General features: G+C 43.9%; 2 protein-coding genes across 13 annotated transcripts; one reads left to right on the top strand and one right to left on the bottom strand.

Moving 5' to 3' along the window:
- Window positions 1-471: 471 nt before the first annotated feature.
- TRAF6 (TNF receptor associated factor 6) lies at window positions 472-31,729 on the top strand. 5 transcript variants are annotated; one of them, XM_084632301.1, is made up of 7 exons: window positions 472-548; window positions 13,888-14,216; window positions 24,032-24,182; window positions 24,940-25,098; window positions 26,228-26,299; window positions 27,182-27,259; window positions 28,357-31,729. In XM_084632301.1, the coding sequence occupies exons 2-7, from the start codon at window positions 13,915-13,917 to the stop codon at window positions 29,233-29,235; spliced, it is 1,641 nt and encodes a 546-aa protein (XP_084488427.1). In that variant the 5' UTR covers window positions 472-548; window positions 13,888-13,914; the 3' UTR covers window positions 29,236-31,729. The 5 variants fall into 5 exon arrangements, with proteins under 5 accessions (XP_084488427.1, XP_084488430.1, XP_084488428.1 ...); XM_084632304.1 differs by lacking the exon at window positions 472-548 and adding an exon at window positions 820-891; XM_084632302.1 differs by lacking the exon at window positions 472-548 and adding an exon at window positions 1,019-1,076.
- Window positions 31,730-53,655: 21,926 nt separating this feature from the next.
- PRR5L (proline rich 5 like) lies at window positions 53,656-123,488 on the bottom strand. Of its 8 annotated transcripts, none has more exons than XM_084631419.1 (9): window positions 123,305-123,488; window positions 101,943-102,245; window positions 100,742-100,822; window positions 95,357-95,405; window positions 81,351-81,408; window positions 75,055-75,146; window positions 71,171-71,311; window positions 66,451-66,577; window positions 53,656-54,604 (listed from the first exon to the last, which is right to left on the bottom strand). In XM_084631419.1, exons 2-9 carry the CDS (start codon window positions 102,110-102,112, stop codon window positions 54,222-54,224), a joined length of 1,101 nt encoding a protein of 366 aa, XP_084487545.1. In that variant the 5' UTR covers window positions 102,113-102,245; window positions 123,305-123,488; the 3' UTR covers window positions 53,656-54,221. The 8 variants fall into 8 exon arrangements, with proteins under 8 accessions (XP_084487545.1, XP_084487548.1, XP_084487550.1 ...); XM_084631422.1 differs by lacking the exon at window positions 123,305-123,488 and adding an exon at window positions 123,114-123,130; XM_084631424.1 differs by lacking the exon at window positions 123,305-123,488 and adding an exon at window positions 123,089-123,104.
- Between the last annotated feature and the right edge of the window lie 1,220 nt (window positions 123,489-124,708).

Below are 124,708 nucleotides of genomic sequence, written 5' to 3'. Positions count from 1 at the left end.
AGCTAGGCAGCCTGGCTCCTTCTGCTCAGTCTCCAACAGCAAATCCTATGCTTGTGTGAGGCACCTAAGACTCATCAGCTGTTTAGGTAGCCTGCGGTGCGATCCCCATTTGTTTTTCATTGGCCTGTTTTAGTATTATGGGAGGGGGACCCAAAAATATTCTGCTGAGGGCCCCCCAGGGGCTAGCACCGGCTCTGCGTCCTGACTGGCCCTCGGCGGACCCCAATGCTGCGGGGACTGCGAGGAGAGGCTCAACTAGGGCAGGGATCCCTGCACAGGGCCTGAGAGGGGAGTCAGGCACCAGCCTCCAGCGCAGGCAGGCTCAGGCTGGTAAATCTCCAGCGCCGACGGGGCACGGCCGCCGGCAGTGCGGGGTAAGTACCCGCGGGAGCGGCCCTGCCCGGGCGGACCGGCCGCAGGGGGCGCTGCGCAGCGCTAGCCGCCTTCCTTCAGGTCCCTCTTGGCCGCGGCGTCCGCCCGTCCTTCTGGGGAGTCGGAAGGAGTGACCTGGCTGGGGGCAGAAACCGAAGGCGGCGGTTCGGCCGGAGGTGAGTGTTCGGGCGGGGACCGCTGGGCCCCACCGGCCCCTCCCCTCCCCTCCCTGGGCTGTCCAGGCGGCTCCGCCCGGACCCGGCTTCCCCGCCGTGACGCGGGGTCGGGGCCGCCGGGTCCTGTCCCCAGCTCCGGGCCTGGGAAAGGGGCCTGCGGCGTCTCCCTGCCTCCCGGGCGGGGGGGGGGGGACCCGTAGAGAGCGAGACGCTGGGGCCGGGAAAGGGGAGGGAGAGCTCGGAGCGTGGCTCGCTGCCCGCGGCTGGAGAGCGCGTAGCGTGGCCGGGATCCTTCCGAGAGGCTGAGAGGGCAACATCCTGCCTGTTGATAAACGCGAGAGGGGTCAGAGGCGAGCGGCGAGGGCGGGTCTAGAATGGGGGGACCTGCCTCGGAGCGTAGCGTGAGCTCCTGGGGGCTGTGCCGCTTCACAACGAGGGGCTGCGGGGTGGGGGGGACCTGGTCACAGGCTGTACGTATCTGTGGGGGGCGCAGATGTTTGATGAGGAGCGTCCGTCTAACAGAGAAAGGTATAACCCGTTCCGGTGGTTACTGGAAGTGGACACTTAGCCTTAATTCCTGTCTGAATTTGTCTGAATTTTTAACAGCGAGGGTCGTTAGCCTCTGGAACAAATTACCAGGGCTGGGCGGGGATTCTCCATCACTGGCAGTTCTTAAACTAAAATTAGATGTTTTTAAAGCTTTGCTCTAGGAATTATTTTGGGGAAGTTCTGTGTCCTGTGTTATACAGAAGGTCAGACTAGAGCAGTGGTGGGCAACCTGTGGGCAATCTACTGGTGGGCCGCGAGACAGTTTGTTTACATTGACCGTCTGCAGGCACGGCTGCCCACCTGCGGGAAGCAGTGGCTAGCCCGCATCACTGGCCGCAGCTCCCATTGGCCGGAAACGGCGAACCGTGGCCACTGGGAGCTGTGGACCGTCATGTCTGTGGACATTCAATGTAAACAAACTTTCTCACTGTCCACCAGCAAATTACCTGGACTGTCACGTGTGGCCTGTGGGCCACAGGTTCCCCATCACTAGATTAGAGGATTCCAGTGGTCCTTTTTCTGGCCTTGGAATCTCTAAAGCAGTATGATTTTTTTTTTTTTAAATGGAAACTATGCCTCAGTCTGGACTGTGTTTGTAGACACTGTGAGCCAGATTCTTCCCTCACTCTTTATAGCAAGCACCAGTCTCATTGAGATTAGGATTGTATTGGTTTACATGAGGGGAATATATGGCCACTGATTAATTGATCCTGCTCCCTGATATCCAGATGGACTTCTTTTTGTGTGATCTAGTGGCTTGAGTGAAGGACTAGTTGTAAGGAAATCCCTGAGTTCTACCCAAACTCTGTCAGAATCCTTGTATAGTCTTGGACAAATCACTTGATTTCCATTTGTCTCCATTTTCCTGTCTGTAAAATGGGGCTAATATCTACTTTAAGTGCTTTAGGAATTGATTAATTGATTATAAGTGCTTTAAAAATGAGATCTGAGAGAGCATACAATTTGCTTGCAAGAATGGTAGTTGCTCTTTGGTACAGACAGGCAGTATTTGATATTTATAATAAATATTTTAAGTACTTCCCTTGCCAAGTGTAATAGCTTGAAGGATTTTTATTTGGGGTAAATTCTTGGGGTAGATACTATGTGTTTTCTCTCTTGATCCTGATCCCTGCTGCCTTCTATTAGTTTTCTAATGCCAATGCTGGCTTTAAAAAAATGATCATCCTGTAATTGTTTGTTCGGTTCTTTGAGCCTAGAAACTGGTCGTAGATTCTCTTTTGAGCTTTCTCTAACTTTTCATCTGTTAAACTATGGACTGGTTAATGGGATTATGGTATTTTTCTGACATTCATAGGTTGCAACACAAATAATAGTAGTCAAAAAGAGAGACTGACTTAGCTGTACATATGTGAGTTTACAGCTCTCAGTGTGTTAGATGTGATGATTATTGTTGGTGGTGTGGGGAGGGGAAGGGAAACCTTGCCTAGTGTAACTTGCCTTACCCGGTATCTCTCTCCATCTGTGTAATAAGTTATGAATGCAGTAACACTGGTTTCATTTAATAAATTCTGCCTCAAACAAGGTAACATTATGCCTCTTTAGATTTGAGTCAAGAGAGCTGCAAAACTGATCAGATTGTCAGACCAGTTTGGATTACATCCATTGTTTAAGATGATGGGGAAACCTTCCTCCTATTAAGTGATAGTCTGTAATCATAGTGGATTAGTGTGGTCATAATATTAAAAATGATTAAGAATAGAACCACCTTGTCAGAGGCAAAATATGCCTCTGGCAAATTTTAGGACTGCACAGCCAACAGCTATTCATGAGCAATGTGGATTCTGTTCTGTGTCATATCAACAGAGTGGTAAAGTTCTGAATGCCATCTTCAGTGATGGAAAAGATAAAAAGAATATAGTTTGGGAATCAGTGCTTGTCATTAGAAAGCCACCTTTTGATTTGCAAGTTCTAAACATGGAACCCCTTTAAGTCATTTTTCTGCTTATAATTGCATTGAAGCTATAGCATCTTGTTTCCATACACTTCTGGAAGCTACAAGTGTTGAGAAAAGTGCTAGCAAACTCTGTTTCTCTACAGATCCTGTGATTAAATTTAATATCAAGAGCCATAGTTTTCTAGTCCATGACTTCATATTCATGTTATTTCACTTTTCTTGTAGCATGAAAGGACCACAAAATTAGCCTCAATACCATGCAGAGAACTTATTCACATATTAAGTACACTTGATAAAACAGTAGAACTATTTTGGTGATGGCCAGCAAATGAGCCTCTTGCCCACACTACCTACGCATTGGTCTGCTGCTCATTCCACGTTCTTCTCCAGTTTTCCCCCACAATTAAACTTTCCTGGAGTTTCACCAGGCACTAATGAATGTAGGTGTCAGGTTTTAATGTTGTAAACTAATATGCTGTGCAGTTTTTTTAAATCATCCTGAAAATACTTTTGCTACTAAAAATCTATTTAATGGAAAATCTTTAGACACGAAGTGTACATATTTTCAGTTCAGTGTCAGTGAATTTAATTAATCCAGCATCTCCAGACAAAATAATCTTATTCGTATCACAATAGTGCCCAGAAGCCCAAGTTAATTTCAGAGCTCCATTGTGTTAGTGGCTGTACAAACACATAGTGCAACACAAATGATCTCTTGCTGTCACCTGCCAAAGGGAAATAAAAGTAAATATAAGAGTAAAGTGAATGGATATTTCAGTTGTTTAACAATAGTATGGTTGCATAGCACCTTCTTATCCAAAGGTTTTACAGCATTTCTTCAAACACTAATCTTCACAACCATCTTATGAGGTTAGAAGATGCCTTAAAATAAGGCACTGAGACTTGACCAGGGTCACTCTGCAGATCAATGTCGGAGCCAAAAATAGAACCTGGGAGTCCTGTTTGGCCCTGATCTTAAAAATATGCGTATTTTTAACTTTAAGTCCATGGCTGCTCTCATTGAAGTCAATAGGACTAGTTGTATAAATAAAACTAATCATGCACAAAGTGTTTTCAGTATCAGAAGAGTGTCTGTCTCTGCTTTAGGCACAGCATATCTTAGGTACTTACATCATCCCCTTTACCGCAGTATCTGAGCACCTCACAATCTTTAATATAAATCTTCACGGCACCTCTGAGTATGGGGAACTGTGGCATAAGAGAGACTGGGTCACACAAATCTGTAGCAGATCAGGAAATTAAACCTGGTTTTCTGCATCCCAGGTTGGCACCCTAATCAGTGAACCATACTGTGTGTATCATAAATGACACTTGCTCTGTATTTACTTATATCAGTACCAGCTCTCTAAAGTATTATTTTTGAGAAATTGAATATAGCTGAGAAGCATTTCAACCAAATTAAAAAATAGTGTCAACAGATGTACTGGCTCTTTAAATTATTTAATAAGCTTTTTTTAATTACACTCATTCACTATTTATTTGTCATCTCATGTTCAAGGGCAGTCACACCTGGGACCATTTAAAACATACTCAGTAGAAACAAGATCCTTTTCTTAGTGTTCTACCTTGGACTGTGAAGGCATTTTTGTTTATCATAATTTTTGTCCTGTTCAAGAAATCTTATTAAAGTAAGAAAAGCCAAAAAAAAAAAAAAATGTTGTTTTGATTAACCAGGACATGCACTCTCCGGGGAAAGACTGCATGCATAACTGAGTAGCTCCCATCTAATCTCCTAAGTAACACTAAGTGTGCAATTACTTAATCATAAAATATTGTCAACATTCTCTCCAACCAAAGAGAAACTAGCTAGAAAGCTGCAGAAATTCCCAAGGGCCTAAAGAAAGAGCAATTTTATCCAGCACCAGTGACTAGAACTGAAAGTCTTACTGGCTTCAGTTATTGCTGGGTTTTTGGGTTTTTTTCCTGCTTTGAACAAGAACATTTTCTCCCTTTTTATAGTCTTAGGTTGACAGTTAAATAATATTTAATCACAGTTGTTATTGGCCAAGCGGTTAGGGAGTTTTAACTGTCACTACTAAAGAACTCCTATGCCTCAAGGGAAAATTTGGAATGAAAATCAACTATTACTAAGGGCTTTAGCAAGAAAACAGAAATTCTGTTTTTTGCACTTCATATGCTCTGTTTGAATGTATTCCATTTTTCTTCTCTAGCACCTTCCAATGTAAGGATCTCAATGTGCAAATATTAGTGTAAACTTGCAACACACTTTGCATTGTAGTGAGTAGTCCCATTGACTAATATGCCTTGTAATAGTGTTTATGGGATTGAGCTCTAAATAAAGTGCCCAAAGTCACATGGCAAATTTGCGGCAGAGATTGGAATTAGAGTGGCAATCTCTTGATTTCTGCATGAAGACCATTTCCTTCCTTGCACTCAAGTAATTGCCTCTGCTGGCAACATTGTATGGACTGGAGGGTTGAAACCAGAGGGTTAGATTTTTGTTTAGTAACTTCATATAAGGAATACGGTATTGGAAGAATATTGTTCCATAACTATTCCGGCCTGTTTTCATTTTATTGATTTTTCCTTATCATGACTAGTCAATATGTATTTTTCCTTTTTGTCATCCCTATACATGAGGCAGAGAAATAATAGTAAAAATTTATAGAAAATTTCTAGTGTCTAGTATACATAACTTCAGATTGTTATAGTGACTAATACTTCTCTTATATTGATTCTAGAAAGTCTAGCAAGGTACATACCAAATATGTAGAATATAAATTCTATGCAATGTGTGGAGAGAGAGAGAGAGAGCAATAGGATTTGTTACCTCCTTAAAACTTTTTTCTCTCTCACTAGTGACTCTAAGTGTAACTATTTACTGTGTGATTTTTGCCCTCCTTGTACATCCAAAATACTTGTTGACTTCAACAGGAGTCTTGAGTGCAAAAGAGATTTAGGACTGGTTGTGTGACTTGTAGATTGGGCATTTAAATTATTTGACCTAAACTTGGAGTTTTCTTTGTTTTGCTTAAAACAGCTTTACCGTGTTACAAAAGTTTTTAAGTTTGAGCGTAGACTATTATCTTGCATAGATAGTCTAAAGAAGTGACTATTGGTATTATGAACCTTTTTTTGGGGGGTGGTGGGGAGGTAAATCAAGAGACAATGTGTCACTGCAGGAATGGAGTGAGAAGAAAACATGCTTCTGAATCAGCAGAAATCACAAACATTAGGACCTCTCGTCATGTCTCGCTGTGCCACTCTGATGATTAGCTAAAAGAGAAGAGGATTCCCTGGGTAGAGCCTTCTCTACTACAGTCCAGATTCCACAATCTGTCTTTATTTAGGCCCTGATTCTGCAAAGCTCTTCAGCATGTAGTTGAGGTTAAGCACAGGCTTAAGTCCCATTGAAGCTAATCATGTGTTTAAGTGCTTTATGTAGAAACTACCACTGATTAATAACTGCTCTTGTTCAGTTGCCAAATGTTCATCACACAAGCGAAAGCTATTACATTTGACTGCCTCTGGGCTTATTGAAAATTAATACAGTTTGCAGTTTCTCCATGAAAAATGGCATGGCTATTTTTTTTTCCCTTTCCAGATCTTTGATCAGTCAAATCTGTTTCCACGCATTTACTTTTGAGGAGGAGGCGGCATGCTTTGAGTATGCACCTGGAAGTCAGGAATTTGAGTTCTAATTCCAACTCTAGCCTTAGGCACAGCATGTAACCACTCTGTGCCTCAGTTTCCAAATCTGCAAAATGCGGTTAATGATACAAGGGTGTGGTGAGGATTAACTAAATTCTGTTCAAGTCCTTTCAAGAGGGATAACTACTGTATGTAAATATTTGGTTTTGCTTTTTGCTACCAAAGTCTTTTCCTTTCTTCAGTTTCTTTAGACAAAAATCATACATGCCTCAGGCTCCACATAGCAAAGCTAATTTTTTCATAATATTATTGTTTTAAAATCCTAAATTATGCCCAGTGGCTGTTATTTTAATATAGTCCCCGGTTAATTGGACTGGAACCATATGTATATTAGCCAACAAAGTATAATCTCCTTCCTTAGATACTTTTAAGGTCAGGCTTGACAAAGCCCTGGCTGGGATGATTTAGTTGGGGATTGGTCCTGCTTGGAGCAGGGGGTTGGACTAGATGACCTCCTGAGGTCCCTTCCAACTCTGATATTCTATGATTCTATGACGTGGTGCTCATGTAAGAGCCAGCTCTTCTGTTCTGACTGAGATATCCCGGTTAGTCTCATTGCTTCATAGTGCAGGAGTGCAAGTAGTTTCACAGCATCGAGTTACCTGCTGGTTAAAAGTTCAGTTGCAGTTTGATCTTAAAGCAGGAGAGGCAATACTGAGGGGCCTTTGGAGTCCTAAAATGTAGCCTGGGCCTGTTCCCAAGGATGTGACTGACAGAGAAGTGTTCAGCATCACATTCTCCATTTTTATCAGAGTATCTTTCCCGATTGGTAGCAGTCTGTCACAATTTACATCAAATTTATTCAACCAGCACCAGCAGCTATCAGGAAAAGCCATGCCTGACTACCCAACTCAGAAAGCATCTCTCCAGCTACTGCCCCCTTAGAGGTGAAGTCTTCAGGCTCCTGTCAAATGGTTGTCTGTAGGACAAATCTGAGTGCATCTTACAGTAACTCCTCACTTAATGTCGTCCTGGTAAACGTTGTTTCGTTGTTACATCACTGATCAATTAGAGAACATGCTCGTTTAAAGTTGTGCAGTGCTCCCTCATAACGTTGTTTGGCAGCCGCCTGCTTTGTCCACTGCTTGCAGAAAGAGCAGCCCATTGGAGCTAGCTGGTGCAGGCTTGGATCCAGGGTGGACCAGCAGCCCCCCTATCAGCTCCCCTAAGTTCTCTGTGCAGCAACTGCCCAGCAGGCTATCCCCAGACAGTTCAGCTGTCCCTCCCCCACTGCGTGTGCTGCTCCTGCCCTCTGCCTTGGAGCTGCTCCTGCGAGCCTTCTACTTTCTGTGCAGGGGATGGGAGGGGAAGAGGAGTACTGATGTCAGGGTGTCCCCCTCCCCCCCCCGTTCCTTCCCTCACACTCCTGTACCCCATCTCCACAGATCATGGGGTTGGGGGACAGGACAGGGCTCAGGATGGAGGGAGCTTGCTGGCAGCAGCTGCTGTCTTAACTTGCTGATCTACTTAAAAAGGCAGTGTACTTAGAGTGGAGTCAGCATACTTAAAGGGGCAATGCGCATCTGTCTTTCACACACACATACACAACTTTCTTCTCTCCTCCCCCCTGCCCCCGGCACTTTGGAAAGTGGAGGGAGTGGTGCACTCCAGTGGGATAACATGGGTTTATCATCACATTCAGTTTCCACAGGGAATGTTTGCAGCCACTTTTGTCTGGCAAAAAAAATTTCCCTGTAACCTAACCCGCCCCCCTCCCCCCCCCGCCAAATTTACATTAATTCTTATGGGGAAATTGGATTCGCTTAACATCATTTCACTTAAAGTAGCATTTTTAGGAACATAACTGCAACGTTGAGTGAGGAGTTACTCTATTTTTACACACAGGCTAAAAACTCTACACAGTTCCTTAAAAAGAGAAATATTACTGAATTTAATTCTCAGCTTATTCCTTTCATTTTTTTGAAATAGTTACTATGTGTATTTGTAGACATATGTATGCACTTCAGTTTAGTTTCAGGTGTTTAGTTAATTGAAAAAAAATATAGCCTGAACTGCTTAGGGCATGGCTACACTAGAAACTTCAAAGCGCTGCCGCGGGAGCGCTCCCACGGTAGCGCTTTGAAGTGCAAGTGTGGTCGCACGCGAGCACTGGGAGAGAGGTCTCCCAGCGCTCCTGGTAATCCACCTCCACGAGGGGATTAGCTCCGAGCGCTGGGAGCCTGTTTACACTAGCGCTTTAAAGCGTTCAGACTTGCTGTGCTCAGAGGGGTGATTTTTCACACCCCTGAGCCAGCAAGTTAGAGTGCTATAAAATGTTTGTGTAGACAAGCCCTTAGTTTGGTATTGCCTTCATTTACCAAAGATAAATGGCCAAAGTTTAGGCCACAGTGTACATATAAAACATTCCACATAACTTTTCCAGGCTTCTAAATTGCAGACAAATTCTGGGGCTCTGGTCTATGGACAAGTAGTTAAACTTGAAGACTTATGCCCTTGTCACTGGGGAGGTGGTACCACCTCCTTTCAAAGCTATTCTGATGACTATAGCTGCGTGGTGCTGGGCTAAAGGAATACCATGGCTGACACAACATCATTTTTCCAAACTAATCTGTATATATGTGTGCTAATATATAATTATAATGAGACCAGAGAAGTATTGTTTAGGCGGGAAGGGGATAAAAATTTGAGCTGAATATCAGGGAAAGGATTTCTGAGACTTCTAGACTGGAGAATAAATGCCTAGTGAAGTGGCGAAGAAAGGGTTAAATTAGACATGGTGTTGGGAATATCCTGCATTTTCAAATCCATCCTCTTCATCTGAACTACAAGCAATTTAAAATTCCCCTTGCCTGGAAATTCCCCAGCAGAGAATCATGCTAGTGCACATGCACTGCTTTCACAACTAAGTTGCTGTTTGTTCATTTCATTGTCTGCCCCAGCTCAGCCAACAGAGAAGTGTCTGATCCCACAGTGAAAGAGATGAGGTTTATGTCTGTCTCCCTCTGGTATGCTGCTCCAGTACTGCTATTGTGCAGGAGTAGCAGTACGGGTGCAGTATTGGAGGAGGAGGAGACAGATGCAAACACAAAGTATAAAAGATCTCAGTTTTTTTTAAATCACATGAAGGAATTATTTAAAATTAGGGCTAAGTAATTGTTATATTTTCAGCTATTCAACCGCAGCAACACTGTAAACTTAAAGATTTAGCAACGTCTCTCAGTTTTTGTAAGAACATGTGGGGAGGGACTTCCCTTTAAGACAAAATAAAACTCAGGCCTTGTCTACACTGCCACTTTCCAGCACTGCAACTTTCTTGTTCGGGTTGTGAAAAAACACCCACACCCTGAGTACTGCAAGTTTCAGTGCTGCAAAGTGGCAGTGTAGACAGTTTTCAGAGTAACAACCGTGTTAGTCTGTATTCGCAAAAAGAAAAGGAGGACTTGTGGCACCTTAGAGACTAACCAATTTATTTGAGCATAAGCTTTTGTGAGCTACAGCTCACTTCACCGGATGCATACCGTTGAAACTGCAAAAGACATTATATACACAGAGACCATGAAACAATACCTCCTCCCACCGCACTCTCCTGCTGGTAATAGCTTATCTAAAGTGATCACTCTCCTTACAATGTGTATGATAATGAAGTTGGGCCATTTCCAGCACAAATCCAGGTTTTCTCACCCTCCGCCCCCCCCCCCCCACACACACACACAGACAAACTCACTCTCCTGCTGATAATAGCCCATCCAAAGTGACAACTCTCCTTTTCTTATTGTAAAGAGTACTTGTGGCACCTTAGAGACTAACCAATTTATTTGAGCATAAGCTTTCGTGAACTACAGCTCACTTCACAGTATGCATCCAGTGAAGTGAGCTGTAGCTTACGAAAGCTTATGCTCAAATAAATTGGTTAGTCTCTAAGGTGCCACAAGTACTCCTTTTCTTTTTGCAAATACAGACTAACACGGCTGTTACTCTGAAACCTCTCTTTACAATGTGTATGATAATCAAGGTGAGCCACTTCCAGCACAAATCCAGGTTTTCTCACCCCTCCTCCCCTTTTCCAAAAACCACACACACACACTCACTCTCCTGCTGGTAATAGCTTATCCAAAGTGACCACTCTCCTTACAATGTGTATGAAAATCAAGGTGGGCCATTTCCAGCACAAATACAGTGGCTCCCAGCGCTGGGAGCTACTCCCCTCATGGAGGTGGGTTTTTTTTTTTATAGCGCTCTGCTGCGACTACACAGCCATGCTAGGGTCATGCTAGTGAAGACGTGCCCTAAGTCACTGGGTTTTGGAAGGAACCCCACCACAATTCACTTAAAACTGACTTGATTTATTTGTTTAAAGTATTGCCTCTCTGTGCCTGAAGTTTCCCCATTAAACAGAGGTAAAAGAGTTGGCCACCTTTTATAAACCTTTTGGAAGTGTGCAGATGGAAAGCTCCATATAAGAAAGGAGTATTAGTTTATAATTAGGGATTTTTTATGCAATAATAGGGTGGTGATTGGTTGCATTGACTCATCCATTAAGATGACTCTGATGTTTTTCCCCATAGACTGAATGGTTCATAGCTACTCTGGTTACAGAAATCCAATTCAGATTGGAGAGGAGTAAGTGTAATGCTTCAAACTCCTGTAGATACTGTAAAGTGCTATAAATGATGAATTGTTAAGATTATACTGGATAAAATCCTACTCTCCTTAAGTACTACTTTAGTAGGATTTTCCAGAAGGATAAAATGATGATCACAAGGAAGAGATCTGTCTTTAACAGATTCTACTCTATAAAATAGATGGAATACTCATACTTGTGATGAAAGCACAAGGCCTACTCTATTTCTTTTCTTCCTTTCAGCTTGACTTCTTGAATTCCTGTGTGTCACAGTTACAGGATTAGCTGCATCCCTGTCTGTTTCCTCGTCTCTTCTGAGTGCACCCCTAAGGTCTCATGCCTTCCCTTTTCTTGGGGTGGATCCTTTCATTATCTCAAATAGGCACCAGTCTAGTTCTTACCCTGAAGGTCTGATTGGGTTTTTCCTTTCAGGATCTGTGACCAGTGAATTAATGACCCAAAACAGCCTTCTTAAAACAGAAGTATTGTTTGTTTAACCATAGGAACAAAGTATTTCAGAGGAAAGGATCTTAAAATAACAAAAGATCTACATGCGTATCTAGCTTACCTAAAGCCTAAACACCCTTCTGAGGGGATGCCAGGTGTCTAATTCCTGAAGGCCCCAGCGGCAGACTTTGGTTTCTCAGGCTATATGGCCTCACTAGAGAGCTTACAGCCACTATAAACTCTCTGGTGACAGGAGAGAGTCCAGTCAGTTTAATTACTCCAGCCCTCCCTCTCCTCATGAGTGACGGTGGCTCTCCCGCAGACATAGCACTATTCATACCGGCGCTTAAATCAGCATAAATTATGTCACTCCAAGCAGGGTGTGGTTAATTCACACCACTGAGCGACATAATTTATGTCGACTTAAGCTGTAATGTAGCCATACGGTCAGAAACCTGTGTCCCCATGAATGTGATTCTTTAAGCCCTCTTGAGTCTTCTAATTTTTCTCCCTTCCCCCTTCACAGGTACTGATTTGTACCTGGAAAAACCTGTCTGACCAGTCCAACAGTGGGTCTCAATGGAGCATCAAGGTGAATGGCTCTTGCATTGTGCCTCAAGTGTGTACTGAGAAGCCTATGTATGGATCCACCCTTCCCCTTCCTTGGTGGTTTCCTGACAATTCCACAGCAGTATTAACTCAGTATATGCATACACTAAATATCACAATAACCAGGTCAATTCCAAACGTTAATAAATTATTACAGAAAACTCCAGATCCATCACACTGTTGATCTTGTCTGTATCTTAAGTGGTTTGGTACTAGTCCCTTTTAGAAGCATTACTTATTATTCAGAATCTGCCTGTCAGCACGCCTGTACAAAATATAAAAGCACACAGGAGATGGTCTCAAACTTGAGAACTACACACCCTATCCTGCAAACTTGGCTTTGCCTAGCTTTTAAGGCAACTGACTGAGTGGCTAGATTAGACTTTGTGGCTTTGAGTTCGGCAGTGATGGAGAGTTCCAGAAATGAGGGCCTACTGAGAACCCGCAATCCTAGTCCTACAAATCCAGTGGCTCTTAACTTGAGCATCCCAGGAGATCCCAGTTGCCAGGTTGAAGTGTGTGCATGTGCGGTTGCTGTTTTCTAGTAGCCTGAACCCGAAATCATAGAGTAGTTTGTACATTAAACTAGCACTTTGAATTAAACCTGTAAACCACTTACTGTAATATAATATTCCAAGTATTCTATCAGAGCCTTTATCAGCTTTATTGCTATATGAATTCAACATTTGAGAGCAGCATTTGAAAAACTAACTTTGCTAACAATATTCTCCCTTCTGCAGGTACATAGGATTCATTTCCTGTGTTCATGCTATCTTTCCAGCTATATTGGAGGAGGTACAGGAGAGCAGAAAAGCATTTTAGACTAGTTTGTGTCTAGCCCTTCCAGATCGTACTGAAGAAACCTGATCCTTACCTCATGTTTTATAGATTGACTAAATTGAAAATCTTATTGCTGATATAAAAATCTTATCAGCACTGCACTATTGTTTGACTCGCATTTGCAGCTGAACATCTACTTTGTTTCTTGTACTATTTTTTTCATTGATGTACATCCAGAATATTCGTATCAAATAATTTGAAACCTAAACCATGAATCCTACTTTCCTAAAAATGTCAAATATGACTTACAGTGGCACAGAATGTGAAGCTGAGATTGCTTCATATAATAAAACTGTTTTGTACAGCATTTTTATACAAACTATCTCAGAAGGCTTTATGGGGGTAAATAATATTAGAGAGAGAGAGAGCAGACTTTCTCTCTTTTAATAGGGAGAAAAGACGTTTTCTTCTGAGATTGAAATAACATGGCAAATCAGAGATGGAGCAGACTGCAAGAGCAGTTTAAAAAATTAAAGGCTGCTCCCCCCCCCCCCCAGAGGTTGTAAGATTGTGAGATGAGATAGAAGGGAAGTAAGGGCAATAAAAAGGTAGTCCATGAGCTGAAACAACTCTGCTGAAGGGTTTACATTTCCGGACCCAGTGACCCCCGTTTTAGGTCCAAGATAAGGGCTGGGTGCTGGAGGGAGAATGCCTGGAAAGCCAGCTTTTAGAATACTTGATTTAATATATCTTTGTTTTTTCAGATCGTCTCCTCGGTACTCATAGTTACTATGAGCTTGATACAGAGTGACAACAGCTATAGAGCCAGAGATCTGGAGACTGGCTGCTGTGCAGCCATGGCCAGTGCGTGCAGTGCTGGAGCTAAAGAAGACAGCATAGGTGTGTCTGTCAGCAGTGGGACTGGAAACCTTCCCAACTCCTTCACGGAGGAGACTCAAGGATATGACGTGGAGTTTGATCCCCCGCTGGAAAGTAAATATGAATGTCCAATCTGTTTGATGGCTCTACGGGAAGCAGTGCAGACGCCATGCGGACACCGGTTTTGCAAAGGCTGCATTGTCAAATCAATAAGGTAAAGGAGTGCTCATGGGAATTGATTTTAGGAAGAATGTTGACCTGAGTGTAGCAGCTTTCTGGCAACATAACTTAGTGCAACTTGTGAGGACAAATTATATATGTCTTATTGTTGCTATATTTTCAATGTGTTATGACTTAGCACATCTTTAAAGATGCTATATTACGGATGGTCTAGTTAGCAATGCCTATAGTTAATGTTGCCCCATTATAAGACCCTATTTTTAGTTGCTTATATCTTTGCCAGACTTCACCTGTTCAGGCTGAAATTTTCCATATTTGGTGTCTGCCTCAGAATGAAGTTTTCGGAAACTTCCAGTAAAAACAATTCAGCTGTTTCTCAGAACAAGGTTAGGGGGAAAATAAGATGTTTAGGCCATGAGCTCCAGAATTTGTTGAGAAGCTCTAGAGCCTCCTTGCCTTGGAGCAGGGACTTGAAATTTGGCACAGAGGTCACCCTGGAGTCAGGGATGTGCTTTTTGCCATCCCTGTGAACATTTGCTCATCTTTGACCAAGTTATGAGCTTCTGAAAATCTGTTTGTACGAGCTCAATAGAAACTTCTTTGGCAAGTAAATTCTCTGATTTCATCTGCATTATGCATGCTGTGAGGCTGAGTAGGACTTGCAGTTCCTTCCTATAGCCAGGGGCCACTGTGACACCAGGTACAGCAATTGAGCAGGGAGATTACTTTGCTTTCAGTGCCCGACCCCTCCCACCCAACACTGGTACCCAGGCAGTGGGGAGGAGGAGGAGAAGGATGCTGCCTGCCTGGAATGCAGAGTGATAAGGGGGGAGTGGTGAGAAAACAGGCTGGGACAAAGCCATTGAGGGATTTAGATGACGAGCTAGGGGGTGGGAAGGACTGGAAGAAAAGCAGGCTGGGGCTGGGGGCAGGGAGTAGGCCAGAGGAGTCTCTCTATTAGAATACACTTGCCTCAGAACCTGTAATAGAACTCAGAATTCCTGAGTCTCAGTATTCCTCTGTCAGCTAGTAACTGTGGAACTCTCACTTCCGGGGTACAGTCCAGACCAATGAGAAGTTGTCACTGCTTTCCCTGCAACCTTGGGTGCCTCACAGTGCTTTGCTGGGCTGCTCAGAAACAGCCTACCAGCATGCAGGTCACACGCTGAGTGTCTGTACAGCCCTGACACAGCAACTCTGACCCCAGCAGCCAGTCAGCAACACACCAGCCACACTCTGGCTTCCAGAAGCCTTGGTTACGACCTGCTGGGTGACCCCAACACACTCCCAGTCCAAAATTTTCCCTCAAAACCTGTGTTCTGCACTGTACAGCCCTCTCCTGAACAGTTCAGATATTAGAGGTCCGTTGCCCATGTGACGGGTCAATAGTCAACATATGGCTACTTTAACTGAAGTTACCAAACAGCTCAGTTGAAACACGACATTGGATTAGTTTAGATTGTGGCTAAATAAATTTTGTTTTATTTTTAAAGAGAGATTTTAAGTGAGTACAAATATGAGGTATTAAAGTCAGAAATGATTACAAGAGAAATAAAGATAAAATGCTTTCTGATAGCTAAAACTTAACAAGCTAGACTTGGTTCAAGGTAAAATCCTTACCGTTATGTTCCCAACAACATTGCTGACCAAATTCTCAGGTCAGGATCTACCCCAAAGTCCAGGGGCTAGTTCCTTTGTCATCTTAGGTAAAAGAGAGAGATAGGGAGAGATGCCTTGGGGTGTTTTTGCCCCTCAGTTTTGTAGTCCAGCCACCCTTTTGAATTGGATTCTTCTGAGGATTACCCATCAAAGCAAAGTTTATTCAAACAGTAAAGAAGGCAACATTGAGGCTGATGGTGAAGGTGGCTGCATGTTCTTTCTTCTCCCCTATGTATGCTTGTCTCCTGCCATTTCCCCTTCTAGCTGGCTCAGGGACCCTGTTTACTACTTGAATGTGTATTTACCTGAATTTACATATCTTTGTTTAGGATAGACCTGCGTAACAACTTTTGCCTAGTCAGGGCTGTGAGAGTTTGAACATGTGCTAACACCATCACACAGGAGGAATTCATAACTTTACATATAATGTTGCTACATACATTTCACAATATTCTTGAGCAACAAGTAATTAGTTTTCAAACGATATCTCACAAGGTGTGTAGGGTGTGAACACAGTGTATAGGGTGTGAACATAGGGGTGCTTTTGGTCACAGGAACCCATTAGCAAAATGTGCCCATCCTACATAGAGGATGACAAACTACTACTGCTCTCTGCCACCAAGCAAAGTGAGTAGCTGAGATCCTTGCTGTGAATCAGCAGGGTTAGTATCTTTTGGATGACCCATGTAAAAATCAGTGGGCTTCCACCTGATAGAATTTGGGGTTTTTTTTAGTTTTTTAAAAAAACCTATGAAATAACATCCATAAAAACTACATTAAAATGCTAAGTCTGCAAAGTCAAGCACTCAATTAGTAAATGCCAGAATTAAGATTGCCTGTGCCACCTTAATTTGTCACCCTCGTGTGCACGCATTATGATACAGTCTTTAATTACATGATCACATACTGTCTTTCCCGCAGGTTCCCTGCCCCATTCTGTGCATGGGATAGACAATGCTCATGGAATTAATCAGTTGTGTTGCAATATGAGGCTGTTGTCTGGCCTCACTCCTTGTAGAAGTTGGAAGGTGTGTAGTGAATGGGACGGGGGATTACAGGGAGAGAAAGGATGGTCTCATGGCTTAGGCAGTTGAATGCTGCCCTTGAGACTTGGATTCTATCGCTATCTCTGCCAGAGTTCCTATGTGACAGTGGACAAGTTACTTAAACCAAACTTTTCACAGGTGGCCACTGACTGTTCCTCATTTTCTGGATGCCTGACTTGAGACCCTGGGATCTGATTTGCAAGAATATTGAATGCTCGCAGCTGCAACTGAAGTCCGTTGTATTTGTATTTGAATGTATAAAGTGCCAAGTACTCTGAAAAAATCAGATCCTAGTCACTTTTCAAACTTGGCACCCAAAATTAGTGGATACTTTTTGATTTGTTATGAAGATAGATGCATTAATGTTTGTGAAGCACTCGTACTATAGTGATGATAGCCATAGAAAAGCCATGAAGAATTTAATTCTGTATTCATAACAGGACTTGAATGGTGAGCAGTAAACAAGTATAAAATGAAATATTGAATAGCTGCTCATTAAATGAGCACAGACAGTCCTGTGCACTGAATAAGGCAGGGACTTATGGATGTGCGGGAGCGGGGACTATATGGCCATGTAATTAAAGACTGTTTTATAATGCACAGTTGCATAGATAACCTTAATTCTAATACTTGCTTTTTTTTCATAGATCCCAAGGCCAGAAGGGACCGTTGTGATCATCTAGTCTGACTTCCTGCATAATTTAGACCATAGACTTTCCCCCAGAATAATTTCTAGAGCATAGCTTTTAGAAAAACATCCAGTCTTGATTGTAAAATTGCCAGTGATGGATGGAAAATCCTCCCTGACCTTTGGTAAATTGTCCCAAGGGTTAATTACCTTCACTGTCAATAATTTACGCCTTACTTCTTTTGCTTTTGGGTGCATGAGTTTGCAATCTTAATTTTCTTAATGTAGTTCTTGTGTGCAATTTATATATAGTATACAATTCACACTAGAACTGAGTTTGTTATCCAGTACATACCCGGATAACTTACAAGTCTTCGATACCAGGCTTGTAAGTACTTTTACATGAATGTAGGCTAGTCCACTGGGAGTCAGGACTCCAGGATCTATTTCTGCCTGACTTCCTGTGTGCAGTAGCCCCAGCACATACCCTCTGCTTAAACTAATCTTAGGATTTTATGAATAAGTTTGCACAAGAAATCAAAACACTCAAAGGGGATGTAGTATCTGTTGATCTTGCAAGCAGATCACCTAGATACTAAGGTGTATATGGAGCTTTAGAAATGCCTTAGTCTCCCAACCACTTCAAGGAAAAACATCTTCACTGATTAAAAAGGCAGAATTTTTTAATTAAAATTTTCTGTCAGTGGAGTTTTGTCACGGATACACAAGAGCTCTGCTATGTCCCAGCTTTTAAACAGGACCTTGGAGGAACCACTGTGTGTCAGATCCTCGAGAGGTCCCACTCTTGAGGGTAGGCCACATGGACTCAGCACTGCTGTTTCACATTGTGAGCTCTGCTCAGTGAATCCAACAGAGAGACTTCTGCTCACAATTTTACACTCTTCAGGGACCAGTGCACCTCAGCAAGTATTTGCAGTGACATCTGGCAGGCTTTCAAAACAGAGTCGGATTTATTAGTCAGCTGGAACTCAGCATGAGGAAGTCCTTAGGTTAGCATAGAGAAATAAAGGTTAAAACATAGGCCATTCTGATCAAGTCAGCTTTCCATCTGGCCAAGCTGCTGTGGAATCTGCTTCTGGCTCTGGGTGGCTCTGTCTCATGGTCATTCCCAGGTGAGAGCTGCTGAACCCGTCCCAAAAGCCAACTCTTATCCAGAGCTTGTTAGCCCACGTTGAGTTTACAAGCTCTGCCTGCCAGAGATTCCCATAAGTGTCAGTTGCTTAGTCCTTGAGGCTTCCATTGTGTTTCCATTCTCCATTGATATAGGTTCGTTTCAGCCAGTACATTCATTCCACCCCAGACAGCTAGGTGACCCAACACCTCATGTGTTTAACCCTTTTGTATCCCCAGATAATGATGCAAAATACATACTGAAACTGAGGTGTGCATAGGAATCATAAAAATATTACAGAAACTCTCACCAAGTGAGAATGTTCTTCATATTCACTTTACTTTGGGATCCTTACATACCTAAAACTGTGTTGTTTTCCAATCCTTCTACTCTTGAGGTGCTTTTGTAGTCTACCACTTAATGACTGTACCCCAAATTCTGTTTCTTAATAGGTGCTTGCCATCATATTGCTTAATGTGGAACTAGGGGAAATAAGATGTTCAAAAGAAAACACATTTACTGGCAGGTGGAGAAACTTCCATTCTAAACCACAGTGCATGGGAATTGGTTTCTCTTCCTTGCAGCGACAGTGCAGTTGCTCAGTATAAATCGACACCTATTTGACCTGTAAGAGAGTACTAATAACAAAAGGCTTTTATTTCACAGAAAAGGAAATTCCTACTTCTGTCTCCTTTCATTTCAGCACTGGCTGTTTCGGTAAATACCAAACAGAGGTGCCACATCTTTTTAGATCTGGGAAACTGCAGATCATCCCCATAATATTTTGTGTGTTATCAGTAATCCCTTTCTGGTGAATTGCTATTGAAGTTTGTCTCTGCAGTGTGGTTTGAGTGGGGAGTAGTGATAGTGAAAATAGGGGATTTGCAGTGCAAGTGTCAAACATTTGGAGGACAGGGCTGAATTCCATGCTTAATTGTGGCCCATCAGTCAAGGTATTAATTCAGGGTGCATTCTTTCCACAGTACACGGTTTACTGATACCAACAGGAGGCTCCCACAGAGATCAATGGAAGAACTGACTTTTATGTAGTAACTGTTTAGTTATTTGTTCAGTATGTGATTGTCACAGTCATTAGTGGGAAAATCTGTTCCCCTTTAAGCCATCTCTACTTCTGTCTTGTCCTTCCCCATCTCTGTTTTTCCCTTTTCCATGCATCTGAGTTAATGTTGATACTGAAGTGCCATTGTTGGGCTTTAGAATTAATACTCTAATCCAATTAGTAAAGGGCAGAGGAGTTCAGATCTCAGTGCATTGTTTCAAGCTTTCTGCAGACTTGGGAAGATGTTACTGCTTTGGTTACATTTAGTTCACATTTAGAAAACTATCTCTGCATCCAGGGCTAGAAGCTTTTTAAAAATGAACTTTAGATTACATCATGTAGGCTACAAATACATCATGTGGGTTGGATCGCAGTAAATTACATTGCTTCTCAGAAAGTGTTGTCTTTTTTGTAAGTAAAGCCTTAGAAAACACCTTTAGGATGGATTATTTGACCTACAGTAGCAGAGAAAATGGCTTCTTTAGGTGACTGTTAGTGTGTGTTTCCACACTAGAGCTATTAGCTTTTATTTTTACTTCTAAAATTTGCTAACCAAAAACAATCTGTAAGCACCAATATAATACTTAAAAAATATAATGTGACTCCAGTTTTCTGTCTCTTATAATCTCATCAGGACAAAACTTACGTAGCACTTGAGGAGTTTTCTGACATTTGATATATGATACATCTGATGGACCAACAGAAATGAGTGGCTTGAGTTCTATAGTCAAATGCCCCTCACTGGAAAAACACTGTGCCTCCACTTTCCCTCCCGTTTCAGTTTGGGGGACCATAAGCAGAAGCACTTTGGCTGATTATACGTGCTGTGATACTACAGGAAAAGAGAGGCCATCTCTGAAACAGCCACTACAGCTGGTTGAAAAACTGCCAGCAAAAGCAGCAAATAACGACTAATAATTTGCAACAATCTGTAGAGCTGCACAGTAGGAAAAAAGATATCTGCAAATAATGCATTCAGCAGCTGAAAGGAAAAACTAATCAAATGGCTTGCAAATATTTGACTAGCAGTAGAAGCTAGGGGTCATGCCATATAGTTTTTATTTAAAGGGGAAAATAACAAAGGGGATTCAGCAAACCAAAGCTGCCAAGCCTATAGGTGTTCCAGTGCAACATCATTGCTCACGTTGTCCAAGAACCCATCCACAAAACACCTGGAACACAGGATTAAAGTGTTCTTGCACATCCTTAATATGGAACTGTACTTCAAGGGACATGCCTACCTTGGTCAGTGCATCCATCCATATTATCCAGTCTGGAGCTATAGTAGCAATAGTCGTAAAATCTCTTTAGAAGCTAATCTAAAACTCCTCAAGGAATCTGAATGTGTAATACACACAATGCTTCTACTTTTTACCAGTGACATTTAAAACACTGAAGAGTTTTAAAAATGTTTTTAACTCAGTAACTTCACTGAAAATCCTAACGTTTCAATTACTGCTGTAGGTGAGGGGCCTGCCTGCCTGTGGTGTTAGGAGAACCATTGTCAAGGAAGTCTGTGACCCAACCAGAATGTGACTGGGGCTTAAAAGAAAAAAAATCTTAAACAGGCTACTCTCTTAAATAGGTTTCAAATAGGTTTTAAATAGGTTTCTTTTCAGGTTTCTCCAATTAACTTTTGCCATTGAGTATCTTACTGAGCTTTCCCTAGTAGCAATGGCTATTTAGGCTAGTTCACTTTCTGTCTTCCTCCTGTAAGCTTCCTGCCTCTTTCCCAATCTAAATATTCATTGATAGGCATGTGTAAGATACAATCAGAATAAAGCAATTATGTACAGAGTCACCATTACACTTCTCAGTTAAGCTGCTAAGACATGCAAAGGTTTGTTGAGCAATTTTTAGAGGCTAGATGGTGCTGTGGCTTTGGATTTAGATCGCTAGTGAATATAATATTCTCAATGTACTTGCTAGTAGATTCTTGTCCATATCACAAGAACCACTCGTTGTGGCACAACTTACCACGATTCTCAGTCATTGTTCAGGAAAGCATAGGCGCTGAATCTGTGGGTACTCTGGGGCTAGAGCACCCATGGAAAAAAACAATAATGGGTACTCGGCACCCACTGGCAGCCCCACTGATCAGCTCCTCCCCGCCCCCCAGCACCTCCCGCCCATTGGTGGGCCCCAGCTCCTCCCGCTCCCCACCCCCCAGCACCTCCTGCCCACTGGTGGGCCCCAGCGCCTCCCACCCACCAGTGATCATCTGTTGAACAGTGTGCAGGAGGCATTGGGTGAGGAGGAGCAGCGGGAGCAGGCAGAGGCCGGGGAGGGGGCGGGAAGAGGCAGGGTGGAGGCTTGGGGGAAGAGGTGGAGTGGGGGCAGAGCCAGGGGTTGAGCACCCCCAGGGAACTCAGAAAGTCAGTGTCTCTGCAGGAAAGCCCCCAATCTGGAATAACAAGCAGTGCAAATTGGTACTGGGGTGCATATATTGAAGTGTGTGTGGGAAGTGTGTATAGCGTCTTTCCACACTAAGCCTGGCTCTAACCAGTCTTGATGTCACATTCACAAACACTTAACTGCATCACATTCACGAATACATTAAAATATTTGTTGTAAACAATGACTATAAAGTAATATATAAATGCCAATTAATTAGCTAATCCTTATCCCATCACTGTAAAGGGGTGCGTGGGTGTTATCCCCATTTTAGAGCTGAGGCAATTCCCATTCCCCTAGCCATGAAAAGTTGCTGATTTTTATTTAATGTGGTCCAACTGCTAACTATAAACTTAATTATAAGCAGGAAGTTTGTAATGCATTACACTACATTATACCACATTATACCTGTAACAACCAGCTTCCGGTTGTTGGTTGTAAGTAGAATGAATGTTTATGTATTGTGACACTGAGAGCAATGTTTGGACTGGGGAGCTATGAGAGCTGAAACTGCAGACCACTGCTTTGTTTTTTCTGTTTAGGAGTGAGATTCTTGTGGCAAACCATCTCCTGAAAGCAAAACCATAAAAAGGAAGGTCATGGACTCTTTATAAAAAGTCTAAACTTACCTCCCTTTTCTGTAGAAGTAATGCTAACAAAGTAGGTGCTGGCCAAAGATTTCCTTGTCAAATGAACACCACTATTTATCTACCTCTCCCCCCCCCCCCCCCCAAAATCCAATGATCTTTGAACCGCAAAGGCCTTTTGACTCACAACCCACTCAGAGTATTGTTAATCCACGTTTTTTCACACTAGCAGTATTGGCCATTAGCACCACAATTCAGAATTCTTCTGTTTAACTATATTACTTAACCTTGCACATTCCCATATGAATGTGTTGGTTTGCACCTGAAGGCAACAGGTATCAGGTAATCTCTGCTGTTCCAGACAAAAATTGGGGAATGGGGGACAGTATGGGTGGATAGCTATTTGAATGGCATTAGATGATGGCTTTTTTTTTTAAATGTCCTGTGCATATATGAGTGTAAAACAAGGAAAATGATACATTAAACTTTTAAGGGGCATCACTTGAAATCGAGTCAATTTAAATTTCTTTTCTTAAAATTGCTTCAGATACACCTGCCCCAAATCCCTCCTCGTTTTTATGTCTTGAGCATTACATTTTTCAAGACTTCTTACTGGTGGCTTTTCTTATTCCTGTTGCTGTGTGAAAGACCCAAAATAAAGGAGTCTAACTGATTATACAGAGGTAACAGGGAAACTGACTAACCAAAAGTGTCAAATATAAAGTAAACTGGAAAAAATAGAAATACTTGCTTCTCAATTTCTAATTATGGTAATTGTGGCTGCTACTTGTAACAATGGTATGTTTTCACATTAAAAAAAAAAAACAGCGAGAGGAGAAGGGACAAAAGTTGCAGAACTCTTTAAATGTCTGATTCCAAATCTCTCTTGTGTGTGGAACAAACACCCATTAACTTCAATAGGAATTGTTAATGAAATGGCTACAGAAATGGGAACCTAAATTATTAGCCTTTCTGTATCCTCCTTGCAGATTTATTCCCAGAATGCTTACCAGTGCAATCATCCAGCTGGATCTGAGCAAACTTAACACTATTCTAACCCAAAGGAATGCTGCTAGAAATGGAATTATTTTGAAACCTACATACATGTAGTATTCTAGTAATATTAGTTATCAGGATATTTTATGGTATAATTTGTGCTAGTTGCTGTGTAACTGACATTATTTTCAGTGACTGCCTTAACGCTTTATTATGAGAATATTATGAAATTTTCATTAGTGTAAGAGAAGACTTTAAAATAAGGGTAGGGAAAGAAGTCTGAGATTTGCTGGATATTTTTTCCTCTTGGGTGTACATCTCACCTCATCCTCTTCTTTTTATGGTAGAGATGCAGGTCACAAATGTCCAGTAGACAATGAAATTCTACTCGAAAACCAACTCTTCCCTGACAACTTTGCCAAACGGGAAATCCTCTCACTGAAGGTGAGATGTCCCAACAAGGGCTGTCTTCTAAAGATGGAGCTGAGACATCTAGAGGTAAGGATCATTGAAAAATGAAAAATAGTTTCCCATTTTGAAATGTTAAAAAAATCTCCAAAATGACTCTCTGTAGATGGTCTTCGTCTTATTGGTGGTTGTGGTTTCAAATCCACTGTTCGTTTGATCAAGGCTGGTTCTGTTTCTCTAATTGAAAGAAATAAGTGGCTGATCTTAGTTACCTTAGCCCAAGCCATATGTCACAGCTTGCATACAGCAAACGATAGTGCCTATAATGTTAATAGTGGTATTAGTTTAATCTTTTTAGTCTCCCTTTGTCCTGTCTTTGTCACATGTAATTTTGACCAACCATATGCTATAAATGAGAGCTTTCTATATCCAGTGTCCAAAATGCCAGTTTATACTTGCTCAAAGCAATCTGAATAAAATATAAACAATTTTTAAGTAGTCCTAGAAGTTGTCCAATTAGTGAGTGTGTTAAGTTGTAAAAGGTAGCCATATGATGACTCTGCACAAACATTAATACTGAAGAGCTTTGAATTTATAGTCCTGTTCAAACCCTGGTTCTGCTATGGAGCTCTTCTGTATGGACTGCAATTAAAGTCATTGAGGTTCTGGGTTTAAGGGCTTATGCAGGCAAATCCTTTTGCAGGATTGGGGCGTGAAAGAAAATTGAAGTTGCCAGTTGTATTCCTCTTGGAGCCATTTTGCTCCATCTTGGAGATGTATGAATAGCTGGGACCTGGAGCACTTTTTGGGGTTTCTAATACCACATCCTCTTGTTGCCGTTATGCAGGAGCATCAGTTGAATTGTGACTTCTGCTCTGTGGAATGCCCACAATGCCAGGGCTCCTTCCAGAAGAACCAGCTGCAAAACCACATGACACTGGAATGCCCACGGCGGCAGGTCTGCTGTCCAAACTGTGCCACATCTATGGCTTATGAAGATAAAGAGGCACGTGCTGAAAAATATTAGAGTGGATGAAAAATACTGTAACATTTGTCCTCAATTGTTAATGCAATATCAATGGAGGGTGTTCATCAGGATAGTAAATTGATCCAGAAACAGCTTCTGTGCTGCTGTGTTGGACATTAGGAGGTTGTGACCTCCAGATTGTCCTCTCTTGGGCAGGTGAAGACTAGCTCCCCCTTTTTTTGGGTCAAGATGGGGTCATGCTTGGTTAAACCTTTTTTGGAGACCCTATGGTGCATAGGGAGGTGAAAGAGTTGGCATAAGAGGGACCTTTAATTTTGACCTTACAAAGAGAGATGGCAGCATTAGCATCCCACAATGACCTTAAAAAGAAAAGGGGGAGGGGCCAGAATAACAGGATAGGACAAAAGTACTGCTGTATGGCGGGCTTTCTTGCTCTGCTCACAAACCCGTTACCTGCTGGAAACATGGATGGGTGCAGAGAGGGAGAGCTGTGCTCCAATGCCTAAATCTCTCCTTTGAACAAGAGAGTTGGAGCAAAACTTCTGGATTCTGTTCTTCGCTCTGATTCTGACTCCTGGGTGACCTTGAGTATCTGGCTTCTGTGTTTTGAGCTTTCATTTCCTTATCTCTATAGATAAGCCTAATATACGATAGATTATGTCTATCTGAAAAGCACTTCAAAATGTGCCATTAAAAATTCCCACATTAATGCACATCATGTTTGTGACCCTTTTGACCCTTTTTGTCAAATGTTAAGACTTCTTAATATTAATGAATATATTAATTGCACAAGAAAATTCTTTAAAATGTTTACATCCTTAATACAATTAATTAAACCCAAACTTCACAAATGTCTTGGGCAACTTCAGAATCAGAATTTTGTCGTATCAGAAATAGGACTTATCACTGAATTTCTCATGAGACAAGAATAACATTCAGAAAGTGAAAAGAGTCAGGAATCAGAACGGGGGTACTTTCCCGTTTAAATCCAACAAGATGCAAAGCTTGAGACTTAAAAAAATAAATGATCAAGAATTTTCCATAGACATCTAGAACACAGGCTAATCAGTACTCCCTTCTCTTTTAATAATCATTTAATTGTTACTAATAGTTCTCATTTTCTTTCTCACCTTTTCAAAAAATGAAGCTTCATGACCAGAACTGTCCACTTGCAAATGTGTTTTGTGAATATTGCAATACAGTGCTCATCAGAGAACAGGTAAGAGCCTACCTTTTTGCCATATGGCTGCCTGTCAGGTTGGAGTGCATCCTAAATAATATTTAACCTATCTAGCTGCAAACATTTTAAGATTTTATGGTAACCCATGTAAGTGTCTGAGCGCTCACATGTCAAACTTCCTCTAAATCTGGGGTTCTGAGATCTTTTCCCTTCTGAGATCCCCCCAGCATTCTATAAAAACTCCATGTCCACCAGTGCCACAATAAATGCTTTTCTCCATATAAAAGCCATGGCTGTCGTTAAGGGGTAAAAAGCAGAGCAGTTGCCTGGGGCCTTCTTGGCCCATGCCACTTCCCACAACCCCCATTGGCCTGGAACGGCGAACCACAGCCAGTGGGAGCTGCAATCAGCCAAACCTGCAGACGCCGCTGGTAAACAAACAGTCCTGGCCCATCAGCGGATTTCCCTGATGGGCTGCATGCCAAAGGTTGCTGATCCCTGCTCTAGGTCAACATAGCTAATCCCTTTCCTGGAGTCTCAAATTTACGGCGAATAATAGTTATCAAAGAATATTACACTGGGGTGACTTGCAGTGATGTTGCTGCGTTACCTTGCAATAATTTACTAAATGGCCTTTAACACTTAGTGCCTATTCAGGTGCAAATTAGTGGTGTGTGGTTGCTCATTATTCTATTAAAATGTTGAAATCTGTCGTATTTCAGTATACCCATGTGTTTTGGCTGGATCCTGAGAGTTGGAACATTCCTGTGCGCTTAACACACACAGTCGCTAATTCTTTCATCATGTTCTGTGATCGAATGGCATAATTTCTTTTCTGAAAAAGAAGACTTGATCTGAAGAGGAGAATGTAAACTATTCATCTTAAAGAAAAATTAATCTTAACTCTCATTTTGGTTTTAGATGCCTAATCATTATGATAATGACTGCCCTACCGCCCCAGTACCATGTACATACAGTGCCTTTGGATGTCCTGAAAAGGTAAATCTTTCTTTTATGCACATCAATACAAAGAACTCTCTTCAGTACCTCTCATCTAATCTATGTCACAAATTTCCCGGGCTTGATTTTTACAGTTTGACTTTCAAAAGCTGCCAGCATTGACCTGACTCAGCTTCTGTTGAAGGTAATGTGAGTTTGATTAGACAAGTGCCCGGGTGCTTTAGCAAAGTCCACCCTAAATCTAATAGTTTTCTGGGGTGGTTTTATTTTGCTGTTCTTACCTGTGTTGATTTTAAGCTTAAATACCAATGTCTTCTGTAACATTGCCTTATGAAAGTTTTTTAAATGCCAGGTATGTAACTCTTGTAGTTTAGGGAAAACAAGTGGCAAATACTTCAAATCCACATGATCCTCAAACTCATGATGTTTGGTGAAACAGTGCTAATTGTGGGGGAAGTTCCAAGTTTTCTAATTACAGTACTTCCTTTTAATGATAAGTTTCTCTCATCTTTAACCGATTGCTCTCCTTGCCTTTCCTGAATACACTGTCATATTCGGGGCTCTGGTGCCGCTACTGCTGTGCAATGTAGGGTATACATTGGTAGAATCTCCTTCCTTAGAGGTTTTTAAGGTCAGGTTTGACATAGCCCTGGCTGGGATGATTTAACTGGGAATTGGTCATGCTTCGAGCAGGGGGTTGGACTAGATGACCTTCTGGGGTCCCTTCCAACCCTGATATTCTATGATTCTATACATTGCTGATTGCAAACAGGATAGTAGCAGTATTAAATAGATGCAAAGCAGTGGAGGAATTGTTACCTTTTACATCATGATTTTAACAAATCATTTTGACTTAAACGCTATTTGTCTCTACAGGCACCTGAACTGGTTATTTTTCTGAGTTGTCTGATCTTACAGCTGGTCCAAAACAAAGTCCCCTCAGTTGGACTTGACTTGACTTTGTCACATGTCACTTGACTTTTGTCTTCGTTCTTGTTCCAGTTGATCTGTGTTAGCTAAAGCCATTTCTATTATGTACTGTAGTTTATCTTTGAAGCCCAATATTTTGTGGCTGAGTTGCAGGAAATGTTTTTGCTGCTCAAGCGTTTATGATGCCATGTCTTTTTAAATTCTAGATGCAGAGGAATGAGTTGGCACGTCATATGCAAGAGTTCACTCAGGTTCACATGAGAATGATGGCTCAGACTCTCCGGAGTATTAGTGTTACTACAACTCCCATATCCTACCTCAGTGGCCTATCCTTTGAGCCGTCTCTCTTCTCACATGTCCCACCTGCCACATATGACTGCAACCCAGAAGTTGAGAACTTCAAGGAAACCATTCAGCAGTTGGAAGGTCGACTGGTAAGACAAGATCACCAAATCAGAGAGCTTATTGCTAAAATGGAGACTCAGAGTGCTCACGTGGGAGACCTCAAACGCACTATCCAAAATCTAGAGGAAAAAATTACTGAAATGGAGGCACAACAATGTAACGGCATTTACATCTGGAAGATTGAGAACTTCAGCACATATCTGAGAGCCCAAGAAGAAGAGAGACCTGTTGTGATCCACAGCTCTGGTTTCTACACTGGGAAACCAGGCTACAAACTGTGTTTGCGCCTACATATCCAGTTACCAAATTCGCAGCGCTGTGCCAACTTTATATCCCTCTTTGTCCATACTATGCAAGGAGAATATGACAGTCATCTGCCTTGGCCATTTCAGGGCACCATACGACTTTCTATTTTGGATCAATCAGAGGGACATGTAAGGCAGAATCACGAAGAAGTCATGGAAGCCAAACCTGAGCTTCTAGCCTTCCAGAGACCGGCAATCCAGCGCAACCCAAAAGGTTTTGGTTATGTGACATTCATGCACCTGCAAGCTTTGAAGCAAAGAACCTATGTAAAAGATGATACCCTCCTGGTGCGCTGTGAGGTTGTAACACGTTTAGACTTGAACAGTGTACGGAGAGAGGGCTTTCAACCTCGCAGTACTGATGGGGCTGTATAGTCTGGTGTGCCCTAACTAAGGGAGCCCCGCACTGCTGTTCTTCCACAACAGATTGGAAGGATAAGGGCAGGAACGAAGAGATTTTCCACAGGGGAAAAGCTTCATAAGAGCAGTTATCTGGGTTGAACAATGCTATTCTGCAGGCTAATACAGCTGATTTGACTGAATAGAATTTGCTGCCTTTGGTATACAAGATTTTTCCTCTGTTTGTGGGTCATGTATTAAATATTTCTTACTGTTCTCTGTTAATGTATAAAGCTAACTGAGGGAAGTATTGCTGTGTTATCAAAGGCGAAATTCTTCAGTAAGAATTTATTGAAGCAGCTCTTTTCCTACACTGGGGGAGGTTGGGTCAAATTCCACTTCTAGAAGTCTGTGAGAAAGTGGAGCACTGAAGCGGAATGCCCCAGGTGTCCTAAATATGAAAGTATTGGAAAGCCCCTAAAAGGGGCAGGGAGCAGGGGATGAGGATGGGGAAGCACGTGGGAGGAGTGGTGGTCATGTGGGGGTGATAGAGGATAAAGCAGGGGGATTACCTGGGCTCAGGCTAGCAGTGTCTAGCATAGGGGGACTAAGTGCCAGGGCACAGGCAGGATGAGAGAGAGGTACAACTAGTTCAGGCTGCTCCAGATCACATCTCCCTGGGGAGTTAACGCAGCAGGACCCAGAATCCCTGGGAAGTTTCTCCTGTTTGCTCCTGGGAAATGGCACCTCCCGCTTCTGGCTCCAATTTCAGCTGGTGCTCTGAGACCATCCCCCTCCCTGCCCTTCCTTGAGGGCTAACTAGCAGCTGCCCCCACTGACCACTTTGTATATGCCTGTCTGCCCCTTTGTCCTGTGGGAGCCATTCTGTGCCTGTGCACCTGCCTAAGTTCCTCTGTCTTCCTGATTGACCTCTTGTGCTCCTACCCCATAGACCTTCCTCCCGTTTGTCCTGCTCTCTGCCCTTCAGTCTCAGCTGGTTTGTCCCTTTGTCTGTCCCTCTCCTTCTCACCTATCACAGCCAGAGGCTTGAAGCACCAGGGCCAAAACTCTGCTGCTGCTGCTCAGGGCTCCTGGCCAGGCCCAGCAGCCTCTTGTCCCTGGGAGCATCTGAGCTGCCCTGCACCTCCTGCCACCATCACTGCTGAGCATCTGCTTTAACTAAAATTGATATGAAGCTGCCAGGAGGCTGCCAGTGGTGGGATAAGCACCCAGTGGCTGGAGCGTGCAAAGCACTTCCCATTATGACCAGCTGCTGCAAGGCAGCAAAAACACTGAGAGAAGCAGGAACATGGCAGGGAGCAGGGGCTGAGCAGAGCAGGGTTGGTGGGCAGACTGGCCCCACATGGGGCGGTGTCATAAGGCTGCTCGCAGGGAGACAGTTCAGAGTGAGTGTTTCCCCTGCTATCTAGAGAGGTGGATCGACTTCATTGCCACAGCTGCTGCTTAATAGTACCAGAATGATGTTCCAGTTTGACTACACCACTGCCCAGGGGGATGCAACGCCCATACTGTAGTGGGAGTGAACTAGCTCAACTATGGAAGGTGCTTTCGTGCTACAGATTCAGGAGATATTCACCTCGGAATATAGACAGTTTCTAAATGGACTTAAATCCAAATGGCAAGAATAGAGGAAGGAAACAAAAGTACAGACTATTTTAGTGCCTTTATAGCTTAGCCAGGGAAAGTGCAGCAAGGGAAACTCCAGCACTTTAAATTTACCATGCTCCTTTTGGAATATGAAGTAAGGTTAGGACTTAGTCCACAGTCCCTAGATATCTATCGGGGTCTCTCTATCTTTTTTTCTCCCAGGGAATTATGTTCAGGAACATTCAAACAGGAACCCGCATGATGGTGTTGAATCAATCTTGGACTTCTGAAAGCATTCTGCAAAACCCATGTAATACAGCCCCAGAGAAGGCTAAACAAATATTTCTGCTGAATGTGCTGAGATCACGGCAGAAATGCTGATAGAAACTGTGGCTTTTAAGCCTTATTTAGGCCTAACTTTTTTTTCCCCCTCTCACAAAATGTGTGTGTTCACCTTGTTTGCAATTGTGTAAAAACATGGCTGACACTCTTCCACTATAACTAAGGTGGTGCTGGATGGGTTAAAGTTCTGCATTGGTAGGGATGCTCTTTGTGGTGCTAGATCATATTAGTGTGAGATGTTCGACGGAGAGGAAGAAGATATATAGTAGGTGGCTCAGGGATCATGGAAACTTTTACCTCTTGGTCATACCTGACTTGTGCCAAACTTACCAGAGATCTAAAATCATTCCTGTCAAACGGCACCGTGTGAAATGTGGTGGAGCATCTGTCACTAGTTCTCAATAAACATTTGTCTACATAGTGCCCAAAGTGATGGCGGCTTGTTGAACTAGAGAGCTCTGGGCCATAGTAGGTTAGCCACCCTCACCACCTAGAAAAGAACAGGATGGTAGCCCGCTAATAGGGCAGTGTTGGTGAACTTGCATTGCTATGTGTCCTTATAATAAACAAGCACATTCTAGTTTCTATAGTGTCCTCTTTCACAAATACTGCATTGACTTAAAACAAAAACAAAACAAAAAAACCCCTGGAGACTCCTGTGCCTATTTCTTGGCTTTTCTAGACTGATTGTCTACATCCCATGTTAATGTTGTAGTCTGGCGCATTAGAAGCGGGTTAGTCCAAACTCACTGCTGCTAATAGAAAAATAATGGATTTTAATGTATAGAATTATTTTCAACTCTACAGTATCTTCAGGTTTGTATATAAACACAGATTACTTTTTTAAAGCACAAAAAAAAAGCCTGATTTGTCCTGCTACCAGTGGTAGGCATATAGACAATCTGATTCAGAAAATATGGAACCAGGCCATGCATAAATGTATGAATATCTCCCCAGTCAGCATGGAGCATTTTTCTGAGTTGAGAAGCTGGCAAGTGGGGTTTGCCTCACCTCTAGTTGTGTAAATATTGCTACGGGGCAGCCCAAGTGTCGGTCCCCTTCTAAGCAGCCCAACAAGGACCAACAACAGGGAGGGAGGACAGTTAAGACGCACAGGCCCGGTCTGTTACAAACTTCATTGTCGAAGCACCACATTAGAACAGGTTTCTTTGTTTGTTTGTTTTTGCCCACATGCAGGGGATCAGAAATGTCCTAGGCCCTGGAAGGCCTCCGTTTTCATGGCACCCCAGCCTACTAAACTCAGTAATGTGAATGGAGTGTGGGAGAGAATGTTCTTTTGCAGGCTGAGTGGCTGTATTCTGCACATCTAGACCACCTTCTCCATGGAAAATACTGACAAACGTGAGCACAGACTTGTTTGAATTGAGTCACTGCATGTATGGGGTTTGCTGCTTAAGGGACAAAGTCTGTTCTTGCCCATCATGTTACCAAACGGTTTAGCAGGAACCGTATTAAGACAAAGTTGAAGCATTCTTAACGCTAGGCTTTGATTGTGCTTCACAGTGCCGAGGTCAGGGCAGGCGAGCTCTGGCACGCCTGCCACAGGCGGCACGCAAGCTGATCTTCAGTGGCACTCACGCTGCCCGGGTCCTGGCCACCGGTCCGGGGGGCTCTGCATTTTAATTTAACTTTTTAAATGAAGCTTCTTAAGCATTTTAAAAACCTTGTTTACATACAACAATAGTTTATATATTATAGACTTCTAGAAAGAGACCTTCGAAAAACGTTAAAATGAATTTCTGGCATGCAAAACCTTAAATTGGAGTGACTAAATGAAGACTCGGCACACCACTTCTGAAAGGATGCCAACCCCTGGCCTATGTCATATACATGTGTAAAGCATTTTTTGGTGTTGCATCGTCACTGACACATATACCAATTCTCCGCTTCCTTTTCAGACGGTCGTTCTTTTCCAAGGACAGACTTGCTTCTCACATTCCTCCTCTCTTTATTGTGTAGGAAATAAAATCAGATTCTCTTTCTGGGGACAGAGGGAGAAAGGAGGGGTAACTTCTGATTCAGGTACCTCTTACTGCCTCTATCCCCCTCTTCCACGTAAATTGTACAGTGCATCCTTTTAAAAAGCCATCTGCCTGTCCTGTATGTACGGGTCTTTGAAGTGCCAACTTAACACCTATAGGAGTTCCATTTTCATTACCCTTTCAAAAGCCTTAAGATTTGTTTTTACAAAAGCCCGTCAATTCCCAGGCAGAGCTATCTGCTTTTTAAAAATCTCAACCCAGTCTACTTTTGACTTGAAATGAACTTCAGCGTGGTGGCAGCCCTGTAGTATACATAAGATTTTATTATTTAAATTGGGATAATGTAAAATAGCACAGCCTAATAGGAAATAGAGAAGTTGGTGCAGGTTACATATTTTTTTTTCTGCCAGTGTGAAACATTAACAGTTTTAGCTGCTGGTGATATTGTATCTATTGTGTACTTATTAAAGGGTTCACTATGGAATTCTAAGCCAGTGCCAAGCTGATTTAACCACAAAGCTTACGTGGGAGACTTTCTGAGCTGATACGTTGAATATCAGCCAAATGTATTCTGTCTTACTAACCTGATGTACTTATCTATGCAGACCTCACTCAACTACTTATTTTTTTTTTCAAATTATCTTTGCTACCAGTGCAGTTCCAGAATTGTCTGTCACATCACACATGTGTGAATGTAATTTCAGCTGGTGGAAAGAAATTTGTAGAATTTAAATGCTGGATTGAGTTGCCATCCAGATACGTACATTCTCAGTTGTTAATGTTATATTATTTAATCTCTCTTTGAGGTTGGCATTGTTTGAGAGTTCAATTTCTGTGATAAAATACAGCTTTATAGTGTATGTGCTTCACCTTTTCCCCTAGAAGTCTGTTTTTCTTCTCTTTTTAGAAATCATTATGCTATGATGGTTGAAGAATGATCTTGAAAAATACTTAAAAGGAGAATGGATTATGGATCACAACTGCCACAGATTTATGAAAATTTCTAGAATAAAGCAATCTAAAACAAATGTGGAGTTGCAATGATTAGCCTAGTTTCCAACTGTTAACTTTTTAAGGGAAATGCTGAATTTAGGTTTTGTGTACAGTTCTTTCTCTGTGACTCTTGGTGCTTTTGCAATATTGTGTGTGTATTTATGTATATATAATCAAATCTTATGTTTAGAAGCTAGATTACTTTCCTCTTCTATTTTTTAAATCAAATTTCTGTTACCTGTGTCAAACAGTCTTAGAATAATGAAATTGTAGGACTGAAAGGGACCTCAAAAGATCTTCTAGCCCAGTCCCCTATTTTCCCCCTTAGACTTGCTTCCTATGGGATCTTACCTACCAACTCCCTGAGTTTGCTAAATCTGCCTTCTTAAAATCCATTATCTTTATTGTGCTGTTTTCCCTCCTAACATTCTTTAGAATTACGAACTCTACCATTTCATGATCACTTTTACCCAAACTGCTTTCCACTTTCAAATGCTCAGCCAGTTCCTCCATATTTGTCAAAATCAAAGCTGGAACAGCCTCTCCCCTAGTAGTTTTCTCTATCTTCTGAAATAAAAAAATCTCTTAATACATTCCAAGAACTTGTTGGATAATCTGTGCCCTGTTGTGTTATGTTCCTGACAGATGTTTGGGTAGTGAAGTCCCCCATCACCACCAAGTCCTATGTTTTGGATGATTTTGTTAGTTTAAAAAAAAGTTTTACCAACCCCTTCTTCCTGGTTAGATGGTCTGTAGTAAATCTTTGCCATGACATCACTCTTGTTTTTTATCCCTTTTATCCTTACCAGGAGACTTTCAACAAATCCGTACCCTATTTCCAAGTGTGTACATTTAATATATACACAAAGCAATATCTCCTCCTTTTTTCACCTGCCTGTCCTTCCTCAGCAATCTGTACCCTTCTGTACCAATACACCAGTCATGTAGTATCCCACCAAGTCTATGATGCCAAGTATGTCAGAGCTGTTTTCAATAACTAGCTTTTCTAGTTCTTCCTGCTTATTCCCTATACTTCTTACATTAGTGTACGGACATCTAAGATACCTATTTGATTTTTCCTCCCACACACACACACACACACACACACTTGTTCTCTCTTGTCTCTTCCTTATCCCAGCTATGTATTCTTTATGTAGGGGTATACTTGCAAGGTTACTGCTCTCAGAATTCTCTGAGTATAATATATTGCATATGGGACTCCTTTTTAGCTCAGTGTCCCCCTGCAGGGCAGGGGGAGTAACTCTTTAAAAATTGTCAGCAGGCAATTACATTTGTGAGATGGAAAAACTCATTCTCTGGGCTAGGTAGCAAGTGGTCCTACCTATTGAATAATTTACATCTGGTAGTAAACAAAATGGTTGGTCTTTGTTTGCCTTACTAGAAGACATTCTTTTTCTCATCAAATGTGCACTAGTGGTTTGGTACACAACAAGTACTCTAGTCAGTGTTATTGAAGATACGCTCTGATCTGCATTTGAACACAATGCACACTCTGCTGATTTCACTAATGTATCAATAGATTAATATATTTTGTAACTAATACACAAGCTTATTTCATTCAAACAACTTTTTTAAAATAAACTCATTAAACTTTTCCAGTACTAATTGTGTGTTTTTCTCATGCCTTGGGCATCCTTTTTCTGATGTGGGTTGAGCTATGAAAAAAGTTATGGTCAGCCCTACTTTAGGAAATTCATTTTAGCCCAGGATATTCTGCCTATAGGTTAAAGGTTAAAGTGAGCCTGTCTTAGGCTTAGTGATAAGTACTTCAACTGCAGAGACCCAGCTCAGAGAGATCGTGGAGATTGGTTCATTATGCGGAGCCTTGACACCAAACTTCAAAGTGGATACAGCCTGTTTGCTTTATGCTTTGCTCAGACCAGTGCTCCTAATCTCTGCATGAATGCTAAATTTCCTCAGCTTTATTTCGAGATGGGTGCGGGAGAGTGTTCTATTTTCAACATTTTAAAATACTAAAATGGTTCTAAAGTTTGTCCTCTTTGGAAGAATGCATCTGTCTTTGAGTCTTAGAAACTGTTAACAAAAAACGTACTGATTACTATGAATGTAGTATTTAATGTGACATTATCTGTGTAATTGTAAATGATCATATACCTAGAAAGCCAGTCGTCATCAAACTGTAATAAAAAGGGGAGGTCAAATTTGCTTATTACAGAAATGGGGTTCCAGATTCCTTCATCTGTTGCATTAATTCCTTTGCCCATCCTTGAAAGTGTGTAATAATATACCTTTAGGTAGATGGAAGAGAAATATGATCACTTTTTGCAGTAAAATATTATGCATGCATCTGTGTCTAGCCATTTTTTGGGTAAAGAGACAGGCAGTTACATGTGCATATTCCCTAGCCTGTGTGCAAATAATGTTTATGCACCCACATTGTGTATATGCAGGCCTCTGCCCTCAGTCTTGGCCCAAAGGTGCTTTCTAAAGCAGAAACTCATTTGTGTTTTTTTACGGTCCAAACCTTGAATTATGGAGTCCTCCCCTACCCAGTTTGCTATTCTTGCTAATCCATAAACCAATATAACCTGCAGCTCTCTGAGCTGTAGGGGGTAGCATATGGTGACTTCAGCTCAGCTGTTGGAGAGGCTGGAGCTGGTGCCTACTTGCTTTCTGTCAAAATAAGGTCTTTAACTGAAGCCCCAGAGCTAGCTGCTTTTTGGTGTTAGTTATTAGGTTACCACATGCCAAGGAGTTTGATGCTGTGCAGGCTCCAGTTCTTGTTCTGTGACCCACTTTGCCATGTAACTGTCAAATGAGTTGGATGAAAGGAACTATATAATTTCTAAACTGATTAGATATTATAAAGGGATTATTTAGCCTGTTACTGAACCTGTGAGCAGCATACAGAAGGTCAGGAAGTGCCACTAGTGTACTTGTGTAGCATCAGTTCTTCTGCAGAATTTACGTAGTCATAGCATAACACTCACTCTGGAGACCCAGCAGCTTCTACCTTAGATTGTTGTTGCTTTTATAGGCTCACAGTTTGTGGGCTTCACAGAAGAAGTGCATTGGAAGGATGAAAAGTAATGGGCCTGTGTGGGAGGATGGGTGTTTCCACCACATCTGAATGAACACCTTCAGCAAAGTGCCATCCAATTCAATACTTTATGTACACCTACTGCTTTGACATCTGTTCCTGTATGTTTTTAAGTTACCCTTGTGAGTTTCTCATCTCAGTATTACCAGTATCACCCTACTTAGATTGAGACCTGGCTAGGTAATAGCCTGTTGTGATATGGATGTACGCTCTACTTGAACATTGTTTGGTAGTTTGCCATGACAGTCTATTCTCCCTTGAAAGCTTGGAGCAGTAATATGCATAAATACTCTTGTGATTCATCAGTTACAGGGTGTTCACAGCTGCAGACAATCCATTAAATTCCCCCACTTTCTGCTCACTCAAAAATGAGTGAAGCCCTGCTACGAGAATACATTAGCTCTGAAAAATGTGAATCCTCTATTGCCTACAACTGCCGCTGTTCTGCTTTCCCCAGCATAGTGAAGATGCCTTCCATGTTAATTTCTTTGTTAACCATCTATTGCAGTGGTTCTTAACCTCTGGTCTTTGGACTAGGTCTAAAGGGTCTGCAAAAAACTTAAGCCTGAAAACTGACTGAACGTAAGTCAACTATATGAACAGACAAAACCAAGGGGTCCGCTCCTCTATTTTAAATTTTTTTAGGGGTCGGCAAATGAAAAAAAGGTTAATACCCACTGATCTATTGCTTTCTCAATAGACTAAAAGAAATGGACAAGAGTCTTAACTTCATTGGTTGCTGCTTGGAGATGCCATTAGCTGAAGCACTGGAGTTGTCCAAAGACTCGGAAAGTTCTGACACTGCAGCAGGACTGTGTTCGGTAGCTTTTCTTTACTACCATGAGAACTAGATGCTCTTCTTTGTGGATGCTTGCAAAGTTTGGAGAGAGAAGGAGTTACGTGTTGTTTTTTATAAATGTCCTTTTGCCCACAGGTTATCTGCTAACCTACCTGACTGCCAGCATTCAGTCAATAGTGGAGGGGAAAGCAAATAGAAAACCAAATAATGGCAAAGATAAGACACCTGGCAATGAACAGCTACAGAGGAGTTAAGATAACAAAGGCTGGGCCATTGATTGGGAAGAAGCCACCTGCTTGGCTCCCAACAGGCTGGCATAGTTTCCTCTTCCAAAACCTGACAGCCTAGGATTAAATGGAACTATAAACCTTTAAAGATGCTGGCCTTGGGAAGGAGTGGGGGATTGCCAAGTGAGTCAGTGACTGTTGTCAGGCTTGCAAGAAGACTGTTTCTCCCAGCCAGAGCTGGGTTTACCTGAGCTATGACTAGAGAGGTTAATCTTAGTAAGGAAATGTGTGTAGGACTCTGTGTTAACCCATTTTCCTAAATGCTGTTTCCTTGAGCAATTAAATACTATGTTTTGATGATGCTGTTTTTGAGTCACTTTAATCAGCTGCTGTTACAGGTGCCCAACCCAGTCGGGCCTATTGGAATAACATGGTTCTGTAAACAAGGGGCTGCAGCCCAGGGACCCAGTCTGAATGGCTGGAGTATGTGGTTCCACCCAGAGTGAGGCACAGGATGGTGCACTCCAGTGACCAAAAGAACTCTATGGCACAGCTCACCTGGTAACCATGATACATGTTCTGCAGAAATGTATGCTTTCCGCCACTAGAGTGCCTCCAATAAATCCCATTCCTCAATCTCAAGTAGAGGAGTGGATTCTTTCAAACCCTGGGATAGTATGTGGGGGCTTGTCATAAATGTAAAGGGAAGGGTAACCACCTTTCTGTATACAGAGCTATAAAATCCTTCCTGGCCAGAGGCAAAACCCTTTCACCTGTAAAGGGTTAAGAAGCGAAGGTAACCTTGCTGGCACCTGACCCAAAATGACCAATGAGGAGACAAGATACTTTCAAAGCTGCAGGGCGGGGAAAACAAAGGGTCGGTCTGTCTGTGTGATGCTTTTGCCCGGAATAGATCAGGAATGCTCTTCAGAACTCCTTAAATTAGTAAGTAAGCTAGCTAGAAATGCGTTAGATTTCCTTTTGTTTAATGGCTGGTAAAATAATCTGCGCCGGGTGGAATGTATATTCCTGTTTTGTGTCTTTTTGTAACTTAAGGTTTTGCCTAGAGGGATTCTCTATGTTTTGAATCTGATTACCCTGTAAGGTATTTACCATCCTGATTGTACAGAGGTGATTCTTTTGCTTTTTCTTTAATTAAAATTCTTCTTTTAAGAACCTGATTGCTTTTTCATTGTTATCAAGATCCAGCGGTTTGGGTCTGTGTTCACCTATGCAAATTGGTCAGGATTTTTATCAAGCCTTCCCCAGGAAAAGGGGTGTAGGGCTTGGGGGGATATTTTGCAGGGAAGACATCTCCAAGTGGGCTCTTTCCCTGTTCTTTGTTTAACACGCCTGGTGGTGGCAGCATAGGGTTCAAGGACAAAGCAAAGTTTGTACCTTGGAAGTTTTTAACCTAAGATGGTAAGAATAAGCTTAGGGGGTCTTTCCCCACATCTGTACCCTAGAGTTCAGAGTGGGGAGGGAACCCTGACAGGGCTCAACACTTCTATTTTGGGCTGTTTTCTTTCCTGCTTGCTAGTGTTTGTTTCCCACACAACAGGTTTGTTTCTATTGCATCCTTTTACATAAGAGAAATAGTTCAGGCTGGCAGCTGTTCTTTAATTCTCCTTAAAACAAGATCAGCCCTCCTAGGGTCTATGGCATCCCACTGGAAACGTGGATGTTACGTACGGTTTTAGTATCTTAATGTAATTTGTAAACTTAAGCAAACAATGTGATTCACTCAGCAAATGTGATTCACTCAGCTCCAACCTGAACTAGCTTTGAATTCTGTTGTTCAAACCTCTGGTGTTCTGTGTTTCTCCTTCAATTTTCCAGAAAAGGAAGTGAATAAATAGACATTTAAAGCTACAGACCTCCACACATTTTTCTGTGTTCCATCTACCTGCTGCTTCTCACCTTTGGGTTTAGGACCTATGCACAGAATTCACTGACCCTTCCCTTGGGTCCTCTTAAGGAATAAAAACCTTATATCTAATAATATTTACTTTACACTTTCTATCCCAGGATCTCAGTGCTTTGCACAGGAGGGTAACATCAGTGTCAGTAGTTTACTGACTGGAAAATGGAGGCATAAAGAGGAAAAGTGACTTGCCCAAGGTCACAAACCAACTCAATGGCAGGGCTGGAAACAGCCTTGGCTGACTCCCTGGATTCCAACACTCTGTTTGCTGCGAACCTACCAGAGGTAGGGTAGGCAGTCATATTTAGACTTCGCATAAAGGGCAGGTCTGTTCTGAAGAGTGATTTTTTTGGTAAAAAAGGCATCCGAGGGTTCCAGGTTTGTTGTGTGTCTGACTCCAGGGCAAATCTACTCAGTGTGCAAGTAAAACAAAATCCTTTCAAAACTCCAGCCTAATGTCCTCAACCTAGACTCAGAAAATCTAGCTGGATTTCTTCCACTAGCACCTCTAATAAAGATACTTCTTGTATCTGTCCACATGGATCCCAGTCTTGGTTCACATGCACTGCATGTATGTGAGATTAGATTCTTTTGGCCAGCAGGGTCTCCTGGAGCCATACCTGTACTCTGTAGGCATGGCTACACAGCAGCTGGAAGGGTGCATCTCAGGACTGTCAACTGCTTGGGCTAGCTTCTGAAGTATGTACACAGTGGGTCGGGTGGGATTGTGGTCTGGTGGCTAGCCCGAGCCATTTACCATGCCACCGTGGACAATGGCTCGAGCAGAGCTAGCGTGCGTCCATGTGCCTGTATCAAGAAACACCCTCCCCGCTGCTGTGTTGACACACTATATATGTCCTCACTCCCCTTCCACAGGAGGGTGTAAAGGGTAGGGCAGGCTCAACCCACTCTTCTTGCTGTCTATGGTAGCTAGACAGACCTTAGTGGTGTCCACCTATTTCCCCGTAGCGCTCCTTTATTAGTATTAATATGTTAGTTACTTTAGTCATTAACATTTTATTTAGCCGGTTGGCAACATGAATAATATTTGGAAAATCTGTGGATTCTTGTACTGATTCATCGACTACCTGGCTGAGGCAAAGTCTCCAGCCTTTGTGTCCTGCCCTCACTATGTGGTGGCAGTGCCCCCGAATGATGGGCATTCTAAATGCCTTTTTTGCCTTGGAGATGGCCACATTCCTGATGAGTGCTCCAACTGTAGATCTTTCTCCACATGGACCCAGAAAGCCCACACAGCTAACCTGAGTGATCACTGAAGGCCACTTCTGACTCAGAGAATCCTGAGTTGAAAGGTTTTTCATCTTCTCATAAACAGCATTTAGCCAGTGCTCCAGTAAGCCTGGATGCTACCCCTAGTATCCACATCTCTGCAGCTACCAAAAGGCCTCAGACCCACCTAAAGGTAAAGAACAGTAAGTCCAACATCCATGAGTCAGTCAGTCTCCTTTTGCTGATTGTGGCAGAAGGGAGCACTGTTCTAAGACACAAACATGGCACTGATCACATTTCCTGCTATCATCAAAAAGAAAGCTGAAGAGTTCTAATTTCATCTTGGTACTTTCTTCAAAACCTGACCCACACCACGGATAAGCCCTACCACCTGATACACACTCTGTGGTACTATGCCCATTGACGTTGGTTGCCAACCTTTCTATATCAGCACCAGCTAGAGTGGTACTTTCAACACAAGATAGAGCTTCCACATTTAGCTGTACCTCAATGACTGACAGATTTGGATGCAGTAGGAATGGTTCTCCACCTCTTCTCATAAGGACTCAAGATCAACCAAGCGACGTCCACTCACACTCTAACAAAAGGATTCATAAAAGCAATTTTCTATTTGAGCTTACTGAGAACTTATTTCCAGGGGGACTGACTTTGCATCATGATGCCCCTCATTTGAAATCTATGCCGTCATCGGGACACTTCATCAAAGGAGAGTATCAGGTTGTTGGGACATGTGCATTTTCATCAGGTCTGATGCCAGATTTGGCCTTCAGCTCTTCAAGCATGGTTAAAATCGGTTTTATCAATCTGGCAGGCACAACAGAAATTTGCAGATTTTAGTTCCCCCACATATTTTATCCTTGCTACTCTGGTGGAAGGATTCACAAAAAGTCTGCTGAGGTATCCTATTTGCCTTGCCATCCACACTCTCGTAATGGATGCTTCCAAACAGGACTTGTGAGCACACCTAGACCATCTTCACACTCAAGGCTGGTGGTTCGTAACAGATTCTTATCTGCAGATAAATCGGTTAGAACTCAGAGCCATGTTTAGCATGCAGAGCTTTCCTGCCACTCCTCCAAAGGGATCACCATTCGAGTCCTGACAGACAATGCTAGAGCGATGCACTTCCTCAACAGACAAGGTGTAGCAAGCTCATCCCTCTCTGTCAGGAGATGGTTCATCTGTAGGATTGATGCATGTAACACCAGGACAATCTCACAGTTCTATGCTAACAAGATCTTCAGAACAACCTGGTAGTCCAACTCAGCTGGTAATGTTTCATTAGTCATGAATGGACCCTCAAAGACTCTGTCCTCAGTCAAATCTTCCTCAGATGGGGTCTTCCTCCCTCCCACCAATTTGAACATGAAGTGCAAGCCATTTTGCTCCTGAAGAGGCAGGAGCCCAGGCTCCTTGTCAAAGCCATTCCAAATCCAGTGGAACAGAGAACTGATGTATCCCCGGAGTCCTCACAAAAGTGAGACAGGACAAACCCTGCTATGATGGATAGCACCAGCAGGCCATTCAGAACTGAAACCTCGATCAGCTCGGCTCTTCCAGATGCCCCATATGTTATTTTACAGAATCGGGGCTTCATCCTATAATCAGACTCCTTATCTTTACATCTGGCAACATAGGTGCTAGCTGATTAAGTGATGTAGATAGGAGCTGCTTCACTGAGGTACAAGACATTCTGATTCCAAGCAAGACTAATGTACAGACCCAAATGGAAATGATTTTCTCCTGGGGCTGTTCAGGGTGACCTTCAACTCTGAGACATTCGGGAGTATTATCAGAGGGGTAGCCGTGGACTATTGTCCTTGAAACATTCAAGATTCTTAATCAACTTGATTAGGGTTCATTGAGCTACAATATCTGCCTGTCACCCTCCAATTCAAGGTCACACTATGTTCTCACATCCAACAATGTCTACATTCTTGAAAGATCTAATCCATGGATTTCCTCCAGTGAGGGATTTTTCCCTTCCAGGGGCTCTGCAGTTTGACCTTCAGGTCCTAATGGATCCCCTTTTGAGTCTTGAGCATTGTGCTCCTTCATACCATCTCTCCATCAAGACAGCATTTTTGGCAGCTGCTACTTCTGCATTAAGAGTAAGAGATTCAGGCATTAATGGCAAGACCTTCTTACACAAAGACAAAGTGATTCTCAGTCCTCATCCTAAGTTCTTACCCAGAGTGGTCTCAGACTTTCATTTGAGTCAATGTGTGTGTCTTCCAGGGTTTTTCCCCAAACCTCATTTGACTCTTGGAGAAGCAAGACTTCACATGCTCAGTGCCTTAAGGACAATCTCCTGCTACCTCCATAGAACAAACCCTTGCACAAGTCATTCACATTCTTCATAGTATTTAGCAACAAAGCAGTTTTGACGCAGAGATGCTCAACGCATATAAGAGTGCATTAAGATCTCCTATGAACTAAACAAATAAGCTCCACACTCTTATGTTAGAGCACACTCTTCTGTGGTCCACATAACCTCCTTGGCACACTTGAAGAATGTCCCCGTATCAGAACTTTGCAGGGCTGCCACATAGAGTATACTTCTATTCAGTACCATGTGCTGGTTGCAGCTACTAGATCCGCTGCCTTGTTTGATAGGGCAGTCCTGCAGTCTTTATTTACAAAGAACTTATAACAGCCACCTCCTTAGGGAGACAATTGCTAGCCAGACACCTAGAGTGAGAGCTATGTTATATTGAGAGCTATATTACAATTACCCTAAAAACAACAAACAGTTGTTACTTACCTTACAGCAACTGGTTCTTCAAGATGTGTTGCCCATTTGGATCCCAGAAGCTATTCTCTTTCTCTGCCGCTACTGCAATCCCTTAACTCTGGGATTCTGTACTGGCAAAGGAACTGAAAGATAGTTGGACCCACTCTATCTCTTATAAGCTTGAGGGACAAGTGGCATGCAAGGACATGAAGGTCACAGTTGTTTGCTGACCCAAACAATCCAATCTCGCATGCATGGGGCACATGTGCACCTAGAGTTTAATCCAAGTGGATGACACATCTCTAATGACCACAGTTGTTATAGGGTAAGTAACCATTCTTCCTGCAGGATAAATTCTGTACCCAGTTACACCTTTTGTAACCCCTTGTTTTCAATTGGTTTATGAATGCCTATGTTTGCAAGAGTGGACTATAATTTTTGAGCACCTCAGTTGTTGGGTATCCTTATTTGGATATTTAGTTCCTATTTTTCACAGGTGCTGAGCATTCGACTTCCACTGAAGCCAAAGGGAGCCACATGTGCAGAGCTCCATGTTGGCTGTGCAAGTGTCACTAGGGCACAAGTGGGCCCTCCAATTTGAGCTGTGTTAATTTTATTGATGATGCTTTAAGAGGAATGGAATTGTAAGACTACTCCCACTGTTTAGGCAATGAAGTGAGAAGGACTGTGCCTTTGGGCTGGGGGGCGGTCTTACAGAGGTCAGGGAGTGGACAGAGGAATGGATTTAGATTTAGGGGAGCATCAGTTTTGACAGATGGGCTGTTCTTTGTCTGGAGAAAGGTGGTTGTTTTGTTCCCTTAGCTCTTGTCTCAGTGGGAGGGTGAGAGAGACAAAGTGAGAATTCTCTGGCATACTTTTATGAATCCTATGTGTGCCTCAGTTTCTCCTATATTTTTCATGGGAACCTCAGTGGGGGGAGAAAGGACTGTTTGTTTGCTTTCAGAGCAGACTACGGCTATGTTTGCACTAGAGAGCTTACAGCAGCACGGCTGTACCAATGCAGCTGTGTCGCTGTAAGATCTCTCGTGTAGCCACTGTATGCCGATGGAGAGAGCTTTCCCATCAACATAATTAAACCACCCCCATGAAGCAGCAGTAGCTATGTCAGCAAGAGAAGGTCTGCTGGCATAATTTGTCACTTGGGGGGGTGGAATATTCACACCCCTGAGGGACATGAGTGGTAGTGTAGACATAGCCTAAGAGATAGAGGTATGAATGTGACCTAGCTGTCTGAGTCTGAACAAGTCATTAAAATAGGACTGGCTGAGACTGACCTCCTATCAATGGAGAATCTGAGAAAACAATGGGAAAGCCAATGAGCAAGACATTGACCCTAGCAACCAGTGGCCCAGAGGGAGATGGTTTTCCCTACCTCTCAGCAGGGAAGCTGTTTTACAAAGATGCCAGCTCCAGAACAAAGGACTGGAGAGGTGTTGAGGTAGGGGCTAAGAGTTGGCTGGTGGAAGCTGGGGTGTCACCTGACTAAGGAGGTCAGATTAAGAGACAGAGCTTGACTGCAGGGGTTCTCCAAAGCATGACTGGGCTCTGGGCTAACCAGAATGAACAACCACTTTAACCTTCAGTTCCCTATGCTAACCTAAGGACTTTGTGTTCCAGGTGACTAATATACTGTTGAGCGTTACTGCAAATACTGGGTGAGGTGCATTAATCCCTGAAGCATCTACCAGGCATCTGTTCAGCAAGTCCAACTGAGAGAGTTTACAGGGTGAAGCAGGGCTCCCGTGTAAGGAGGCAGTGAAGCCATCTGGCCTACCCTGTGCGAGAAGAGGTGAGAGCGCTTGGGATCTGGCACACTGGTTCCTCCTCAAGACTTTTCCAAAGGTGGGGGTGTAACACCAATCCTGTGGATACGTGACATTGTACACCAGGCACTCTGTGCCAATCAGTTCGGGATAATCTTCCTTCAGCAGAGAAGCAATTAGATAACTTGAGAGCTCTTCGACTGATGTCATATTTTAATGCCAGAATATTAAGGATGGGCCATTAAACCATTTTAATTAGGGTTAAAACTACAGGTTCCTAGGCAGAGAAGCAGGAACAGCTGTTGGCTGTGTACTCACTGTGCATTGCAGTCACCCAGTGAGGCAAGGTTCTAGTAAACAACAAAGGCTTGTTCGGCTCAGAGAGATGCAGGAAACATCTGCCTGCAGGGGGCAGCATCACTCCAGCTCTCAAATGAAGTCTGCTTAGGCTGGCACACACAAACCCTTCACGTTCTACAGAGGTTTGAAGAGCTCTTACTTCAGCAGCTTGAATTTTCATTCTGTTCTCTGAAGTTTGTTAGTGCAAATACACTTCCACAGTAAGCCATGAAATGCATCTGCCAAAGGGGAATAGTATCAGTTTGTTTACTCATACAGGTGTTGGATTTAGTTCTGAGTACGGGGGCCTCTCGGTGTTGTTAGGAATCCTGTCACTTTATACAAACTTAAGCTTTCATTTTACAAAAGTAATAATGATGTAGTGCTTATGGGTACTGAAGAGAACTGCTGTGGGTTACAATTTTAAAAGCAACAGGGACTATTGTCATCTCACCTAAGGCCTGGCTAGGACAGGTTACTGATTTACAGCCTCTACCACTTACTGGAGGACAGAGACGAAGCCCATTGAGCTACATTGGGAATTAATTCTGAAGCCTACTGCCTAGAGCTACAACCTTGGCAACAGGGGAGGGATAGCTCAGTGGTTTGAGCACTGGCCTGTTAAGCCCAGGGTTGTGAGTCCAATCCTTAAGAAGGCCATTTAGGGATCTGGGGCAGAAATTGGCCCTGCTTTGAGCAGGGGGTTGGACTAGGTGACCTCCTGAGGTCCCTTCTAACCCTGATATTCCTGATAACAGGAAACCCTCTGATTGTTCTAGCCAAATCCCATAGCTCTTTTACAAGAGTGGGGGAAGAGATATCCTTCCACCTTCCATCTGAAAGCATTCAAGGTACTATATTAGCTGGATTTTTCTTTCCCTTTAAGGTAGGGACTGTAGGTAGAGACCAGTTCAACAGCTGTAACTGAGCTACAGTTAACCCTGCTCCTTCTCCATCATTATGTGATGAGACAGCATACAGCTGCTCAGCTGACTCAGCTTGTGTATCACCTCCCCAGAGGCAGATCACTCAGGCCAACTTGAAATTTTTATGGAAGGCCAATAACTCTCCACATCATGATAGTAATTTTCAACTCTCCTAATATTACTCGGCTTTGCAATGCTGGGATTGGCTTAGGCCTCAGAGTACCAACTGAGCACTATAGTACAACCAAGCTGCCACAGCTGTGGGACCTAAGTTGGTCAGGCAAAGTGCATTAATCAGGACCCTCCTGAGGAAGGAATTACAAGCAGGGCAGCACTCACCAAAAACACCATCCCATTTATTACAGCATATATAGGTGAAAATGGAGGGGAGGAAGCTACATGCTGCAGTGAGCCCAACAAAGGGTAGATGCTGACCCTTTATTGGGGGAATAAACCCCACTCAGGCCAGTGAATCCACTAAAGATAAGGTATGTGATAGTTGAGGAGTCTACACCAGCTGCACCCTCCCTTCACCCTTTAACAGGGGAATGCAGCCAGCTCTAGGGTGGAAGTTGGCAGTTGCTTTACAAAGGACATTTAGAACATAAAATAATATAGGGCACCACTTCTCAAACTGTGACTGTCAGATTGCTGGCGGGCCAGGGGTGCTGCTGCCCCTCAGCTCCATGTGCTAAACCCTAGTAATTATTTTCTCAGTGTTTGGCCAGCTAGTCACTTGCTATCATCAATCCAAGGCTGTTAGAGAGGAGGGCAGGTGCTCTGTGAAATGCATTAGGAGGTGGCCATGCAACCATCACTCTTTCAAAGGGTGCCTCACATAATGGTTTGAGATCCTGCCTTTTCCAAATGAAGGCAAAGAATCGGATTATCCACATTGGGCGGAGGACAGCCCAGGAGGCCCAGCAGGGTGAGCTTTTCAAAAGCATTCAGCAGTGCCTTCATTTTGCTCCTCTTGAATTAACGGTCAAAATTCCATTGACTTCATGGGCTCCAGGCTTAGGCTAACCCTGAGGGCTGCAGGAACGCTGCCCTCTAGGCAAGTCCCTGGATATAGTGGGGGGGTTGGTTGCTTGAAAGCAGCAATGTGGCTCTGCAGGTGCCTTTGAGTTAAGTTACAATGGAAGTGTCAGACTTGGGCAGCTAACACCACCTCCAGGTCCTTCCTGACACATTTTTGTGTTAGAAAAGGGCTTGTTTTCCACTCTCTATCACGAGTTTCCTGAACTCTGCTGACAGGTTGTTTTTCACAGGAAGTAGCAATTACCAAAATGGCTCTAGCTTCAAACAAACATACACTGACCGAGTCAACAACACCGGGCAGCAGCAACAGCTGGAGCTTAACTCCAAAAGACGGAGCAGCACTTCCTCATACTGCTCTGAGGCAGCTGCAATGAGGATGTGAATGGTAAAGCTAAAACTCTACTAGTGAGCCCCTGACAGCGGCATCCAAGCAGCAGGAGCAATGTAGATGCTGCACCACCACCTGGGACACACACACCCCTCCCCCACGTCCTAGGTGTCAGCCCGCACAGCCAGCTGGACCTCCTTATGAAGGCTACCCAGAGGGGCTTTGCAGCTGGGACAACTAAGGGCTGCTGATAAGGCCCATGGAGCCCTTCCAGAGAAGTGCAAAAAGAGCTGGCATTTGTCAAGCAGCAACTATGTGACTATACCAGGTGCTGAAAGAGTCTATGAAAAAAAATATGCATTGCTTTGCTCCTGGCTACTGCCTCAAGCCCAGGCACAGCTGCTAAAAGGATCATGGTTGCCCCCCTTCCTTCTCCAAATCACCTTCCCCACCATTTACAGTCCTCATCCTCCCTTTCCAACTCCACTTTGGCCTTCAGCCAGACTGTTGTGTCAGCTGATGTCCCCTTCACTCCATGTACGGTACCAACCCCACCTCCTACCCCTCCCTGCATGGAACCACTAGATGTTCCAAAGTGGGGAGAGGGAGGGTTCCTGACAAACCCTAGCCCCAGAGATGCCCTTTCCATTCCTTCAAGGGGAGAACAGCAACTGGATGAAAAAAGCTCTTGTGAGTCAGGCTAGCACTCTTCATTTCAACAGAACAATGCTTATTTACACCAGCTGATCTTCTCTGGCTCTTCCAATGCATCTTGCATCAGGAGGGGGTGACTCTGTCTTGTTCAGCACCAGCCCATAAACAATGAACCCCTTAAGCATTCTTCGTAACAGAAAGGTCCAAGGCCAATTTGTGTCCTTTGCAGTCAGCTTTAGGTGGTCCAGAGCAGGGCCATTGTAAGGGCCTGCTGCACTAGGGTAAGTTTCGTTCTAACCCCAGAGGGTGAACACCTCATTCCACTGAGGTCAATGGGAGTTTTGTCAATGGCTGCAATAGGGTCAGGACTACACCCTATGTGTTGAAAAGATAACACAGGCTGGCAGGCAGTGGGGCTGGAAGTACAAGTTCCCTTGGGGCTGCAGTAGAACTGCATGGTTCAAAAACAATTCTGTATAAAAATTTTAGCTTTCTGAGCAAAAGCAGACACCCGTGGCTAATGTAAAACAATGTGAAGTGAGTCAGAAGATTGTCAACACACAAGCAATCCATAAAATGAGAGTTTTCAGACTACAGCAATGGTTTTCAAGCTTTTTTTAGTGGTGGGCCCCTAAAAAATTTCAAATGGAGGTGCGTCCAGACCCCTTTGAAAATCTTAGACATAGTACGCACACAAAAACCACTGTTCTGTAGGTTCAGTATAGTGTTGCGGGCTTCGACGATTTTACTCGCAAGGTAACCCCAGCACTAAGATGGAGAAGGGTGGGAACCTAAAGAAAAAGTACTATATGAAGGTCCTTCCAAACCCAGCTTCAATTCGTGTGCGATCAGGGACAACTGAGCTTTAATAGCAACAGGACTAGTACATTTCAAATAGATACAAAAGCCCCCCCTGCCCTGCCCCCACTCCACCCCTTCCCAGACCCCATTCCAACCCCTTCCCCAAAGTCCCCACCCCAACTGCACACCCTCCCTGCCCCTATTCCAACCCCTTCTCTGCCTCCTCCCCTGAGCGCACATCTCCCTGTTCTTCCCCCTCCCTCCTGGAAAGCGCTAAGCTGGAAGCGCCAGGAGGTAGGCAGAGGAGCGGGGACATGGCACGCTGTGTGTGTGTGTGGGGGGACAGGACAGGGAGGACAGGACAGCAGGCGGGGAGCTTGGCGGGCCACAGTAAATAACTCTGCATGTTTGAGACCCCCTGGTCTAGAAGATACCATCAGAGATGCTTAGTTTTGCAGTTCTCAAACTGTGAATTTGTGTCTCCAGAGATAATAAACAGCAAAAATGTTTTAAAATAAATAAATAGCATATAGAGGTGAGAAATAACAGACCTCAACCTTATTGTCCCTCTGCAAATTTGTGTACAGAGTCAATCCCTTACCTCTCTCTAAAAGTGCAAAGTTTCAAAAAGTTCAATGAATAGAAGATTGTTGGGGGCGGAGTAGATCTGGACAGGAGAAGAAGTCTGGACATAAATGTGAGAACTGAGGGACAGAGAGTAGAAACAAAAGAGAAACTGTCTGAGCAGCATATTCCAGAAGTCTTTCTGAGTGTAGCCTCTATTGATTTGAGATCTACCAGACCATTCTCTCACTAGAAGGGAAAAATCTATAATGGCAGTGGGCTGTAAAAGAGACCCAGTTTGGGAATAAGAACCATTCAAGAAATATATGTTTGCTGATGATGGTTTAAAGAAAGTCACACCAGTGAACTGGTGGAAGTGACTTAAGCACTTGGATTCAGAGACTGTTGAAGTGATCATCTCACTTTTAACAGCAGTAGCTTCTTCTGCCGGTGTAGAAAGAATATTTTCTTCCTTTAGACTAAATCATTCCAAATTGAGAAATCATTTGGGACCTGAAAAAGCAGGAAAGCTTGTTTTTCTTTACCAGATTATGAACACACAGGAAAATGAAGGTGAAGACGACTGAGTTAGCTGCAGAAGCCAGTATTTTAAGTTTCATATGTTGACCTGGCTGACCTAGTCAATTTAATTTTTGGTTTTTTTTTTTTAAATATTTCATGTAACTATTTTAGTTAAAAACAATTTTAGCAAAAACAAACCTGATTTTAAAAAAAACTTGGAAGTTTAACTAAATTCAAAAATTCATATGCTTGTTTTGTTAAAATATTGTATGTTTGCTGTTGAAGGAAAAAATCCAGAATACAGTATATTGTTGTTTTAGTTAAATAAAACAATTTAAATATCTATCTGGTGATTTCTTCTCCTAATACAGCCTGGCAAGAAAATCCTCCAAATGTTAATGATTAACCTGTTGAACTGGAGATAGTTCACCTCCCAGTGACTTCATAAATATCTGCTTCAATTACCTTTGGTAAATGAAATAACCAAACAATCATTCATTTTCTGAGATAGCTGTAAAACTAACCTGAAAAGTTTTCAAAATACATCACTTTAAAAATGTATAGTGTGTGCCTTCTAAAAACGAAACCTACATCTACTCTGAGTTGTGAAGCATATGTATTAAGGTTATAACACCCAACCAAAATGCACTTTTATGTAGAAATCCATGATTAAATCAAGTCTTCCTGGCTAGTGATTTAAATCATGATTTAAATCAATTTGATTTAAATCAAATCCACCCTGAGGGGAAGTCTTTGTAATACATGCCATTGGCAATATTCTGGGCTTTGTCACAGTCCTTAGGCAGCCTGGGTAAGCTGCCGTAAATTAGAATAGACACCAAGGCTGCTCTCATTTACACTGGGTGGCACAGCCCAGGCACACAATCCAGGTAGAGCAAGAGTGGTTTAAAGCTGCTTTTGCCCCTCCTCCACATCCGATGAAGTGAGCTGTAGCTCACGAAAGCTTATGCTCAAATAAATTTGTTAGTCTCTAAGGTGCCACTGATACTCTTTTTCTTTTTGTGAATACAGACTAACATACTATTCAGGCTGCTACTCTGAATTCTGTGCTGCTCCTCCTTGGGAGGCTTGAACATAAGTAAAACCCTGGTCTACCAAGTCCAAACAGCTGGTTGCATTCCCAAATCAGTGCACTTCTGCTAAAGCCAACAGTGAAACTCCAGTCAGCTTGACCAGGGGCAGGAGCAGGCCCTTGTCAAATGCATTCGTAGACCTACAGTTACCAACCACAGGAGCTGCAAAGAGCTCCAGAGCTCAGGGCTCTTCCCTGGTATTTCTGATGCTAACAGCAGCCTCGTAAGAATCTCTACTCCCGAGACTGTCCGGGCGATTGAGACCCAATCCTGAGAGATGCCCAGCAATCTCCACTTTCATTGAATGGGACTGGAACTGTGCTCACCACCTTGCAAAAGCCGACCTTACACAAAGTCATTACCTATAGCATGAGAAATACAAAGCCCTGAATTCAGGTCCTGGCAGGTTGAGAAAACCTTTCCACTCATGGATTTATCTGTTATCTACATGTGCATGTTGATGACCATGGGGACATCAAAGAGGGTAAACATCGGGGCTGAACATGGGCAGGCAACGCTCAGAGATGATGGGGCGGTGTCGCCTTTTTAAATGGAGCCTGAAATTTAAAGCAGCTTGTAATTACACTTACAATTCTGTTTAGCAAGACATCAGCAGAATATCTAGGGGGATTTGTGGAGCAGGTTGACTCCACTCTTATGGGAGCAGCTTCTGGAGTACCTACCGGTCCCTCTGTAGCAGTGAGAGTGGAATGCATTGTATGCCACTGTCAGACAGACACTAGCATTGCTTAAGAACTGGACCAGTTGTAGCTTTCCAAATAAAACAAAAGCCACTAAAACCTAGCTGCAGACAGGACATGCAAGGGATAAAAGAAACATTTAGATGAGCCAGCTATCATCAGAGGTCACAGCACTGCATGGATTTGCAACAGAGCTAGAGTTCCTGTCTCTACACCCAGATGGTTATCTTTGGTTTCATAAATTCTGTAAGAGCTAGAAGTTCAGGCACCATTCCAAAGCTGATTTCCCCCATGTCAGCTCCAGGGTTCGACCCATGGATGCCTGGGCTCAAAATGCCACTTTCAAGTCACCTTTCCAATGCAGGAGCATACCCTCAGTTACCATATTGCCCCTTTTCTCTTGGAAGCCACCTGTTTAGGTTTCTCCTTATGATGGAATCCTGACAATGCTAGCATTTCTGACAGTACGCCTGATGCCAAAGTCCAAGTAGGACACGTGGGACCAAATCCTACCTCCATTTACTCCCCATAAGACTCAACTGACTTCAAAGGGGGTGCACACTGGGGCTGAACATGGACAGGCAATACTGTCAGAGGAAAAACCATTCAGAGCTTTAGCTCACTCTGATTTGGGCTTCTTGCTAAGTCAGATGAAGTCTCTCCCATGTATGCAATGGGAGCAAAGAAGAAAGGAAATCCCACCCCCACCCGCAGAAACCACAAAGCATCTGGGGCGGAGTTCTCCACAAGACTCACAAAGTTTAATCCCTGAGTACAATACATTTAAAAGAAAAACCCAACCCCAGGCATCACCATCCTAGCAACAGAGGGCAAGGACCAAGTGAGCTTTTAGCCACAGTCCTCTCCAATTGCTGCTGGAAGTTGGAGGAGGGCTCCATTTAATGAGACCAAGGAGTTCGGCATGAGATTGAAAAACGTTCAGATAAATTTCTTTCACAAAAAGGAAAAGGGAGGGAACCTGAGGCTACAGCTGTGGAACTTGGATGTTGAGCAGCTCAGGAAGGAGCTCTACAGAACACAGAGACAGTGGCATTTAACACTGAAACCCTTGCAGTCCTGAATGCTCTGCTGGGAGCAGCCTGGTACCTCCACTGACAATGATCCTAGAAAGTCAGATAAAAATCTAGGGCGCCCTTCCCAAGAGACATGAGAACATAGACTGTTCCAACAACATGAGCAAATACATCCCCAAGGCTCATGTTCTCCAACATTCCCAGCAGGAATACAACCGCCCATCGTCTGGTTTAATGCACATGGTCCTCTCTCCTGGAGGGGACATCCCTTCTAGCTGACAGATGTGCAGTTCAGTTCCGTAGGTTCCTGCCTGCCCGTTGCTACCAGTCCCTCCGGCCCATCAGCGATACTGGGCTCACTGGAGCATTGCCTGTGGCTGAAGCTGGGCTGCAGGAGGAGGCATTTGTCACTGTTGTCTGGTTCTTCTATCACGATCCCTGTGTGCATTATGGAGGCCATGGCCAGCAGCTGGATATCCGAGTGAGCATTGGCGACAGTGTGGCGACGGATGCTGCCACATTTCTCCAAGTAAGCCTCGCCCTCCTGCTCCGTCAGTGGCGTCAGGGCCATCTCGCTGGGCTGCCGAGCCGTCATGCTATGGGAAGAGTAGCTCAGCAGGTTTGCCTTGGGACGAGATCTGGAATACCGTCTCTCTAGAAAATAAAAATGAAGCAGGGGAGAGATCAGCAGGGCATAGATAAACCCAATAGCATCCTGCTGAATTGAAGAGCTTGCCTTCAGGTATCCTGAAAGTGCATGCGTCAGAGGCCAATGCCACCTGCTGGGGAAGTGGGACAAAAACTGGCAGGGAGTTTGCAACTCAGACACTTCTTCAGTGTCTGGATCTGACTCTCCTCTTACTTACGACAGTGGGAATCAGGTGTAGCTGCACTGAAGCCCATGAGTGAACTTGGGATAAACACGAGTGGTAAACAGGCTCTCTGGGGGAGACCGTCACGGCACAAATGGCATCTGCGGGCCCAACGTCCACTGAAAGTCAATGGGAGTTGGATGCCTAACTTCCCTCCTCAAGTGTCTTGAACGAAATCCCCAGAGAGGATTTGGGGAGCCATTCTTTTGGCCCAAAAAATGTATTGCAAGAAAATGCTCTGCCATCAGCTAAAGTCAATATGAAACATATTACACTTGTACGGTCCACTCTTTGGGGCAGGGCACAGGTTGTTTTGTCACAGCTGCCCACACCTGTGGTGCCAGCACTAGCCTTGTGCACTTTACAGATTCCATGTGCAACAAGCATGTCACTCACTGCTGCAATGTGGCCACTTCTGGGGTGGGACACAAAGTGTCATGGAATCTGAGGCCAGAAGGGACCACGAGATCATCGAGTCTGACCTCCTGTGTTTCACAGGCCACCACCAGCACCCATACACTAAAGCAGGGACGGGCAAACTTTTTGGCCTGAGGGCCGCATCGGGTTTTAGAAATTGTATGGAGGACCGGTTAGGAGAGGCTGGGCTTCCCCGAACAGCCAGGCATGGCCCGGCCCCTGCCTCTTATCCCCCGCCCCCCGCTTCTTGCCCCCTGACAACACTCCCCCCCTCCCCCCAGGACTCCTGCCCCATCCACTGTCCCCTGACCGCCCCCAGAACCCCTGCCCCCGACTGCCCCCTGCCGCCCCATCCAACCCCTCCTCTCATTCCTGACTACCCCCCCATCCAACCACCCCTTCTCCCTGTCCCCTGACTGCCCCCGGAACCCCTGCCCCTGACTGCCCCCCGCCGCCCCATGCAAACCCCCCTCTCCTTCCTGACTGTCCCTCCGGGACCCCTGCCCCATCCAACCACACCTTCTCCTTGTCCCTTGCCTGCCCCCCGCCGCCCCATCCAACTTCCCCTCTCCTTCCTGACTGCCCCAGGAACTCGGAGCCCCGCTGCCTAGAGCATTGTGCCGGCGGTGCAGTAAGCTGAGGCTGCGGGGGAGGGGGAACAGCAGGGGAGGGGCCGGGGGCCAGCCTCCCGGGCCAGGAGCTCAGGGGCTGGGCAGGAGGGTCCTGCAGGCCGGGTGTGGATGCAGGGAGAGAGAGATGGGAAGGGGAATCCTCTCTCCCCTCCGCAGCCAAACTGCACCCCAAACCACTCATCCCCAGCCCCACTCCAGAGCCTGCACCCACAGCTGGAGCCCTCACCCCCTGCACCCTAACCCTCTGTCCCAGCCCTGAGCCCCTCATCCCTGGCCCCACCCCAGAGCCCGCACCCCCAGGCGGAGCCCTCACCCCACCCTCCAACCTTCTGGCCCAGCCCTGAGCCCCCTCCCACACTCCGAACCCCTCGGCCCCACATTACCTCCATATTGATGCACCTAACAAAATTCATTCCGCACATGGGTGGGAAAAATTAGAGGGAACACTGCTCCATACCCCACTTTTTTTTTACAAAAGTGGGCATTTGTCCCATTTGCTCTTGTCCACTTTTGCCAAAAAAGTCAGGCCATCCAGGACAAGGCTTAAAAAAGGATGTATGTTCACCCTAGCCAAAGCAAATGACATCCAAGGAAACTAGACTATTATGTACCACAGGCAAAGAATAGGAGGGGCTGAGGTAGAGCAGTGCCCAAGGCCCCCACAATTGCAGGGAAATGGTTAAATGAGAGATACCCAGATAATCCTAGCAAGTGACCCACACCCACACACTGGAATGGAAGATGACCCCACTCCCTGGTCAGTGCCAATCTGACTTAGGGGGAAATTCCTCCCTGACCCCACATTTGGTGATCAGTAAAACCCTAAGCATGTGAGCCAGCGAGCCAAGCAACTGAGACAGAGAATGTTTGGCACCACCTCAGAGTCCTGGCCCACGCTGCCCAGTGTCCTATCTCCAGCCGTGGCCAACAGTTTAGGACGGGAAGTGAAGAACTGAGTGTTCAGTTAGAACTGCTGGGGGAATTCTAGTATGCAGAATGGAATGACCAGAACAGCCAGGACTTGAGGCTAACACATTCTCTGCATAACATCCCAGAAGGCTGAAAAGAGTCCCTTAATTTTAAACTCAACATCTAAGATGTCACTTCCTGCACCACAGTGCATCCCACCAATGTTCTGAGGCACTGATTCACTACGGACTTTGGTATTTTTAGGAGTTTTAACTCCTATGTCCCTGCTAATTGCCATTCAGGTAATTCCAATCTGCATAACGAAATTCCCCCAGCAGTTCTAACTGAACACAGCATTCTTTCTCATCTCCTGCCCTAAACCATTGTGCAGAGTTGCTATACATTGTTAAATAGCTGGTGTGCGCGACCCCAGAAGTGGCTGTATTCCAAGAGCAGATAAAGTGGATCCCTGTATCTCTCCTACCTATGACCTAAGAAAAAGTCAAGGAATAATTAATTCTTAAGCAGCAGTTTTGAGATCCTATAAAATCTGTCCAGCCAAAAAGTGAAAAGCATGAGAAACAGAATAACAAATTGCAAAGCACTAGTCGTTGAAGATTATGAAACATTTCTGGAAGCTTGCATCAGTAAGAAAGGCACAAAACAAACTTGATATTGTGACAGGGAAGGATGGGGGAGCAGCCAAAACTCCACCACTGGCAGCAGCCAGGCTATGACAAAACTTCACCCTGATGCTGCCAATAATGCACTCATTCAAAAAGGTTCATTTCAGGCTTCAGAGAATGGTAGAATCAGTTTTAGGCATGTTACAGGCACAGTAAACGCATTATTTCAGACCCAGCTCCAGCTAGCCCCACTGCAAGCTGGATTGGGTATATGGGAGAGTTGTAGGGGGTGTCCACATTAGCCCTTTTCTCCTAAAATGTCTCACCATTCCCACCACACGTGCAGCTCCAATGGTAGTAACAATGAGCAACACTATTGCAGACCGGCCACAGCACTTTAACCACTGGGTCACAGGCACCAAGTCCGTGGGAAAAAAAATAGTGGGTGCTCAGCACCCACTAGCCACAGCTATTCAGCAGCAGTTGCCGATCAGCTGTTTGGGCAGCTGCCACCAATCAGCTGTTTGGTGACTGGGAGAGGACCTTGGGGGAGGGCAGAGAGCAGGGAGCAGTGGGTGGACTGGGCCTTGGGGGAGAGCTTAGAGCAGGGTGGGAAGAGGCCGGGGCCTCAGCGGAGGGAAGTGGCAGAGCAAGGGTGAAGCCACCGGGGGAGGTGGGGTGGGGGGGCAGGAAGAGGGCTGGACCTCAGGGGAGGAGGCGGAGCAGGGGTGGAGTGCCCCCAGGGAAAAACAAAACTCCGTGCCTATGCCCTGGGTCATATAAGCGTGCTAGTGTGCTGCTGGCCGCGAGTGCCTGGTTTACCCTCTTGCTCCCCAAGGGAGGAGTGGTCACTGACGGACATTTTTTTTCATAGGAAAATTAGTCTAGCATAGACAAGACCTAAGTTACACAGTGGTAATTGGCAGTCGCTGCCTCTCCATCTTTCCTGGTGAGACAAAGCACTTAGGTCTGGAAGGGACCTCCCTGGTCATCGAGTCCAGTCCCCTGCTATCACAAGTAACCACGTCATATCAGCCTGTTCATAAATGTATCTAGTGCCATCATAAAACTAGTTAGGTTGTTTGCCCCCAATACCCCTACCGAGAGGCTGTTCCAGGACCTCACTCCTCCGATGGTTAGAAACCTTCTAATTTCCAGCCTAAGTTTGCCCATGGCCATTCATTCTTGTGCCAACATTGTCCTTTACCTTAAATAGCTTTTCTCCCTCCCCGGTGTTTACGCCCCAGTGTATTTATAGAGAGAAATCATATGATAGCTTCTGCTTTTCTGACTGAAGTAAACAAACCCAAAGGTTGACACAGTGGGAGACAGAAGCCAGTGCAACTGTTACTTAGCTCAGTGACTTCAATCCCACTAGACTTTAACCCTCTCAGGCTTGACAAACCCCAAGGGCCAGGAGGCAAGGTAGCTCAATTGCTTTTTAGGGGGCAGGTTCATCTCAACCCCCACAGTTTACTGCATTAGTACTTAGTCTCCAGGAGATCAAACTGAAGCTATGGAAAATGCTGCCCACTTCCCTGATTGTTTTGTTGCAGGTTCTGCCTCAGAAGATGGAATTTTGGTTCTTTTCTTTGTTTCTAAACACTCCATTTTTTATAACTGTTATTTTCTTCATTATAGCAAGGCAGATTTGAAGACTACCCAAGCCCAAGACAGTTCACCTGGCAAACTCACAGCCAGAACAAACAGGGGACTCTTAACACAGGGAGAAAATTCACAAGCAAATAGGCCTCTTGTGTTCACTTTAAAATTTACTCCTCTAGGAATAAACTGGGATTTCAGTGTGTGTAAATGTTCGTTCTGTTTAAAGAGGCCAGCCTGACAACCCTGCGGATTAAAGTCCTTCCAGAGCAAGTCCATCAAGGAAAGCCTCCCCACGAACTATGATGCCCCTATGCCTGAGACCAACCCCAGGCCTCAAAAGAGAGCACATTCGCCTTTCTCTCCTCGGCCTCTCTGCTGGCGATTTCTGTGATGTGGGCAGCCAGCCAGTCCCCACCCACATCTGCTCTTACATGCTAAATAGGGTCAAACCTGGTCAGAATTTGGATTGGAAGATTTAAAAAAAAAAAAAAAAAAGTTGCAACAAGTGGTGATAGTGATTCAACGGGTGGTGCTCTTAGTTATCCCTAAATCAGTGCCCCAGCATGGCTATAGGGTGCTTTGCTGCTGTCCTTTATATGAGGATTAAAGCTGAGGTGCTTGTCAGCCTTCCCAAGGCATCTTTTGCAAGAACATAAGTTACTGACATTTGGCTACCTATCACCAGTGACTGAACCCCTTCTCCTGTGTTTTCAGTTGGAGAAGTTAAATCCTAACTCTCCCTGCTAAAAATTGTTCTGTACAGCTGCTGATGCAGACGGACTGCTGCATTCCACCCCACAGATTGCTGCATTTCACTGATTTCTTCCTGCAGTCTAAAATGCTTTGGGATGAAAAGTGGTGCTCAAGTTGGTATTATGAGCTAGCTGCAGTGCAATAGTACATAATGGGAAGCATATGACAACAGACTTGATAACCAAGCAAAGTAGATTTTAATAGAAAGGGACAGCTTCAAAAATTACAGGGATAAGATCTCCCATGCCGCTGGAACTTTCTAGGACTGAGGCTGTTTCAACTGTAGGTTACTCATTTCAGTTAGTTGGGATAAGGAGAGAGCTGAATGGCAGCATTCTACTGGGCCAGCATATGACCCCACTTTTCTAAATTAGATTTTGCAGTGGCTTCATATGTCTCTCATTTGTTTAGAACTCTGGATTCCATACCTTCAATTATCCCTCCCGGCTGCCAGCTTGGAAGGACAGCAACAAAGGCAGCTAGAAAACCTCTGTGAAGCTGGCAAGTAAGGCCTGAGGAGATCTCTCCAACCCAAATGCAACAGAGCAGATAGTTACACCAACTGGAGCCTGGTGAAGGGACAAGAGCCCATTCAGAAGTATTATAGAGGCAAATGAATATATTAAATGAACTTAAGGGAGGAGAGATGGTCCAGTGGTTAGGGCCCTAGCCTAGGACTTGGGTAGACCAGAGTTCAGTTCCTGGCTTTGCCACAGACTTGCTATGTGATCTCAGACTCAGTCACTTGAGCCAGATCTACAAAGGCATTTAGGCTCCTAACTTTCATTGAAATATTATCATTGATTTCACTGGAAGTTAGGAGCCTAAATACCATTTTGGATCTGGGCCTGTGTCTCTCAGGACAGATCCTGAAAGGTTACTTTGGCACTGCAACCCCTAATGGCTACCTGGTCTGCTGCCTTGTGGAATACTCAGCAGGCACTTAGGTGTTCAAAATACAGAGGGAGAGTTGGGCTAAGTCCTGCTAGAGAAAGGGCTCCTCAGAAGCCAGCAAACTGAGCAGGGGGCCACATAAACTAATACAGGAGGGAAATATTGGGGAGAGGGCAGGGTTTACATGACTAAGTGTCTGTCCTGATGCACCAAGTTGAGAGAGAAGGACCTCTCTCTGTGCAGGATCCTCAGCTGTGAACTCTCTCCTGGAAGTAGGCACCTAAGGCAGCTTAGAACCTGAGCAACTGAAATCCTCCCTCTCCTGCTCGTGCTTGATACCTCTTGTGACATTCTATACTGCAGGGGCGTGTGCTGTAACCCCCATATTCATCATTAGTATATAATTGTGATATTGCACAATAAAGCATGCCTTGTAAGGTACCATGGGAAAGGTTCTGATCTGCTAAAATGCTAAAATTTAGCTAAAATGCTAAAAGGTTCTGATCTGCTAAAATTGTTCCAGCTAAATATGTATATCATTAGTGCATATGAAGTTATAAGATTGTGTTGTATGGTTGTCACTAAAATATGCTGTGAGTTTGGGAAGCACCCAGATACTAGCGCCCCAAAGACAATAACCAGGGGGATAACCAACGCCCAAGCGGATGTCAAACAATCATCAACAGCCGTTGTCCACCAAGGGAGCTACAATGACTCACTTGCACAAGGCCACACCAGGGGAATTAACCTTGCCTGGTGACTCAGCAATGCCCACCAGATATGCCCGGACTTATGTTCTCCAAGCATTTGGACTAAGAGTATAAAACAGAACACTGTGGCCGTATGCTTTGCCTTTCCTCCTCCCCCCACCTATGCTGCAAGCAACAAGGACACTCAGAAGACCGAAGACTCCAACAAAGGAGACTGGCTCAGGTTTCAAGGGTGAAACCTGTGTATTATGAACTGTAACATCCAGTGGGGTGAGAAAACTGCTTGATCTAAATACTGTCTAATGTCTTACAAGTTTAAGATTTAGATTGTGTGCTTATTTTGTTTTCTTTGGAAACTAATTCTGACTTTTTGCCTATCACTTATAATCACTTAAAATCGATCTTTTGTAGTCAAAACTTGTTTTACTATGGAGAATTAAGGGGGAACTAGGGCATAAGCAGCTTTAGGAGTGCCAACTGGCAGAAATGTAGGCACCTACAGGGTCAGGTGGCAGGGTTAAAATGGAAGTTTTGAAAATGTCAGTGGCACCTAAAGGAGGATCTAGGCCTCAGTTCCCTGACTGTGAAATGGGGGATAACAGCTCTTCTCTACCACACAGGGGTGTTGTGAGATAAATAAATATATTAGAGATTGTGGTGGGCTCAGATACTAATGTAATCAGGGCCACACATGTACTCCAGAAGGGATCACACTGTAACAAGTGCTGGAAAGGAACTAAAACTGCCCTATTATGAAAGAAGCTAGAATAATTCTTTGCCCATGTCTGTACCAGGAAATGGGTGGCCTCAAATTACAGCTATGAGAGGAAGAGAGAGCAGTGGATTCACCTGGGCAGATGATGTGTGGAGAGGTGCTAAAAATAGACAGAGGGCAGGGAGTTTGGTGGCCCTCAGTTGAAACAAGGCTCATCTCCTCTTGGCCAGACTGAGGAATTAGTATGGCTGCCACCAGAATTTGTTAAACCTGATTAGACCAAGGGTCCAGCAAGTCTAATATTGCCACCAACGGTGGCAAACGTACTTCAGCCCATTTTGCTTTGTTCTCTCCTCAGCACCACGCATTGCTCATTATGCAGCATGCCATCACATCAAATCCATAACAACCAACCAATGCTAGTTGCAATGTACCTAGACAGTTGTGTATGGCTGTCATTCAGAGGAGTAGGAGAGAAGAAAATTCCTCCCTGGCCCCTCGAAGAGAGTACTAGAAGGTTCTCTGGAGTGCGAAGCAGAGTTCGGACACATGCGATGCCAGAGCCCTCACCTTACCCCTTCTGATCTTCAAAACTTTCCTGCAGGGCAAGACTCTAGAGTAAAAGGTGTTCTGGTTTTTCATTTCTAAAACTCAATCACCCTAGCTTAGAGCCAAGGACTGAAAACCAGGATGAGTTTGGGCTCGATCCCAACTCGCTGTGCAGAAGGTGAAGGGAGCGCTGGCTGTGAGTATGGACAGCATTACTCATGGGCTTATAGGAGGTGATTCAAACCAGAAACAAGGCTGTATCTCACATCCTCTCAGAAGCCACACAAGATTCTGCCCTGAGGAAATTCTCACAAATAGCTGAGCTGGGATTTTAGTTCACGTTTTATTTGTTAGGAGCGAAATAGGAACTTGAATGGGAGGTTTTTGGAGGGAATCTTTAGATACATACCCAGATGAACACTGACATTCCTGCCAAACAACCTCTCCATATTGGGTCAGTCATGCAGTTCCACCTGGTGGGAAGGCTTATCTTCTTCCCCATTTATAACGCAAACACTTGTTTTCTGGGGCAGCTGGATCCGGGGTCAAGCTGTGGTTAAGTTATAAGGGACAGAACTACAAACAGGAGGGGGGGGGAGTGGGTAAGGCAAGAGCAGCAAAAGAGAACTTGAAAGACTAAGGGAGGCTAATCTCTAACAGAGTGTTGTTGCCAAGATCCAGCCACATTCACAGTGACAGGTTGTTGTATGACAGGACAGAAGTAAAATGGGTTCGCAAGGGCCGAATCCAGCCCCCCTATGCTCAGGCTCTCATATCCTGCCTTCCCTGCCAGTACCACAGTTTATCTTTGTAAAATTGCTGCTTTTGGTACTACTCCTACAGTATCCCCAGTCTCCATCATCCCCTTTCATTTCGGTTCCGATTGTATTCCCTGCCCATTTTAAAATCATGTTTAATGTGAATTGACGGTAGGCAGATTGACAACCCTGGAGGCTGAAGTCCTTTCTTTACCTATAGCAGGGGCCTGGCCCATGCAAACTTCCTTATCTAAAAAAAAAACAAACAAACCAACTCAGTTTTATTCCCTAATCCTAACCTGGAAGATCCAGCTCTAGGGAGAAGAGGTTAATTCAGGCTCAACAGCCCTTTTATTCAGTCCTTGGCTCCTGTTGAGAATGCAAGTAGACCCAGAGTCCAACTAATCATTTCGCAGAGGCTACTACAGTGCTACCCAATGACATGGATCCCTCTGGATTTCAGAGCTGTTATGCTGCACATTAAGAGCCCAGATTGCTACCTCTTGGCTCTTCCAGAACCAGAGAGAAAGGAGCCTGCAGACTAGGGAGAGGGTTTTTCAAAATGTGTGTGTGCTTTTAAAATGCCAAGATAATCTGGGGAAGAGTTCTGCTCTGCTGCCAACATTGTGTAATGAAATCACAAGTTTTCCCTTCTTCTTTTTCCCTGCCTGTTCAGAAAAGGAAGGGGCTGGAGCAAAAGGGAAAAACAAACAAATTAACAGCAACTAAATCAAAGTAAACACAACGATTTTAAGTGCACAAACTTTACAAGGCCAGATTGGGTTTAACTGGTTTTTATGACACTAGCTGCTTTTTTATTTGGCAGGAAACAAGATGGCTAGAAACTTTTACAGGAGTCAGGTGGCTACACTTCAAACTATTCCAGCAGTATGCAAATCCCCATAAGCGACCGGACACACAGACCCATCAGGTCAACACTCAGTTGCCCTACGTGGGGTAAGGGTTAATCATCTAGGACAAGCAGTCTGTACAATGATCAGGTTTGCATTTGGAACTGCAGGTGAATTAACCACTTCTAGCTTCATGAATGGATGTAACAAGGATTGAACAGTATAGTGAATATTTGCTAATTTGTCCAACATCCCCATTTTATTGAGGAAGGGAGGAACAAAAGGCCCATAGAAATAACTCACCTAAAGGTCACACAGTGAGTCAGTGATAGAGCCAGGATGGAGGCCAAGTCCCAGTCAGGTGCCATAACCACAAGGCTCTCTTTTCTCCCCTGCTCTAGAGACTGAGGATGAGGGGCTTTGTGTCGCCAGATCCTATTGAGGTTCCTGTGACAGGTATGGAAATTTCCTGCAATATCCTTAAATGGCCTTACTCTATTAAATGTATGTATTATCACAGGCCAGGATTGTATGTAACTTCTCTAGTGGGAGACGTGACAGATACAAGAGCTGGGAGTTCAAAGTACTACACTGAAAATGGGTCAAACAAGTATGGACTTTGGGGACAATAAATGTTAAGTAGATTTCCTAGGGAAGTCCTACGGAGAAGTTAATGCAAATTCCCCAACTCCATTTATGCAAAAACCCAGCCTTTTGAAGCTATGCCATGAGGAAAGGGTCATTGTCTCCGGATTACTTGTTACAGAAGGCCAAGATCAAAGGCCCAAGCCGTACAAAGAAATGGCTGATGTGCCCAGACTTTGTTCTGGTTCTGGATCTAAGAGGTATATGGACTTGTAACCATAGGGAAAACCCAGTTGTGAGTTTGAACCTACCCAGCCCTGAGGTTGGAGTTGGGGATGACCTCTGGTTAGCTAGCACGCATTTAGGAATTCGTATTGTTATTATGTGTTTTCTCTGTGGTGCTTTTACCTTAAGAATAAATGTGCTTGCTTAGAGGAGCTGTGTGGTAACTTATAACTGAGGGCAACACACCAATCTTAGTCCTCAGGGAGAAACAAAACACAGATGCTGGCCTTTTCAGACAATATGGCTTACTGCGGATATCACAGTCTAATATAAGGAGCAGAGTTGCGCAGTCTTAAAATTCCAAGAGAGAGTCAGACACAGGTCTCTACCAAAAGAGATGATGGCTGGGAGCTGGAAGCCTAAATTGGGTGCTATTGAGGAACCACAGAGGGGGAATATAGGTGTAGTTACCCTGAAACTGTGACCCCTTTCTAAAATGAGGCCTATCATCTATGAAATGCTACAAACTGAACAGGGGGGAGCTTTTTTATACCATCCCTTTGGTTACAAAGTCAGATTGTGATCTTTCACTCCTGGTAATTCTGCCTTCTCCTGAAAGCCAGGATCCAGAGCTGGGCTTCTAGAGCATGGTAACCCACTGGAGAGATTCCTTTTCTAGAAGAATGTCTCCTGGAGTCACAGCATACCCTCACTCAGAGTGTGGTGCTCTAGATAGCCACCTAAGTAGTCTAGACCTAAACCACCCCTTTTTATTCACAATCTTTGGGGTAGCTTTTCTTGCCCAGAAACCCCAGGCAGTGAACACAAAAAGACAGTAGAAAATCTCTGTAAGAGAAACTTAACCATTGAGAACCAATACCTGGAAACTCATTGCCTTAGGAATATGGCAGATCTATCAGCTACTCCAGGAACTGAGGGGGGACAGGAGAACACTGGCAACTGGAAGTGGTTGTGGAATCAGGGGATCAGGTAGAAGAGGGAGGAGGTGAGTGTTGAAGGAGGAGGGATCAGATCTCGTGTTGGGCAAGGGGGTGAGCAATCTAAAAGCCAAGATGCTGGAAATAAATGAATGCAGTGGCAGCTTTTAATCATTCCACCCACAGGAGCAGCCTGAGAGTGGGGAGCGTTGTGGGGTTTCATTACAGCTCACTGTGGCATGGGAAAAGATTAAAGCCTTTCACATGTGCATAAATTACATCCAGGGCTGTATTGATCGGAATCCACCTGGGGACATTTTAACCTTTGATTCTCTCTCTCATGGAGCTGTGCATCTGTCAGTTCCCATCTCTGTCTGGCACAACTGCACATTTCCTTACATTAACCAGTGGAGGTGCCTGAATAAAAGGATTTACATCAGCTTCAGTGTGGCATGTCTTACCGAGTGCGCAGGTACCACCAGGGAAGCTATGATCCTCACACAAGCCCAGGTATGGAGAGACCACCTGTTTGACCAGCTCTTCCAGCAGTACGTAGCCCTTGCTGGGGCCTGTAGGTTCATGGACACCCTGCAATTCAAGCATCAAAGCAAATGTGTCATCACACAACTACACAGCTTCCAGTCACATATTCTGGGGTTTACTTCCCCAGAATGCCTGGGATCTGCTTCCAGTTCTAAGGGAGTAGATACATAGCTCTGGTCTACACTAGGAGTTGAGGTCGAATTTAGCAGGGTTAAATCGATTTAACCCTGCACCCGCCCACACGACGAAGCCCTTTTTTTTTTTACTTAAAGGGCTCTTAAAATCGATTTTCTCACTCCGTCCCCGACAAGGGGATTAGCGCTGAAATCGGCCTTGCTGGGTCGAATTTGGGGTACTGTGGAAACAATTGGATGGTATTGGCCTCTGGGAGCTATCCCAGAGTGCTCCATTGTGACCGCTCTGGACAGCACTCTCAACTCAGATGCACTGGCCAGGTAGACAAGAAAAGGCCCACGAACTTTTGAATTTCAATTTTCTGTTTGGCCAGCATGGCAAGCTGCAGGTGAGTGCAGTGCTCATCAGCAGAGGTGACCATGCAGAGCTCATCAGCAGAAGTGACCATGATGGAGTCCCAGAATCACAAAAGAGCTCCAGCATGGACCGAACGGGAGGTACAGGATCTGATCACTGTATGGGGAGAGGAATCCATGCTATCAGAACTCTGTTCCAGTTTTCGAAATGCCAAAACATTTGTCAAAATCTCCCAGGGCATGAAGGACAGAGGCCATAACAGGGACCCGAAGCAGTGCTGCATGAAACTTAAGGAGCTGAGGCAAGCCTACCAGAAAACCAGAGAGGCAAACAGCTGCTCTGGGTCAGAGCCCCAAACATGCCGCTTCTATGATGAGCTGCATGCCATTTTAGGGGGTTCAGCCATCACTACCCCAGCTGTGTTGTTTAACTCCTTCAATGGAGATGGAGGCAACACGGAAGCAGGTTTTGGGGACGAGGAAGATGATGATGATGAAGTTGTAGATAGCTCACAGCAAGCAAGTGGAGAAACCAGTTTTCCCGACAGCCAGGAACTGTTTCTCACCCTGGACTTGGAGCCAGTACCGCCCGAACCCACCCAAGGCTGCCTCCCAGACCCGCCACGTGGAGAAGGGACCTCTGGTGAGTGTACCTTTTAAAATACTATACATGGCTTAAAAGCAACCATGTTTAATGATTAATTTGCCCTGGCATTCGAGGCTCTCCTGGATGTACTCCCAAAGCCTTTGCAAAAGGTTTCTGGGGAGAGCAGCCTTATTCTGTCCACCATGGTAGGACACTTTACCACTCCAGGCCAGTAGCACGTACTCGGGAATCATTGTAGAACAAAGCATTGCAGTGTATGTTTGCTGGCATTCAAACAACATCCGTTCTGTATCTCTCTGTGTTATCCTCAGAAGAGTGATATCATTCATGGCCACCTGGTTGAAATAGGGTGCTTTTCTTAAGGGGACATTCAGAGGTGTCCGTTTCTGCTGGGCTGTTTGCCTGTGGCTGAACAGTAATGTTCCCCGCTGTTAGCCACGGGAAGAGGGAAGGGGGGAGGGGCTAGCCACGTGGTGGGGGGGAGGCAAAATGCGACCTTGGAACAAAAGCACATGTGCTATGTATGTAATGTTAACAGCAAGGTTTACCATGAAAGAGTGTACCCACTGTTCTATAAAATGTGTCTTTTTAAATATCACTGTCCCTTTTTTTTTTCCTCCACCAGCTGCATGTGTTTCAAGGATCACAGGATCTTCTCCTTCCCAGAGGCTAGTGAAGATTAGAAGGCAAAAAAAAACGCACTCGTGATGAAATGTTCTCTGAGCTCATGCTGTCCTCCCACACAGACGAATGCGTGAAGGCAGACAATGTCAGAGTGCAGGAAAGCACAAAATGACCGGGAGGAGAGGTGGCGGGCTGAGGAGAGTAAGTGGCGGGCTGAAGAGAGGGCTGAAGCTGAAAGGTGGTGGCAGCGTGATGAGAGGAGGCAGGATTCAATGCTGAGGCTGCTGGAGGATCAAACTAATTCAAATCAACAAAAGGGGTGGCTTTACATCAAGGAGAAACAAAAACAACTGTCACACAGAATGGCCCCCTCAAGGATTGAACTCAAAACCTTGGGTTTAGCAGGCCAATGCTCAACCCACTAAGCTATCCCTCACTCTGGTATTTCAGGCAGGACTGAATCTTCATTAAAGTTTTCAAGGTGCCCCTGACAGACCTCACCAAAACGATTGTTGGCCGTTGATTTCACGGAGGGAGGGAGAAGCAAATGAATACAAAACAAATCTGATCTATTTCTTGTTTTGATCTACTCCATCTATCTTTTACATCTTTGGTTGGCAGCAGCCGGTGCTGTAGAACTGCAAGCCATCCACATCTCTTGGCTGCTTGGCAGAAGATGGTACAATAGGACTGCCTGCAGGACTAAAGAGAATGACCTGGTCGAGTCACTCCTAATTTAGTCCCTGCGCCCATGTCTGCCCAGGCGCTCCTGACCGACCTTACCGAGGCAGCCAGGAGCACCTCGGACACGATGAGGATGGTTTTCAGGCCTATTTGCACCGTCTGCTGCCACAAGGCAATGGGTTGCTGCTGCTGTGTAGCAATGCAGTACCGCGTCTGCCAGCAGCCAGGAGACATACGATGACAATGAGCTGAGCGGGCTCCATGCTTGCCATGGTATGGAGTCTGCACAGGTAACTCAGGAAAAAAGGCGCAAAATGATTGTCTGCCGTTGCTTTCACAGAGGGAGAGAGGGAGGGAGGGCCTGATGACATGTACCCAGAGCCACCTGCGACAATGCTTTTTGCCCCATCAGGCATTGGGATCTCAACCCAGAATTCCAATGGGCAGCAGAGACTGCGGGAACTGTGGGATAGCTACCCACAGTGCAACGCTCCAGAAGTCGACGCTAGCCCCGGTATTGTGGCAGCACTCTGCCGAGTTAATGCACTTAGAGCATTTTGTGTGGGGACACACACACAATCGACTATATAAAAACCATTTCTAAAACACCGAGTTCTATAAATTCAACCTAATTTCGTAGAGTAAACATACCCATACATGGGGATATTTATAGCAGAATTATACCACTGAAGTTATACCAGTATAAGTCCACGTGTAAACATCTTATTCTGGAACAAGAGTGCCTTTATGACACTTAGCAACATAATCTAAACCGGAAAAAGGTACTCTTCATGTATGGACACACTTATTCTGCAAGAAAAATGCCTTTTTCTGATTTAGCTTATGTTGCAAAGCATCATAAAGATCCTAGTCTTCCAGAATAAGAGTGTCCACTATATCAGTATAACTATAGTAGTATAATTATACTGGTAAAGTTCTGCCAGTAAATTTCCCTATAAATATAAATCCTTACATTGACTTGGGCAAATCACTGCCCCTCCCTGAACTGGAACTGTGAGTCACCACCCCTCTCTTCTCCTTCCTTTCCCGTAAAGCTAACCTATCTAACCCAAGTGTTTGATGATAGAAACTCATTATAGATTTCTACCATTTTCTTGCAAAGACTAGCTACGCCTTTCTCCTTTTAGTGATGGCATAACTTCCTCACTCTGGCAATTGCCCCTCCACACTCCCAACCTTCTTTTTCTAAAATCTTTAAAAGGGAAATTCAACCTTTACTTGGATGGCTCCTGTTAGCACCACTTGGGTTACAATAATTATGGTTGGAAAACTAAAAGTTCTTAGGTAAACACAAGCTTAGCCACTTTCCACACTGATTGTGCCTCAGAAATTTTAATTGCTGTTGGTTTTTCTGTCTCTCTCCTTTTAAAGGAAAAAAAAATTAATGGAAACTGTAGGGAAATAAAACCCAGAGGAGCCTACATAAAGGTCTGGAATCTGGATATTTTCCATGGTTTCCACATCAGGCTGTATGGGATGACACAGCTGGTACACTTGGATTCGCAGATCAATACATGGAAGATTTTGTTCCTGTTCCCTTGAGGTTTGGATGGATAGGCTGGTTCCCTTAGAACACTTGTGTTGCTTGAGAGGGACCCTTGGAAGATCTATAGCCCATTGCCTGCTACCAAGGGTACTCCTCCCATCAATGCTCTTCCCCTCACAGGCATAGCTGAACCCCAGCTCAACTCCCTCCCTAGATTAGAAAGCCTGTATTAGGAGTTAATAGCCAGTGCTCATCAGATTCCATTGTCTCTTGTGAGTGAGAGAGAGCACTCCCCTGTCAGCGTAAAGCTGTTGAACTAGAAGAACTTGTATATGTGGGTCACAAGTATGAGAATTGTAAACAGAAGTGAAAGGCATTTGGAGATGCTCTAAGATACATGGGTAAGTGAAGCAAGAGCACTGGGACTTCTCAGTCACCAAGGGAAAAGCCCCAAGACCCCAGAGTTTGGTTCATTTCCTTCCCATTGGGACAGCTTGACCCCCTCCCATCCGTTTGCTCCGGAAACTCAAGCCACGATGCCTAATTTTCAGTTTAGTTCATTTTCATGTCCAGCTTCCCCAAAATAACACACAAAACTCCTTCCCCAGCCTCATCATCCTGACTGGTTTTCCTCTTTCCAGGGGCAATATGAATTGGTAGCTGTGAGATGTGCATGCGTGGGTGAGAGACAGATAGACGGAGAAAAAAGAAAGGAAACTCCCTACCTGTAGAATCAGCAGCATCTGTACAATGGAAGCTGGGAGCTTTGTTTGGACGAGAGGAAGAATCTCTTCCAACTTCACCTTTAATAAGACCAAGTCTCTGAAGCCGAGCAGGGCAATCTGGCGGATAGTCAGTTCCTGACCCTGAAAAAATACAGTTCGGAAATGTGCGTGTGCATAACGCGTGCACGCACACACACAAAGACACTCTTGCAAATTATTGTTGTGTGCTGTTATGGTAGAGCACCCATTAGCTGCTCAGCCTCATGATTCCTTGTACTGTTGAGTGGCCTATCTAGAGAGCACCTTTCCTGCTCCATTTCTAATCGATGAGTGACCAATCTCCTGAAGCCCATGACTGGCGACAGTCATGCAAAGAATGAGCCATGATCTCAGCAGAAAATGACACTTATTCACAAAACCCAAACCACTATCTTGGTTGGGATTAGGGTTAGCAGTCTGAAGCCCAGGACTGGCACAGCCACTGTTGTGTTGCTGGTCAGACCTGAGGCACATTGGCTATGCTGGGAGGCGATGAATTTGTATGGCATGCACCTAAACTATACCTGCTTCTAGTCTGTGTCAGACCCCGCACTGAACACCAACATTTAGCGTTGGAAATTGCAAATGAAAATACAATTTAATTAATTATTATGTTTACTATTCACTTTGGGCCAGAGCCAGGCCCTGTCCAGTTCTTTCCACTGACAGCGAGGAAAGCAACAGCTTTGGCTTTCCAATGTGACTGGGTTAAAGGAGGGTTTTGTTTTCATTTTCAACATTAATGATAGGACTCCTGTAAAGGTTTAACAGATGAAAATGTTGAAATATTTCACAGCATATTTAAACACAACTGAACTCAGTCCAACATTCCAGCATCACAGTAACCTAGTGCTATGCCTAACATGCTCAACACAGTCTACTATACCATTAAACTAACTGCAGCTAAGATTTCACTGCTCAAACTTTCTTCCCATCCCTCCCCAATGCTTTCCAGTGTGGAGTCTCTCCCCCTCTCTCTTGAGGGAATTAAACTCTGCCCTATATTCTGCTTCAGGATCCATAACACACATACACACACACACACAAGCAAATCTCTGACTGGAGGGAATGAGCACCAGTTAACCATAAATTTAGAATGGGGTTAATGTTGCAATTAACTGCTAAATCAATATGCAAATAACTTAAGACCTATTGACCTGGCCATTATATGAGTGTTGTGCTCTCTTAAGACATCCAAATGCTTGTTTGAGAATGCCAGGTGTAAAAAGGAGCTGCACAAAGCTGTGAAATGTATCTCAGAAATAACATGACACTTTTTTTCCATTTATTCCTATCGTACAATTTAATCCAACTAATTTACTATTTCAGTTAAAAACAACATCCCATAGAAAACAGAAATATTTGATCTCATTTTTCTTCCCAAGCCCAGCAGAGCAGTCACTCAGTAACTCAGTGAGAGCAGTGTGACTTGTATAAACTGTTTGCATGTAGTTGACAATTTAGGGGACTGGATGTCTTGGAGTCAGACCTAGGTCACAGGTTCAAACCTAGCTGAAGTTGTTAGTAACCAGAACCATATGATGGAGGTTCAGTAGCTTATGGTTGAAGGGCTCAGTTACATTCCATGTGGACACTTGGGCCCATCACAAAAGCCACAATGACACCTTTAATTGCATTTGCAGTAAAAAATCGTCACAGGCTGAATGGGTCCGAAGACTGACAGAACCCTCTCACCCAAAGACATGATTCCTCCAGAACAGAATCATCTTTGGTGAGGGAAATTTGCAGTGCCACATGTGTGGATAAATACAGTCTATACAGGTTGGGAGTGTGGAGGGGCAATTGCCAGAGTGAGGAATTTATGCCACCACTAAAAGGAGAAAGCTAGTCTTTGCAAGAAAACTGCAGGGAGGGGAGGCTGTTCTTGTTATTAAGGCACTGGATTCAGAGTCCAGTGATCTGGATTCAGTCCCCAGATCTACCACCAATTTCCTGTGTGATTGTGGCAAGTCTCTTAGACACTCTGTGCCTCAGCTCTTCATCTGTAAAATGAGAATAGTACTTCCCTAACGCAAAAGGAAGACGCAAAGATATGTTTATGAGGTACTCTGATACTACTGGGATGTATGCCTTAGGAAAGTGTAAACATAAATAAAATACAAAGGATCTCGATTTCCTTCATATCATTTATTTTAAAAAGTCACAAAGTTCTGCAGTAACTTTTGTTCAGTTTCTCATTATTGAGACACCGTATAGCAGCAAAGAGATTTTCTCTGGAGCCATTAGTGGAAAAGGGTGTCACCACTAAACGACATGGTATCACTTTTTCTATAGCCAGGAGAGCTATTAAAATACAAGGAGAGCAGAAACAACTCCCATTAAAATAGACAGAAAGATTCTTCTCCTCAAGGAGTTTAGTACATTAAAAACCAGGTTTCAGCATCTCACCCTGCTAGATTAGGTCACTCCATGTCTCCAGAGTATGCGCACACATGAACAAGGGCGCACACATAGCACAAAGAGTAAAAAGACTTCTCAGTTGCACAATTTAATCTGTACCCCACCCCCCAAACACACATACCTTCTAGCATCTGCAGCAAGTACAGCCAGGAGAGAGTAAAAAACAAACATATTGGAACGGTTAGCGATCTTCTTTAGATAAGTTCTCTTGGCCGCTTTTAGGAAATGCCAACTTTACTAATTAGGAAAGGGCGACCTTCAAATTTCACCTGCTGACTTTCAAGCGATAAAAGGAAAAATCAAATGTATCTAGAGTCTGGCTCTCCAGGAGCAGAGACAGGCCAAAAGGGAAGACCTAACATTTCTAAGAATTTCATTCTATAGAGAAGACGTGTTTTTGGTGCCTTTTCAGACCCCCTTCTTCCCCCGCCTCCCTCATGACTGGCGAGACGTTATAAACATTCTCATTTGTCAATAGCTCCTCAACAATTAGGCCTGCTGGTGCTGGAAATCCTGACCAAAACTAATATTATGTGTATTGCCGTAGCACCTAGGAGCCCTAAGTCATGAGCCAGGACCCTATAGCACTAGGCACTGTACAAAGAGAACAAAAAGACAGTCCCTGCCCCCAAAGGGTTTACAGTCTAAGCAAATGAAAGAAGTATAATACAGATTTAAAATCGAACCTCCTTCAGGAATGCTACACTTGGCTGCTTAGCCTTGTAAACGGGACTTAGGGAGAAACCAGAGTGGTGTCACTTATCTACGCAGGTACTGTACATATATGGCCACTCATCACAAAAACGTCTGAGACCCAGGGAGACATTTTCAAAGGCACAAATGACAGTTAAAGTCTTCTGATTAAAGTCAGTGGGAATTAGAAATCTTTCATACGCGCCTTTACAAATTTCTCCCCTGGTCTAGACCCGGGGACAGCCAGTCATTGGAATAGCTGTGCCAGGGCTATCCCCTGATGCAGACAGGCAAAGCCACTACTTGCAGTGATGGAGCTAAAGCTACTGCAATGACTAAAGAACTAATGACAATAATTGGGACAAATCCTCAGTCTAAACAAGACCCAAGTACAGTCCTGTTGTATCAGTGCTTAAGCACTGTTTAAACTCCACCATAGACAGGCTCCTAACAGCTAGAGAGGACAGGACCAAACAGGATTCAAAACATTGTGCTCTCCCTTAGGTTAGCTAGTTTATCACACTAGTTCCATTTACACAGTTCACTAGGACAAACGTCACTAAGAGCCCATTTGGCCCAAACCTTGGTTTAAAGTTTTTTAAACCTGGTCCGCCAGCAGAGATGGAGACTTAATTGCTGCAGGGAGAGAAGGGAAGCACAAGGGTCCATTAAGCAGGTACTGTAGTTGCATTCCCTCCCCATCTCCCAGACTATATTTTAATCAGGTTTACCTGGACAGGGTAGAATATTGCCTGGAGCGTGGGAAGGGTCTCTGTGAAGAAGTGATCCCAAATTTCAGACAGGATATCAATGCGATCCTCACCTAAAAGCACAGGAATTTGGAGGGAGAAAAACCCTTTAGCAATTAGGATACTACAGTCAGGTTCAAATGTCCCAGTGCTCTTTACCTTTCTAGGTGAGCATCACAAACCTGCCTCATTTAGGGTCTCCTACCCCAAAGCAGAAAAGTCTTGGCAGCTTTAGCTGCATTTTGCTTTGTATTTGTTCTCAGCAAAAAGGTGAGAGGGCATAAATCTATAATCAGAAACTGCTGAGTCCCTCCCAGCTCTAAGAACACAGTTCCCCATGAAATGTAAAACAGCCCAATTAAAGTAAAAGGGTGGTGCTGCTCCTTAGGCAATAGGGTCTATCTCCACGGGCCATGTATGTTGCATTTAAAAAGCACCTAATAAACATTAGGCTGATATTCCAGTATGGTCCCACTGAGCAGCTGTGAATGAAGCAGACAGGAGAGAGCCCAGAGGCTGAAGTCAGGGAGTCAATGCTGTACAGGTACCTCTTTAACCAGCTACATTACCTCTGAGATTCTCCCTCCCCAAACATAGATCTAGAAGTCACAGAACTCAGCCACCCACCCACCTGTGTGACAAGCCACAAAGCCATAATGATGAGCGTGCCTCTTCTACTCAGAGAAGTTTTAAACTTGGCAGCTCACAAGGTTCAACTGTTCCCATTGTATCCAACCAGCCCCAACAAAAGCCCCAACTGTCACAAGTTTGGAAATTTAAAATAAATGTAGACCTAAACTCATGCAACCCACAACTCACATGACAAGCACGTAACTTTCATCACAAGGTGATGTATAAATGGTCATGCAATGGGTACATTTGATCATTTAGACGGAATATTTTTTTCTAACTCATGAATAAACTCAATTCACAAAGCTTCTTATGTTTCTAAAAAAAAGTAAGGCTGAGATTTCCAAGCTGCCTAGTGGATGTGAACACCCAATTTCCCATCCCCGACGCCAGTGGTTCTCAACCAGGGGTCCCGGGCCCCCTGGGGAGCAACGAGCAGGTTTCAGGGGGTCTAATGCCAGCCCGTTGGGGCCAAGGGCAGAAAGCCAAAGCCACACCAGGGGGGCTGAAGCCCGGGGCTCCAAGTCCCACCACCTGGGGCTGAAGCCAAAACCTGAGCAACTTAGCTTTGCAGGGCCCCCTTGCTTGCCAATTGCCTTGCTTGCTACCCCCTAACGTCGGCCCTGGCTTTTATCTGCAGAAAACCAGGTGTTGTGGCACAGGTGGACCGTGGAATTTTTATAGCATGTTGGGGGGGGCCTCAGAAAGGAAAAGGTTGAGAACCCCTGCACTAGGCGGCTTTGAAATCTCAGCATTTAACTTGTGTGTAGCAGCTGTATCAGTTCCTCACAGAGGGACTTATATTTAAGTTGCGTCTCACAAGAACATTATTTACCTGTACTGAAATGTTTCAAAATGCAGGAAAATTCCAAAGACTTTGAGTTTTCATGTTTACTGCTGTTTCCCCTAGCATGACTGTAGCACACCTTACTTGTGATATAAGCCATCAGAAAGAGAACGTGCAACCATAGGGCCTGAGTCTGCAAGCTTTACCTCCCCAGAGTAAAGGCCCCATTGACTTCAACGGGTTACAGGATCAGGTCCTATGTCTGCTTTTTAACCCCAACTGCAAGAATACACCAAAAAAATCATCCATCATCCACTGACAGAGCCATGCTTTATTCACACTGTCTGTAATGACAGGGAAGAGAGAAGTGAGACCCCGCTAAGCACTGAAGTGGACGGAGATTAAAGATAATCTAGGTATGGCCCAACCTAACCAAATACTTTGCTTTAGTTTTCAATAAGGGTAATGAGGAGCGTGGGGGCTGTGTCAGGGTGGCTAATGCGAAGGAGGATATGAAAGTAGAAATTACCACATCCAAGGTGGAAGCCATTCTCAAACAGTTTAATAGAACCAAATCGGAGGACCCAGATAATCTCCATTCAAGAATATTAAAGGAACTGGCACATGAAACTGCAAACCCAATAGCAAGAATTTGTAATGAATCTGTAAACATGCGGGTAGTACCCTATGCCTGGAGAATTGCAAACATAAAGTATCTTTATTTATGAACGGGGAATAAAAGTGATCTGGCAAACTACAGGCCCATTATTTTTACCTCAATTGTTTGCAAGGTCTTATAACAAATTTTGAAAGACAGAGTAGTTAAGGACATAGAGGTAAACAGTAATTGGGATAAAATACTAAATGTTTTTACAAAAAGTAGATCATGCCACACCACCTTGATCTCCTTCTTTGAGAAGATAATGGATTTTTTAGATAAAGGAAATGCAGTAAAGATTTCGGTACAGTTCCACATGGGAAATTGTTAGTTAAACTGAAGAAAATGGGGATTAAAATGACAATCAAAAAGTGGGAGGAAACTGGTTTAAGGGGAGACTACAAGGTCATGATGAAAGGTGAACTATCAGGCTGGAGGGAGGTTACTAGTAGAGTTACTCATTGATCAGTCTTGGGACCAATCTTGTTTAACATTTACATTAAATGACTTTGGCACAAAAAGTAGAAATGTGCTCATAAAATTTGTGGATGACACAAAGTTGAGAGGTATTGCCAGTACAGAGGAGGACAGGACTATCATACAAGAAGATTTGGACAACCTTGAAAACTGAACTAATAGGAATGGGATGAAATTTAATACTGCAATAGTGAATTTAGGGACTACCACAAGAATTTTTGCTATAAACTGAGGATGTAACAGTTGAAAGCGAAAGAGGAGGAGAAAGACCTGGGTGTATAAGCCACCAATGTAATGCAACCATGAAAAAGACCAATGTAATCCTAGGATGCATTAGGTAAGGTATTTCCAGTACAGATAGAGAAGTGTTATTACCATTATATAAGGTAGTGGTGAGACCTCACCTGGAATACTGTGAGCAGCTCTGGTCTGCCGTGTTTAAGAAAGATTAATTCAAACTGGAACAGGTGTAGAGAAGGGCTACTAGGATGATCTGAGGAATGGAGAACTTGCTTAATGAGAGGAGACTTAAGAAGTTAGGCTTGTTTAGCCTAACAAAAAGGAGGCTGAGGGAAGATATGATTGCTCTTTATAAATACGTCAGAGGGAAACACCAGGGAGGGAGAGGAGTTACTTAAGTTAAGGGCCAATGTTGGCACAAGAACAAAGGTATATAAACTGGCCATCAATAAGTTTTAGCTTGAAACTAGACATAGGTCATGTCTACACTACCAAACTTACAGCAGCACAGCTGTATTGATGCAGCTGCACTACTGTAAGATCGCTCATGTAGCCGCCCTATGCCAATGGGAGAGAGGTCTCCTGTCGACATAATTAAACTACCTAAACGAGCAGCAGTAGCTGTGTCAGCGGGAGAAGCTCTCCTGCCAGCATAGCGCTGTGCACATAAGCTTTTATGCCAGCAAAATTTATGTCGCTCAAAGCAACATAAGTTTTGCTGACATAAGTGGCAGTGTAGACATGACCAAAGGGTTCTAACTATCAGAAGAGTGAAGTTTTGAATCAGCTTTCCAAGAGGAGTAGTGGGGGCAAAAAACCTAACTTTTTTTCAAGTTTGATAAAAGGGATAGTATGATGAATTGCCTACAATGGCATGCGGGCCATGTGTGACTGCTATTAGCAAATATCTGCAACGGCCAGAGATGGGATGCTAGACGGTGAGGGCTCTAAGTTATTACAGAGAATTCTGTCCCAGGTGTCTCTCTGGTGGGTCTTTCCCAAATGCTCAGGGTCTAATAGCCATGTTTGGGGTCGGGAAGGAATTCCCCCCCAGGTCAGATTGGCAGACTCCGGAGGTAGGGGTGACGGGATGTTTGCCTCCCTGTCAGCATGGGGCACAGGTCACTTGCAGGTTTGAACTAGAGTTAACAGTAGATTCTCTATAACTTGAAGTCTTTAAATTAGGATTTGAGGACACCAGTAATTCAGCCAAAAGTTTTGGGCCTAATACAGGAGTGGGTCGGTGAGGGTCTGTGGCCTGTGATTAACAGGAGATCAGACTAGATGATCATGATGGTCCTTTCTGGATAGGTTTTAGGATCCCGCTCCTACCTGTCTCAGGCCTGAGCTGTTGCAGTGTGTGGGGATGGAAATAAAAAGAAAGGTAATCTTTAGGATGGGGAAGTGGTGTATTTGTGCAAGAGGTCATAAATCCTACAGAAATCTGAAGTGCTGCATTAAGAGCAGAAGTTTTGATTAAGAAAAACATGCGCTAAAAACATTGCTGCTCTTTGCAGCACGGGCATTACTTCGACTCAGAGCTGGGAAAGGAGCTCCCTTTTTGGAAGTCAAAGCTAACTGGGAAGTGGGCACACGTGGCTCTTGTTAAAGTGACCGCAAGCCAGATTCTCTGGAACAAAGCAATAAGTTCATGAAAGAACGAGGAAGAAAAAAAAATCAATGCTTGGAAATTCCATGAATCATCTGGCTCCTAACTGCATCACTGTGGCCCTATAAGCACCGTGTTTACAATGCCACTTCAGACAAATGTAAAGGCAGCAGGAAGGCCCTTGTCTGTCTAGCTGGAACATCTTTCCCAAGCAATCAGCAGCCACATGCTGACACCTTTGTTTCATTTTAACATGATGATGGATGACTCACAAACCCACTGCCAACAAGACCTGCATGTTTTAATCTGAATCACAAATTGGGACAGTTTTACAAGGGTTTTTTTGTCTGTTTGTTTGTTTTAGAGTTTAGTTAACTGGTCAGTGTTTGTTCTTTAGAACGCTGAGGGGTTGGTAACAGCACGATAGAGACCCCTGTTCAGGATACTGAGCGGAGCACATCCTTGGGGCTAGTCTACACTAACAGTGCTATAGCCGCGCAGCTGCACCAATGTAGCTGAAGCTCGCCCGGTAAAGACACCCTATGCCAGTGGGAAAGACTTCTCCCCTGGACATAATAAAACCACCTCTGCAAGTAGCAATGTCATCAGGAGAAGCTCTCCCACCAGCATAGTGCTGTCCACACCAGCATCTAGGTTGGTGTAACTTACATCATTCAGGAGGTGGCTTATTCACATCCCTTAGCGGCGTGAGTTATACTGACATAAGTGGTCGTGTGTACAAGACCTGAGATATAGTGTGCAGACTCCATTCCTCCCGTATTCTCCTGTACAGGACTGCACCCAACAAGTGGGCAGTAAGCCAAATGGAAGGTGGCCCCTGTAAGGAGGAGGTTAGCAAATCCTGCGGTCCTGCACACTGGGATTACCGAGCTGCTAACTGGCAACACATGGGTTGAGATATCAGCTTCAAAGAAAGCAGTGCTAAGGAATCCAGCGGTGCAAGAGTGTGTGCCTTAATTGGCATTTAATGACCCAGAAAAAGCGGGTCAATGGGGAAGCTGGCTTGGATCAGAGGCTACAAAACTGGGTCAGCAAATGGCAATCTAGTTTTCATGAGACAGAGCTGCACAAGTTGATTAGGCAAACCTAATAAAAGTGACTTATTACCAAAGATCAACCATAACAGCCACTGTCCCACTATTCTTCCCCCACCAGACCTTCAGAAGCAACTGGAGCATGACACTGTGGGGCCATAGTTTGAATGACCACTAGCTCTTCACATATGGAGAGTTTGAGGCCTGATGGGGTTTCATCCCCATCCCAGTGAAACACACACTCATTCTAGTACATTTGTTGAGGGCTTTCAACAGAACAAAGCTATGATACTAGTGGTACCAAGGTTGTGGTCACAAGATCATGAGTCCAGGCCTTTCTGCACAGTTTCAAAGCATCTTAAGAAATAAGGCAAAAGCCTGTCGGGGCTTACCACTGTTTTAAACCAAGGAAGCAGGATTCATATCAAGGATTGGCACCATTTGGAAACTGGGTTTAAATTACACTGCAGAACCATGTGTGAGCCTTCCTGGTGAAGAGAGAGGCTGATGGAAAAGCCTCAGTCATGCTTTTGACTCAACAAGATCCAACATCCCTCAAGTAACATACGGGCTGCAGTACAATGTAGTTCCCAGAGGAGTTGCATAGATGTGTTAAACCCGTTCAGCTGTATGTTAGCCTGAACTGGGCTTAGTCAGTGCATGTGATCTCAGTTGCATATAAGAGGCCTTAGAATTTCCCGTCATATGAATCATTCGGAGATGATGGGCTTATGACAGATGCATCTCAGCTGTCCAAACATCAAAAGCTGACTCACAAGGGCCCTCCAGGACCCCATTCCAAAACAGTCTCTCTGTACTTGCCTTCGCACAGCTTAACCTTCTCCTCTATAAACAGCAAGCCCTTCGCAAGGAGCTGGTTCTGCCAAGAGAGAAGAGAGAGACATGCATTTGCTTTCCCCAAGAATTAAAATGAACTGAAGACAGAGTTTTATTGCTGTTATTTGCTTGACATGCAGGTGTCCAAAGTTCAGTCAGAGCACCCCCAGCCCTAACCATGGACTTTGCCACGTTAAGAATCTCACACAGGGTATTAACCCATACCTAGCCTACAACTATTTTTTCCAGCACAACAGGGTGCAGCAGATACATAGACCATTTCACAAAACAACTGGACTTCCAGGTGAACTGAAGGATGAGCTTGTTTTAGGCCACAAGACTGGGAGTCAGGAGAATCAGGTAGGTCTCTTCCGGGGACTGCCACAGCCTTTCCATGTGCCCTTGGAACAAGACATTTAGGGCAGATTTATCCAAGTATTTAGGCAAGTAAAGATACAGCTCGGCACCTGATAGAATTTACAAAGGCGCCTAATCTGCTCAGGCACTTCTGTAAATCCCAGTAAGCACCTAGCTGCATCTTTAAGTGCCTAAATGCCTTTGTAAATCCACCCTTAGACTGTCTGTGGCTCAGTTTCCCCATCTGTAAAAAGGGTTAATAACACTTACCGACCTGCTACCACTGTTGTGGGAAGAAAATCAGTTATTATGAAATGATCTGAGATTCTTGCGTGGAAGAGCTAGAGACGGGTAATGTACATATTCCTATCTCAGAAAGGTTGGACCCCACCACAGGCAGTGCATCAATAGGGAATGTGCCTCCTGCTCATGGGAAATGCTGTACCATGAGAGAGAAATGGATATTCAGGGGGTATCTCTCTCTCCCACAGTGCAGAGTGTGGTATCTACCAGGTTGTTGTTTCTTTTCATTGTCATATCCCCGAGACTCGCCTATTCTGAACAGGTAATTGTGTAGGAGTCACAATCTTCGTCCCCTATTTTCCTTTAACCAACGGGGAAGTGAGCTGTAGCTCACGAAAGCTTACGCTCAAATAAATTGGTTAGTCTCTAAGGTGCCACAAGTCCTCCTTTTCTTTTTGCAAAGACAGACTAACACAGCTGCTACTCTGAAACCAAACAATATTCTGTAACACAGAAGCAGCCTTTAGATCAGCAGGAGTCCCAGGCCTCCATAGCACATAATCATGCCTACGCTGCCACTTTGAATGCCTGAAAAACTGTTGCATCCATGATAGTGGCAGACCCGGTGCCAGCTCATGCCAAGGTCCCAAGGCCTCAGCTGAACACTGAACAATACAGAGCTGGAAACCAGTCTGACTCACCTGTGTCCTAGTATTGTCAAAACTGGTATGAGACTTATAAACCTGTGTTTAGCATTTAGACTTCATGGAATGCATGTAGGTTGCTGTATGCATTTATCTCACCGATAATGTCTGTATCCCATGTTATAAGATAATATTTAAGTGCTTGCACTGCAAAGGAACAGTCAGAAAAGAAGCATTACCAAGTGTGAAACGCTAGTTTGCCACAGGAGGTGTTATCTCCTGCCCAACAAAGGGAGGCCCACAGACAGCAGGCAAAGCATCGTGGAACATCGGAGAACAAAAGACTTTGTTGTTTGCCCCCACACACATACACCCATGAAGAGGAAAAGGACTCATCCCATCAGGTTGAACTCTGCTGCTTGGACTCTGAGAAGCAAGGATTACTAAGCATAAGCAAAGGTGTTTTGCCTGGGTAGCCCTAAAGGACATATAGAGCTTACCCATTATAGAAGCTTCTACCATCTTTTGAAATCCAAGACTGTAACTTGCGTGTGTGTGTATATGTTTATCTTCTTTAATCTTGTAAATAACTAATTTATTTTTCTTAGCTAACAAATCTTTAGTTAGTTTATTATAGGATTGGCTACAAGTGTTGTCTTTGGTATAAGATCTAAAGTGCAATTGACCTGGGGCAGGTGACAGGTCCTTTGGGACTGGGAGTAACCTGAATATTAGTGTGATTGTTGGTGTAAGAGACATTCTATGTGCACGCACTAGACTTAAGAATTTATCCATGTAGGTGAGTGTGTGTGTGAGTAGAATCTGACCCCTCAATGTTGCCAAGGTCAGCAAAACCCTCAAGTTCTCAGTTCGGCAAATCAGTCATTGAATTCAAAACAGCAAGAGGCTCTTTCTGCCCTGGAATCTTCTGCAATTAAAGCACTTTAGCACTTACATGCTACATTGATAGGTGCCCTAGAAATACCTGAGATTAAAAAGTGACCTTCTTCCCTTGGCATCTTTACTTTCATCTGAAATCTTGGCAAAGAGCATTTAAGAAAGAGAACAGCTCCAGTAACTTGATTTGGGGCCATCCAATACACAATTCACCCACTAGAAGGGTTCCCCAAATATACATAAAGGGCCAAAATCTGCCTTCAAGTCAATGAGGTTGCATGGAAGGCAAGTCAAGACAGAATTTGTTTCAAGGTATATACATATGATAGAGCCAGAGATGATTAAGGCATTTGGACTGAACGGCATATATGGGAGCTGTAATGTGGATGGAGTGCTGGCTATTGCTGCCATTCTAAAACCGTGTTATTTGAACCTGTTCAAAGCAGGTTTAATTATTCCAGTACTTTACCAAAGTTTCCAACACTGGGGGAATTGGTGGCACAGAAAGGGCCAACGATATCATCAGAGATCAGAAATCCAAGCTGTCAAACTGGAAGCCATTCTCACAATGCCAAGAGCAGCTATTCTGCAATCATAGACTTGCCAGCACATTGCTTTTTCCTGTTGGCATCCACAACCTTTTAACTAAGGTTAACTCATTTGTGCCTCATTTGCAAGCAAATTAAGGAATTCAAATGCATAGGCCCTTAGGGCTCCATTCCCCACACACTAGCCCCTGCACATAGGAAATTTCACATCCCTGGAACAAACAAGCGGAGCTACCCAGATCAGTGTGGATATTACCGTGTTAGGGGACTAGATAACAGCACTTTAGTCCACAGAAACAATTTATAGTTTGGGCATACATCATAGATGGCACTGTGTTTCTGCATCACACTACAGCCCTGCAAAGGTCAAAGGTTTTTGCATGATTTGGAAATGCAGTTACAACATGCTTTTTAGCAGGGTCAGATAACACAGTGCTTCGAATGCCAGCAGCAGATGTCACCCCATCCATGCTGCAGCTCCAAAGGTTGCTAAATAGGGTTAGTCAAGCATTTTCCGCTAAAACTTTTTTCCAATGGAAAATTTGGGGTTTGTGAGGACAGGTCTACACTTAAACCACTTCAGTGAAGTCGTTAGTACACCGACAGGAAAGCCTCTCCCATCAGCATAGTTAATTCACCTCCACGAAAGGCAGCAGCTATGTTGATGGGAGAAGCCCGCCTGTCGACATGGCAGCGTCTACACTGAGGGCTAGATCAGTATAAGTGTGCTGCTCAGAGGTGTGGATTTTTCAAATCCCTGAGCGATGTAGTTATGTCAATGTACATTTGTACTGTAGACATGGCCCTACTAAACTAAGGTTTTTGCAAACAGGGTCTGCTTTCTGTGAAAAATTTCAACTTTCTGATTTTGTTTTTTTTTCACAAAACGTCTAATGTTTCTGCAGAAAATCCCACCCCCTATTTTCCAACCTGCTCTATAGTGGAGACGAACCTTGTGTCTACAAAGCTTCAGGCTTCCTATATTGCAAATGCTGGTGAAGCTTTAATTGTCTCAAAGTTTCCCAAGGGTGAAGACAGGTCCTTTGAGAGACACATTCACTTGTCTGGGTACATCACTAAAGATTTTGGATGCAGTTGTAGCCATGTTGGGCCCAGGATCTGTGAGATACAAGGTGGGTGAGGTAATATCTTTTATTGTACCAACTTCTGTTGGTGACAGACACACAAGCTTTCGAGTCACACAGAGCCAGGGCACTGGAATGGGTAGGGGAAGCACAGGGCCATGGACCCATCATTTTTTACCAACCATAAGGGCAAGCAATGTGGGGGAGGGGCAGTGAGGAGCGAGTGGAGGCAAGGTCTCGGTGGGCGGGGGGAGTGGCGGTACAAGGGCGGAGCTCCCAGGGGAAGAGGCGGCAAGGGGGAGGCAGGGCCACAGTTTGGGCACTGGAGGGTGGGGGGTGCCGCAGCAGGGCTTCTGGGGGAAGGGAGCTTCCATCGCTCCTGCACAGAGCTCTTCTATAGGTCTGGGAAAGGTACTGAGAGTATCACAGCTAAATACAAGATTGAACAGATAGTTAAGTATAGGTAGTTAGCACATATTCTAAGGGACAACTCAAGGTGAAGTGACACAGAAGTTGGTCCAATAAAAGATATTACCTCACCCACCTCATCTCTCTACAGATTTTGGACTCATTTAGCAGAACAGGTTTTTCTGTTCATTAGTCCAGGAGCTGCTTTGCTTTACTGCCAAAAGACACCAAGATTGGAAACAGATTAAATTTAAGCTTCCTCCTCGCAAGATCAAGCACTCAGCCAGATACATTTGCATTTTAAAAAAATCCAACAGTGTAGTTTGCTGAGGAATGAATACACTCTAACAAACACAGAATGAAGCAAAGGTTTGCACCAGACCTTATCTAGATTACATGTCTCATTACTGCTTTATCCCTGGTTGCTATAGGCAACATAGAGGGATATAGCCTAGGGGAAAATAAACTGATACAGTTACAAGCAGGAGCAGATAAAGCCTCACACACCAAGCAAGCTTGAAGGACACAAATCTATATGAAAGGGAGTTACATTGCCCACCTTCTTCCCTTTGCTATTACAGGAGAATTGTATGCTTGGGTAAGAGATTATTCCCCTTCTGAGTCAACTTTCTCCTGGATCCCATAGTGAAATCTTAACCTTACAGTCATGGCATCACAAGTTGCTGTAGGTCTAGTGATGGGTGCCACAAACATTGTATTACTACTTCACTGTGGGAAGAGGAGATGCCTGGAAAGGAACAAGGCCCTGGATTAACCCCCAAACAGTTAGCAAACATGGCCCAAGTAAGTTAGGGAAGGTGTGTGTTTGATAGCAGATACAAACAAATGGATTTATGAAGTCTGATAGGATAAGAACTCCTATGTTTTTATAATGCATATAAAATCACAATATCTTTGTTACAGGTCTATGGCTGGAAGGAGCATCGGAGAGGGCCAAGAATCCCAGCCGAGTCAACTCAGGTCTTTCTCCTCGAGGAAGATGAGCACAATATATTTTCCAGTGGCTGAGAAAGAGAGAGAGAGCACGCACGCACATGTGTGTGGAGGGAGCAGGCATGTGGCAGGGGGGCTCTTTTGGAAAAAGCCTCAAACACTGAGTCCTGTCTGCTCTGTATGGACATTGTTAGACTAGAAAGTTCCCAAAGGGAGTCACATGCCCATCAGTAAAATGAAGTCACTTGGTGGGTGACACCTTCTTTGACCTAGTGACAAAGCATGGAAGTTTTTTCTTCTAGAGGAAAATGAAGCAAACTTCTCCAGTTGTATCTGGAGGGTGAATTTTAAGTAGGCAGAATGCAATTACCTGAGCTGGAAATTGGCTAGGATGCTACAGTTAACACCCAACTCTTATGAAAAGCATTAGGGGAATCTTTAGCCATTACAAGCAGTTTCACATCTTGTCTGGAAGATGGATATGCCTCTGGCCACACACACACAAAATCAGAAACAACTTCAGGATTCTTTTCCCTTCACATTTCAGCACTAGAGATGTCCTATATTTCTAAAAAAATATACTTACCAAGGACAAACAACTGTTCAAAATGAAAGTCTCATTTCCATATCAAACTCAAAAAATTGTGCCTGTTTCACTGAATTTTTTTACATCGTATTTCATAATTTCTTTAGCTCAATAGAAGCTCCATCTCTGATCAATTTGCACAGGTCTTGCTTTGAACATGTAGCTCTTGCATCAAATTTTGCAAGGAAACTGACATTTGAGGGACACAAATGTCATCTAAAATTGTGTGCCCAGAAAGACATTGCCAGTTCTGTACAGCTCCAGATTATAGATGCACATCTTCCAACTTGTAGGAGTTGCTTTAAAACCACAATTGGGCTTTAGCTGCAGAGTTCATCCTGAAACTCCCCAAAATTTAGCTAGGTGGATGGATATGGGAGTTTATTTTGGCCCAACAGACAGAATAAACCACAATATTCAGAAGCACAAGAGAGACCTGTGACATAGCAGGGCACAATCCAGACTATTTGGGAGCTGTGTCACCCCTGCCCTGCAACCCTGGGAACCTTATAATGCCTTGCAGTAGTAGATGCTCCCACCTGGGCCACTCACAAACAACCTTCCAGCATGTAAGCCACACCAGAGTGTCTGTGTGTAACTGCACAGCTGCACCCTGGCTCTCACCAGCAGCTGCACCCTGACTCTCACCAGCCTGGGTTATGCTGCAGGGTGACCCTAACACACCCCTAGTCCCAGACCTTCCCCCAGAAATGTATATCCTGTACTGGCCAGCTCTCTCCTGAATAGTACAAATATATTAAGTCTGTTATTCCTATAAGGAAATAATATGCCATCTTCTTATTTTAAACTGTGTACCCAGACCTCCAACTTCAACACAATGGATTAGATAAAAAGTTAAACAAGTGTATTAAGTACAAATAAAGAGATTTTAAGTGAGTACAAGTAATGAGGAATAAAAGTCAGAAATGGGTGCAAGAAAAATAAAGGTAAAGTGCTTACTAGTATCTACGTAAGAAACTATCTTAGCTGCAAAGTAAACTTTCTCACCACTTGCTTCCAGCAAGGTTACTGATCAAACTCTTTAGGGGACCAAAGTCCAACAGCTGTTTCCTTTGGTCTTAGATGCACAGAATGATTTGGGCAGGGAGAGGGAGTGGGGTGCCTTGGGGTGTTTGTCCCTTCTTTTTACTGTTTCAGTCCCCCTCTTGAAAAAACATTTCCAGCTGAGACCCAGGAGACAAAGACTCTATGTGGAAGGATGTTCCCTGAAGGTTTTTTCACCCATTTGAACTTCCTTTGTTTTCACTTCCTGCCTGACTCTGTTTACTGCTTAAATGCAAATTAAGGCAAGCTCACATTCCTTCCTTTGTTTAGAACAGATCTGACTTCTGCTTGGGCAGGGCAGTGGGGTTTGGAACATGTGTTAACAACACCATACAGGGAAATCTTGTAACTTCACATACAATGTTGCCACACATATTTTACCAGGACAATACTGACTAGCAAATTATGAGTTTTCAAACAATACCTTACAAGGCAAACCTTGTACAAAGATTATTACAATAGTGCGTAGGGTATGAATACAAGGGTGTATTCTGTCACACTTTTCACCTTTGTATGTCACAATGCCTCAAAAATACAAAGCAGTTCCGATCTAGGGGGCTTGGTCAAGCCTTAAACTACTTTTAACGTAAAGAAATCAGAGGAAAGCTTTACGGGCACACAAAGCGAGAAAGTGACTGAGGCCACGTCTGCACTACGAGCACAGCTACGGCGCCATAACCATGCCACTGCAGCACCCTAGCATGGACATTTCCTACAATGGGTTGTTCCATCGCTGTAGGAACTCCACTTCCCCAAGTGACAGTAGCTAAGTCAACGGAAGCATTTTTCGGTCAGCATAGCTGCATCTACATCAGGGGTTAGATTGGCATAGCTAGGGTTCTCAGAGGTGTGAATTTTTCAGATCCCTGAGTGCTGTAGCTATGTTGACCTAACATTTTGACATGTGAACCAGGCCTGAGTGTGAGTGAATAGGACAGAGTGCGTGCCAGGCAGAGTTACAGCCATTCACAAAGAGGGTGTTACTGTAAGAATCCAGCCCACAATGTTTCAGTGTTACTGCAACTACAGGGAAACCAGACAACACTCCTGCCCACATGCGGTTGCAATTCAGAGTAAAGTGACTAGGCAGGGCCCACAGTTTCATGTAAATTGTAATGGTAACAACTAAAATTCAGAGTCCCTGCTGGTGAATCAGTCAGTTCCACAAAGGAGCTTTGGGCCAGCCCTGCGAGGTGGTGAACACCTTCCACAATCACCTGCACCATGCAGGACTGGGCCCTCTAGTAGAATCATATCCTACACACAGCCCATTGGGGCTGCTCTGCCTATTAAGCCCTTCCAAGTTCAGAGGATGGACCAATCCTAAGGAGTCTCTGGTGGAGCTGTCCTCCTAAGAGCCCAGCAGGGAAAGTGCCAGGTGCAGGGGAAATGTTATTAGTCCTCTGGCTCAGCTCCTCAAGGCTTTAGCCTTATTCAGTTTTAACCCAATAGGCTGGATGTGGGGTATAGAATCATAGAATAGAATAGGGTAAAGGGGCCATCGCCATCAGCAGGTGAAAAAGAGGATTTGAGCTACAGAACATTTGGGCTAAAATCATCATCTTCTTCTTCTTCTTCTTCCAAGAACTGGGGGGGTTAGGGGGGAGGGGATAGAAGAGGAGACTTTTTTCTAAGCACACTCTATCATGAATTTGTCTATTTTCTTTGAAAATCTGGACACCCTAGTGGGATTTAGCTATCCCATATATTGATTATTTGCAAAGCTCTGTATATATCTCAGCAAACTGGACCTAAACTCTGGGTCAAGGTCTCTGGATTCTGCAACTCTCTGATGCCACAGGCTTGAAAATTCAGCAGCAGCTTCATTTCAATTTTAAGAAATTGAGGTTTTGATTAAATTAAATATGAGAATACAATCAGTACAGAATCCTATTACTGATTTTGATATCAAAGTCAATATATTTTATGTTGTCTCTGTGCTTTCAGTACACCACAGTTTTGTACTGCATGTAGATGTTGGAGGAAGCTGGAGGTTTTGGCAGCTGGGCAAAGAACAGCTTGGGTTTCCACACCTCAGGAGTCAGTTTGGGGTAAGCACATTAGCTGGGTATTCTGGCAAAAGCAGTCAGCAGATAAATACTTAACATTTACATTTTCCATCTCTGGATTTGAGTGTTAACAACCCACTGGAATGTGAGAAGGAGCAGTTCACCCCAGCCAAAGCTATCATTTCAGGCTGCCTGCAGATTCAGGTACATAATGTATCAATATGTCAATCTGCAATAGGTTTACATTTTTAAAGGCTTTCATCATGTGTATGAGGGCTAGATTATAACTGAAAATGTGGATTCAGAAACATTCAGCACAGGGTAGATCCTGCAGAAAATCAGAAGCAGTAGAATATACTGGGCACTGGTTATTTGGTCTTTAAAAGCTCAAAAGTCACTTTCAGTAACATTGCTTATATCTCCTCTAAAGTTACTAAGGCAGCAGATTAGTAACACAAACCTCCTTCAGAATCAAACATTTGAATTTCCACGGAGATCTTTATATGAGTGGGTGCATTAGTCTGTTATACTATGGTTTTGTTTAACTACAAGACAGACTTGATAACACTGGGGCCATGGGGATTTTGAAGATAAAATCTCCCTAGACTTCATTAGGACAATCTAAGAAATATGAAGATACCTACTAGCTCATTCCATTCTTGATGATTCCATGCAGTGTAAGAACTGGAAATTTCCATGAGTGCTGGTGAAAATTACTTCTGAGCAACCAATTCAAGTGACTCACAAAGTCAGCTTTGTCTTAGCATCTGAACTATGTTCCATGGAAAAGTTCTTAAGCTTCAGTGGTTGAAACAATTCTTTAAAAAATAATGTAAGAGCCAGCACTCAATCTATGGAAAATGTGATTTGAAAATTCTTAGCACTCACTAATAGTGTAGTGTACTCTGTAATGTAACAGGACAAAAATATTAAAGGAGTTTTATAATTTTCAAACTTTGGAAGATTCAAGTACAGTAACTCCTCACTTAACGTTGTCCCGGTTAACGTTGTTTCGTTGCTGATCAGTTAGGGAACATGCTCCTTTAAAGTTGCGCAATGCTCCCTTATAACGTTGTTTGGCAGCCGCCTGCTTTGTCCACTGCTTGCAGAAAGAGCAGCCCTTTAGAGCTAGCTCATGGGGGCTTGGAACCAGGTTGGACCAGCAGCCCCCCATCAGCTCCCCGTTCCCCTAAGTTCCCTGTGCTGCAGCCGCCCAGCAGGCTATCAATTGCCCGCAGTTCAGCTGTCCCTCCCCCCACTGCCATGTGCTGCTCCTGCCCTCTGCCTTGGAGCTGCTCCCTGAGCCTCCTGCTTGCTGTGCAGGTGGGGCGGGGGAGAAAAGGGGAGCTAATGTCAGGGTGTCCCCTCCCCCCTGCTCCTGCCCCCCGCTTACCATTTCTCCATAGAGCAGGGCAGACGGGACACAACAGGGCTCAGGAGTTGGGAGCTTGCTGGCCGCAGCTGCGGTCTCAACTTCCTGATCTATTTAAAAAGGCAATGTACTTCGAGTGCGGTCAGCGAACTTAAAAGGACAATGTGCATCTCTCTCTCTCACACACACAGGGTGTGTGTCTCTGTCTGCCATGCTGTCTCCCCTCTCCCCATTTGTGCTGTCTTATAGAGTGTGCGGCTACATTAACAACAGCTCACCCGAACGCTAGTTCATCTTTTAGCAGTAAGACATTCCCTGGGAAATATCCCACCCTCTTCCACCCTCTAACTTCACCACCTCAACCAAGCTTCACAATCATCATTGCTGTGTACAGTATTAAATTGTTTAAAACTTATACTGTCTCTGTGTGTGTGTGTATATATATATAAATAAAATAGTTTTTAGTCTGGTGAAAAAATTTTCCATGGAACCTACCCCTCCCCCGCCCCCATTTAAATTAATTCTTATGGGGAAATTGGAGTCGCTTAAAATCATTTAGCTTAAAGTCAAATTTTTCAGGAATATAACTACAACGTTAAGCGAGGAGTTACCGTAATTGTCCTGCTTGCACTAGAGTATTTAAAATTGCACACATCATCTTGAGGGGAAAACAGATCTATCCTTGGGATAGAGGATGGCGGGTTGTACATTTTAACCTCATAGACGTTAAGAGCAGAAGGACCATCATGATCATCTAGTCTGACCTCCTGCACATCACATGCCACAGAATCTCCCACCCACACCTGTAACAGGCCCATAACCCCCGGCTGAGTTACTGAGGTCCTCAAATCTTAATTTAAAGGCTTCAAGTTACAGAGAATTCACCATTTACTCTTGTTTAAACCAGTAAGTGACCCATGCAAAGGAAGGTGGAAAACAAAAAAAGAGAACTTTAGAGAACCTAATAAGAAAAGAGTTCTTCTCTGATAGAGAAATATCAACAAGATAGTTTGGTTAGTAACACACACAGACTGCCCCATTCCACTGCCTTGCTATTTCCTGAACAGAGATCAATGGAAAGGTGTGTCAACTTTTTATAGTCAATGATGTGCACTGTAAGTTAATTTCACAAACACACCAGGGAAAGATAAACTGCTTCCTTCTTTAGTCTACATCTCATATTGCTTGTCCTCTTATGGAATGCCTGCACTGAAGCTTTTTTGCATCAGCGTGAGCCAGACTGGGGCAAATCACATTTTTAGCACTTGACTATACTAGAGGTAAAACTCTGGTCCTGTTGACTTCAATGACAAAACATTCATCATGTTTGGACTGGTTCCGCTGCATGAATGTAGTTACACCAGTGCAACCCCCACCCACCTCCCAAGAAGCTAAAATTAACTCAAGTGTAGATTAGCCCTTGCACTGCCAGCTCTTTGGAGCATGGACCATCACATCTTCTGTATTTGTACAATGCTGAGCATATATGGATCCCAATCCTGATCCTGATTGTGGTCTGTGGGGCCAGTAATATAATATCATTACTCTACTGTTCTATCAAAGTGATATATTTTACTATTCTATCCGAGTCCCAGTGTTACAGATTGACAACTTTGGTGAAAGAACCCCCATATTATCCACAAAACAAGGCAAGGTTTCACTTACTAATATGACTTGACCCTGAACTGGCGGCCCAGCCAATACGGATGAGAGGGGATTTTAGTCTATCTGGCCTATTCTATCATTGGCTGTACTGTGGAGAGGTCGAGCAAGCATCAGTTTGTATCACAGGTATCCATTTGGCCTAGACAGCATTTGAATCTATGACCAATGATTCTAGCCATCAAGTCCTCCAGGACTTTTCTAAATGTAAGCACATCTTATTCAGAGTTAAAAAACAAAACTTGCCTCTTTCAGTATAGTCCAGAACATGGAACATTCAGAGACAATCAGTGCTTATATACTAGCACTTTATATTGCTCCTTCTAGCATGCATTGCTTCACACTTGTTTTTGTTCAGTCTCATGCCTCATAGGTTATGTCCACACTGTGATCAAAAACCTGCAGCACTGAATCTCAGAGCCCGGGTTAGCTGATTCAGAGGGCTTAGACTGTGGGCCTATAAAATTGCAGTGTACAGGTTTGGGTGGGACCACTGGTTCTCACAGCCTGGGCTCCCAAACGCCAACCATGCAATTTTATAGCCCTCCGAGCCCAAGTCAGTTCACCTTGGCCAGCCATGGCCATGACACAGGTCTTTTATCGCAGTTGTAGACGTACCCTAAGTATACGTTTTGTCTTGTGTTGAACTTTTTTTATCAGCCCCGTCCGTAATATCTGACCACCTGTGTAGGCCCTTCTGGAGTCCTTCACAAATCTAAACAAATATAATGGTTTGAAATGTTTAAAAAAAAACCCCAACCTCAAAGCCAGTTACAGTAATAGTGGACTTCCACTCAGACCAAACTCTTTGTAATAGGGACTCACTACACTACTGTCTCACTGCTGCTCACTGACTCTTGGCTCACATTCTAGGAAATGGCTCACATTCTAGGAAATGTCCTACCATTAAGTGAAGCAAAAGCTTTCTCCTTCCAATAAATGAGTTTTGAAGACAGGGTCTGAAGAGGTGAAACATAGCTGCCCACAACACGGGAGTTTATTTTTCACTCAACAGCACGGTTTTTAAGTCATGCAATCTAATACTGAAAGGAAACACCATCAGTCAGTTTTTTTTTTTTACTACTGACACAGTACACAAGCAACTTCAGCCACCTCAGGAAGTGGTGCAATTTTTTCTTCTCTTTTACTGGTAGAGAATAAAACCAACACGGAAATCCCTGTTGTTCTCAGCAGTCCTGCTCTTTTTTAAATAGCACCACTGAATGATTGCAGTACTGAAACCATCAGCATGCCCCTGCACTCATCTCAAACACACTTTCATGTGGTTATGTCTGACCGCAGATGATGACATTATTAGTTAAAGGCTGTTACATGTATGCAGATTTGTGACTAATTACCTCTTCTCCAGGCTTTAGATTTTTGCTTCTCCACAAACTGGAATTACGTTTCTGGGATCCCAAGATAGTGATCAGACTAAATTCCTGCTGATAGGGTAGGGTTTTTCCCCCCCTCTAGAGGGGGAAACTTTCATCCACTATTTCTAAATATTTGGGGGTTTTTTAAAGTTACGCTCTGAGAAACTGAGCATCTGTATTGGAAACATAGGAATTACCATACCACATTAGTTTATCCAGTCCATGCTTTGCACTTATCTCAAGGGATTCTCAAAGCATTTTATAAAAGGTGGGTATCAGCCCTAGTTTACAGAGGGGAAGTGATTTACTCAAAGCCATACATCAAGTTATTGACAGAACCAGGAGTAGATCACTTTTTTTCCTGGAACCAGTTCCACCCTTGCCCCACAGTCCTGTGCTCTAACCGCTAAAGACCCCTGCCAACCCAAGGCAAAAAGAAACATCAGTGCACCCAGTTCTCTATTAGATTTCTCAAGAGAGGCATTTCCTTCCTGATCGAAGCAGGTGATCACATCACACACTGAGGCATGGGAGCTGGCCATCTTTATTTTACCATGCATAACAACAAATATTATTGAACATCAGACAATGCAGCCCTTAGTAAAAAAAATCCAAATACTGTATTTGATTCCATGAACCTGCGTGGCAGAGAACACTGAATGCAGGCTACCTACTTGTAAGAAGTGATTCTATTTATTTTTCTACATATGAAAAAGTTTTCAAAAGAAAACTAAAACAAAGAAAACAGAGCAATGTTTAGTTATCTGTTAAGGAACACGTCTAACCTGGAAATAATCTGTGATGAAGGATCCAAGTTCACTTTTCAGCAAACGTCTGAAAAGAAATGGAACATGCATTATAAACTGGTTACAGGTCATTTCTCACAAGAAAGGGTGTCATTCGCTATGGGGCGGAGGCAGTTGCCCCCTCAGTGTGGATTTATCCCTCCCACCCCCAGACTTTACATAGGTCTATGGCACACCATTATGTCTTCCACTTTTTGTCCTCCCCCGCTCCCCCTTTCCCGGACCTTGCAGGGTATAATATAATCACATATAATGTTCTATATTCTGACACAAATTTGCCTCCCACAGAATTTTTCTGAAATAACTCCTCCGCTTGTACATAAATTTACACTGTTATCACCTCCATAGTCATACCAAAGACATCCTGATATGTGTAAGTGGAACACCATGAAGAAAGGAGTGTGTGATTCTGGTCAAAGCTAGATTCCCTTCATGTCTCTGCATGCCTCCTATAATGCCAATGGAGGTTATGTACAGACTAAGGAGGAATCCATCCTCATCCCTAAAGTCCTGTATACAAAGGCCTTACAACTAGAGGTGGCTGAAAAAATATGGCTCCCTACCCCACGAAAGATTTTTTTTTTAAACAATAAGCCGTTTTCATTGTAGTCAACATTTTACCTGTTTTGTTTTAAACCACTTGACAAAATTTCTAGCAAAAATTTGTTTCAATTCAAATTTAGGGGATTTCCTCCCGCCCACAGTCTTCATTTGGAGAATGGAGGGTACAGGGGAAGTAAAGTGAGAGAAAGTTGTTATCCTCCCTTTAAAAAAAAAAACCCACAATATTTCCAGTTTGGGGGGGAAGTTATTAAAACTGAGAGAACGTTGTTGGGGTTTTTATAAGTGCTAAATTTTTTGACTAAATAGATTTTCAAACCAAACATGGGGGAGGGGTTGCAGCATGTCCAGGAAATTAGTACTGTAATGCCTATTTTACAGATGGGGATACTGAGGCACCAAGAGGAGACTATGCACAAGGTAAGAACATAAGAATGGCCATATTGGGTTAGACCAATGGGCCATTGAGTCCAGTATCCTGTCTTCTGATAGTGGCCAATGCCAGGTGCTTCCGAGGGAATGAACAGAACAGGACAATGACCGAGTGATCCAGCCCATGTCATCCAGTCCCAGCGTCTGGCAGTCAGAGGTTTAGAGACACCCACAGCACGGGTTGTGTCCCTGACCATCTTAGCTAATAGCCATTGATGAACCTATCCTCCATACGCTTATCCTTTTTTTAACTCAGTTATACTTTTGGCCTTTACAGCATGCCCTGGTAATGAGTTCCATAGGCTGACTATGCATTGTGTGAAGAAATACTTCCTTATGCTAGTTTTAAACCTGCTACCTATTAATTTCACTGGATGACCTCTGGTTTGTGTGTTATGGGAAGGATAAATAACACTTCCTTATTCACTTTCTCCACACCATTCATGAGAGGTCATATAGAAAGTCTCTAGTGGAACTAATATTTGAGTTAGGGAGATGTTTGACTCCCAGGTTCATGTTCAAAGCACGAGACAATATTACCACTATTTTTGCAGTCTTCAGAAAAAGTCGATTTTCATGATAAAATATTTCTTACATAAAATTATCTTTTGGTGCTGCAATCCTCTGAGGACGTATAAAGGTCTCTACATAGGAACATACATATTATGTGTAGCTATTTCCCCTTAGATCTCTGCATATATGTACACAAACGGGGGCCTTTTGGACTATAACAAAGGTCTATACAGTTTTCAGCATATGTACCTATCTCTCACTAATGCAAAAGGGATGTGGGGGGTACAGGGGGATATGCTATATGGGCTCAATGATGGGGAGAAAACACCACCATAATGCTGCATCAGGAGCAACTGGAACAGGACTGTATTTTGTCAGCCAGTTTAATTTGGCAAGTTCAGGCATTTTGCAAGAGTAATTGCATTGCACATCACTAAAATTAAACATCCCTGTTTACCAGCAGAAACTTTCCTTAGAGGGTGGACAGAGCTGGAATAGGAGAGACTCAGATTCACTGTTAAGTTCTTTCTCTGGGGGACAGCAACTATAAGAAGGTTAGTCTTTTGGGGCCTGATTTTCAGAAGTGCTCTGAAACAGGCTTCCGCCAGATCACCGATGTGAAAAAAAACCAGGATATTTAGTCAGTGGACGCTGAGTGAAGCTGAGGACTCAGAGAGTGAAGCACTGGTGAAAATTCCTTTCCCTTGCAACTGAAGGCTGTAGGCAGGGGTCCCAAATTGTGGTACAAGTAGCAGCGGTGGTACGTGAGGCTGGTGTTCCAGCCATTCACTTCACAACATTTTAAGAAGGTGAGACGTGAACCAATCCATTCTGGCACCTGCTGCGCTGGGGGAATTGTAACTGCCTCACACTAACACGTGAGCTATACTTAGATGGACCTAGCTACATACCTCAGCAGTGTGAAAAACTCACACCCTGAGCTCCATAGTTAAGCTGACCTCACCCCCAGAGTAGATGAGGCTCAAGAATTCTTCTGTTGACCTAACTACCGCCTCTCGGAGAAGTAGATTACTTACAGCTATGGAAAAACTCCTTCCATCTATACTATGGCACTATAGCTGCACACCTGTGGGACCTTAGCTTCTTTGCTATAGGGCCTGTAGTGTAGACATGGCCTAACGATGGCCAGCTCATTTCCTGCTTCCTGAAATTCCACCTCTCTGCAGCATTCTGACACCTTGGATGCGTCTGTGGTATGGAGGCTATATTGGCCTAGCTATGCCAGCATAGCATCGCAGCATAGATGCGGTCTATACCAACAGAAGGGTTTTTTCCATTGGCACAGGAACACTGCCTCCCCAAACAAAGATACTTACATCACGGGAAGCATCAACATAGCTGCATCTGCACTGGGACTAGGCTTGGTGTAACTATGTAGGTCAGGGATCTGGTTTCTACTATGTGGACCTAAGTATAGACCAAGCTTTCCTCTTGCTGAGCTCCTCACCTCTTCAGTACAGAAAAACAAAAAAGGAGCTAGTGAAGCTCTGTGGCAGCGATTCAGAGCAGAACGTTACCACTCTCTTGTCCCCTAGTCCCATCTTTGCTACCCAATTTAAAACCCTCTCATTTCTCCCCCATATCACGTAAACAAGCTCCGTGGAGAATCAGTGGGATGCTGTTAGTGTTTTTGTTTTTTCTTTTAAAAAACATCTTGCATTGGGCGAGTTCAGTGGGTAACATGAACCAAGTAATACAAACCAGGAAAACACACTGACTCAATCTCATGGCACGTAAGAACTAGCCAGGTGTCAGGCTAGTGTGCACATCTATTGACAGTTTGCCAGAAGAAAGATTTAGAATCACAGGTGCTGAGTACAGATCTGCGTGTGTGCAAATCCATATCCTTTGCTCCGTAGGTTGAAATTAATACACTACCTAATGAATTTGGGAGGCTATTTCTTTAAGAACTGACACTTTGAAATGTAACCAACACTGGGAGCACTCAGAACATTAAATTAAGGTAAGTGTGTTTATTTCATGATTGTGCTCCCAGCTCTAGAAGTGTCTCTCTGTCTGAAGGAACACACTGTGCATTTAACGGTAGTGGGAATATTTCTAAATTTCACCCAAAAAAATCCTGTTCTTTAACAAGCTCTTTACAGTCTGTATTAATTTCAGCAAGAGAAACCAAATGCACCACAGACTACACTATTTTGAAATCATTAAGACATTTATTTCTAAACTATATTTCTTCTTGTAGATCAAATTCAGCTCCCCTTATGGGGCACTAAATCTGGGGACTTCTGACCCCAGTGGCAGCACCTATAAGAGGTAATTAAAGGCATGGAAGCTACTGTTTTGTTACTCAGAGGATCTTAAACGTGGCTGAATAGAATTTTATGAAGCTTTGACCTTTGGGCTGAGATAAAGTGGGAAGAGTTTCATGGTCTTTAGGTTTTATTTTGAAAGTAGGGAAAGGGTTGGTTAGGCTGCAGAAAATAAGGGCTTCAGTTGGAACAGCCGTCTGAACTTAGTGTACAAGAGAACTGCAATAATGCCACATGGTTAATCTTTTATATAAAAGGTGTCAATTTCCCCTTCTGTGACAACATTCAAACTGAGTACATGTGTATGTAATGAGATAGATGATGGAAGGAAAAACACCACATACTAGCAATGTCTGTGGGTGTCAGCCCCAAGAAAGTATCTTTAACACGCGTCATTTGGTAAAAAGCCAACAGGAAATCAGTCTTTGTGAGGCTGGGACTCACCTACCCTACGGTCCTATCTACACTAGGAAATTCACCTGTTGCTGAAAACAGTTTTCAAGCTGCAGATCCCTCTGAACCAGTACTGAAGTCCATTTAATGTTCTCACGTAGACCAGACTGAAACACACTGGGGAAGTTTTCCCAGCCTAGCTACAATGGGGAAGTTTTCCTAACAATCTGAACACACTTTCAAACTAGTTTAGCAAAACTGATAGTAAAAACAGTTGGGAGTTGTATTGTAGGCCTGGATTCAAGCAGCCAGGGCCTTTTTCACTGAACTAGTTTTGAAGCTGCATTCAGCAGGATTTGAAATAAGAAAATTTCTCAATGCAGGAAAGGCCAAAAAGTGAAAGGGTGAATGGATTCTACCACAGAATCAAAGCAGAACCAAGATTCAATCTCACTGACTCAACAATATTGAAAATAGTTTGGTCTGCTCGCCATAAGAAAGTAAACCATTTTGCAGATTTGTTGCTGAAATCCGTTTCCAGCCAAGATTCGAGTAGCCTAAGGTAGAGTGGGTTTTTAAGTCACCCTTGACTGGGAGGTCTTAGTTGAATCAGCCCTGAGAACCATAAGCATTCAAACATCCATGAGATTTGCCTAAAAATCATGAGCTTTTAAAAATAACAAATGTTAGGCAAATAAAAAGAACCTTCTAATTTTGGACCATTAGGGTTCATATTTTCAAGCTTTTCTTCACCACCATTAGGGCTAGTAGCTTATTTATTTATTCATTTATTTCATGAAAGCAGAGTCTTCACTAATCACATGACTCGGGGATCTGGAGCTTTAGGAAAAACACCAAATATCATGTGGCTAGTGACAAAACTGTAAGAGTTGGCAACACTGCATTAGTATCCAACAAAGAAGATAAACTCCCGAAGAAGGGGAAAAAATCCCCTTTACCCAAATCAACGCAAAACCTGCTCTGATCAAAGCTACGTGCATCCATGCAGGCCAGAATAGCCGATTCCAAACCTTAGATACACATCTCCCACCCCCCCACGGGCAAAAGAAGAGGAAGTTGAACACAACCTTTTCCCTTCCCCCACAAAATTCCACCCCACCTCACCACCTGGTTGACACCAAAATGGCTCTTTGCACACAACTTGGCAACATACCTGATGTTTTCGTTGAGGGTGTAAAGTTCATTGTTTTGCAAGCCTCCCCCTTTGAACACATTTATCACTGCTGTTTGAACACTGCCAAAGAGAAATAAGACAGTACACCATCCATAAATAACACACGTCAGGATGATTTAACACACCAAGCAATGTGAGCTCGCTGACAACAGCTGAGTGGACATAATGGGGCGGGGAGGTTAACTGCACTTATATAATTCCACTTTTGCTACCCTGGAAATCACTGCTCTTGTTTGTCTATGTACTTCAGGGGAGACAAACGTACCTACAGTGACTAAAGGGAAAACCATTACACAAAATGCACAAAAGTTCTGGGCTGTGGCACATCCACATACTATACGTCTTACAATCATGGCCGTACCAGTGCTTCTGGATTCCTGCAGCGCCTAACCCACAGCACCCAGCCTTGCTCCCGGGGTAGATGACTAGCTAAACCAGTGCATCTGAAATATTTGTGGGTTCTTGTCCACATTGGAGTGAGTTCTGTAGACAGCACCAGTTCATCCAGACCAAGCTAGAGTCCTAGTTCAATGCATCACAGTCAATGCTTGTAAAATACTCAGAAAAAGCTGCTGTGTCCCCAAAAGATGCTGCCGGGTGTTCTAACCAACAACTTCTTGACTAGTGTAGACAAAAATCTTAAAAAGAGGTCTTTATACTGCTCAGGGTTTGACGACATCAACTTTCTATACATTGTGGGAAGGACTTGATTGTTAAATCAGGAATGCTAGTAGACGTCATCACAGATTCATGCCATCAGTAGACAACCTTATCAGCTGGTCACAGGAGCCTGATCAGGCAACATTAGGGGAAAGACATCATAATATGCAAAAAAATGTCCTTTCTGTGTGAGGAAATAGACATTCTGCTGACACTGTCATAAGTAGGTTCCCCTGAGCTAGTGTGTACAGTAGTTTAATTGTTAGTGGAGATGAACACAGTCTCTCAACAACATTAAAGAAAGGACAATTGAAGAAAGCTAGAACCAACCTGTATCAACAATGAGTCAGTTTCTCAATGCAGACAAAATCTGAGGAGCACCCAAAACTCATTCATCCTCACTAGCAGACTGATTAAGCTGAAAAAAAATCTGAAATACCTTGGATCAGTCCCTTGAGGTCAATACCTAGAGATCTTTACAAACAGAGCTACCTCAGGCCTGTTACTGGCAGGGCCTCACCTGTTCCACGCAGAGTTGGAGCTAAGCTGCAAAGCCTGTCGTGCTGCTTGAAAACGTGGCAAGTCACTGAGCACTGGGGAGCTCATGAAGCGAGGCCTCGGCCTTCGAAATGAACCCATTTTCTGGAATGGGACAGCAAAGGGTGGGGCTAGGGTGGAACCCCCAGTCATAGATTCAGATGGACTGAAAGGTGTCAAGGGGTCAGAAGTCTTCTCCTCTTGAAGATCAAACTAAGGAGGGTATGAATGTTGTGATCTCGCTGGCGTACACTGGGCCTCCTTCCTTCAAATCCAAGGGTTCAGCCTATAAGAAAAGCAAAGAGTTGATTCGTAATTGCTGGGCCTAAACAAGCATGCACAGTATGAAATGCCTTAAAATAGGTGTTTTTCAAGATAGCATTCAGGAAACAAAATAGTTCTGAAGACTGGTGAAGAGAAGGAAGGGTGTAGGGCACAGGAGGGGAACAAGGAAACCTACATAACCCCTAATCCAGCCCTCCCACAAGTTTACACTTAGGACAAGTGGCGGATAGCTCTTTAAAAGCAGCCCACCTTCCCATCCTGCCCCTGCAGCAGTACCTAACAGCAGCCAGCCATGGGAATAAGCCATGTGAATTTGGTAGCAACCCAATGGCCCAAGCATCTCTTCTCTCCTCCCTTTTAATTTAGCTCTGCTGCGAGAGCACAAGTGCCTAAATACTTCTGTGAGAGTCACTTCAACCTGGAGCCACTAGTGCATCCCTATGCCCATCCCAGGCAGCATGGAGGGGAAGACACAGAGAACAGTAGAAAGAAACAAGATGAAGATGAAGAGACAATGTCATCTGTAACTTTTCTGAGGCATGAGGACATGGTGGGGAGGAAGTGAAGGTTACTCAAACATCCATCCATTGCATGGGGCAAAACAAGGGGATCCTGCAAAAGTGGTTTCAGAATCAATGATGTATCAAAAGGAGGCCTGGAGTTTTTACTCCACACAGCCAGGTGCAACTGCTAGACCAAGTATAAAATGTAGAAGCACTTCCCTCCCAATTGTCATCTTCCAAGAGATAATTAAGTAGCCCTGGGTAAACTGCAGAAGGATCAGTGGTTAGGTGGAATTTGGATAAAGTCTCCAAAATTCGGACACTTAGCCAAAACTTTTGAAGCCTCTCTACTGCACCTCCTCCATATCTCCTTCTGTAGTATTTTGAGAGATGGTACTTTAGAAGTTTTCAAGCAGTTTAGGGGGGAAACAAACAGCTACGCCTAGCTAAGCTGCACAGATGGAAGGCAGGAACTTCTCTTTTCCACTGTGCCTCAACAGGATTGCAAAAGACGATAGAATCAGCCCGTGAAAATCCAATGTAGAAACACTGCACCAACACAACAAATTCCCATTGACTGGTCATTCCCCAAAGACATGAACCCATTTCTAGCAGTTTTCAAATTAACCCCTTCATAGGTGACAGCCACATTTTTTCCCTACCAAACTAGTCCTGTGTTAGGCTGACCTCACCTTCCCACCCCCACCCTTCATATCCATCTGCCAGGTTCTGACCTACTGTTCTAAGACTTGTTTGTCCACAGGAGCTTGTCTCAGACTTCAAGGAAGCCCCAGAATCTATGACAGCTAAAGAACCTGACTAACTTAGGCATGGTTGCTGTGACCCTCCTCACTATTGCTTTTTTTTTTCTTTTTTGCAGAGATGCCGTTTACTACAAGGTATCAGGACACTGTGTTATGACTACAGATTGGTGAATCAGCTTAAAGAAAATAACAAGACTTGAACCTCATTCTTGTTAAGCACCAAGAATGTTCTCAGTGCTGTACGAGACACTAATAAATAGTCATAAAAAGAAAAGGAGTACTTGTGGCACCTCAGAGACTAACAAATTTATTAGAGCATAAGCTTTCGTGAGCCAAGCTCTAATAAATTGGTTAGTCTCTAAGGTGCCACAAGTACTCCTTTTCTTTTTACGGATACAGACTAACACGGCTGCTACTCTGAAACCTAATAAATAGTCATCACCCCAAAGAACTTAAAGTCTAAATGCCTCTGTCCAAAGCTTCACCCAGATCCTTTGTACAGGTTCAATACAGTTTGGATAAGAGCTCTGTGGCACATGCAGCAGTGATGTTCCAATTCATTTTTTTTTCTCGGCACTGCACCTTTAAATGATGCAAAACCCCAGGTAATCTGCTGCAAAATGAGCCTAAATTCTACACAGATGCTCAATGGTTCTTTGGGGTGGTAGACTGGAGATTCTGCATCCACTTCATTTCAATTAAAAATATGGAGGTTTTTTAAGTTAAGGATGAAAATGAATAATACGATCAGGACAGCATCACGACTGTGTCATATTAAATTCCATGTGTTTTACACTGTCCTGCCATTTAAGTGTGCTACGGATTTTGGTATTGAAAATGTCCAGCCACAACGTAGCAGTTGCCAAGGAAGAAAGTTTGGGTAGCTGGGTACAGGGAAGTCAACTCTTTTGGAAACAAAGATTTAATGTTTAGAACAAAGTTTTGGAATAAGTAAGTTAGCTAGATGTTTCTGCCTAAAAGATCAGCAGTGAGATAGTTAAGTGTTGACACGTATCATCTTTAGGTTTCAGAGTTAAAAAAAAAACGATTGAAATAAATATGGGGCAGTTCACACCTCTCAGAGTTATTACTTCAAGATATACATACAAGATGTGTGTATGCATTTTTCAGTGCTGATGCAGTGCAGTATAAACATTTTACACCAGGTACAGGCATTGCCACATTATGTCACAAGACAGTATACATAACCATAGTTAAGACACCTGTGCCAGTCTTTAAACAACGCATACAGGTTTTCCTAACTATGATGACTGCGTTGCATTAGGTTCATATTCTTAATTGCAATTAAGAGGGCTAAAACTTTTCTTAAAATGAAAGCTTAGATTCTGGAGCATAAATCCGTAGGATGAGATGGGCTCTGCAGCAAATTCCACAGCTACAGCTGAAGAACCTTGCAGAGCCCTGCAACAGATTTCTTGAATGGCTCTTACTCACTCTTGCTCATTGAAATTTACATGTTGTTTTCCTTAAGCTTCTGTAAGTCACCCAGACAGATACTGCATGTTCTGGTCTATGTATAAAAGACGAATACCCACCCCTCGATCATATTTTCATGCTCATCTTCAATGCCTGTGCAACAATCCTAACTACAGGTCATCACCAGGAACTGAACCTGAGACCTTCAGCACTAAGGGCCAGATCAAAAACCAATTAAGTCATTGGGAGTCTTTCCATTGCTTCAGAAACCAAAGACACAAGCCTCTTCCATTTAAGTTAAAGCAGCCAGTGTTAGCTAGTAAGAATAGTAGGCTATTATCCTATATGTGCACCAGTCACTGGAGGGCATCAAAACACAATTAGCCGGTGTGTTGCCTGGCTCCAAATTGAAGTGTCAAAAACTGTAGAAGCCCATTTCCCCCATCCTACAGCTTACTCTTATTATTTTCAGACCACCAAAAAGCAGGAGAAAAGAGAATGCTCACAAGACAAAATTCAGTTGATAGAGCAAGTTTAAATTTTGCAGACCCAATTCATTTTAACAACATTTTGCTAAGCATCCAAACCAGATCCTGAACTTCCCATCACTATTCTGCAATATCTGCCAAACAGATGCATTTCCTAGACTTGATGGAGACCAAATTTTCCTTCTACAGTAATGAGACCCGCACCCCACTCCCCGACAAAAGGTCCACAAAACAAGGCTTCCTTATAAACTCTTTCTCTTCTATACAGGCAAATCTTGTTAGTTGTTGGCTGTGTCCATTTTGAGAGTTCCATAATGTGTAATTTACAGCTGTGCTGAGAGAGACTCTCTTTGTGGTTAGAGAGGCATTAATATAGTTATAGTCTTGGAAGGAGTCTTCATGATACTCCAGCTATTTTGGCTACCAGGAATGCCATAGTGCGTAACAAAATGCTGAGTATGACAAGTTTATAACTCTTTTTCCTCTGTTTGCTATAAAAATGATTAAAGAACCAATTAGATAAAAAATATTTCAGCAAAATATATGCCCCCCCTCCTACTGCTCTTCACCGAATCCTGTCCACGCTTTTTCCTCTCCATGCCTGTAAAATGTTTCATGTGACTATAATAATGCCACCCAGCTCATATATAGCACTTTTCACCTATAGATCTCAAAGTGGTTTACAAAAGGAGGTATACAAAAGTATAATTTCCCCATTTTACAGGTGGGAAACTGAGGCATAGAGAAGTAAAGCAACTTGCCCAAGGTCATCCAGCAGGCCAAGGCAGAGCTGGAAATAGAGCCTAAGCCTCCCAAGTCCCAATCTAGCGCTCTAGTTGCTAGGCAATACTGCCTTTTATTAGTGCTCATGAAAGGTGTCAAGCTCTGGAGACACAAGTTCAGGAACTGTAGGCCACATATAGCACCGGGCGGCAGCAGTGCAAACTATCCCAGTACAAGCACATGGTTCAGTGCTGTGAAACACCTCTAGATGCAACAGAGTAGCCCCCTCTTCATGCCAATTCAGTTATTGTCTTCTTTGGCAACACGATCCTCCACCCCATCTACTTAATTATGTTGGATGTTTTTCAGATATGAAGCTTATCAAAGTTCAAGGAGATGTTTGATTGTTGTCTTCACCCCACCTCAATCCCACAGGTCCACACCCAAACTGATTCACTAGTCCCTAGTTATAAGCTTAATATCTGTCTGACAAAAAGCCTTTGAAACCAAAACAAAGCAGATCTGTAGCTGATACACACTCAAGATAAAGACTACAAAACTCTGTGGGGTAAGTGCACAAACAACGCATGATGGTTGGGCACCAGCTTTCTAAACTGGGGAATATGCATAACCTGACAATGAAGCAATGTTATCCATCTGCGCTATGTTACATTTCAGAAAACATTTTCATTAGAGATTCCAAACAGGGCAAGAGGAAACACATATACAGACACACATGTCTGTTGGAAGTTATTTCCAAAAATTAGGTAAGAAATAGCCTCACCCCCAGTCAAATTAAGAGACCAATGCTAGTTTATAATTGTTCGTCTCCTGTTTGTTATGAATACCACCAAAGAATTAATTATAAAAAGATTTTAGCCAAAGGTGTCCTTGCAACAGGCACAATACATCTGGCTGCCTGGAAGAGAAGAAAGATTAGCAAAAAGACTTGCTCCTTATTGGAACTTCAGGAATACCGAAGAAGGGGTGACAAAGGGAGAAAGTTGGCAGCGCTTCTTCAAGAATATGCATCTTCTAGATGATACAGGGTTGATTAAAAAAAACCACAGCAACAAATATTTAAATAACAAGAGAACAGACCATTTGTGTCTTGGATTATTTTTACTTTTCCCTGGTATTTTTTCCTGCAGATCCAGGGCAGCAGGGGTCAATATGCACTGGAATCAAGTTCCTTTGGAAAGGCAGCGTGGGTGTCGGACGTCTGCCAATGGAAGCAGGCAATGCAGTAGCACAAGGGGCTGAAAGGCCTGCAATAGGATAACGGGCACCACTTGTATTTGTCAAGACCAAAAGTAAATTCACACCAAGCTGCCACAAGCCATAAAGCAACTGTAAACCAGATGCAGAAGGAAAATCAAATGAGCATTCTTCACCCAGCAAAACCTTCACAGCCCTCCTCAAATCTAGCTGCAGAGAATGGTGGTGGAGGGGGGTTTACAGTTAGACTCAAGAGTTAGCACCAAAGCAATCCAGATATTATTGTAAGACACACTTAAAATGGAATTTAAAATTAATGCAACTAGAAAAAACAACATATACCAGAAACTTTTAGGTCTCTTGCATAAAAATCTAGGAAAAAATAATCATTTCAAAAGGGATTTCCCACTGTGCCAACTTTACAATTCCATGAATGGCTTCCCTTAGAAAAACACAGCTCCACCCCACTCAGCCAACCTAAATAGATACAAAAAGGTGTAGAAAGAACCAGGCTGGAATTTTGTTAGCTGCTTCTTTTTCAAGCCCAGTAAATATTTAACAAAACACGTGATCAATGAAATGATGTGTGTTCAGCTGATACGATCCAGTCACGATTCTTTCTGAAGCACATTTCTTTAAATTATTTACTCCAGGGCCACACTGACAAATGCAGATATTCCACAAAATTCTCTCTCAGTGCACTTCAGTTCATCAAAACTATGATGGCATGTGCATGAACAGCGCTTGTCTACACTTACAGCGCTGCTCCGGTGCAGCTGCGTTGCTTAGCTTAGCTCCCATCAGGTACTTCACCTCCCTGAGAGGCGGCAGCTATGTCGACAGCAGGAGCCATCAACACAGCATTGTCTACACAGGAAGTTAGACTGGAATAACTGCGGGGTTTTCCATGCCCCTGAGCAATGTAGTTATGCCGACATTAGTCTGCAGTGTCGACCAGGGCTCAGTTGTGGTTTTTTTAAAGTGAGCACAGATAGTGCCTGCTACCCTTAAGGCTGCAATCCAATTTCCATTTGTTTTTCCAGTTGCTCAGTTTCCTCAAGAAAACGTCATGTGAGTTTGATTTTTGGAGGCGTAAAGTCAATTAAGGTTTTAATCCCCAGGCCCACCCTTCCCCAAAAAATTCACACAGTTAACAAAACCCACTCAAAAACAACAGGTTCTGATCAGAAATTATTTTAGCTAATTCAAGGATACGTGAAACTTCAAAACTAGGTTGTTTTGTATGTCCCGTAGGGCCTGATCAAAGTCAATAGGAGTCTTCCCACTGACTTCCAGGGGCTTTGAATTAGGCCCATTGACCCAAGGTATTTAGGTGCCTAAAGACACAAAGACAGGGATTTTCAACAGCACATAAGTGCCTATGGGAGTTAGGCACCTGGTGCCTTTGAAAACCCCACTATGTACCTATCTCTTTCTTTCAGCACCTAAATACCTTTTAAAATCTGGTCCATAGCGACTTCAGGACCTGATCCAAAGCCCATTGAAAGTAATGAGAATCTAACCATTGACTTCAAAGGGCTTTGGATCAGCCTCATAGAAAGCAAGGCAAGGATCTAATCCTGCAAACCTTTATTCATGTAAGCAGTCCTATTGACTTCAACAGGACTTCTTCTGGGAATAAGAATTACTCATTATTTATTTACTCTAGTGCTCAGTATAGACTAGGTATTTCCAAACACTGAACAAACACAGCCCATGCTCCTAAGAGCTCACAGTCCAAGGACGAGAGTAGGGTTTTCAGGGTCACACTACAAATTTGAATGCACTCCTCTGATAAGATTGTCAAATTCTCAGCATTAAGAGACAACAGCTTATGCATGCATATTAGAACTTTATCTCTTTATTCCTAAAGTTCCAGTTAGGCCTTGTCTACACTGGCAAGTTTCTGCATTGTAACTCCCCAGGTGTACACACTGCCAAGCCACTTAGTGCGCAGAAAGTGCACAGTTGCAGCACTGTAAAAAATCACCCGGACGAGAGGTGTACAGCTTTCTGTGCCGGGCTACAGCGCCGCAGGGCCACTATAGACACCCTGGTCAATTACAGCGCTGCGACTGGCCTCCAGGAGGTGTCCCACAATGCCTCTTCTTGCCTCTCTGGTCATCGGTTTGAACTCTACTGCCCTGCCCTCAGGTGACCAACCGTGAGTCCCACTCCTTAAATTCCTTGGGAATTTTAAGAGTCCCCTTCCTGTTTGCTCGGTGACGCGTGCAGTGGTCTCAGTGCATCTTTCCAGGTGACCATGCCTGCGTCACGCACCAGGCGATCCCCCGCTTGGAGCAATGCTGAGCTGCTGGAGCATTTGGGGAGAGGAGGCTGTCCAGTCCCAGCTGTGCTCCAGCTGCAGGAATTATGATACCTACGGTCAAATTTCATGATGCATGACAGAAAGGGGCCGCGACCGGGACACACTGCAGTGCAGGGTCCAAGTGAAGGAGCTGCGGAACGTCTGCCACAAGGCATGGGAGGCAAACCGCAGCTCTGGTGCTGCGCCCACGAGCTGCTGGTTCTACAAAGAGCTGGACACGATACTCGGTGGAGACCCCACCTCCACTGCGAAAGCCACTGTGGATACTTTGGTGGCTCGCATGCCAGTCCAGAGTGGACCGAGCCTGGAGAAGGAATGTGGAGGGGGAGGGTGACCCAGAGGCAGAGAATGACTCAGAGGTCAGAGATGCATGCAGCCAGGAGCTCTTCTCTACCCTGGAGGAGGCTAACCAGTCACAGGGGTCGGAGCTCGACAAAGCACACACAGGAGAGGAGGCCGCGGTAAGTGGCTTTGATTTTGGAAATTGCTGAAGCGAGTTGTTGGGGGCAGGAGGGTTGCAGAAAGCAGGCTTGTGTCTGTATGATGTGCATACCACCACATGCCTAGTCTGAGCAGCGGAACAGGGTATTGATTGACTCCCTCACTTCACAGGAATCTGCCTCAGAGATCTCCAGGAAACTCTCATGGAGATACTGGGCAGGTTCTTTGGCAGAGCTGCTTTGTTTCTTGTTCCATTAAGGATAACTTTCCTGTGCCACTCTGCCATCACTTGGGGGGGGGGGAAGAAACACGGACACCATTGCTGCACACAAGTGAGCCGCATAAGGGCCAGGGCAGAAGCTGCAGTCTTGGAGAAGACCCTCCCTTGATTCCCTGCTCACCCTCAGCAGCAAGATATCTTCCATAATGAACACAGCCTGTGGAAAATGTGGGGACAATAATGATTATAAACCGCCGCTGCCCCCCGCCCCCACACACACACATACACAGTGCTGGCTCTCTCCAAGAGCAACATGCCCAGTGTACAGTACGGTCCTAGAACACTGATTTCCCCTGCCCCTGCGGTTACTCACCATTCTGGGGGTCTTGTGGCTCATGTGTGCTTGCCTGGGGTCAGCCAGTTAGTGACAGGTATGTGAATAGTAGCTGTGTTTTGATTCAGTGGTCTGTGTGTTGCAAACGATACTGCTTCTGTAAAATGTGGCATTTTGGCTTCACAGATATAACCTTGGGAGCCCAGCCTCCCTCTTTGTTATCACTGGCTGAACGGCTGCGCAGAATTAGAAAGCGGCCACCAAGAACTAAAGAGGATTTTCTGCATGATATCGTGATGCACTCCGCAGCCATAAAACAAGAATTGAAGCCCTCCAGACTCCGCCAACACACTCTTATCAACCTTCTGGCTCCAGTCTGTCCCAGCTGCCTTCCACTCCTGCCCAGTCACAGTCCAGCCCTGCAGACTCCCAGTACCCACTGCACTCAATACCTGTCCCTCTGCAGTTTAGCTCTGCTGAAGTACAATACCCACTGCACTACACTCCAAAAGGACAAGGTTGCATATGATACCTGAACATACACAAATCTTTAACCGTCCTGGGACCTCACCTCCTCCTGGGACCTTCCCCCACAGAGGTGATGTGTTTTTTTGTGCTTCTCTCCCCTCCGGTTGTTGCTTTTAATGAAATAATTGTTTTGGTTCGAAAGCAATCTTTATTCCATTAATTGAAAGCAAACAGAGACCTGCAAAGCAACAGGCAATTTTCTTAAACCTTCATAGTGCATCATCTGCACCAATCACAGACACCTCCTAGCATTACAAGCACTGCACTCCTGAGCATAGCAACAAATATTAGTGGCTTTCAGCTTCAAATTGCTGCCTCAAGGCATCCCTGATCCTTATGGCCCCACGCTGCTCCCCTCTAATAGTCCTGGTCTCTGGCTAATTCAGCTGTACGCTCCCTACTATTTGGGAAGGGAAGGGTGAAAGCTTCACTCAGGGCTCGACCGCTGAGGCTCAAATTCAGCCTCCCGGTGCTGAGCCTCAGCGGTCGAGCCCTGAGTGAAGCTTTCACCCTTTCCTTCACAAATATTATGGAGCGTACAGCACGCAGCTATAAGCATAGGAATATTGTCATCGGCCAGGTCCAGCTTCCCATAGAGGCAGCACCAGCGGGCCTTTAAATGGCCCAAAGCACACTCAATGGTCATTCTGCACTTCCTCAGCCTGTTGTTGAACAGCTCCTTGCTGCTGTCAAGGTGCCCTGTGTGTGGCTTATGAAGCCACAGCATTAAGAGGTAGGCGGGGACTCCCACCACCACAATGGGCATTTTGACTTTCCCTACAGTGATCTTCTGGTCTGGAAAGAAAGTCCCTGCTTGCAGCTTTCTGAACAGGCCACTGTTCCAAGGTGCCATGCACCTTTCCGGACCAGCCAGCGTTAATGTCCGTGAAGTGCCCACAGTGATCCACATGCGCCTGGAGAACCATCGAGAAATACCCCTTCTGATTAATGTGCTAGGTGGTCTGGTGCCAGAATTGGAATAAGTGTGCCATCTATTGCCCCTCCTCAGTTAGGGAAGCCCATGTGTGCAAAGCCATCCACAATGTCAGGTACATTGCCCAGAGTTACTGTCTTTCAGAGCAGGATGCGATTAATGGCCCTGAACGCTTCTGTCAACATGAGTCCAACGGTCAACTTTCCCACTCCAATCTGGTTAGTGACCAATTGGTACCAGTCTGGAGAAGCGAGCTTCCACAGTGCAATTGCCATGTGCTTCTCCAATGATAGAGCAGCTCTCATTCTCGTGTCCTTGCACCGCAGGGCTAGGGCGAGCTTATCACACATTCTCATGAATGTGGCTTTCCTCATCCGAAAGTTCTGCAGCCACTGCTCGTCATCCCAGACGTGCATCACGATGTGATCCCACCACTCGGTGCTTGTTTCCCAAGCCCTAAAGCAGCATTCCACTGTGGTCAGCACCTCCATTAATGCCACAAGCAATCTCGTGTCGTCGCTACTACGTGTGGCGAGATCAATGTGGAACTCCTCTTGCCTTTGTAGTTTAGGAAAACTTCGCTGCCACATGTGACGTGTTAGTGAGAGTGAGCAGCATATTGGTCAACAGTGCGCGATCCATTCCTGCAGACCGAAGAGGCAGAGCACGCAGTATACGAGCAGTTGAAAGATGGCACCAAATGTGGACGGAAGCACAGAGATTGCTGGGATGTGAAGCAATGCATCACGGGGCATTGGGACAGGACCCAGGATGCCCCATGACCCCGCTCTGCCTTCCCATAACTCTTAGCAGCAGAAGAGGAAGAGATGCTCTGTGGGATGGCTGCCCAGAGTGCACTGCTCCAAATACCGATGCAAGTGCCGCAAGTGTGAACACGCTATTGCGCAGACAGCTGACAGTGTGACCACACAGCAGCGGTTTCCCTTCAGCACTCTCTGAGTGGCAATGTAACTGCCAGCAATGTAACTCTGCCAGTGTAGGCATACCCTTAGTCACCAACTTTGCTGGTAAAACCAGTAAAGCGTGTAAATTCTGTGAGCAGAAACTCTAGTTCAAGGAATTAATGAATTTAGTTAAAGACATTACACTGTAAGTAAAGGACTATGTTAGGGTTCATCCTGTTTCTATTCCACAAAATCAGAATAGGATTAAACATGAGAGGGAAGAAAACATTCCTCATGGCCAGCTGCCATCTTACCAGCACTATTTGCCGGTGTTGCTGAACCACTGCAAAGTCATACGTCAATGGCTCACGTTTGCAATGTTGGTTGAAAACCAATTTGCAAAGCAGAAAACTTCAGCTGGACGAGTACGAACATCACCTTCCCCATTGAGGTGTTGGAGCTAATGCCACACTCCACTGCACCTCAGCTAACCCAAGTTGCAAGTAGATGTTTTGCTAGTGTAGACCCTGAATGAAACAACATAATGAAAACAGGCAACTGCTGCTATAACAAATCATTATTGTTAGAAAGAGATTCATGGTTTTCAGTCTGTCAAAATCAGCTTTTTCAGTGTGGGCTTTGATACCAAACCTAAGCTAACAAACATTTTTACTCTAATATAAACAAAATAAAATTTAAAACCTGCCCCTCAAAAAAGTGCTGTCACTTCCCTCTCAAATTTAAAAAAAAGGGGGAAAAAAGGATAGCCAGGTGATAAGCTCTGTTCACAAGCCACACTTGCCACTATGTTTCATTTGAAAATACTTGTACTGTACTAACACCATCCCACCCACATAACTGACATCTCATCCTCCGGGTTAGTTCTGATTTCACCTAGAGAGTTATTTGACAGCAATAAAAGCCCCCAGAAAGTAACACAAGCAAATTGGAAGGTGAGGACTGAAGCTTCTAGTCATCATTTGCTTAAAACAAACATGCTCATAAAATTATCTGTTTGCTGAAAAACAAAATTACTGGGGGAGGGGAGAGAGAACTGGATTGTCTACAAGAACTGGTTTAGGTGCTTGTGAAGTTAGTGTCTTGCCAGGGGTACAGCAGTAGTAAAACAAACAATTATATAAGAAAATATCCAAGTTCAAGACCTACAAAATGACAATATCAGACTCCCCTTTTAATGCATGTTGTTGTAGGTCCCTACCTTTGGTCAAGAACATGTACACAGGCAATTCCCTTCCAAAGTGTCAGAGTAACTGCTGCTGCATGCAATTTCACAGCAGCAAGTAGGAGGGGTGATACAACCAGGATTCCCTGCCTCCAGCTCCTCCCTTCTGCTGCCCCCAACAAGAAGGCTGAACTTGCTGCTTCACCATTCCTCAGATCCAAAAATCTGAGACGTCTCAGGCTCCCAGCTAGGGGAATACAGAAGACTAAAACCCTACGTGCCACACTAGGCCAGCTGGACTTCAGAGCAAAAGACAGAGAAGAATGCAGGAAACACAAAGCACAGGCTTCATGACCCAGACAAGACACATGTACTATAATTAAATACCAAAAATTAATTATTAAAGAATTTGAAAGAAGACCAGGTTTAGCTGGACTAAAGCCCGGAAGCTCAACTAACTCAAGGCTGATGACATCTCCAAATTATAACACAGAGGAAAACATGTACCTCTGCTTATCTCCCCCACCATCTCACCCCGATTTAAAAGCAATGATGCGATTGTGGATGGGAGTTGTAACAAAGTTCAAAACACAGTCCTGGAATGTACTTGAACACCTCACATGAGTCCTGGGATAGCTCAGTGGTTTGAGCACTAGCGTGCTAAACCCAGGGTTGGGAGTTCAATCCTTGAGGGGGCCATTTAGGGATCTGGGGCAAAAATTGGGGTTTGGCCCTGCTTTGAGCAGGGGGTTGGACTAGATAACCCTCCTGAGGTCCCTTCCACCCCTGATCCAACTCTATGATTCTATATTGTGCTTTGCAGCCCCTCTCATTTCGGTAAATCATCCCTCACGAGGGATCCAGACAGTTTTGTGACATGTTAATCTTAGCACTCCACAAGGATCCCAAAGTGTTTTACAAAGGAGGGCAAGACTCATGATATCATTTTACAGATGAGGGAATGCAATTACAGAGCCCTAGAGTGACTCCCTCAGATGAGTGAGCAGCAGAGGTAGCAATGAAGCCCAAGTCTCCCAACCCAGGGCCCTATCCACTGAAGGCAACCATCTCTCCAGTGTTTGCCAGGAAACTACCACGGTGATAGATTTCGTTATAGCCTCTAAACAAGTTCAGTGAAAGTTCTCTCAAACCTGGGCCCAGTTATGATTTGACAGCAAAACCATGCAAAGGTTACCAAAAAACTCAGTGGTTTCCAGTGACTTTTGCTTTGAGCTGTTGAGGCTGAATCACACCTGAAACTCCAAGCAAGACACTTGGTGGGGGTGGTGGGAACAGTCTGAGAACTGAAGCATAAGAAAACCTTTGCCTGCAGCCCACCGCGGTTTGAAAAGGCCCACTCTATTTCTGACACCACAGAGGCCTCTTTGGAACCTATGGTGTTAAATAGGTGTATGTCACACATGTACTATGAGCACTAAAATCCTTATGAAAATTCTAAGAAAATAAAAAGCTGAGTTTCTTTATGACCAGTTAGCTTAAGTTTTGAGCCAAAGAGATCAGGTCATGCTCCAGAGCATACAGGGAAAGAATGATGTTGTAATTAAGTCACTGGATTAGTAACCAAGAGAACTAGGTTCTATTTCTGTCTCTACCACAGATTTCCTGTCTGATCTTTGGCAAGTTACTTAACTCCTGTGCTTCAGTTTCTCCATTTGAAAAATGGAGGAAATAATGCCTACCTTTTATGGGTGTCAAGAGGCTTAAAATGTTTGTAGAACCACTTTAAAAGGCTTGGGTGGAAAGTGCTAGAGAAGAACAACTCATTCGTATAGTCACATAGCAGATCTGCCTGAAATTATAAGCACTTTTGAATTACAGACTTTAAGAGAAGTGAATTGATTTAATCTGGATTAAGACAAACTAGATTTCTCACTAACCAACAACCACAATACAAAACGGATTACAGACTGAGGCAAAAGGATACAATCAAATTTTAAAACTGAAATAAATACAGATCCAGTACCAGGCCTTAAGAAAACTACACACCATTTGCCAGGGACAAGAAAAAAACTTTTCCTGGTCAGGGGTGGAATACAGAAACATGGAGGGCTAAGCCATCCTTTTTTGCAAAATTTATAGATTTCATTTAAAAAGAACATTTTAGCTCAGTGGTTCTCAAACTTTTGTACTGGTGACCTCTTTCACATAGCAAGCCTCTGGGTGCGACCCCCCCTTATAAATGAAAACACTTGAAAATATATTTAACACCATTATAAATGCTGGAGGCAAAGCGGGGTTTGGGGTGGAGGCTTACCGCTCGCGACCCCTTTTGGGGTCCCGACCCCCGGTTTCAGAACCCCTGTTCTAGCTATTAGGGCTAATGACCCAAACCAATGCTGTCTGAGTCTGCAGACAGAGAGCTTGAGTGCCTCCACTGCTCATAGCTTTGCCAAGCAGCAAGCTCAGCAGCATCCAGTCATCTGAGGTTCTCCCATCACAGTGTAGCTAGTCCAAGATAAACCCCTGGTGGTGTTGACCGTTACTCATTTCAGCAAGTTAATCTCATGTTTTTTGAGGGCCTGATTCGTGATTTTTGAATGCTTGGGGTTGGCAATACTACTACCCATAGAAGTAAGTCCTTCTCTACAGTAGGTTTATTTTCTTAAAATTTACCACTGGTAGGAGTACTAGTGTAGATTTAACACACTGACAAAAGCTATGTCATGGTCCCTCTCTAGAGCTCGTACAGTAAAGGATAATGGCCTACCGCTAAGGGGTTTAACTTTACATGGAACTTTAACTCAAATGCTAGAGGTCTGTGCTGAAGGTCTTCACTTCAAACCTTGCTGAAAACCCATAGAGGGAACTGTTTTATACCTTGTCTCCGCGTGAATTTTACCGGGAGATAGCTAACTCCAGCTATTCCCTGCAAAATCACACTTTTTTTTTGGCCGTGAAGACATAGGGCTTGTCTACACTTCAAATGTGACACAGCTGCAGCGCTGCAGTTGTGCCACGGTAGCACGTCACTGTAGATACTCTCCACACTAACGGGAGGTGTTCTCCTGTCGGCGTACGAATCCTCCTCCCTGAAAGGTGGTCGCTAGATCAACGGAAGAATTCTGCTCTCAATCTAGTGCTGTCTATACCAGGGGTTAGGTCAGCATAGCTATGTCTCTCCAGAGGGTGGATTTTTCATGCACCACGAGTAAGCAACAACACTTTCTAGTGTAGACAGGACCTACATGTTTTGCATGACTGGGGTCTTGGCCGGCCTGAGGAATAACTAGCACATTTACGTATTCAAAGTCAAAAACCAACATGAACTTTCAACTGCTGTATCCTGTTTTCAGTCTCTCTCCAATGATACCAGTAACATCTGCAGCAAAACTCCAGGAAGCATGTAAATGTATTCATTCTGACAAAGCGTACTGTCCTAGCCACACAGAACAGTTTGTGAAGATTAGAAGAGCTTTGCTCTGCCTATGGAGAAATCTGGCAACATGATATTTTTTAAAAAGAAAAAGAAAAATGTAGCTGCTCAACATATCAACTGCTCACATTCAATTAAAACAAATCCCACATCACAGGTTAAAGCACGCAAGCCATGTCAGGTTAAATTTAATGACATTTTATTGCCCATGAGATGCTAATTAGAGCAAATGCAAGATCTCTTTAGACATGACTTAGTCCAATTTAAATAAACACAAATCTTTTAGGTCCATCCATACAATAAGTAGAAGTGATCTGGCAAAATTAAACCTTTTCTGCACTGGACACTTCCTTAACATTTCCCACCTTTGCAGCTCCACTGGTAGTAACAACAGTGGGAGAACCTGAACAGACCAGCCACCGGTGTTTTCACCATCTGTTTATCCCTGGGTTAGAAAATGTGGCCATTGAGAACCCCAGTGGCTGTACAAGCCCTGTTTACAGAACAACCCTCCCTACGGCTTTTCAACAGGGGTTGTTTGAAGTGAAGACTTTCAACACAGACCTCTACCATCTGAACTAAAGATAACCTCTCAGCTTGCATCAGTAGTAGACTGTTATCCTCCATTAGACAAACACTAAAACAGGATCACAGCACATGTCTGCTTAGTGTGTAAAATCTACACTTGCACTCTCACCAGTGGTAAATGTTAAGACAATACATCTAGTGTAGACAACACCACCATACTTATGTGGTTAACAGCACTGTCAACCCTAAATGTTCAAAAATCATGAGTCAAGCCCCCCAAGAATCATGTGACTGACTTAAAAAACAAAAGGTTTTAAAAAATTAATCGATTTTGAGTTCTATTACTTGAGTCTGGTTTCGGAGCCTGTGAGATAGACTTGGTTCTTGTTTTCAAATTGTTGTTCCTTACAACTATAGGAGCTAGAAACTTTTTTTTTTTTTTTTAATGGAAGCTGACGGTCCCTGGAAGCTGGGACTTCAAGAAAAACACCCAATATTGTGAGTGATGGCAACACAGCTTTTTATTACTGGGCCCTTCAGTTTTGAAAATAAACCTTGTGAGTCTTGGAACTCATCTGAACTGACATTGTATAATCCATTAATTGGTTACACAAAACTGTTTAAAGGAGCCTTTATCTTGAAGGGTGGGTGCAATTATGATACCCATGCTAGCTGTCAACTACACTGTAAATAGCCACATTCCAGTTCTTTATTTGCTTTTACAGAGCGATAGAAGGTTTTCTAATGGGCTTTGTTGACTGTTGATGTACCAACAGTTCTTTTAAGAATTCCACCACAGTGTCCCAAGTTAAACCATTTTGAACTGAAAGTTTTCATAATTGATGGGCAGAAGACTAGGAATACAGGGCTTGCCATACTGGATCAAATCCATCTAGCCGAGTGTCTTGTCTCTGACAGTGGCCAGAACCAGCCACTTCAAACAAAGGTGCCAGAAACTCCCACACTGTACAATTATGGAATAATCTGCCTCTGGGGAAGTTTCTTCCTAACCCCATCAATTAGTGATTGGCTTGTAACCTGAACATACCGCAAACGCATCATTGCCTAGCTATATACACATCTAGTCCCTTTTTCAATCCTACTAAAATCTTGGCGGCAATGACATCCTGTGACAGTGAGTGACACATGTTAATTATGGGTTGTGTAACAAAAAAGCATTACGTCTGAAGTCCCCTTTTTCTTGTATTATGAGAAAGTAAATGGGAGAACCTGATTTATCTTCTTCATATAAAATATAGTACCCTAGACTTCTTCACACAATGCACAGTCAACCTGTGGAACTCCTTGCCTGAGGAGGTTGTTAAGGCTTGGACTATAACAGGGTTTAAAAGAGAACTAGATACATTCATGGAGGTTAAGTCCATTAATGGCTATTGGGCAGGATGGGTAAGGAATGGTGTCCCTAGCCTCTGTTTGTCAGAGGGTGGCGATGGATGGCAGGAGAGAGATCACTTGATCATTACCTGTTAGGCTCACTCCTTCTGGGGCACCTGGCATTGGCCACTGTCGGCAGACAGAATACTGGCCTGGGTGGACCTTTGGTCTGACCCAGTATGGCCGCTCTTATGTTCTTAGACACATTCACTGGGAGAAGAAATTATGAATACCTTTCTAAGAGTCGTGCTACAGCTCAATCAGAAGCTATGGGTTTGATGCAGGAATTACTGGGTGAGGTTCTATGGCTTGCATTATGCAAGAGGTCAGACTAGATAATAATGGTCTTAGAACTTATGAATGGTGTTAATCAGGGAAACTGAGCCCAAACACTATGAATAAAAGTGCTTTTAGATATTCTACCTTACTGGATTAAAAGAAATAAAGATCTAATTAAATCTCTATTTCCATCTCAAAATCTACTGCCATATTTTAGATCCTCAAATGTACATACCATACGATGTATAATGGAAGAGCTGGCATGTGGCTGCACATACCACTGGACTCTAATGGAAATGAATTAAAATCATGGAACTGTGTGCCCTGTTGCCCTACACTGCGACAGCTAATGGAGATTTTCCTTTAGTTCACATAATAGGGTCCTGTGCTCACAAAGCAGAAGATCATAGTTCTATCCCTGCTGTTATTGAGGTTCCAAGCAGCCAGGAGGAGCAACATAGCGACAACCAGGAATGCATCCGATGAAGTGAGCTGTAGCTCACGAAAGCTTATGCTCAAATAAATTTGTTAGTCTCTAGGGTGCCACAAGTCCTCCTTTTCTTTTTGCGAATACAGACTAACACCGCTGCTACTCTGAAACCAACCATGAAATTGTAAGTGACCAGGGATTTGTTAAATATTTATTACCGGGATCCTTACAGTTATTGTCCAAGATATACTTTGCTCCAGACATCCAGGATAACATTGTGGTGAGGGTAATAAAACAGGGAAAATATATGCTTGTTTGTTATGGGGAAAACCCAAACATTTGACATTTTACATAGTTCCCTCCTAATAAAAAGGAACAATAAAACTATATTAACGTCTGAAAAATATGTTTCACCACACAAGCATTTTAATAGTCTCATACAAATGAGCCTATAAAAACTTCACCTGGAATCCTCATTTACAGTAGTCAGGACAGGAAATGGGTAAGATTTCCCTAGCCCCAGCACACTAATTTTAAGAAGGCCAAGCTATTCCTTCTGATTTTAAATGGCAGATGCAATAAGTAAAGACAAGCACATGGCTCATCCGAAAGAGGTAGGACAAAAGAAAAGTCTGGGGTGGAAGAAGAGATGAAAAAGAGATCCAGCCCCTAAAACCTGCCACCAACACTACCCCAAAAGGGGGCTTTAATACACAAAATCAAGGCACTAGAAAAACTCAATGGTTTGGGGAAGAGAGAAATAAATTAATGAGGTTTTCAAAACTGAGCCCATGTCACTTTTCAGGTGACATAGAAGGTTTAAGGAAGGTTTAACCACCTTGTCCTGGGGAAATTCCAGCACAGGTAAATGCATTCTGCTTAACTAAATTCCCCCTGCCAAAACACTTGGATAAAAGTATTTCTTCCTGACAGTCCCAAACAATTTCAATGGCCTATTGTTCTTGTGTACTCCTTTAAATGACTGGTGCATTCCACCCCAGAGATGGCTGCACTGACATGTTGTGGAACAAATTCTGCTCACATAGAAGTCAGTAACACTGTCTGTATTATGAGAAGTTTCCCACTACTGATGACAGGTACAGCTGAATTGGTGTTGAAATGGTTTAACTGCAACTGCAGACCAGGACAGATTATGTTCAGCGCTGCACCGACTGCTCACACACATTGTCAGTCACAGGTCATTTTTGTACATAGACAAGGCTAATGAAGTTACTCACATGGGTAAAGAGAGCAGAATTTGACTTATATTTGTAAAGCTATTAGAATGTCTGGGGATTTTTAGGGAAAAATCTTGAATAAATATTAGAACAATGAAGACATGAAACTAACCAAGAAGTAGTTTATACCACTGTGGCCTATGATAAAGTTTCTCTGTGGCTTCTATGATAGGAAAAGAAAGATTATGGATCAATTTCTGTGCTGAATTTATGCAACCTAGCTGAAGTCATAACTGACTATATACTCTAAACATACACACACACACTGTAAACAGATATTATGTGTTGAACCACAGACACTGGTGAGTTTAGCATAACTGAAACCTTTCATACCACAGAATTATAGTGTTGTCTACAACTATGCTCAGAATTTGTTGCTGACAAACAAAAATGCACAAAATCCAGGGACAGGGCTCATATGATTAGAAGGCCAGCAAAAATAAATAAATAATAAAAAGTATAGGCAGTTATAAACTGCATCACCCCCAAAACCTGCATTATGTACATTTACATTTCTGCCCAGCCCAGGCAAGTGACAAGAGTTGCAAGTGCTGGGACATTTCAGAGAACTGGGGAAAGAAGGATGTTGGGATTCTTTCCACTAATAGGAACTCTGGTGAAAATATTAACATTTTGTCTATTAAAAACAGCCAGTTACAAAAATTTCCCAGTGCACAGAGACCCTGAGCAATTATTAGGGAAGAAGAAAGGTTCCACTTTCATTCACAAAACAGCCAAACAAATGAACTTCACACAAGTACTGAGAAAAGATGGGAGGGAGGGGGTGTTAAAGAGGATGGATCTCTCTTCTCTGCCTTTTAGGACAAAAAGAAAAGGAGGACTTGTGGCACCTTAGAGACTAACAAATGTATTTGAGCGTAAGCTTTCATGGGCTAAAACCCACTTCATCGGATGCATGCAGTGAAAAATACAGTAGGAAGATTTTATATATATACATATACACACACATATATACACACACACACACATATATACACATATACACACACACAGAGAGAACATGAAAAAATGGATGTTGCCATACCAACTATAACAAGCTAATCAGTTAAGGTGAGCTATTACCAGCAGCAGAAAAAAACAAACAACTTTTGTAGTGATAATCAGGCTTTCTGCCAGTTACATGGCTGCAGTCTCTTTGAAACAGGCTACATTATAATTAAATTCATTTAGCAAACCGAAAAAGCCAGAGAAAAATTTCTTTTTCCCACCCCCAATTTCAGAATTACTGTATCTCCTGAGGGGAAGGGATAGAGTGAGGCATTTTGTTTTCAAGATGACTCACTCTTCAAAGACATCAAAAGCCCGGAGATTCTATTTTTATTTGTTTATGTTAATGGGAACCTTGCTCATTTTTTGTTTTGTTTTGAATCAAGCAGGCTCTCGCTGTCAGTGCATCCCATGCCTCAGTAATCATTAACAAATGGACAAAAACAACCCAACCAGTTGAAAGTGTCAGCCTAAAATATAAAGCACATGGCTCTTATAGCAGGTCAGACACAACCCAAACTTCTCTTCTGCAAACTCTCTCAAGATAAACATCTTGTTAACACACCAGAGACCGTTTTAACGGCAACAACCTTGCGATTATCTCCTGTTCAAGCAAGACAAACGCTGACACTGTGATCCGAAATCCACGATTGCCATTTGCTGCTGTAGCTCCTCAGAGATCTCCCCTCCTCTCTTTGCATTACGCTGAATTACAATGCATTCCCCCACCACCTTAGATTGCCAGTGTAAAGACAAAAATGAAAGTGTATTTTACACTCACCCCCTTTTTATGTTAAGTTAGGGCTGCATCGCGGCTTTTGGAGAAGGAAATAAGAGATGACCGCTGCTAGAAATGTTTCAGCTCTCTCCTGAGACTTTTCACATCAGGGAGTGAAGGAGTTTCTATTTTATCCGCCGCGATCTGGCCAATGCCACTTAGAATTTTACAACTTGCCGGCTCCGGTCCAGTTTTTATTTTTACAATGTGCCTTTTGCTGGCTCCTCCCAGGAGAGACAAATGGGGGAGAGGGGAAAGTCCAGGGAGTCCCCTGGAGGAAGTGTGCCGCTGCTCTCTCTCTGCTTTGGAGGCTTGCTTGAACTGTTAGTCAGTTTCCAGCTCCTGGGGAAAGAAGAAAAGTCCGCTCAGCTTCTATTCAACTATTTCAGGAAGTTTAAGTTCTTTGGCCTTGAAAGAAAAAGAAGAGAGAGAAAAAGATGCAACAGTTTCACATGCCTCTTCCTGCTGGAGCACCTCTGCCTCCGGCACAGCTAATGCTAAACATTCAAGTGTAACAAAGCCGAGCAGAGGAAACTTGAAGGGGAGGGAGGGAACCATAGATTTGAATGAGGGGCACCGTGCACGGGATGTCTGAGTCTGCACAGTTAAAGCCCACCCTTAACAGCGCCTGCCTGGCCTGCCAAGGAGCTGGTCACTGACTTTGTGTTGCTAAATACAAACAGTTTTGAAATGCTGCATTTAATTGGCAGCAATGTGCTGAAATCGCATCCAGCCTCCGGTGGGAGTTTAGATAAGCAGAGCACGCCGCGAGGGGGAAACTGAAAGGCAAAATATTATGGCTTGGTGACTTTAAGAGGGGGGCAGGAGGCGGTTCCTTATTAATATGATCAGATCTTGGATGCTTTCAACAGAACAACGAATTTCACTTCAAAAATAGCGCTTCTCTCCCAGCTTTCCGCGGAGTCCGCTTTTGAGAGCCTGGCAGGGTCTGAGCCCAAATGGCGAGCACACCCAGGGGGAAGGCGAGCAGGAATTCGCCGGGGACACGAATTACGGAGTGAGAGATGGAGCCACTGCGGCTCCTCTGGGACATTGCTCAGCTGGACAGCCTCCGAAATGGAAAGCCAGCGCGCGATAGGTGGGTTGGGTTGTTTTCCAGCTTTCTCTGCGGTTTTCTGGTGGCGGCCGGTTTCCCCGCAGTTTGTTCTGCTTAGCGGTAGTGCTCCTCAGTCGGTCCTGGGCAGGGCGCCGCTGAAACGCTGCTCACGTGCAGCAGCCGGAGTCCGGCAGCGCCTCCGAAACGCCACAGCCCCCTGACCCTGCAAACACACGCAGGAGTCGCTGTTCCGCGCAGAAACAGTCCCACGGGGTTCGGTGGAGCCACCCAGGCGATTCAGGTGCCCCGCGTGCTTACGTGTTTGCAGGACCAAGCCCAAAGTTTGTCAA

Source organism: Lepidochelys olivacea (genome assembly GCF_965140295.1).
Source record: "Lepidochelys olivacea isolate rLepOli2 genome assembly, chromosome: 6".
NCBI classification, from domain to species: Eukaryota; Metazoa; Chordata; order Testudines; family Cheloniidae; genus Lepidochelys; species Lepidochelys olivacea.
Note: the sequence above shows the minus strand (reverse complement) of the source record. Positions and strands in the feature narration are given on the sequence as shown.

What these genes read in the sequence shown, in the direction of transcription:
- PRR5L (XM_084631419.1), bottom strand. Translation starts at nt 102,112, where the DNA reads ATGACTGGGGGTTCCACCCTAGCCCCACCCTTTGCTGTCCCATTCCAG. An exon ending in GAAGGTTAAGCTGTGCGAAG is followed by an intron (nt 75,147 to 81,350) that starts GCAAGTACAGAG and finishes CTGTGCTTTTAG; the next exon opens with GTGAGGATCGCATTGATATC. An exon ending in TGGTGGTACCTGCGCACTCG is followed by an intron (nt 54,605 to 66,450) that starts GTAAGACATGCC and finishes TTTATTTTCTAG; the next exon opens with AGAGACGGTATTCCAGATCT.
- TRAF6 (XM_084632301.1), top strand. Translation starts at nt 13,915, where the DNA reads ATGAGCTTGATACAGAGTGACAACAGCTATAGAGCCAGAGATCTGGAG. An exon ending in TGGCTTATGAAGATAAAGAG is followed by an intron (nt 25,099 to 26,227) that starts GCACGTGCTGAA and finishes CAAAAAATGAAG; the next exon opens with CTTCATGACCAGAACTGTCC. An exon ending in CAGTGCTCATCAGAGAACAG is followed by an intron (nt 26,300 to 27,181) that starts GTAAGAGCCTAC and finishes TTTTGGTTTTAG; the next exon opens with ATGCCTAATCATTATGATAA.